Genomic DNA, 135,864 nt, shown 5'->3' with positions numbered 1-135,864 from the left:
CATTTCAAGCGGCCCGCAACCTCCAGTTGGAAGCGGGCAGAGCATCAGATGTGGAAAACACAGCACAGGACACTAAAGGTGGGGCCCCGCCACAGTGAGATGTGTTTGGCGTCCTACCCCTGCTGCTGCAATCGTATATCACTCTACTCCACAATCACAGTGACAGCAGCGTGTGGGGAGGGGGTGCAGCAAGGGAGAAACTTGCTCCCGTAACATGCAGAGCAGAGGAGGGAGGCAGTGAGAGCCCAAGCATCTCCTGTCCTTGCAGTGCCTGCTTTGCCTCTCCTTCCTCTGGCTCACACAAGGGGCTGGCAAACATACAGAGAAGGGAGGGGGCAGAGTGGGGGACATACAGTGAAGGAGGGTCAGGCTGGGGGACATACAGAGAATGGAGGCAGTAATGGCCATTCAGAGAAGGGGGAGCAGGGGCAAGCTGGGGGACATACAGTGAATGGGGGCAGAGTGGGGTACATAGTGAATGGGGGTCACACAGTGAATGGGAGTCATACAGTGAAGAAGGATCAGGATTGGAGACATACAATGAATGGAGGCACTGATGGACATTAAGAGAAGGAGGGGCAGGCTGGGGGACATAGAGTGAATGGGGGCAGAGTGGGGGACCATTCTGATGTGATTAATGATTCAAAGAATGTCAGGCTGAATGGTCGGCCCCCACACATTTACACTTCACCAAATCTGGCCCTCGTCGCAAAAAGTTTGGACACCCCTGATATATATTTAAATGTGTGTGTGTGTGTGTGTGTGACACACATATATTGCACAAATGTTTAGACTAAAGAGAGTGTAATATCTATTGTCCTGCTAGGAGGGGGAGTCAGCCAAAGAAGTGATATCGACAGCTTTCAATTAACTGATTCAAACTTGCAGGGGAGGAGAGGTGCTCCCTTAGGGGCAGGAGCCCAGCAGCAGATGACTTCATTGCCTCCCAAAGTTACGCCTTTGTTCCTTAATTTATCTGTAGTCCCGTTTTTAGTAAAGAAGGATGTTATCCGTGTAGTATTTGCAGAATTCTTATATTGTTCCAACCGCTCCACTACAAAACCTACTCATATATAGGGTTATCCATTTAGGAATAATAAAACATTGGGGGGGGGGGAATTTACTAAGATGGGAATTAAGGTGCGTACACACGGGGGGAGATATATTGCTAGCAATATATTACTGAGCAATATATTGCTCAGTGTCTCCTTTTCATCAGCGACCAGAGATGGTCGCTGATGAAAAGGAACCTCGGCTGGGGGAGCCACAGAGGTAATTAGCTGGTCGCAGGAGCAAGCTCCTGCGACCAGCGATTACAATGGGGCAGAAAACGGGAGCGCGCACCCGGAGATATATCGCCGGGGCACACTTCCATCACTGGCAATATGGTCGCCTGGGACCATATTCACAGCGATTATAGCCCCTATCGCCCCCGTGTGTACACAGCATTAGACTTCACATGTGATGTTGCTGTGGGCAACCAGTCAGAATCTACTTATTTATTTAGCACCCTCTAGAACAGGCATGTACAAAGTCAGGCCAGGGGGCCAATTGCGGCCCTTGCTGTCATTTCAAGTGGCCCGCAGCCTTCAGCTGGAAGCAGGCAGAGCATCAGATGTGGGAAGCACGGCACAGGACACTAAAGGTGGGGCCCCGGCGAGCGCGCCTTTATCTTGCTGTCTGCTGCATTGAGGAGGTGCCAGCCACCACAGTCAGATGTGTTTGGCATCCTACCCCTGCTGCTGCAATCGTATGTCACCCTACTCCACAATCACAGTGACAGCAGTGTTTTGGGAGGGGGGCAGCAAGGGGGAAGCTTGCTCCCATAACATGCATAGTGGAGGAGGGCAGCAGCCCAAGTATCTCCTGTCCTTCCAGTGCCTGCTTTGCCTCTCCTTCCTCTGGCTCACACAAGGGGCTGGGAAACATACAGAGAAGGGAGGGGACAGCAGGGGGACATACAGTGAAGGAGGGTCAGGCTGGGGGACATACAGTGAATGGAGGCAGTGATGGCCATTCAGAGAAGGGGGAGCAGGGGCAGGCTGGGGACATACAGTACGGGAAACGGTCATCTGTCAGACCAGACTTAGGTCGACAGTCATTAGGTCGACCCCGGAAGGTCGACTGTCCCCAAGGTCGACAGGGTTAAAGGTCGACATGACTCAAGGTCGACATGACTTAAGGTTGACATGTGCCAAGGTCGGCATGGTTTTAAGTCGACAGTCATTAGGTCAACATGAGTCTTTCACTGTTTTTTGAGCCGCCATGTGCCGACAGGAGGTATTTCATGCCCTACCATCCACTAGGGCGTGGTGGGAGAATAAAATAGTGTGCTGAGCGCAGTGAGGCACCGTGCCCGAAGCATCGCGAGCGGCTGTGGTTCAACTCCAACTGTGTCCATGTCGACTGTGTCGACATTCGGGTAAAAAAAAAAGTGAAAAACTCATGTCGACCTAATAACTGTCAACCTAAAACCATGTTGACCTTGGCCCATGTCGACCTTAAGTCATGTCGACCTTGGGGACAGTCGACCTCCGGGGGCGACCTAATGACTGTAGACCTAAGTCTGTTCTGACAGATGTACCGCTTCCTACAATACATAGTGAATGGGAGTCATACAGTGAAGGAGGGTCAGGCTTGGGGACATACATTGAAGGGGCAGGCTGGGGGACATAAAGTGAATGGGGGCAGAATGGGGGACCATTCTGATGTGATTATTGATTCAAAGAAGGTCAGGCTGAATGGTCGGCCCCCACACATTTACACTTCACCAAATCTAGCCCTCGTCGCAAAAAGTTTGGACACCCCTGCTCTAGAAGATAGTAGACAGGATCTGATTGGTTGCCCATAGCAACATCACATGAGAAGTCTAATTCCCATCTTGGTAAATTTCCCCCTGGGTGTGGAAAAAGTCAGTTTTTCACAATTTTTTCACATGTTTTTTTTACAGGCTAACCTGTGCACATAACAACCCCATTTTCGCATGACACAGGCACGTGAAAAAAAAATCTTTGATAATCTGCAGTCCATGACAGTTTATCAGGGATAGTTTGATAGCCCCCAGGGATACAATTAACTGTGGTAAATTGCATCACTCATCTCAAATTGCAGGAGAAAGTGTGGCAAATATCTGATAGACACTTTCCTTTATCATATTTTTGTCGTGGAGAATGTGGATAATGTGCAAACGGCACAAAGGGTGTATGCACTTATAGCGCATTTGTCCAAATAAACCGTTATTTCCAGTGGTGGCTCCTACCTCTTTCAGGGAGGGGGGCTGCCTCTGGCCGCAGGCACCCTCCTTCCCCTATCACCGCCGCCGTTGCCTCTTCCCGGCCCCGGCGCCTGTCCTATGATGACAGGCGCCGGGTCTGGCGCATGCGCAGTGCAAACATATGTACTGCGCATATGGCCAGCTTCTATGTGCTGCTTCAGCAGCAGCCCATATAAGTAATCATGGTCCCGGCGCCTGTACAATATAAGTTACAGGCACCGGGACCAGCGCTTGTGCAGTACCGATATAGGTACTGCGCATGCGCATTTGCAGTTTTTGCCCGGCAGCCCGCAACAAGGGCTGCAATGGGACTGTCTTTGTGACTGGCAGGTCGGACTTCCAATAGGAAGTTACTGCCAGTCACAGTGAAGCCAGTGCAGTCTCACAGACTGCATCTGGCTTCACTACAGTGGCAGATTTTACATGGGGGGGCTGCAGCCCATAGGTAAAAACCGCCACTGGTTATTTCCAGTGCATGTAAGAATGGGTCAAATAAGGTGGTGATAGATTGCTAAAATCTAATTTAGACTTCACTGGCTACACTATTACCTATCATTTTTACCCTTTAATAGATTGCACAAAAGATGCTTCATCCTGTCTGAGTGATGGATATAGCATTTCCAGAATTCCTGCGAGACACACAGTGTATAAAATGCTTGGAAAAGTGCCCTGGTGGATTTGGTACCTTGTCTCTGGGCGTGACTCCAGATAAGTTTTTGAGCACAAGTGGGTCAATATGTTAGTCATTACATGCTCAATTAATCACTGAAATGGGCTATATTTGGGGGGTGTGGTATAACACACCGACAGTCGGGATTCTGACAGTCATTAGCCCAACATCGGAATCCCGACTGCACAGTGGGGGGAGCGCAATGAAGCACCTTGCAGGCTCATTGCGCTCGCCACGCTGCGGGCACGGTGGAAAGCTGCGCTCGCCACCTATTTTATTCTCCCTCTATGGGGGTCGTGGACCCCCACGAGGGAGCAGTCGGGATTCCGACTTCAGAGTAATGACTGTCGGAATCCCAACTGTCGGAGAGACGTCCGGCACCCATATTTGGGATGCTACCAGCAGGTATTTGATATCCTCATTATGATACAAGACCAGCATGTATGCTCAAAGACCCTTTAAATCATCACTCGACTGACTTTCCTCTTGATACATAATCTGGTACTTAAAGTATTAGCAGGGCGCCGATTACATAGTGGTGTATTGAGAATACCAATACACCACTATGCTGGCTACGTAAACTACGTAACTTACGCAAATTACGTCACTTACGTAACTGGAGCTGTGCTAATACATAAAGGATGATCTCCCCACTATCCACGTCATACCCCCCAGTGTCCACGTGAGTTAATTTTAGAAAGTGTGGCGAGCACACACGGATACGCGTCTGCTCGCCATGCTTCGGGCTCGGTGGACACTGGGGTATGACGTGGATAGTGGGGATATCATTGTGTTAGTGGGTGGTGTGTGTAGTGTGCATTATACTTACCATCCACGATGCCTCCGGCACTCGGATCCCCGCATCGCGGCCGCCATGACCTCTTCCTTCCTACGCTATTAGCGTAGTGCCGCTGAGGGAGCAGGGAAACCATGTGATGCTCCTCCAGCGGCTGCCGGGATCTCCCCCCTCTGCCGCCATTACAGCACCGCCTCTCGCCCTTCACCGCACTGCCGCCCGCTCTGGACAACCGCCCTGCGGTAAGTAAGTAATAGCAGGGCTGCCGCCATCTCCCCCTCGGCCCAGCCGCACCGTAAGTATTAGCCGGGCGCCCGGCAAAGGCTACGCTGACAACGTAGACAAAGCTACGCTGTCAGCGTAGCGTAGTCGGGCGTCCGGCTAATACATAAAGTACCCATAATCTTTATCGCACTACAAAGTGTATCTTAAGGCTTAATACATTTGTCCCATAACATCTTGCTCCTGAGGAAGCCGGATGTACAACTTTCCGGGGAAATGCGTTGAGCTTTATTGAACTGGCTTGCTGACACCATCCCTGCTGATACGGTGACTTGTCCAAACCTACGCACAGACGTCCCTCGACATTGAACTGGACCAATTTATTTTGGGAAAACTGCATGATCCCTAATTTCTTCCAGCTAAAATAAGAGGAGGACCATACAAGTGGGAACCGTGAGTCCTTGAAAACATAGGACACCCCAGGACTAACATGTCACCTGTCTGGATACAATCAATCGGAGTATATTGAAAGACAGGGTAGGGATTGTCAAAGGTGTGGTGCACCAACAATCAATCACCAGACCCCTCAGGATGGTAATATAAACCAACAATACTCATTGTCAGCTTACGACCTGCCACCCATCTTAATATCCCGGTGATATAGATTTTAAATATTAATATTGGACCCATAGTCTAATGATTCACATCCATAATATTATTGTACTTAATTTGTGTTTTTATTAAAAATTGTTATATCTTTTTGAGAACCGTCTGTATCCAATTATTGGCATTGCCAGCGCTGACACCTTTTTTGCCTCAGGTACCATCTCCTGGGGTAGATGGTGAGGTCACAAATCAGTCCATTATTTTGATGCAACTGGCCTCTTCCAGTTTTATTTGTGTATCACAAACAAACAAAACATAAAAATAAATCCTTACTATCTGGCTCGAACTACTGTCCTCAGTGGTTAGGTCCAACAAGGTAGTTATTAAAAACTGGGTACTTATGTAATATCTGGGCTCCCGTTTTTCTTATGAGACCGCGTCCGCTCGCCACGCTTCGGGCACGGTGGCTCGCTGCGCTCGCCACACTATATAAAATCAACTCCATGCGTAGTTGGATAGTAGGGGTATGAAAAAATGGGGTGCATTTAACATGGGAGCCCAGATAATACATAAGTACCGAAAACTGTGCAAAGTAATTGCTGAACAGGATGACTGGTATGGTGTTTGAAAGCCAGCAACTGACCAGGAGTTCAGTGTAAGTGGTACATAGGGTCCAACAATGCACAGGGTGGAATAAGATACATTGCACAGGTTATAGAAATAAAATAAACAACTACATAGTAATGGTAACCTAAAATGCATCAACGTGTAAAAAAAACGATGTGGTGGAGCGCTAGAATATACTAAATAGTTAAAAAAATGTATTAATTATTAATAAAAAACTATAAACTGATCAATTGGGTACCACAAAATAAAAGTAATTTAGGTACTTATGTAATATCTGGGCTCCCGTTTTTCTTATGAGACCGCGTGCGCTCGCCACGCTTCGGGCATGGTGGCTCGCTGCGCTCGCCACACTATATAAAATCAACTCCAGGCGTAGTTGGATAGTAGGGGTATGAAAAAATGGGGTGCATTTAACATGGGAGCCCAGATAATACATAAGTACCGTAATTTATTCTAAATGAACACATGATATAGTAATTAATGGCAAATATCAAAGTACAATGCATGGTATAATTCATAAAAAACAATGTTAAAAGGTGCACTTGTTAAAAATAATGTTGGATGGACTAGAATATACTTACTTATAATATGTCCCTCTTGTTCCTATTGATGCTCTCGGCAGTATTTATGCATGGTCTCCCAGATGAACGGTGGTGTAATAACTGGTATGGTGGGTGTCCATAAACCTGCCTGGATGCCTTGTACCTTGATTCTGATAGTCTGATGACTGGTGGTCAGGATAGGCTCCAAGTAGTAAGCAGGTGGTGGTGTCCTGAAGTAATTTTCCAGTTCAAAGGCAAAGAAATAAAGTAGAGCCAATGGGAGATAAATGGTGGAGAGCTGGTCCAAGTGGGATAGTGAATAAAAGTCCATTATCCAACAAAAGGGGTTGTCGTCCTGGGACATCTTTTTCAACAGTATGCCCCTCTGTATCAGGTCAGGGTTTATATACCATTAAACAGAAAGTGCATCATCAGACAATAATTCGATTACCCAATTGATCATGTTTAATACGCTTAATTAGTAATTTTTTACCTTATAAATGAATTCATATGAATAATTAAACTATATAGGAGGAAGTTAGCATTTATTTTTATATCATAATACATGTGAGTTCAGCAAATACAACTCATTGCGCCCCACGCTGCATCCAACTACCGGTCGGTGGGGCGCATGCTTCTGTTTATATATGTCCGCAGGGACAAGGCTTTTTGTTGTGGACATGTACCATTAGCAGAAAAAGAAAAAAGTAGTCGACTGCGCTACACAAGAGAAATTTAAACAATAATAATAATGATGCTTTAGATTGGTCAGGTGTATGGTGAAAAAGGTATAAACAATTTATTAAAATTTGGACATCAATTAAAATTGAAACAATAAAAACAAAAATGACACTGATGTTATAGTCACCCTTCGATTGGTCAGAGAGTCTGGTCCATTAGTAATTCTGCAATTGTAATCAGTTTAGGAAATTGGATGGGTATGGATCCACACCTTAAATTCCTGTTTGTGGATGATTTTCAGGAAATGGAGTGGGTGTCACAACAAAGTGAGGGGCCAATTCACTTTGCTGGAAGTGGGATTTCTCGGGAATTGGTGGGTGGGTATGCCAGAAGAATCGATGGTATGCACTGGTGGGGAGCACTGGAACCTCTGCTATCTGTGCCGGGCTGTCTTTAGGGGGTGGCGTGCCTCCAGATTTAATGGGCCTCGGATGGATGCTGGGACCAGAGTGCCTCTCCCACCGGTGGTGCAGGGGTTATCTGTTAAGGCAGCAGTCCCACTGGAAAATGATAAACTCCTTGCTGGAGAGGAATCCAAAATCAAATGCAGGGACCGTAGGTGCCGAATCTGTAGGGTGGTGGGGGTCACTTGAATGCACCTACGCGTTTCGCCGCCCTCAGCAGCTTTTTCAGGTTATTTTACAGGGGTTATCTATGCCTCAATTGTTGTTGTATGTAGTATAATTGGGATATGGTCATTGGGTCTACAGCAAGTTGGTCGACAAGCGTTGGGTCGACAGGGTCTAGGTCGATATAGGGATTTTCACATTTTTTTGCGCCAACAGGTGGTATTTCATGTCCTACCATCCACTAGGGCGTGGTGGGAGAACAAAATAGTGTGCCAAGTGCAGCGAGGCACCGTGCCCGAAGCATAGCAAGCGAGGGGATGCGGTGCACTGGAAACTGTGTCCATGTCGACATTCGGGTAAAAAAAAAAAGAAAAACCCCATGTCGACCTAGACTCAGTTGACCTATTGGTTGTGTCAACCTATTGACATGACGACAGAACCATGTCAACCTAACTGTTGTCGACCAACTTGCTGTAGACCCAAGGATCCCAATCCATATAATTGGCATCACTGACTTATCTGCATGTTCAAAATGCACCCAACTGGATACATACTACATAGCAGTGAAAATATTTGAACTGGAAGATCTCGTTACCCACCTTCCACGTATTTCTAAAGGTGGTAGGAAAGGACTACGAATTCTGTTAGCTGTAGCGAAACAAAAAAAAATAATGTATACAGTATTTCAACAATGGAGTCACACCACTTCCTTCTTAATCTTTGTTTAACCCCTTCCCGACATTTGACGTACATTTACGTCATGGTCGGGAAGCACTTCCCGACACATGGCGTAAATGTACGTCATGGATTTAAACTGTCACCGCGTCTATAGACGCGGTGACAGTTTCAACATGTCTGCTGTCCCTGACAGCAGACATGTCCGTGCATGCCCCGGGGGGGCTGCGATGCCGCCCCCCCGTCGGCGATCGCTGTGATTGGCTGTTCAGTGTGAACAGCCATTCACAGCGTTTTCCTGTGTCACCGGCGAATAACGTTCGCCGGTGACACGGGATCAGAGGTGATTGGTGCTGTAAAGTACAGCACCAATCACCGCGGGGTGTAAGGGTGACACTGGTGTCACCCCACCTCACCCCGCCCGCCCCCAAAGGCCGTGATTGGTCCGTCGGACCGACGGACCAATCACAGCCAAGGAGGGAGATTTAAACTAACGGTGACTGCACTGCAGACGCCATTCCGGTCTGGAAAGCGTGCAGTGCGGTCACCGTACCCCCCTGCCGCCATACTGACCAGAAATACTTGCTGCAATACTTACCTGATCGCTGCTGATTGCTTCCTGGATCCTGTGCAATAATTGTGCCATACTGTGATATTGTGCTGCTGCACTGTATTAGTATTAGCTAGATAGATAGAGAGATAGATAGAGATAGATAGAGAGAGATAGATAGAGATAGATAGAGAGAGATAGAGAGAGATAGAGAGAGAGAGATAGAGAGAGATAGAGAGAGATAGAGAGAGATAGAGAGAGAGATAGTGTCAGAGAGTGCTATATTTTGTGCTGCTGCAGTGTGATATAGTTATAGATAGAGAGAGAGAGATAGAGAGAGAGATAGAGAGAGAGGCCTACTGACAGAGTGCTATATTTTGTGCTGCTGCAGTGTGATAGTTATAGAGAGATAGAGAGAGATAGAGAGAGAGAGATAGAGAGAGATAGTGACAGATTGTGCTACTATTTTTTATATAACTGACTGCTGCCCCCTCCTTTTGTGCTGATCAGTATAAATTAACTGATCAGTAACTTTTTGGGGGCGCAGGTTTTTTTTTATATATAGATATACCTGTGAGTGCTGCTGCTGCAGTGTCATAGAGTGTTAGATAGTGTTAGATAGTGAGAGATAGAGAGATAGAGAGAGATAGTGATAGAGAGTGCTAAATTTTGTGTCTGCTGTCCCCGCCTTTTGTGCTGATCACTATATCTGAGGTGATCAGCAACTTTTTTGGGGGTACAGAGGTTTTTTTTTTTATATATACCTGTCAGTTGCACCAAAGGTTGTGCACCTGCTGCACCTCACTGGTAATCAGTGTCGCATCACTGATCACCTTTTTTTTTTGTGTGTGTGCTGTGGGGTATTTTTTTAATTTTTTTTTTTACACACACTGTGATTTTGTGGGTGTCCTGTGGCCGCTGTGCGCTGATCAGTGACGTACATCACTGATCATCTCTTTCGGCACAGGGTTGATCTATTTTTTTTTTTTTTTGATCAAATTCCTGTTGCCTTTGAGCGCTGTTCAGTGACAGACGTTACTGACCAACATCTGTGCTCAATTTTTGGCGCAGGACCTTTTTTTTTTTTAACCCCTTCCTTTTTTTTTTTTTAACCCCTTCATTTTTTTTTTTTTTTAACCCCTTCATTTTTTTTTTTTTTATTGGTATAAAGCATTTTTTTTTTTTTCTGCACCACATACACACTACACACTACATACCCCCCGGATTGAAATAAAGTTTGTGCCCCCCCCTACACTATACACGTGTTGAAACATTTCACTACCGGTAACACAAAAATAAAAATGGCATCCCAAATGTCCTCCCAAATGTCCTCCCAAATGTCCTCCCAATCATCCAGGAGAATGTATTCAGTGGAGGAGGCATATGCCATGCTTGCTTCTGACTCTGACACAGGCAGTGATGCAAGCGGGGAATTTGAAGGATTTGCCTTAAGCTCCTCTTCCTCCTCTGCTGATGAGGGACCCCCTCAAAGACGCCCCCGTAGATCAGCTGAGATTCCCCCCCCAATAATTGATCTAGTATGGACCCCACCACCAGACAATTTTGAGCCCCAGGTTCCTGAGTTTTTGGGCATGCCAGGAATCCAATTTGATTCCACAGGTCTCAGAGAAATTGACTTTTTCAAATTATTTTTCTCTGATGATTTTATAAATTTAATGGTGGACCAAACTAATTTATATGCCCAGCAGTTTATTGCTCAAAACCCCACGTCATCATTTGCTAGGTGGACCCCTGTAGATGCAGTAGAGATGATGACGTTTTGGGGTCTGGTGTTTCATATGGGCATAGTAAAAAAGCCAGAAATTAGGCAATATTGGAGTACAGATGTTCTGTACAGTACTCCATTTTACCGTATGGCCATGCCCCGGACTCGATTTGAGACAATTCTTAAATTCATACATTACACCGATAATGCACAGTGCCCACCCAGAGATGATCCCACCTTTGACCGGCTATTCAAAGTCAGGCCGGTCATTGATCATTTCAGTGCCAAATTTGAAGAGGTGTACATCCCTGAAAAATTTATTTGTATCGACGAGTCCCTTATACATTTTAAAGGAAGGGTTAAATTCCGCCAGTACCTTCCCAGTAAGAGGGCAAGGTATGGCATAAAAATGTATAAGCTGTGTGAAAGCACCTCAGGGTACACCCACAGGTTTAGGGTTTATGAAGGGAAGGATTCAAGAATTCAACCGCCAGAATGCCCCCCCTCCCTCGTAGGTGTTAGTGGGAAAATTGTCTGGGATTTAGTGCACCCCTTCCTGGATAAAGGTTATCACCTCTATGTGGATAACTTTTACACTAGCATCCCCCTGTTTAAGGCCCTTGGTTCAAGAGGTACAGCAGCTTGCGGTACTGTGCGCAAGAACCAAAGAGGCCTCCCAAAAACGCACATTGCCCAAGTAATGAGAAGGGGTGAAAGCAGGGGAATATGCACCGAAAATATGTTGTTGGTCAAATATAAGGACAAGAGGGATGTCCTTATACTGACAACAATTCACGGAGACAGTACCACCTCCGTCCCTGTACGAGGTACCAGTACCCACACCTCAAAACCTAATTGTATCCTGGATTACAATAGGTACATGGGCGGAGTGGATCTTTCAGATCAGGTACTGAAGCCGTACAGTGCCCTGCGGAAAACAAAAATCTGGTACAAGAAGGTGGCCGTGTATATCATCCAGATGGCACTGTATAACGCTTACGTGCTATTCCGTTCTACCGGCCAGAGGGGGACATTTATGCACTTTCAAGAGGAAGTCATAAAGGGCCTAATATTTGGGAACCAGCAGGCAGAGGGCCCCAGTACTTCTAGTACTGGCCCCCGTATTGTACCAGGGCAGCATTTTCCTGATGAAATCCCCTCCACTGGAAAAAAGGGCAGGACACAAAAAAGGTGCAAAGTTTGCTATAAAAAGGGAATAAGAAAGCAAACTATTTTCCAGTGTGACACTTGCCCCGACAAACCCGGCCTATGTATAAAGGAGTGTTTTAAATTATACCACACATCTATGGAATATTAGGTTCATAATTTCACCGTGCTTCGGGGGTCTTGCTAATGCCACATAGCACCCACCATTCATTCCACCAGAATCTGAGCCGCAAAATCCAAAAATCACTCCTTCCCTTCTGAGTCCTGCCATGCACCCAACTGGTATTTTTTGGTCACATGTGAGGCATTGCCGTACTCGGGAGATATTGGGGCACAGATTTTGGGGTGCTTTTTCTCCTTCATACCTTCTGAAAATGAAAAATTTTGAGCCAGAACTGCATTTTTGTGTAAAAAATGTAATTTTTCTTTTTCACTGCCCACTTGTATCAAAATTGGTGAAACCCCTGGGGGTTTTAAATGTACACTATACCCCTAGATGAATTCCCTGAGGGGTGTAGTTTTCAAAATGGGGTGACTTGTGGGGGGGTTCCACTGTATTGGTGCTTGGGGGGTCTTGCTAATGCGACATAGCACCCACCAAAATTCCACCAGAATTTGTGCTGCAAACTCCAAATATCACTCCTTCCCTTCTGAGTCCTGCCACTTTTTGGTCACACATGAGGCATTGCCGTACTCGGGAGAAATTGGGGCACAGATTTTGGGGTGCTTTGTCTCCTTCATTCCTTGTGAAAATGAAATATTTTGAGCCAGAACTGCATTTTTGTGTAAAAAAATGTAATTTTTCATTTTCACTGCCCACTTGTATCAAAATTGGTGAAACCCCTGGGGGTTTGAAATGTACACTATACCCCTAGATGAATTCCCTGAGGGGTGTAGTTTGCAAAATGGGGTGACTTGTGGGGGGGTTCCACTGTATTGGTGCAACATAGCACCCACCATTCATTCCACCAGAATCTGTGCTGCAAAATCCAAAAATCACTCCTTCCCTTCTGAGTCCTGCCATGCACCCAACTGGTATTTTTTGGTCACATGTGAGGCATTGCCGTACTCGGGAGAAATTGGGGCACAGATTTTGGGGTGCTTTTTCTCCTTCATACCTTCTGAAAATGAAAAATTTTGAGCCAGAACTGCATTTTTGTGTAAAAAATGTAATTTTTCTTTTTCACTGCCCACTTGTATCAAAATTGGTGAAACCCCTGGGGGTTTTAAATGTACACTATACCCCTAGATGAATTCCCTGAGGGGTGTAGTTTGCAAAATGGGGTCACTTGTGGGGGGGTTCCACTGTATTGGTGCTTGGGGGGTCTTGCTAATGCGACATAGCACCCACCAAAATTCCACCAGAATCTGAGCTGCAAAATCCAAAAATCACTCCTTCCCTTTTGAGTCCTGCCATGCACCCAACTGGTATTTTTTGGTCACATGTGAGGCATTGCCGTACTCGGGAGAAATTGGGGCACAGATTTTGGGGTGCTTTTTCTCCTTCATATCTTCTGAAAATGAAAAATTTTGAGCCAGAACTGCATTTTTGTGTAAAAAATGTAATTTTTCATGTTCACTGCCCACTTGTATCAAAATTGGTGAAACCCCTGGGGGTTTGAAATGTACACTATACCCCTAGATGAATTCCCTGAGGGGTGTAGTTTGCAAAATGGGGTGACTTGTGGGGGGGTTCCACTGTATTGGTGCTTGGGGGGTCTTGCTAATGCGACATAGCACCCACCAAAATTCCACCAGAATCTGAGCCACAAAATCCAAAAATCACTCCTTCCGTTCTGAGTCCTGCCATGCACCCAACTGGTATTTTTTGGTCACATGTGAGGCATTGCCGTACTCGGAAGAAATTGGGGCACATATTTTGGGGTGCTTTTTCTCCTTCATACCTTCTGAAAATGAAAAATTGTGAGCCAGAACTGCATTTTTGTGTAAAAAAATGTAATTTTTCATTTTCACTGCCCACTTGTATCAAAATTGGTGAAACCCCTGGGGGTTTGAAATGTACACTATACCCCTAGATGAATTCCCTGAGGGGTGTACTTTGCAAAATGGGGTGACTTGTGGGGGGGTTCCACTGTATTGGTGCAACATAGCACCCACCATTCATTCCACCAGAATGTGTGCTGCAAAATCCAAAAATCACTCCTTCCGTTCTGAGTCCTGCCATGCACCCAACTGGTATTTTTTGGTCACATGTGAGGCATTGCCGTACTCGGGAGATATTGGGGCACAGATTTTGGGGTGCTTTTTCTCCTTCATACCTTCTGAAAATGAAAAATTTTGAGCCAGAACTGCATTTTTGTGTAAAAAAATGTAATTTTTCATTTTCACTGCCCACTTGTATCAAAATTGGTGAAACCCCTGGGGGTTTGAAATGTACACTATACCCCTAGATGAATTCCCTGAGGGGTGTAGTTTTCAAAATGGGGTGACTTGTGGGGGGGTTCCACTGTATTGGTGCTTGGGGGGTCTTGCTAATGCGACATAGCACCCACCAAAATTCCACCAGAATCTGAGCTGCAAAATCCAAAAATCACTCCTTCCCTTCTGAGTCCTGCCATGCACCCAACTGGTATTTTTTGGTCACATGTGAGGCATTGCCGTACTCGGGAGAAATTGGGGCACAGATTTTGGGGTGCTTTTTCTCCTTCATACCTTCTGAAAATGAAAAATTTTGAGCCAGAACTGCATTTTTGTGTAAAAAATGTAATTTTTCTTTTTCACTGCCCACTTGTATCAAAATTGGTGAAACCCCTGGGGGTTTTAAATGTACACTATACCCCTAGATGAATTCCCTGAGGGGTGTAGTTTTCAAAATGGGGTGACTTGTGGGGGGGTTCCACTGTATTGGTGCTTGGGGGGTCTTGCTAATGCGACATAGCACCCACCAAAATTCCACCAGAATCTGAGCCGCAAAATCCAAAAATCACTCCTTCCGTTCTGAGTCCTGCCATGCACCCAACTGGTATTTTTTGGTCACATGTGAGGCATTGCCGTACTCGGAAGAAATTGGGGCACATATTTTGGGGTGCTTTTTCTCCTTCATACCTTCTGAAAATGAAAAATTGTGAGCCAGAACTGCATTTTTGTGTAAAAAAATGTAATTTTTCATTTTCACTGCCCACTTGTATCAAAATTGGTGAAACCCCTGGGGGTTTGAAATGTACACTATACCCCTAGATGAATTCCCTGAGGGGTGTACTTTGCAAAATGGGGTGACTTGTGGGGGGGTTCCACTGTATTGGTGCAACATAGCACCCACCATTCATTCCACCAGAATCTGAGCTGCAAAATCCAAAAATCACTCCTTCCCTTCTGAGTCCTGCCATGCACCCAACTGGTATTTTTTGGTCACATGTGAGGCATTGCCGTACTCGGGAGAAATTGGGGCACAGATTTTGGGGTGCTTTTTCTCCTTCATACCTTCTGAAAATGAAAAATTTTGAGCCAGAACTGCATTTTTGTGTAAAAAAATGTAATTTTTCATTTTCACTGCCCACTTGTATCAAAATTGGTGAAACCCCTGGGGGTTTGAAATGTACACTATACCCCTAGATGAATTCCCTGAGGGGTGTAGTTTGCAAAATGGGGTGACTTGTGGGGGGGTTCCACTGTATTGGTGCTTGGGGGGTCTTGCTAATGCGACATAGCACCCACCAAAATTCCACCAGAATCTGAGCTGCAAAATCCAAAAATCACTCCTTCCCTTTTGAGTCCTGCCATGCACCCAACTGGTATTTTTTGGTCACATGTGAGGCATTGCTGTACTCGGGAGAAATTGGGGCACAGATTTTGGGGTGCTTTTTCTCCTTCATACCTTCTGAAAATGACAAATTTGGAGCCAGAACTGCATTTTTGTGTAAAAAAAATAATTTTTCATTTTCACTGCCCAGTTGTACCACAATTGGTGAAACCCCTGCGGGTTTGAAATGTACACTATACCCCTAGCTGAATTCCCTGAGGGGTGTAGTTTGCAAAATGGGGTCACTTGTGGGGGGGTTCCTAACTTTTAGCATGTTATGGTGCCTAGAAACCTACATGGTGCCTAAAAAATAATCTCATAAAAAGGAGGCTCCAAAATCAAGTAGGTGCTCCTTCTATTATGAAGCCTGTGGTTTGGTCACCGTGCACACTAGGGCCACATATAGGATATTTATGAAAACAAAAGAATTGGGGGAATCAATTTTTAGTCACATTTCTCTAGTAAAATGTACTGTGTTCCTTAGAAAAATGTATTAAAATTGCAAATCTGCAAAAAAAAAGAAATTTTGAAATTTCACCTACACTTTGTTTTAATTCCTGTGAAACACCTAAAGGGTTAACAAACTTCCAAAATGCTGTTTTGAATACTGTGAGGGGTGCAGTTTTTGAAATGGCATCATTTATGGGGGTGTCTCACATACAAGTCCCTCAAAGTCACATCAGAACTGAACTGGTCCCTAAAAAAATCAGTGTTTGAAATTTTCTTGAAAATTTGAGAATTTGCTATTCATATTGTAAGCCTCCTAGTGTCCCAAAAAATTAAAAGGAAGTTGAAATAATGATGTCAACATAAAGTAGACATATGGTCTATGTTAGTTATTCACTATTTTGAGTGGTAAGATTATTTGTCTCACAAGCAGAAAATTTAACATTTTGCAAATCGCTAAATTTTCCATTTTTTCACGATATTTTGGTATTTTTCACAAAAAAACACAGACTGTATCGACGAAAATTTACCACTAACTTGAAGTACAATGTGTCACGAAAAAACAATCTCAAAATCACTGGGATAAGTAAAAGCAAAAAAAAGTTATCCCCACTTAAGTGAGACATGTCAGAATTGAAAAAAAGGGCTCTGTCAGGAAGGCAAAAACAGGCTCTGTCAGGAAGGGGTTAAAGAAAAATTATTATAAGTTTTTAAGTATTTAAAATGGATTGGATAGAGTCTTCCCTCCATAAAGAATAGAAAACAGAATTATTTTTTGAAATATGGGAAAGTTTTATTGATACACTAAATGATAGATATAAAAAAACAAAAAACAGATACAACAATGTTTCAAATTAACATATTGGTATGAAACAAGAATGGTAATGTAAGACCTTTCCTTTTGTGCTTCAGTTGAAGTCATTATTTTAGGACATTAGATATTGGTTGGAAAATATGAGAAAGTTGGTAAAGTCTTCATTCTTTAAATTTGCTGCTTTTTATTTTTCTGTTTACATTGATGATCTGGAAATCATTCATGATATACAGATCTATTGCAATGTAATGGTTTTTAACAGTGTATAATTCACATGTATTACTGGATATTTTCTTTCCTTGTACTACGTTGACTTCAATAAAAAACATTTATGAAAAAAAAAAAACTAAAACATTACTTTATACAGAAAGGTCTTTGGACAAACACCGCAAATTTATGCAGGGATTGATCTCTATCAGACCCATGACAGCAACTGGGTTAAACAAAAAATCCAGAACTTAAGCACCGTGTTTGTAAAGGAACACAAAAAAAATGACGGTCCAAGAGGTCTGGTGCACATACAGATGAGGCAAACACTCCCACTGCTTCTCTTCATACTAAAGCAGAAACCTGCGAGACCTGGATTCTCTTCATTTCCAAGAACTGCCACAGCAGATCCTGAAGTTGGTGAATCGTCTCAGCCAGCATATGTAATTATATATTATAAAAAGGTACACAATAGTTTTTTTAAGGCCCACAATAGTCTTTAAAAGGCCCACAGTCCACTCCACTTTAGTTAATGGAGACCTCCTGCCCAGGGACTGCACCTGCTCCATTAAAATAGGCCATGTATTCCTCTCTGACCTGGTTGGCCTGTGTAGTCCCACTGAATTGGAGTGGAGGTGCTGCCACCGAAGTCATCTGTAAAACCGCCTCTGGTTGTTCTGGTGCAGCTGTGCTCAATGACCCATGCTGGGTGGCTTTGTGGAGTAGAAAGTTATGTAGTACACAGCATGCAGTGACCACCCATTCAATTTTGTCCACCTCCATGTTGATGGCCGTATGAAATATGCGGAAGCGGTTATTGAGGATTTTAAAGGCATTTTCTACACTATGGTGTGCCCTGGTGAGCCTGTAATTGTATACCTGCTTCTCCTTTGTTAGGTTTATCTGCGGATATGGCTTCATGATGTACTTGTGTAGTGTGAAGGCATCATCTGCCACGAAAACAAAATTGAGGCCATGCTTTGTTTCCTCCCTAGAAGGCAAATGCAGGGTCTTAGATGTGAGCCTCTCGAAGAATGCTGTATTCTTGAGGGAGCCACCATCTGAAGCATGGCCATTTCCCCCAACATCTATAAATATAAATTCGGAGTTGGCATTCACCACCGCCATCAGAACAATGCTACAGTACCCCTTGTAATTATAAAATGATCCGCTGTTGGCAGGAGGGGTTATGTGGATGTGCTTCCCTTTAATGGCTCCCCCGCAGTTAGGGAAATGCCACCTGGTTTCAAAATCCTCTGCGATGGCTTGCCACTCTTCCACGCTTTTAGGGAACTATAAAAATAAAATAAAAAAAAAAAAGAGAAGACTGATTAACACATGATCTTAACTACAGAATTTTTGCACAACAGAATAGCAGTTTTGCCGTGGACATCCCCACTACCCAAAACCTTGGTTTTCTTTGGGACAGTGAGGAATTCCACCAATATGCGTTCTACCTTGTCACCTGTCTACCCGATTTACCTAAAAAGCACAGCATTTTGGAACACTGGCCAGTGATATGCTCTTTCAGAGACAAAGGCTATAAATAAAGAAACAGTGAGTGGGTGGTTGCTCCCTGTTCTGCATGGTCCCCCCCCCCAGTCCCAGCCTACTCCTCCAACCTAACTCCACCTACAGTTGCAAGAAAAGTATATGAACTCTTTGGCATTACCTGGATTTCACAAATTGGTCATAAAATGTGTTCTGTCACAACAATAGACAAACACAGTCTGCTTAAACTAATACCACACTAACAATTATACGTTCTCATGTATTTATTGAAAACACCATGTAAACACCATGCAGGGTGGACAAAGGCCCTTATTCTGGTCCACTCAAAGGCTAATGGACAAAACCATGTGCACTGCAGGGGAGGGGGCGATGTAACATCTGCCCCACCTGCAGTGCATATGGTTTTGTCCAATTGAGAAAGAATTTGCCTTTGCGAATGAACACCTAGGCTAATGACTTCAGGAGTCAGCCAACCTGGAGTTCAATCAATGAGATGAGATTGGAAGTGTTGGTTGGTGATGGAGGTGTAGATAATAGCAAACTCAAAACTGGTGTGACGGGATGAGGGAGGGGGGGTCGGAGTGGCGATCGGTACCAGCGGCGGCAACCCGGGGGGAGCTCTGTTGCCACAGGGTGCACAATCGCCCCCCTGGCGGGGGCTGTTGGTGGTTACGCCAGCTGCTGGCAGGATGAGACCTGCTCCATGTGTATCATGCCTCCCATGTTGGTGATATATTATACTGCACCATATTTATTGGAAATTATATAACTAAAATGACATTTTATATATTTTTTTTTTACTAAGCCGGTAACCCACGACCACCATGTACCGCCCTTCCTTCCTCCTATCACTTCTCCACACCTCCCATCATCAGATCCATTTTCTCAGACCAACATACTACTAAAACCCAGCAAGTTTACTCTACCCTCCCAGGTCTAGGTTCCCACCGGCAGGATCCACCAGCCTTATTAATTTTATATCTAATCATATTGCTTCCTCCTTACAATGTTTATTATTTAACTTAAGTTAGTTTTTTTTTTTTACTGGTGTGTATTTTATGGTTTTAAGCCAAGCTAAACTGAAAGGGGTATCTGACATTGGGTTGATCACTAAGAGTCGACACCTGAAATAGGTTGACATGGTTGGAAGGGTGACACAAACATTAGGTTGACAATGGGACGGTCGGCATGCGGTTTTTAACGGTTTTTGTCCCAAATGTAAACATTGACACCATCAAAGTGTACCTCGTTCCCTCACCATGCTTCTCTCACATTATTTTATTCTCCCACAAGGCAATACCACCTGTCGGGACATGTCGGCTATAAAAAAAACGTGCAAAAAACTCATGTCAACCTTCGCCATGCCAACCTATTCCAAGTGTCGACCTAAAGGTGCCCATACACTTATCTGATTTGGGACGATTCCGACGGATCGGGCTGAGAAATTGGCCATCAAAAGTGTTTGACATCCCCTCCGACAATGTTCGGTCCTGTGCACATTGGGTTGGACCCTACAGATTGAACATCTGTCAGATTGTACCCATCAGCAGCACATCACGGATGCTTTTTAGCACCCACGATGTTTTGGGTCCAATCCTAGGTGTGTGCCAGCAGTGAAGCCCCGCTAACACACCTGTGTCTAGCAGCGCATTTGGGCGATGGTAGCGGCATTTCCTGGGCAGTGGGGTGCGAAGCTCTGCTGAATTTAAAAAAAATATTTTTAAAAGACTGGCCGGACGCTGGTTGGCTAAGAGAATTCTCTCAGCCAATAACTGGCCGGACAAATGGCGCTACCAGTTTCCAGACACTGCTCGGACTACGCCCCCCCCGGGAGTTTTTTTACATGCAATAAATCGCATGCAATGTATTGCAAAAGTGCGAAATTGTGAACATGCTCCCGGGGGAGCTCAAGGGCAAACTGTTCCAACTAGTCGGACTAGTGTATGGGGGCTTTAAACTCTGTCGACCTTCAGTGGTCAACCCAATGCATGTCGACCTGAATAGGGTCAACCTAGTGATCGTATCCCACCGAAATTAATACCATTTTGGCAAAAATATGTTATGCACAACAGTACATGCACACACCCTTTTTCTATAAACATTTTACTAATTAACTAAAAGAGGTGTGTATTTTTCATACCTTTAAAAACTGGTTCTGCAGCACCCTCACGATAGCCTTGCAGGTGTCAGGAATGATGCGTCCCCAAGTTTGAGCAGAGCAGAGGGCCCCAAAAGCCAGATCTTCCAGGGACCGCCCTGTAGCCAGGAACCTCAAAGTAGCCACCAGCCTCTCCTCAGCATGTATAACCTTCTGCATCTTGGTATCCTGCCCCTGGATATAGGGAGTCACCAAACCCAGCAACTCTTGGAAGGCAGTGTCATCCATGCACAGGTAGTTCCGATAGTCTTCGAGGTTGTTCTCCCTAATTTCTGGCAGCAGCGACATGTGCGAGAGAGGGGCTCTCTTCATCCGCCACTCTTTCAACCGGCAGGACTTCACCCTCCTCCTTTCCTGATTCCTCTCACGTCTTAACTTCAGATAGCCATAAGCTAGCAGAACTTTATACCGATAAGGATCCATCACCACAGCAGATATACACCAGCCTAATCACAGAGCAGAAGGGTGCAGATAAAAATGGTGCCTGCTCTGCTTTATAGTCAAGCTCAGCTAGTATCCTATAATCCAGCTCAAAATTAAGTTTGATATGATCTGGCTGTGGTGGAAGGGCTACACTGGCTGTCCCTTGTTCTCAGAAGTACATTAGAAAAAATAATATAAAGAAAAGAGTAAAGAGATATTCAGAGAACAAACCAGCAGCAGCCCTGCGGAGAGCAGCCTCTGGCTGGAGCAGCTGAGCACATCAGTCGCCGGCTCGGAGGTCACCCACAAGCTGTGTGCGTTACTCTGACTGGCGCAGTGAGACCGTACTGGCTTGCATGGTTTCTTCTGTGCCGCTCTAAGTGCGCCGGAAATTACGTGTTTAGGTGGCGCCGTGCTTCCTGTATTTCCTGCTCCTGAGATCAGCCTCGGCCCCGTCTCCGCCACACCGTGTAACCGTGAGTCCTTGTCATGCACGCGGCGCGCCATTCTGTGTTTGCTGTGTGAGAGCTCCCGGATCACTGTAGCCGGTGTACGGTGCCGGAATTGGCGGACCGGTATTTCTCAGGCTAGGCAGCTATTGGCTGGTTATAACACCAGCTGCGCTACAGACAGGAGGTTCGCTGTCCTGGCTTCCAGCGCTATATACTAATATTCATGTGCATAGTGTCGCCAAGGGTGCAGAGATGTTCTGCATAACGTATTTCTACCCTTCCACTTGTAGTGACATGTATATTTTACATGGAGAAATCAAACCAGCCTTTTAAGCGTTATAGTATTTTATTAATTATGCGGCTGGTACACCAGTCATAGCATACCCTGTGTGACATCACACAAGCAATGTGCAAACTCCTGTGCACCTTAACCCTTGTTCCAATGGCCTGCACTTTGTGGGTGGGGAGGAGCATTTTAAGGTTAACCACTTAAGGACACAATAATACAATACAAAAACAGGTGACAGTAGGTACGTGGCGCAGTGCTGCCTTGAATCACAATCCCTGAAGGTACACCTTTACTTCAAAATACAATTGTGGAAAGAGAGTGGGATATCGACACAATGGCGCAAAAGATTTTGCGCCATTGTGTCGATATCCCACTCTCTTTCCATAACCACTTAAGGAGCCTCAATATATATTTAGAACTAAATCATTGTACACATGTGGCAACTTCAATCTGTGCTGACACGTGATCTAACTAGATCTGGACTACATGTAGTCCGTGTCTAGTCAGGCGATGGTGACGCATAGGACAGCGCATCGCCGTCTCTCTGGGGCATACAAATAACTGCATAATTTCTAAGCGAACTTGTCAGATCACTTAGAAAATGGGCTTAAATCGGCAAGTGTGTATGTCCCCTAAAGGTATGTACGCACCGTGCGATTTAGGCTAAAGGCCGATTTTGCCTATTCGATTGTGGCTAACTGTACTTACGATTTTGACAATTGCCTGCACAGTCTATTTTCCCTTGTGATACTGTTGTGAGGCCCCACGGTGACCTAAACACTGCAATTTTGCATAACTTCGCACTATGTGCATACCATAAAGGCCCATACACACTGGGCGACTTTGAGCTGAAAGTTGCTCAAAACATCCAGTTTGAGCAACTTTCAGCTCAAAGCCGCCCAGTGTGTATGCCCCGGCGATGAGCGCTGCTGCGTGCTCCCACATCATCACCGGGAAAGCCGCTCATCTGCTGGTATTACAAGCAGATGAGTGGCTTTGAGTACGGCTTTGCATAGCTCTGCAAAGCTGTCCGCCCCCCCTGCTGTCAGCGCCAGGCAGGGGGAAAGTGGCTCAGTGTGTGTATGCACTGAGCAGCTTTCCCCCCAGCAATGAAAACGATCATTGCTGTCCATACTCGCTGGGCAAAATAGCCCAGTGTGTATGGACCTTTAGTCAGTCAATATTATTAATATTTAAAATCAATTTACAGACAACACATTTATATTTTCTTTACTGGATTGGGACACTACACAAATATTCAACAACAATTTGCAACAGTAAAATGGTGTCATTTTTCACCGCATAATATTCAAAATACTGTGCAGTAAAAAATATACTCTATATCAGTGATTTTCAACCTTTTTACCTTGCGGCACACTAAATAAGATTTCAAAATTGGCCCCCACAGGAACAAACCTACTAGTGTGCCACAGCACAGTGGTTGATAAGCACTGCTCTATATGTTTACATAAGTAGTAAATGTCCACACTTGTGGATATTTTTATGTCGCTGTATATTCTATATATATTTTTTGTGTGAGTGCTGACGTGACAGATTTGTGATTCAATAGCTGGCTGCATGGGTTAATGTGACAATTCTTCAGTGGGCAGATAATATTGTTCATACATATGTGCTCACTTACTAGTGCTGTACAGAATGCGAATTTCTGCACCCATTAGTGTGCCACTTTTTCATGGCATACATGCTGCAGTAAGCTACAGCGCAAGCAAAAATATCAAACAACATATCTGTATGCTCTCTACATATGCAGAAATAGGACCACAAGATGTTGTTTCCAGATGGGACAGAAAATGTAAAGAGTGCATGCAGCACTTGGCGTACTGTGTCAGGCATGTGAATGGAAATGTGCATGCTTTGTTGTAAGCCAAAAATTACACACCTGTATGCCAAATGTGTGTTAAGGCCCCCTGTACACTATGCCGACTTACCCTAAACGTAAAAGAAAAAACATAAAATATATAACAATAATAAAAATTTAAAAGATATCAAAAATAGGACTTACATGAAAAACAATAAAAAAGATTGAAAAACCCTCTTACTGTCCCTTTGACAAACATGTAGATCAGGACTCGACAAACCCCGCCATGGCGACCAGAATTTACACCCTGGCGACCAGATCCAGTGTTGACCCCCCCCCCCCCCCTCTACGTCGTGGAGTGTCCTCAGAAGCGGGAAGCCGGGGATGTCACCACGGCTCCAGCCGCCCGCCTGCAGCCCTGCTGTGTTACTTCCTGCCCGGCGTCCACTCAGTGTGGCACTTGGTGAGAGGGAGTCTGCTAAGTGTAAGTGCGGCAGCCGGCTCCCCTCCCCTCCCTAATTCCTGCCCGCTGACGCTGCAGACCGCAGGGTGTCTTTCTTCATTAGTGATTATCGCCGCAGCCATCCGAATGTTCTATATGTGTGGTCCCACTGCCGCGCTCGGCCATTTGTACTGCAGCCCAGGGGCACAGCACAGTCTGTAGACTGATGAGCTGATGGCGGCAGAACCACACATATAGTACAGGCGGACTGCACAGCACAAGTAGTTGTGCATGTTCCCAGCAGGTGGTGGTGCCTAGCCCTCCTACCGCCGCTAAGGCACTGATGCAGCTGCCCCTTCGCTGATTGCGAGTCCCCTTGCACCCTCTGTGAATATGTGTGTATAATATAGAGCTAGCTGATATATATCTCGATCTATCTATCTATCTATCTATCTCAAGGGGAATGCCAGATTTGTATTTAACACTAGAGAGTTTCCTGTACTCATTGTTATTAGAGGATGAGTCCAGGAAGGTGGGGGCTCAAAAATGGTTGGGGGGGGGGGGGGTGTCACCAAATTACTGCCTTGCCCCAGGCATCAGAAATCGTAGTTTCGGCCCTGCGTCCACCTGATTGCGGCAGTTGGTGAGAGGGCACCTGCTAAATGTAAGTGCGGGGGCCGGCTATATTAAATCTGCTCTCCCCTGCCCTTAGCTCTGTACACCTTGCATTATCCCCTGGCAGACCATGTTAACCCCATTGGCAACGAGCATGTAAGTGGAACCTATGTGGCATAATATGTCATTACAGCATGTTGTATTATATGTAATAGGCATTACAGTGTGTGTTGTATTGTGTAATGAGCGTTATGCTGTTTGATATAAATGTGTAGTGGACGTTACAGCGTGTGGTATATGTAATGGTCATTAGGGTGTGCGTAAATTTTTGGCGCACCCACGGTCCCTATTAATATATCTGGCTCCTACATTTTTATCTTGGTTCCTAGACTTTAAAGAAATTTGTCAAGCCCCGATGTAGATAAATAAGTAGTACAATAGATCAGGATAAGTACACAAACCTAAATCAATAATATGATAGTATAAATAAGAAAAATCTGAATAAGGAGAGGATGGATACTAGATCAAAAAGGAAGCAAGAAAGACAAGCAAAACACTGAGAGAACTAGAATATAATAGTGTGATATTAGAAATAACGCTTGTAGAATAGGCATTGAATCAAACAACCAGAAGGAACCACCCCTGACAACGGTTACTATGGTCAATAAATAAATGTTGTAATAAGCTGCAATAACAGCGGTAGCTAGATGCAGGGGCGCACTTAGAATAACTGCATACTGCCGAAGATTGTGGCCCAACAGTAGGGGTATCGGAACATTAACCAGGTTCTATAATATAGCAGAGCCACGGCAATAGAGATACACGGCTCACTTGAAACAAGAGGGAAGGTGTGATTCTACTCAGAGGTGGCAGGGAAAAAGATAACGGAGGTTAAACACTGCAGTAGCAGTAAAAAAAGGGGACTCACGTGTATGTGGAAACGGCTTTTGAAATATAAAGCCGGTGGCGCCAAATGGCAACTACACAATATGAACATGCAGCACACAATGTAGTGGCAAATCACACAAAAAATAAAGTGCATAGAAGCTGCATGCTCATAGCGATTGCTCTAAAGCCATAAATAAAAGAAATACCATAGCATCGTAATACATTAGACACTGCATGCTCATAGCGATTGCTCTAAAGCCATAAATAAAAGGTATATAAAATGAATACCATAGCATCGTAATACATAAGACACTGCATGCTCATAGCAATTGCTCTAAAGCCATAAATAAAAGGTATATAAAATTAATACCATAGCATCATAATACATAAGACACTGAGCACTACAGTGACACAAATAAAAGATAGTGCCACACAGCGAGTCACCACGTATCTCCAAAATCTATTAATAAATAAGTAGTCCATAAATCACCTCTGACATACCTGAAAATTAAAACCCCACTAATTAATAGCAATAAGGGGTCCATATACAGGGACACGGACTAGCGTCCTTACGACCGTGACGCCAATTGGACTGCCCAGGGGAAACGCAAATACAAACAATACCCTCATAGTGCTTGCAACCGTGTCTGGGGAGACACCCTAGCAATTGGAAACTCAGTATATATAAAAACAACACATATATTCATAAATTATTAAAAAGGGCAATGTGATACCCCTTTCACACCACATTTGTAAAACGGTATATTGCCGTTTTTATTTCCATTTTAAAATGTTTAAGGCTGCAGTGGGAAAGCACCAGAGTTTATTTACCGGTTAAAGATAACCGGTATTTGAAAACGTTTAAAAAGCAGAGTGCTACCCGTTTTAGAGCCGTTTTTTATGCAGTGAAAATGGCTCTGAAACGGTATTTGGTAAAAACAACAGATTACAGACCTATGGTAGTCTGTCCTCTGCATTCTGCCTTGAAACGTGTTCAGGGATTAAACGGGTTGACTGATGTGAATGGTATTTAAAATGGTAATCTACTGCAATGTAAAAAAAAAAAATGCTTTTATGTTTTGAACCAATATTTAGTGAAAAAAAAGTTATCCTATTTTTTTATTATCTGATAGCAGCTCACTTTTACCATTTGAGCCGCCTGCCCCATGGAAGCATAGACACCCAGTGGGACGGCCATACAAATGCTGGGCGTTCCCGCTGCCTGTGCGACCGCCTCAGCAAGTGTGATACTTACCAAAGGCGTTCGGACAGGTCTGCACATGCGCAGACCCGCACCATCGGAAACAGCCTGACCGAATGAGTCTGAATCAGGCCCTTTGTTCACTACACTTTGGGCTATTCTTGATACATCTCTGCGTGTAGAGTAGTATCCAAGAGGTCCCATGTTCGGAACTTGAGCCAAAGGCCGATTCCTCAGAAAGTGAAATTATACTCACCAGCAATTTATTCATATTAAATCTACACATTCGTGAGTATAAAACCACGTTTACAGCACCTGAATCCAGGTTTTTGCATGGGAGGCAGTGAAAATGCTCCCAGTTGAAATATCCTTGGTCAAGAGACCTGGAATTTCCACCTGGGAAGCGAGCAAGGTTCAACACATTCAACCTGGCTCATGGTGCAGTGTATACGTGTAACCTCGTTCACTGCAATGAAATAGACAGCGCTGGGAGATGACTCCTCTCCCAGCGCTTGCTCGAGACCTGTCTCCACTGCCGTCACCTTCCCGGCATTATGCCGGGTACAGGCAGCAGTGTAAAAAGGATCACAAGCCGTGTCCAAAATACCGGGTGTGATCCAGCTTTTTGGTATAACAGTTGTATAGGAAACTACTTTCATTTACCTCTACACTACATTTTGGTTTATCATTACATTCAATATAGAAGTTCCAAATCATAAAAAAACTATAGTCAATTATAACAAAGTTTCACAACATATTGTAGCCATTTCCATGTACCTTCTCTGTTCACTCTACCACCTAGTATGCAGTATTTTTAAATGATATATGACATCTGGCATATAGCTTAAACATGCACAGAAATATTAACATTTAAATATGCTTAGCAGCTCTGTCCCATTCATCACTGTGAAAGGAAACATTCACAGTAATGTACTAATCATCACAAAACGGAACCACCACAGCTCATCTTTGTAGTCTGGATATTAAGATAATTATTTTAGTTTGCTCTAAAATAGGGAAAAACAAGGGTCTTATGCATCACACAGATCATACTAAATCTGGGAAGTAGTAATACCCCCTTGCATTTGCCACATGGAGACTGTATCCTGAGTGTAAAACACCTTATCCTCCTGTGTTGGCCATTTCCACTGAACAGTTATACCATGCTGAATCATTACTGAAACTTCAGCTTCAGACCCAATAAGCATTGTCCCCTTCCTAGGACACTGCTGTCCATTGTAAATTACCATAAGCCAGTTTACTTTTTCATTGGAATTGAACTGGATTAAACTGGAATTCATTATTAGATGAAACTTCATTTGCATACACCTGTATGTTGCATACACCTAACTGTGCGGAGTTAAAATATATATATATGGGAAGCAGAGACGGGCGGCACTCAGGTAAAGGTGAACAAAAACCAAGAGGGTTTATTTGTGCATACAGGCAACGTTTCGGGGCTGCGCCCCTTTCTCAAGCCAAACGACAACAAGACATTGGCTTGAGAAAGGGGCGCAGCCCCGAAACGTTGCCTGTATGCACAAATAAACCCTCTTGGTTTTTGTTCACCTTTACCTGAGTGCCGCCCGTCTCTGCTTCCCATATACCAGGGCAGGAGACATCCTGCTCGTAGGAGGGCACCAGGGCAGCTTCACCTATCAGCAACAGGGAGTGCCAGATACAATTGTCATTTATTTATTTATATATATATATATATATATATATATATATATATATATATATATATATATATATATATATATATATTATCCAATATTCCACCACAAGCTAAATTTAAAGTGATATTTAAGAATAGACTAATAGATTACAATATGGCAGCCCCAACACTAACTTCCCAGAGGGCCAGGGAATCAACAGAAAGATACACAACCCAATAGTGGTATGGCGCCCATTGTATATAATTTAGACCATATAATTCAGGTAAGAAGGTCCTCAATTTTCAGTGAAGTAAGCAAAGACGTTCATCCAAAGGGTGTAATTATTTGTTTCTTCGAATGTTGGTACAGAATATAAAAGTTGATGCTCAATTAAGGGTACATAGCAAAAGGGATTTTGCTATGTACCCTTGAATGAGGGTCAACATTTACCTGAATTTTATGGTAAAAAATATTCTCCCCGTACTTGCGTGGGTTTCCTCCGGGTACTCCGGTTTCCTCCCACAATCCAAAATATACTGGTAGGTTAATTGGGTTTAAACAAAAATGAACTCAAGAGTGAATGTGTGCGCATGTACATGCGATAGGGAATATAGATTGTAAACTCCACTGGGGCAGGGACTGATGTGAATGTTCACATAATCTCTGTAATGTGCTACGGAATATGCGTGTGCTATATAAGAAACCGTTAAAAATAAATCTACCTTTGATATTCCTGGACTACTTGTTGCATTTTTGCAGATTTTTATAATTTATGAGGAATGTATTTTCACCCATTGTGTGCAGGTCGTGTGCTCCAACATATCATGAGCCGATCGTACAATCGCCTTACGATCTGCTCACGACCTGAATTGTTTTGGTGTGTACAAGGCATTAGGGAAAGGAAGGCCATTGAATTCTGGTTACAGTAACTTGTATCCAAAGGCATAGCTAATGTCTTATATACCACGAAGGCAGAGGTAAGGGTTTTGGTGCAGTTAATAGGACATTGTAAAAAAATAAATAAAAAAAAAAGCAATTTCATATTGAGCCTGGTATACAACTTTATCCGATGTATTAGGATGGAGTCTGATTCTGTGGGCAAGAGTACGAGGGGACATCCTTGTTATGCCCTATTTATTAACCCTGGGGTAGCCAACCCTAGTCCCCGAGAGCTACCAACAGTGCATGTTTTGCAGGTCTCCTCACAGAATCACAAGTGAGCTAATTAGCTCCATCTGTGGATCTTTTAAAATGTGTCAGTGATTAATGAGTGCAGCTGTGCAGCAGCTAGGTTGTCTGGAAAATGTGAACTGTTGGTAGCTCTCGAGGGCTAGGGTTGGCTACCACTGTATTAACCTGTCTAAACATTTGTAATATTGGGGCAGATGTATTAAGCCTGGTGAAGCGATAAACTAAAGTAACATAGTAATTAAGGCTGAAAAAAGGAGTTAGTCCATCGAGTTCAACCTAAGAGGAAGGAGGTAAAACACCAGCCAATCAACTCCCAACCATTGGTGCTGATTCTGTGGGTGCTCAAGGGCCCGAGCACCCATGGAAATTGAGTCCGAGTCCCACTGCTGGGCCGCCGTATTAACTTGCTAATTTGCGGCTGCAGCACCCGCATCGCTGGACCCGCCACCTGGCAAGTAGTATGCCAGGATTGTGTATTCCGTCCGCGGAGTAATATGCGGATGTGGGCCGGCCAGCATGTGCATGCTCTGGGCGTGCTGTGTGACTGAGTAGCATTTATGTATTTGGCATTGTGGGGTTATTTATGTATTTGGCATTGTGGGGGCATTTATGTACTTTAGCACTGTGGGGGCATTTATGTATTTGGCTGTAATGTATAAAAATGGGAACTCTGCTGTCGTAATTTGAATATTGGAGACAATTGTGCTGTGTAATATAAATTGGTATTATTTTGAGGCCACGCCACTCCCCTATATTTTCGGCATGAGCACCCACCAGCAAAAACATAAATCGACACCTATGCTCCCAACTGTCATATTTCAAACACAGCTGATGGCTTGTGCGTTATCTACTTCCACTTTATCTCCAGTTTATCTCTTCACCAGACTAAATACATCTGCCCCGTTGGGTGTTAACAGACAACGGTAAAAAGGATGTGCTTGCAAGCTTAGGGGGATATTCAATGTGAGGGTCACGGCAGTTGAGCTTGCTCGACCGCCGTGACCCAGTCCCGTTCTCGGTCAGCTCGACCGAGAACATGCAGGCGGGATTCAATGTCCCGCCTGCAGCGGGACGAGAAGGGGGCGAGGAGGCCGGGAAGAGTCGATCTGCAGCCGGCAGCTCGTCACTTCCCGGCCGTTCTCGGCAGAACGAGCCCAACAGCTTGTGATGTCGGGCTCGTTCTGCCGAGATACCCTGCTCAATGCTGTCGGGGAAGACCGTATTGAATAGGGCCCTGCGGGCATCTCCTCGACGGGAGATGCTTGCCGGCGATTGAATACCCCCTTAAAATCTATTGGAGAAATAGAAACCAATGTTAATGAACTTGATGTTTAGTTATAAGTAAGGTATAGTAAAAGCCAGGGATTTAGATTTTTTAGATGATATGTCAACTGTGCCTCTTACCTGAAAGAGTCATAGACCACCTGATCAGATGGTAGTAAGCTGGCTAGTAAAGGCTTTAATAGATAGTGACAGGGTTGTCAGGAAAGTACCTGGCAGGGATATATGACAGCAGGGTATGTTTGCATTGCATCCATGCCAGGTATTAGGTGTCAACAAGTCTAAAGCAAGCCTGACTGCAGACACCTGTCAGTTGATTTTACTGTAGAATGCTTTTAGAGACAGATAGATACAGGGCTCCTGATGCTGGACAAAGTAGCCAGGTTATAGGCTGAATGTGGTTAGTTTTAGGGGTTTTGGGACTTTCTGGTCTCTGAAGGAATTCACACAAAGGGTGAGATTTAATAGGATGAGAGATTCAGAAAGTGAGAGATTTGGGAAGAAATCTCGGTACTCTTTACCTAGAACGGCGCCCGCGATCAGAATCGCGGGCGTCGGGGGTAAAAAATCGCGGTAATCGCGGGTAAATCGCGGGTACATCAAAATCGGGTACCCGCGATTACCGCGATTTTCCCATAGGGAACAATGTTAAAAAGCCTGATTGACCGCGATTTTACTGTAAAATGCCTCAATGCCCGCGATTTTCCCATAGGAATCAATGTTAAATGGGCTACAGAGCCCAAATAGCCCCAATTAACCCTTAAATGTCCCCCCAATTTTTGTACGCCACCCCACGATCCACGCCAACCCGAAGCGTGGCGAGCGGCGGCGGTACGCGTCCACCGACCTTTTCATGCCCTACTATCCACGTCGGCGTGGAGTTGAGAATAGAATAGTGTGGCGAGCGCAGCGAGCCACCGAGCCCGAAGCGTGGCGAGGGGACGCGGATACCTTCACAGGTAAACGCGTCCCTTCGCGGGCTTCACAGGTGTCCGCGTCGCCACGGACACCTGTGAAGTCCGCGAGGGGACGCGTATAACTGTGAAGGTATCCGCGTCCCCTCGCGGGGCTCGCTGCGCTCGCCACGCTTCGGGCTCGGTGGCTCGCTGCGCTCGCCACACTATTCTATTCTCAACTCCACGCCGACGTGGATAGTAGGGCATGAAAAGGTCGGAGGACGCGTACCGCCGCCCCTCGCGGGCTCGCTGCGCTCGCCACGCTTCGGGTTGGCGTGGATTGTGGGGTGGCGTACAAAAATTGGGGGGACATTTAAGGGTTAATTGGGGCTATTTGGGCTCTGTAGCCCATTTAACATTGATTCCTATGGGAAAATCGCGGGCATTGAGGCATTGAATGCAAAATCGCGGTCAATTAGGCTTTTTAACATTGTTCCCTATGGGAAAATCGCGGTGATCGCGGGCATCGCGTCGCGGCCGTTTATGTGCTGCCCGCGATGTCGCGATCACCGCGATGGGCGCCGTTCTAGGTAAAGAGTACCGAAATCTCCAGTTTTTTTAAAAGCGGCAATAGTTTACACGGCAAAACCAGTATGATTTTGCAGTGTAAATGATTGCCGCTTTTAAAAAACTGGAGATTTCTTCCCAAATCTCTCACTTTCTGAATCTCTCATCCTATTAAATCTCACCCCCTGTGTGTAAAGACCTGCTGTGGCCTGAGGTATGTCCTGTAACTACTGCTGACATTCTCATAAGAACTGCCTGTCTGTTAAACCGGTGGAGAAATAAACCAGTACTCTTTACTTAGCACGGCGGCCATCGCGGGCATTGAATGCACTAAAAAATCGGGTGCGACGCGATGCCCGCGATTTCCCATAGGGAACAATGTTAAATGTCTCAATTGACCCGATTTTCCTGTTCAATGCCTCAATTGACCCGATTTTTCTATAGGAAACAATGTTAAATGGCCCACAGAGGCCAAATAGGCACCCTGAAGTGTGAAATGGCCCCCACAATTGTTAACGCCACCCCACGATCAACGTGAACCCGAAGCGTGGCGAGCGCAGCGAGGCCGCGAGGGGCGGCGGTACGCGTCCTACGACCTTTTCATACCCCCACTATCCACGTCGGCGTGGAGTTGAGAATAGAATAGTGTGGCGAGCCACCGAGCCCGAAGCGTGGCGAGCGGACGCGTTTACCTGTGAAGCACGCGAAGGGACGCGTTTACCTGTGAAGGTATCCGCGCCCCCTCGCGGGGCTCGCTGCGCACGCCACGCTTCGGGCTCGGTGGCTCGCTGCGCTCGCCACACTATTCTATTCTCAACTCCACGCCGACGTGGATAGTGGGGGTATGAAAAGGTCGTAGGACGCGTACTGCCGCCCCTCGCGGGCTCGCTGCGCTCGCCACGCTTCGGGTTGACGTTGATCGTGGGGTGGTGTTAACAATTGTGGGGGCCATTTAACACTTCAGGGTGGCTATTTGGCCTCTGTGGGCCATTTAACATTGTTTCCTATGGAAAAATCGGGTCAATTGAGGCATTGAACAGGAAAATCGGGTCAATTGAGACATTTAACATTGTTCCCTATGGGAAATCGCGGGCATCGCGTCGGTCGCGTCGCACCCGATTTTTAGTGCATTCGATGCCCGCGATTTTTTTACCTGCGATGCCCACGATCAAAATCGTGGGCGCCGTGCTAGGTAAAGAGTACCAATAAACCTTTTCATTTAGTGTACGTGATCCTTGTCACTGTATATATTAGCATTATCTAATATCTTTAGGTACTAATAAAGAAATTGAATAATTGATCGTACATATGGGTAATCAGGTTTTGAGGGTTTTTTGTGTTCTTGGTGTCCTTTAAATCTTGTAAAGAATCCTCTGTCGCACGTAGTCTAAATAAAAGTAATAGAATATACAGCTCTCACAAAAAAAAGCATAAAAGAGACCACATACTATTCTTATAGCTCACAGATGATGTCTAGGTAGACAGTTAATAGCTCGACAGTAACAAAAGGTTGACACAAGCAAAAGGTCTATGTGGAAAAGGGTAAAAAGAGTTTGACAGGTTTTTCTGGTGACAATGTTGATACCTGAGCACATGGTCAAAATATCTATTGTAAAACAAAATGCTCTGTAAATAAATAAATTGCAATACCAAACACTTTCTATCTAAAATAAAAGTAATGTAGATTTACAAATTTATAAAAAACTTAAAACAAGAAATCTGAATCCACTTGAGGAAAAAAATAAATGAAAAGAACAAAATTATATTATAATTGTCTGGCCTGCAAAACTACAAAAATAAAACAAACAGAACCAACAATAAACTTTTAGTCAAACCAAACGGGAACAGAATACAGGTTGAGTATCCCGTATCCAAAATGCTCGGGACCAGGAGAATTTTGGATAACGGATTATTCCGTATTTTGGAATATTTTAATATTTCAATGATGTATTTTGAAGTATCTTGCATTTATGCTGTATAAACACATAAAATTAACACAAATATATTTTATTACCACATAAAATACACACAAATATATTTTATTTGTTCAAAAAACAAGGTTTCAAAACATGAAACAAAATTTGTGTCCTATCTCAGGCTCTGAATTTGAATGCCAAGCAATCAGTTTCTTGTACATATATAGTGCCAGTTACATATCATGTCCTCAATAGTGCTGTTACATATGTCCCCAGTGAGTTTTTAGGTAAACAAATTTTTTTTTCCACTTTCTGGTAAGTATGGTTTTCGGAATAATTCGGATAACGGATATTCGGATACGGGATACTCAACCTGTATTCATTAAAAGCCTATACGGACTTGTGAAACAGAGGGACTTCTCTATCTTGTTAACTGTCCCTCTGGATTACAGTACATAGGGCAGACAGACAGACAGACAGAAACCCCCCCACTTAAGATCAAAATAGGAGAACACATAAGCAAAAGTTTATTAATGCAGAGTGTCAAATAAATTCTCAACATCACAACAAGGACCCATCATTGCTTAAATTTATGGGAATATAAAAAAAACACTGGAGAGGCGGAAATTTGGTACTTGTGTTTCACGGCGCCAGTCTCTGTTTACTCTTTCTTTGAAAATTGGCAGCTTGCCAGAGCAGTCTGTTTACTTTTACTTTGAAGAACTTGGCAGCTTTCCTACACTGGTATGTATTTAATGCTGTTTGCGAGTGGTGACAGCGAGCAGGGCTTCCTGCTCGCTGTCACCACTCACCCTGACAGCATTCAACACAGCCTCCGCATCCGCCAATTCCCCCTCGGTCCGTTTTTTGAGCGAGGGGGAATTGGTGGATGCGGCTCCAGAAGCAGCGAGACCCGCGGCTAAAAACTGCGAGTTTTCTGCAGCAGCCGCGGGTCTCGCTGTTTTGGGGAATTCTCGCCGTCCTATGACGGCGAGGATTTCCCCAGAGCGTTGCATAGTGCGACCGGCCGGCGCGGGGGTTAAACAGCGAGGATCGCTGGTTTTCAGCAATCCTCGCTGTTTAACCCCCTCGCCGGCCGCTCGCACCGGCATTGAATACATGCCACTGTAGTAAGCTACGTTATCTGTGAAATACCGTCCTTTTTTTTTGCGCTGGAGTAGTCCCAGTCTCAAACAGCAGTCACTAACAGCATCTAGTCGGCCACAATCAGAGGTTGTGTCCCAGTCACAGTAGCGTCCCACTCACAAACAGCGGCTGTAGTCAGAAATAGCGTCTACTTCACCTCAGTCACAAACAGAGTTGTGTAGTGTAACTGCTGACAGGTTGCTACGTTACTTGTGTAGTTTCATGGCTCCAGCATGAACTGCACTCACAGATAATTGTGGTACCATTAACAAAGGGGGTGTCAACCTGTTAATAATGACACCTGTTGACGTAACAGCTGTCGTCCTTGTTTATTCCACTATCCACGCCACCGTGAAGCGTGGCGAGCGGATGCGGTATTCGTCCGACCGACCTTTTCATAGCCCCACTATCCATGTCAGTGTGGAGTTGATTTTATATAGTGTGGCGAGCCACCGAGCCTGAAGCGTGGCGAGGGGACGCGGAATACATGTGAAGTAATCCGCGTCCCCTCGCGGGGCTTGCCACGCTTCAGGCTCGGTGACTCGCTACGCTCGCCACACTATATAAAATTAACTCCATGCGGATAGGGGGGGTATGAAAAGGTCGGTTGGACGCGTACTGCGTCCCCTCGCGGGGCTCACTGCACTCGCCACTCTTCGGGATGGCGTGGATAGTGGAATAAACAAGGACAACAGCTGTTACGTCGACAGGTGTCATTATTAACAGGTTGACACCCCCTTTGTTAATGGTACCACAATGATCTGTGAGTGCAGTTCATGCTGGAGCCATGAACTACACAAGTAACGTAGCAACCTGTCAGCAGTTACACTACACAACTCTGTTTGTGACTGAGGTGAAGTAGACGCTATTTCTGACTACAGCCGCTGTTTGTGAGTGGGACGCTACTGTGACTGGGACGCCGCTTCAGACTGCGGCCAACTAGACGCTGTTAGCGACTACAGACGCTGTTTGTGACTGGGACGCTACTCCAGCACAAAAAAATAAATGCTATTTCACAGATAACGTGATAACATAGCTAAATACTGTGAGCGCGCGCTACCTTAGTACAGTATAGAACTCTGGAAAGCTGTCAAGTTTCAAAGTCAAACTAAACACAGACTCAGCTTGCGCGCTAGCTTACTACAGTGTAGGAAAGCTTCCAAGTTTTTCAAAGTAAAAGTAAACAGACTGCTGTGGAAAGCTGCCAATTTTCAAAGAAAGAGTAAACCGAGACTGGCGCTGTGAAACTACACAAGTACCGGAGACTTTACCCAGTTACTACTGCAAAATAAAACAAGATGGATATTAACTGAAAACATTACAACCTTCAGGGTTAAATATAGATTTAGTGCCGTATTCAATGTGTGTGCTGTGGCTAATGGGCACCTGTTTGACACTAATTACTATAGAATGCCAGCAGAGGGCGCTTGGCACAATAGAATTCCTTGCATTGTATCTCATACTATCAGGGTGACTGTCGTTATGCGGCCCCTGGATCAACAATGTCTGGGTCGACGGTTGACACTAGCTTAATTTTGACATGTTCATAGTTGACATGAGTTTTTTACATGTTGTTGTTGTTTTTTTTAAAGGTGGATTTTCATACTTTTCTATCCAAGTGGGCATAAAGCCATGCAAGGGATCGCGGTACACTTATACGGTGTCCATGTCGACATTAAAAAGAAAACTCTTGTTGACCTAGGTCCTTGATGGCTAACCTTGACACGCCAGCTGTTGATGAACTACACATCCCAGCATGCTCTGCATCAAATTTAGCATGGCCAAATAGCAAAACTGAAGTAGAGCATGCTGGGATGTGTAGTTCAACAACAGCTGGAGTGTCAAGGATAGCCATCAAGGACCTAGGGTATGTCGACCTAGACATTGTCTATCATCTATACCAATGGTTCTCAATCTCGGTCCTCAAGGACCTCCCAACAATGGGGGTATTCAATGCTGTGGGCGAGCGGCGACAGCGAGCAGAGCTTCCTGCTCGCTGTCACCGATCACCCTGTCCGTATTCAACACAGCCCCCTCATACGTCAATTCCCCCTCGCTCCATTTTTTGAGCGAGGGGGAATTGGCGTATGCGGCTTCTGAACCAGCGAGACTCACGGCTAAATACAGCGAGTTTTCTGCATTAACCGCGGGTCTCGCTGTTTTGGGGAATTCTCGCCGTCCTGTGACAGCGAGGATTTCCCCAGAACATTGAATAGAGCGAGCGGCCGGCGCAGGGGTTAAAAAGCAAGGATCGCTGGTTTTCTGCAATCCTCGCTGTTTAACCCCCTCGCCGGCCACATTGAATACCTGCCAATGCATGGTTTTCAGGTCTCCACACAGAATCACAGGTGAAATAATTAGCCACACATGTGAGCTTTTAAAATGTGTCAGTGAATATTGAGTGCACCTGTGCAACTGCCAGGTGACCTGAGGACTGAGGTTGAGAACCACTGATCTATACCATAACCAACTGTGTCATACTGGATTCATAGCTATCTTCTCTCTTTATGACCCAAATTCTCTTCATCTGTTTATCATTCCAGTTGAGATCTGACTCGTGCTTGTTTATTTTATTGTAAAAGCAAGAAGCATTTCTAATTCTGCATTTAATTAAAATGCATGTTGCCTGGTAGTCTGGTTCCTTGCAGTAGTCCAGTAACAAGTGTCCACAGAGGCACTTCTGTACTGTGGGTAATGGTGTGCAGTATCAAGTTATTATAGGTGGAGGTGGTATTATTTTAGAACACTAGTTTCCAGTGTGACAGGTCACTGGCACACATGGATTTGCTTCTTACAGAAATACTACACTTGTACCTCTGGTCTAACTGCAGGTAGTAGCACAGTAGTTTATGCAAGCTGTAAAATAATATAGACCTAATATGTCCTGATAGACCCCTCCCCCTTCTTCCTACAGCCAGCACTGCATTCCCCGACTCTTTCTCTCTCTGCCCTCAGTACTACCCCAACTGCTATCTATTCTTGCCCCCTCCATAAACCAAACTCTGTCCTCAGTACTGCCTGCCTGTCAACCCCTTTTTGACCTCAGCACTGTTCAAACTGCTGCCTGCCCTCACTCCCATATTATTTGATGGTACCCAGAAGTTGTGTCCCTGAGAACCAACATTTTTACAAACAAGTTTACTCATTAAAAACACTTTAATTGTAACTGTTTTAAACTTGTGAGTCAGTAGTAACACTGCATAGTAAATCTTGCTATTGGTTCATTATTAGCACTGCTGGATGTAAACCACACACACACTACTGATCTAGATCAGTGGTTCCCAACCTTTTTTGTCTCCCGTACCCCTTGATTAGGCTTTTCATTTAGGAGTACCCCCTCGTGAAATTTTTAGGGGGCGTGGCCTAAAAAGGGGTGTGGCTTAACAGGGGCAAGTCATACTGGCAATGACGAGAAAAAAAAAGTGCAACAATGCCCCACAGTGCCAGCAATGCCCCACAGTGCCAGCAACAAGTATGCCCCACAGTGCCAGCAATGCCCCACAGTGCCAGTAACAAGTATGCCCCACAGTGCCAACAATGCCCCACAGTGCCAGCAATGCCCCACAGTGCCAGTAACAAGTATGCCCCACAGTGCCAGCAATGCCCCACAGTGCCAGCAACAAGTATGCCCCACAGTGCCAGCAATGCCCCACAGTGCCAGTAACAAGTATGCCCCACAGTGCCAGCAATGCCCCACAGTGCCAGTAACAAGTATGCCCCACAGTGCCAACAATGCCCCACAGTGCCAGCAATGCCCCACAGTGCCAGCAACAAGTATGCCCCACACACTGACGCTCTCATTCATACATACTACACACACTGCCGCTCTCATTCATACATACATACTACACACACTGCCGCTGTCATACATACATACTACACACACTGCCGCCCTCATTCATACATACTACACACACTGCCCTCTCTCATTCATACATACTACACACACTGCGGCTCTCATTCATACATACTACACACACTGCCGCTGTCATACATACATACTACACACACTGCCGCTGTCATGCATACATACTACACACACTGCCGCTGTCATGCATACATACTACACACACTGCCGCTGTCATGCATACATACTACACACACTGCCGCTGTCATACATACATACTACACACACTGATACTCTCACTCAAACGTACATACATATACATATCTAATCCCACCACACATGCCAAGGCACATTGAGATCACTACCTGATATCCTCTGGCTCCTGGAGCTGCAGGTCGGGCTGCTGCTGATGTCTCCTGGCTCCTGCTTAGACAATTTGAGCAGTCTCCCGAGTCCCACTCCCAGTGTCTTGCCAGTCGCATCCTGGTGGCCATGCTCTGGGGACCGCAGGTGGCTGCTGATGGCTGGGGGGCGCTGGATGAGCAGGCAGCACCTCTTTGCCTCCCTCCAGACTCAGCAGCAGCGCAGTAATACGGTCCACCCCCACTGTCACCGCCTCTGCCTATCATTGTTATAGGCAGGCACCCGGTCCCTGCGGTGGATGCGGGGTCCCTGCGGCGGGAGAGAGCATCTGCAGTACTGCTCCTCCCTGCTTTGCTGCCATTTTTAATCAGGGCGTTTTGCTGAGGTCGCGGTGGCGCTGTCCGCGGCGGCCCAGCCTCCAGCGACCTGTCTGACTGCCGCGGCCACCATTACAGGCCGGGCCGCGGCGTACCCCCCAGCGTGTGGACGCGTACCCCCAGGGGTACGCGTACCACAGGTTGGGAACCGCTGATCTAGATAATGAGATGCTAATGGTTAAGCATGAGTAGTTCCAATTATATTTGTAATAATGCTAGGTAGTCAAAACTCATCGATTGATCTTGACTTGTATAAGAACAAATTTCACATGTTTGGGATTATATGACTGTCTTTGATCACCTCTTTCATGTTCTTGCATTTTCAGCATTATTTTTTTGTTTTGTTTAATAGGACGGAATACGTAAAATGAGTTTTACCAGTGAAGACTCACACACTTCATACTTTTGCAAGGTAAGGCAAAGTCTTCAATGCAGTGTTATTTCCTGTCTTATTGGTGTGTCAGGTGGCTGTAGACTGCTGCCCAGTCACTTGCAGTTTGGTTGAGAGAGATGTGAAAGTTTGTGTTCTTATTCTACTGTTATCATGTTAGCTGTATGGATTAAAAATATGTTTAGTTATATTAAGTGTTCTGTGTTCAGATACAAATGTATTATTTCTTTTTATATTTAAAATAATCCAAAGCAGAAAATGAATGAATTTTATAAGTGGATATGTTTTCCTTCATTTCCTTTTTTTTTTTTTGCACCACTCCCATTTCATTTCTCTCACCAATAATATGGAAGCATATGAAAGCTCATAAAAAGGTGCTACACGCTGTTTTTTTACGGTCTGTCTCTAACCATATGTATAGGAGCCGCAAGTGAGGTGCTGGTGTAGCTTGACCTACAAATGTGCATTTTACACACACAGCTGCGTTTCTAGTGACCGTTGTGCAGTGCAGCTAGGCATACAATCGCATACCTCCCAACATGACCCTCTCCAGGAGGGACACATTGCTCTGTTTCTGTGCTTTCCCCTTAATGTATGATTAGCATCACCTGTGGTGAAATGCCTTTCTTGTCCATAAACCTGTTTAAAACAGATGATGGCCGTTATTAATGAAGGGGCAAGTCCAGAAACAGAGCATTTTTTCCCTCCTGGAGAGGGTCATGTTGGGAGGTATGCAATCGCGCACATGAAACTACTATAAAAATACTGGGCGGTTGATGGTCCCTGCCAGCACATAATTGGAGGCTTTATTGACTTGTACTGGAATGTAAGACATGCAAAATCCGTTTCTACAAAAGGTAAGTTTCCACTTACCAGTTTATTGCATGTATTTCTCCTTTATTTATAAACTGAAATTTGTTCCCAATATATTATGATACCTTTTAAAAGAATTAACTTCACCTGCTGAATAAAGTCAAGAGAAGTGCTGTGTTCTGCTGGATTATTGTTACAAGGGAAGTGTCTAAGGGCTGTTTCCTATTACTCTTGACGCAGCTTATTGAGAATTTTGTTTTGCCTGTCTCAGGTAGGTGAAGCAAAATCCCCCAAAGTATCCCTGTTTTCCAGAGATAATGGGGCTCTGGCTATGGAAACCACACAGGTTTTACTGATCCTGTGTGTATTTCGGGGTACCCAGACTGATCATAGACTGACTCATGATAGACAGTCATATGGTCGACCGTCAAAAGGTAAACCGGGTTTAAAGGTCGACACACAATAGGTTGACAGGGTTTAAAGGTCGACAGACAATAGGTCGACCTTGTCAAAAGATTGACGTGAAAAAGGTTGACACATTTTTTGACTAAATTCTCAGCTGACGTGCCGGCAGGCGGTATTTTATGCCCTACCATCCACTAGGGTGTGCCGAGCCCGAAGCATGGCGAGCGCAGCGTTACACTTAGACAGTATCCATGTCGACATAGACACCCTAAAAACATTAAAAACTCATGTCGACCTTTTTCCATGTCAACCTTTATTTATGTCAACCTTTTGACCAGGTCAACCCTTTTGACGTTGACCTTTTGACCCTGGCCACCATTAGACGTCGACCATATGTCTATGATGAGTTAGTCTATGATTTATACCATAACCATATTTCGGAGAGCTTGTGCTTTTTATAGAGCGATCCTAAATGGATGTCTTGATTATAAAAAAATGGTACTTGTTTCCTAGCACGGCGCTCATCGGGTCCCATCGCATACCTTAATTTAAGGTATGCGATGGGACCCGACGGACCTGATTTTCGGGATTTTTTGGAGGTTTCCCGACAAATGTAAAATCGGGTCCATCGCATGCCATTATAATGGCATGCGACGCGACCGACCCGATTTTACATTGTAAGCATTGTATGTAATGTTAAATTCCTATGTAAATTGGGTCCATTGTATGCCATTATAATGGCATACAATGCGACCAATGCAATGGACCCGATTTTACATAGGAAGCAATGTTAAATTGCCCCCCATACCTAATTTTTGATTGTATACCCACCCTGATTGGTAATTTCTATGTCAAATGCCACCCTACGATGAACGCCAACCCGAAGCTTGGCGAGCGGTGGCGGTAAGCATCCTCCGACCTTTTCATACCCCCACTATCCACGTCGGCGTGGAGTTGATTTAATATAGTGTGGCGAGCGCAGTGAGAAACCGAGCTCGAAGCGTGGCGAGCGCACGCGTAATACGTCTAAAGTAATGCGCCTCCCCTCGCGGGGCTTGTTGCGCTCGTCACGCTTCGGGCTTGGTTCCTCGCTGTGCTCGCCACACTGTATAAAATCAACTCCACGCCGACGTGGATAGTGAGGGTATGAAAAGGTTGGAGGACGCATACCGCCGCCCCTCATGGGCTCGCTGCGCTCGCCACGCTTCGGGTTCACATTGATCGTGGCGTGGCATTAACAATGGGGTCTGGGGAGCATTTAACATTGGGGTTTATGTAAAATCGGGTCTCAGGGATCATTTAACATTGGTTCCAATGTAAAAAATCGGGTCGATCGGGCCAATCGCATCGCATGCAATTTGGTTGCATGCAATGCGATTGATCCGATTTTTGCAACCCAATTGCATATAATTAAAATAGGTGGCGCCGTGCTAGGAAACAAGTACCAAATAATAATTGTATAATAGTAATTGGTACTTGTTTCGTAGCACGGCACCCATCCCATGGCATTGCGTACTGTTTTTAGTGCTGTGCGATGTGATCTCCATGTTAAATGCACAGGAGTGCTTGTACAATGAAATATCGCATAGGATCGCATGCCAGCAAATGGCATGCGATGCAATGCGATATTTCATTGTACAAGCACCCATGCCATGAGATGTGATGGGTGCTTACAATGAGATGTAACCCCCAATATCCACACCATCCCGAAGCGTGGTGAGCGCAGCGGTACACGTCCTCTGACCTTTTCATAACCCCACTATACACGTCGGCGTGGCGTTGATTTTAGATAGTGAGCGGACGCGGAATACGAGCCTGAATCGCGGCGAGGGGACGCGAACTACATGTAAAGTAATCCATGTCCCCTCGCGGGGCTTGCTGCCCTCGCCACGCTTCCGGCTCGTATTACGCATCCCCTCACGAGGCTCGATGCGCTCACCACTCGTCGGGCTTGGGGGCTCGCTGCGCTCGCCACACTATCTAAAATCAACTCCACGCCGACGTGGATAGTGGGGGTATGAAAAGGTCAGAGGATGCGTACCGCCGCCGCTCGCCACTCTTCGGTTTGGCGTTGATAGTTGGGGTGACATTGACACTGGGGATGACACTAAATGATGGAATCACATTGTAAGCACCCATCTGTGTGCTTGTACAATTAAAAATCGCATCGCATGCCGCAATATTGCGGGGGATGCGATGAGATGCCGTACGATGGAATCGTGGGCGCCGTTATAGGAAACAAGTACCGGATAATTAATCTTTGTATGATGTGGAGTTAAATATATTGAGTATTCAGAAAACTTATTGATGAGTATATAAATGAAGGCTTTTAATTAACTGTAGCCTTACTTCTGTTGCTAATAATAGTGTCCCCAAGTTAAGAAGTGACCAAGAAATAAGGCAGTGTTTGGTGTAAGAAATTGCCTATAGCAATCAATCCGCTTTTAGGTAGCAGTTATCAGGTAGATTCTACAAAATGATAGGTAGCAACTGAGAAGTTGCAGTGGCCATTTATCAATGACCTAAGATTAAAAAGGGGGGGGGGGGATACATTCTGCAGTGCTAAATAACTGTATGAACAACAAATGTTAATATAATGGTTTCTTAATACCATTTATGCTCAAATAAATGGATAATATACCAAAATAAATTTTTAAATATGTAAAACTGTTGCTATGTGTTCGTATACAAGGTTTCCCAATTTGATCAATTTGCCAAAGCACATGTACTTCCCTGTGTGTATTCTTTTCTATGATAACCAGTACCCTGAATTCTTCTTTGATTCACCTTCCGCGTCTTCTTTTTTTTCTGTACCCAATTAATATTAGTTTAAAGAAGCTTATTTTTTGTTCTCTTAAAGTACTAACCTTATTAATAGCTAGCGACGCACCTTAGATAAATATATAGCCATCAGAGTAGAAAGTGTATAGCTACTAGTTAAAAGCCCATCAAAATGACGGACACCAAAGCCGCATTATAAAGGGGTGGGTCAGTCGCTACTCACACAGGAGCTGCTGAGTTCAAGCAACTACTGCTACAGTGATCCACAGCTGTCATGCTGAGTAGGGGTCTATACCGACGACGCACCATAGAGGTGAGGAGATCTATATCTATCTTTCCTCTATCTAATACAAAAATAATATAAATAGCTACATATGTTGTATATCTGTAAAGGGCAGGCTATAATGATACTGCACTACTATTATTATTATTATTATTATTATTATCGTTTATTTATATGGCACCACAAAGGTTCCACAGCGCCTAACAATACACAAATGTGCAAAAACAGATGACAAATTACAGTAGAAGACAATTTAGGACAAGGCCATGGTAAATATGGACAGTTGCATCAGGGGACAGGACACTGAAGCAATCATTAGGGTGGCAGAGATGTATATATAAACAATTAAGGAATTAGGATTGTAGGGTAGGATAATCGCCCTTGAGCTTCCCGGTAGCTATGTGTGTATGGGTTAGAACACTGACTATTTAACTAGATCTTGACTACATGTAGTCAGTATCTGAGCCGGTGATGGCGTCATGCAAGACCGCGCATCGTCATCGCTATGTAGAATACACACGGAGCGATTTGTGCTTAATTTCTATTCGATCTAGACAGATTGCTTAGAAAAAAGGCTAATCTCACACTTAGTTCTGCCCCTTTAGAAAGAAACTATACAGCTTACACATGTTGTGTTTTTTTCTTTCAGGAAAAATGTTAGAATTGTGTTTGAATTAAAAGGGTTCATTAAAGTTGATATGTGGGACAGTTGAGTCAGAAAGAGTTTGCACTTCTCACAATTCTGCAACTGAGTCTAGCGTGTCATTATCTTCTGTGTCTAAGCTTCTGGCTTGCAAGAATACTTCTTTCTGCATAGAAATATGTCAAGCCTGTCCAGAACCACAAATAGTCCCAATACAATTGGCTTATGCTGGATGGTGCAAAATTAAGTTTGTTTGACAATAGGAGGCCAATTTTAATAAATTGAAAATCCCTTTAAATGTTCGCCAACTCCTGCCTGCCCTTTCTTCTGAAAGTTCTCTTTCGGGTGAGCCTCTTAGATGCTTGGATGTGCAAAGTACCTCTGCATGGGTCTCCCTCTCTCTAGTTTTTGGTTTAGTGACTGAAAGGTGTTATTTCCTTGTTGGAATGTTCTGGACTTTGAATAACTATGTAATCATAATTTGAAAGTGAAATCGTTCTTAGATTTATGATTTAAGGAAAAAGAAGGTTCTCTTGCATTCTCACAGAATATTATTGGGTTTCCTATTTTCTTTTTACTACTTAATCACCAACATGTTTGAAAGGAATGTATGCACAGTAGTAAATGGATGGAATCCATACAACAAAATGTCTGTGTATGTATATATACAGTATATATATTTAATATGTACAACAATAGTGTATTGACGCTGATGTTTGTCCCCTGAATTGGGTATTCCAGATTTTTAGCGGTAATGTAGTTTTCCCAGGTTGCAAGACATTAAGCAGAAAGTAAATTTGATCAAAAAGTTCTCTGGTGTAAAAATGGCACATGCCAACAGATTCTTGAATGGTTTTCAGAAGAGGTACCCAACACGTTTCGTCCTTAAGTGGACTTCATCAGGGGTATCCGTTTTCTCTAGTGAAATGCTCAATTGAATGATGTAAAAAATTGCCGTATCATGAGGTCAGAAATGTAAAAGGTCCCTCTTATATTTCAAAAAGGTAGATAGAAACAGTAAAGTAAAATAAAAATAAAAGCAGGCCTCTGGATTTTGACCTAGTCTTGTAGTCTGAGAGTCTAAAATACCTGTATTTTTGAAATGATCATTTACAGTGCTTCATCTAACACTTAAAATAAAACCTGTACTTTTCTGTCTACAGATATGTAAAGTTGCGTGCTTGAATAAAAATAGCCTTTATTCTCACTTCAAAGGAGAAAAACATAAAAAGGTAATGTCAAATACATTAATTATTTTTATTATAATTTTTTTAAAGTTCAGTCTCTAATTCCACTTTCAGACAGAAAAGAACATAAATCCCGTCTTTTACTCAGCATTTGAGGTCCGGGTTGTTTTGCCGGTCTCAGCCTCCTTTCACACAGTAAGGCAAATTATTGGTAAATACTGTACCTGATTCGAAGTCCACACAAGAAACCCGTGATGAACAGCAAACAAATTATCAGGTAGAAATGTTTCACCGGTTATTTGCTTTTCTGTGTGAAAGAGGTATAATACAACAAAATGACTTACCATATATATATATATATATATATATATATATATATATATATATATATATATATATATATATATATATATATATATATATATATATACACCCACACACAGGGTGAGTATCCCTTATCTGAAATGCTCAGGACCACGAGCATTCTGGATAAGGGATTTTTCTGGATTTTGGAATATTTTTTTTAAACATACTTACCTGTCCCCTGGTAGTGCCCCTATGGTCCCTCGGCGTCCACTTTGTCCCCCGGCGTCCACGGCAGGCCTCCAGCACCGTCTCCGGCATCTTCAGCAGTCCCAGGAGTGCATTGCGTGAGTTCGCAGGCATGCCGGTGACGTCACCGGCGCGCGCACACACTCGCGCAATGCACTCCTGGAACCGCTGGAGAGGATGCTGAAGGCCTGCTGTGGACGCTGGGGGACTTGGTAAGTATAAAAAAAAAAATATTTCCTTATTTCTGTAATAAAAGTACTGGTGTTTTCATTGAAGATAACATTAGATGAACCAATCATACACTCTATACATTGTTAATGTGGTAAATGACTATACTATCTGCAAATGTCTGGTTTTTAAAGGGGCCCATTTCCAGCAACCATCACTCCAGTGTTCTAATGGTACATTGTATTTGCTAATCGCGTTAGAAGAGAGTCAGTCGATGTTTTGGTCGATACAACCATATTCAAGACATAGCAGCATGATCACAAGTTGTATAGACAGGACAACCAGCTTGCCTTTGCTAGATGTCCTGTTGATATGACTTGTGATCATGCTGCCCTGTCCTGAAGATGGCGTATTGACCGAAACGTCAAGTAACTATTTATGCTACCTCTGTGACAGTAATACAAATCTGCTGGCTTTTGAAATTGGCTTAAGGTCCATATTCACTGGGCGATTATGCCCAGCGTGTATGGACAGTTATGATCGCTGTCATCGCTGGGGGGGAAAGCCGCTCAGTGCATACACACTGTGCGGCTTTCTCCCCTGCGCGGCGCTGTCAGCTGGGGACAGACGGCTTTGCATAGCACAGCGCTATGTCCACAAAGCCGGTAATACAAGCAGATGAACAGCTTTCCCAGCGATGACGTTGGAGTGTGTCTCACCGCTCATAGCCGGGCGGTACACACTTGGCAGCTTTGAGCAGAAAGCCGCTGAAAACACCAAGTTTGAGTGGCTTTCAGCTCAAAATCGCCCAGTGTGTATGGGCCCTTAGTGAGTTCCTTTCCCTGCTACTTTTATATAATATTTTAGTGTGTTTTCAATCACCCAAGACATACATATATCAGAATGTAATAGAACGCACAGCAGGCCCCTGTTGGAACAAAATTAGGTGTAAGCGATACAGAGTAGTTGGTAAATTTTTCAGAATAGGGTGCTTAATTTGTATTATTTTAATGAGTAAACATTTATGTGCCGCTAGTAGGGGAAAAATGAATAAAACCTTGGGCGCAAAGGGTGAACTGACAAGGTGGGTATTTATTAGTAAAATAGTAAAAGCATCACAATAAAAACATCAATGAAGAAAAAAGACAAAAAATATAATATTTCCCTCTCACACAGAGGGTATAAGCAGAGTGTCCAAAAAGATCCACCCTGCAGGCTCCACAGGCTTGACACTGGGTTGGGTCCTTAGGTATGGTAGCAATCCTGGGCCAACGCGTTCCGAGTCTCTAGGACTCTTTATCAAGGCCAAGACAATGCCCCCATTTAGTGAATCTCAGTCAGTAAAGTGATCTGTTCAACTATCCATATGTAATAATTTATACCAAAAGTATGTTCCTCCTTGGTGGTGAATTATCATGTAACATTTGGATAATAGTGTAGCATTATATTTTGTATAGAACTATACAAGTAGGGCACACTACCCAAGTGGCATTTTTTTCAGAATGACTTACTTGACTCCACAGCTAAGTTGAAATGTTAGCAGCCATGAGTGATAGGTCACATAACCGCATCCTTTTTTTTTTTAAGCTTTATTCTTTTTTAAATGTGTTTTGAATAAAGTTGCACTGCTTGAAAGCAAAGTTATTCAATGAAAATGTCCCTTTGGTTATCTTGTTAATATTAACCATGATGTATTATTTGTTTAGTTGTTTATTTACACAGTGTCAATATATTCTTTTGGTAATGTATTAACTTTGTTTCCTTTTTTGCTTTCAAATGCCCTTTTAAGAATGAAGATACTTGCGAAGGTTAGTATGTAACTACTTTCATGGATATTCAGTTGTATGCTGTGTGTGCTACATGTTTCTCTGCACACATCGCTGTAGATTACAGTATCTAACATTACCAAATTTTCAGTACACCACTGTAAAATGCAGTGCAAAATCTCTGTGGTTGAATATTTTGAAGCGCCACTATTCCATTGTTATAACATCATGAACATTGCCAGCAAATTAATATTAGTCAGACAGAGCAAACCCGTTACCCTTGGGCCAGGTAAATTATAGCATGCGGTACTTGTGTAGGTTCACGACGGCAGTTACGTAGTTAGCGTAGCATCCCTGTCAGTATCAGCGTCGTGTTCCCGCCCGTTCGCGGGCAGCCAGAGCTTACGTAGTCCGCGCTTATTACATTGTGTGGGAACCATTGACCATTTTAACCTGCCTTACATGACAGGTGTGAATGTGTTCCTAAAGCACCCCAACTATCCACGCCAGCCCAAAAGCGCGGTGAGTTGGGGTATGAAAAGGTCGGGAGGACGCGTACTATGTCACATCGCGGGGCTCGCTACGCTCACCGTGCTTTGGGCTTAGATGCACTTGCACACCGCACCCCCCTTTGTGCAGGAGACGCACGTGCTATTGAACCTCTAAGGGTTGCCATACCACAATAATTACCAAGACAGATGGAGCGCCTCTCCGCCAGTGCCTGCATGATCCCCTCTCCGCTGGCATCCTCCAGCGTAGGGGATCTGGCGGTTACGGTGATGTGTGAGAGGCGCTCACTAGGCTTGCCGGGGACAGAGCTGAAGCTCCAGGGGACAGTACGGTGATGAGCTGCCTGACTGGGACACTACGCTGACTATGCAGGGCTGCCGCAGAATCACTACGCTAGGCAGCCGTTGGGCTATGCTGACAACGTAGCTTAGCCTATGCTGAAAACATAGCGTAGCCTGCCGCCGTGAAACTACACAAGTACCCTGCGTGCGACAAAAGGTGGCAGCCTCTGCCTTTAATTAGAGCACTGCCTTGTCTTGCCTTAATACAGATGGAGACACTCTCATCTGAGCAGCTCCCATTACACCATCTGCCAGCCCATGCGCACAACGGAGATGCTCTATTCGGGGCAATGGATGCGCCTCCACGTTCACCGGTCCGCTCTCCGCCAATTCCCGGATCTATGTGTTAATATGGTTTAGGTACATGGTAACAGGATATGTATTGGGGATTAAATAAAACCCTGTTACATGCAGCATGCCGACTGCATTCAATCTGAGAGCTCACTTAGCCCACGGTAACCCTCATGATGAGCATTTATTGTCAGAATAGTGTTATTCCTATATTGTGACTAGTGTGTTATGTCTATTATAACTGCTTCCATTGAATTTTATTTCTATTGCAGTTTGCCTGCTGTAGTGTTTATTGGGGTGTTTGTCAAAATAGGTGTGAAAATTGGCAAGCAAAAACTTTTATCATCATAATGACCTGTAATTTTACCTTATACGGGAAATCGAAGTTTTATTTTTTCTATACTACATATAATCTTTATTTACGCTACATATTTTATTTGAATTTATAGAACATACGTGAGTGACGCTGGCATTTTTAAATGGATATTTTGCCCATCTCTCACAGATGTTTGCACTCAAAAAGGGTTAACCATGCAAAACGGTTATCATTGTCACAAACTACTGCACTCATTGCTTGGACTTGCTCACAATTCTAGGGCTTCACTCTTGTGGAAAATGACATTCTGCTTCCTGCTTTTGATGGACAAAAGCCATTAACCCTGTGAGTGCCAACATTGCTTTAAGAGATCCTCAAAATGCCAGCGTCGCTCACGGCGACTGTTCTTTTACAGCCAAGTCAATTGATTGAATTTTAGTTAACTCTTGCACCTAAAAAGGGAACAGTCACTGTGCCATTTGTGCTTAAAAATCATATTACTTGCTATGATCTTTTAGATTCAAGATATGGGGAAGTTACGTACAGCTCCTTGCAAGATTATATTACAAGCCCTAGTCGAAACGAACCACTAATTGGTAAGTTGTATGATGATGGCCAGTGCTATGCTCCAATGGCAAGATGACGATTCAGCTATTTTGAACAGATCACTAGGAATGAACAGACATTATTGTATATGCATGCCATTGAACGTATATTACTAGTCTTGATCGTCACAAGCTCTATAGCTCACAAGACTCATTTTCCTACCCTAATACTGTACCTTCTATCCCATTTATTTTTATTACATACTAGAATCTTGCTCCTCAATATAAAGTCGTTTTTTTGTAATACTCCACAATACTTTAAATAACCACCTACTTGGTACATTTACTTTGTTCTTAATATTCACTCCATTGGAACAACATATAATGCTAGTCTGTTTGACCGAGTGCACTTTTTTGTGTGTCAGTATTCTTAAGGTGCCCATAACTGCCTCATTGGCTTCACACTGTTTGACTGTAATTGTTTAGTATGCACTTTGAGAATGGGCAGTGATGCTTTCTTCTATCATTTTCAGGCTTGCAATACATAATACAGTTGCATTCAAATACAAATGCTTTCTCCTGCACTTTGTGTAGCATGAAGGGACACCTCACTTTTATTATAAAGCATCTCAAAAGCTACACACATAGGATGAATTACTTGGTAAGTACACTTTTTGTTGAATTATTCAGAAGAAATAGTTACAGGTACACAATACATTTTTAATCCGCAGGTCAATTGTAATACCTCTATTATTAAAACTTTTAAGTGTGCAAACTGGTACTGTGCAAGAGTATTATTCACAGTAATCATTAAGTTAATGAGCAAGTAAAGTCAAATGTGTGGAAATGTAATGCATTACAGTGTTGAATAATCTAAATAAATGATTTGACATTTTTCTGTATGTACAGTATGTGCAAGCTTACATTTACATTTGCCCAGGATGCTCCCCTGAAATATCCCAATTTTGCCGTCAGGATTTCACATGAGCTTTTCTCAGTTCCACCATCCAAAAGGAAGCATCACTCTTTTTTCCTTTTGCCTTAAACCAGTAGGACTGATTCAGAACCACAGGCAGTTCCATAGCTGATGAATAACCATTCAGAAAACTCAGGTCCTGTTGCAATTGATGTAGACAGTATAACAGTAAGGTTGTAGGAAGTAGTCGTTGTTCCTAATTGGTGGCTAGTAGTGCATGCAAAAGGGTCCATTCATTGAGTGTCGGTGGGGTGTCAATTCAAGCAACTCAGACACTCAGCTGCAAGTTTAGAAGGTCATGGTCAGAGGGAGAATCTGCACCTGCTTTATGGTTAGTGCAAGTTTCATTGGGGTGGATATTACAGCTTACACAAGCCCTAAAATTGGGCATCTTAGTCCTAGCATGTTCGGCCACACAAATTTAAATACTTCATGTTGGTATGCCATTTACATTTACTCACAGACTGGTGACCACCAATAGGCACCACTGTATAGTTTTGTGCGACTGTGAAACGGGCTCAATATGTATTGCTATGAATTTAGGAGCATTACGATCTTGCCATTCACCAGGAAACTGGCTGCTGTTGCTGGCATTGATGACACCACATTTCTGTGTCTGTACCGCCCCTTTTCCACGGCAGCAATACCTCTGGTTATGACTGCGTCAACACAGGTCGCAGTGTAAACAGAGTCCCGTTTAAAGTCTCTATGGAGAGCCAGTTCACTAGTGCTTAGAGTTGATGTTATCCTAAAATGCCCAGGTCCAGCCTGCAGTAAGAACAGGGTTTCAAGCCGCTTTGACATGGCTTGAAACTCATGTACAATTATCAAGGTCAAACCTGTGTTTTAAGTAGAGTTTAGGGTTTTAGCAAGTAGAAAATCTACTCACCATTGATGTTAACTGGCCACTAGGCTGGTGATGTGAATATAACAAATTCTCATCAGTATACTGCTGACCCGTATATCCAGTCACATGGTGTAAATAAACCGCATGTGACACTGAATGACACAGGCTGTGCCAGTCTCTGCTCTGTAGATCAGCATACAGCGTAATCGGGTCACATGGTGTAAACATCATGCAATCGGATCGCTCCGCTATGGAAATGGAAACCGCTTTATCCTGGCTGATCAGGTTTGTTTCTGATTGATCCCTTGTCGGTCTTGACAAAAGAGTACACACATTACTTTTCACTGTATGGCGAGTACATATACCATCCTCAAGATAGAACAATAAAGTAATGGTAAGTACAGTTATAATAAACATTTATCAATTTAGCTAACAGGCTATCCACAGGATGTAAATTATCATCAGGCAATACAGGATAAGCAAACTTATATAACATTATAAGAAAAATGTATATGTGTGTGTGTATGTGTGTATATATATATATATATATATATATATATATATATATACATACAGTATATATAAATACAAAGAGCTTTGGCACTCTGGAGGAAGGATATCAACTGTGGGGGTGCCTTACTGACAAAGTCAATATCGAAGGGAGATGTTCTGCGTGAGCAAAAAATCAGAGTCGGCACTCTCCAGTAGTAGTATAAATCTTTAGTAAAAAGAATGCATTACAAGTGCTCCAAAGGTCATCGACGTTTCATGGCCCAACCGGCCATTTCATCAGGATGTGGGCTGCGGGTAGAGGGTGTGCAGGTGCCAGGGTGGTGTGCTGTGGGTGCGATCTTACCTGACTTAAGTAGTGGATCCCCAAGGTGTGAGTGCTGTCAGCTGCTGCTCCGTTCCGCGCCACTGTCCGATCGGCGTGTCTCGCGCTTCCGGGTTGCGTCGCGTCAGCACGTCCCCGTCAGATGGTTTACACTGGCTTCCGGGTTCTGTGACACGCAACCACTTTCCTGGTGCGGTTCACGTGACGTCATACTGTAGGCGGGGCGGCTGTCAGCTTCTGCAGTACGGGAAAAAGCAAGGAGATGTAAACAAATCTCTGTAAGTCCTTGCTGTGCGTGCATAAACTGAAAAATTACTGTGCAAAGTATATGTAAACATGACAGTGGGGATCTTGTGTAACATAAGAGTGACTGGTGTTGAAAAGTGAATCCGGTGAAAAAACCTAGATAGGGTGAGACGGGTGGCTGGTAAAGCCAGAGATTAAGGGGTATGAATAACGAGACAAAGGGAGAGATGTAAAGTATAAGAGAGATAAACAAGCTAAAAAATGCGTGAATAAACATGTCACCCGGGTGGGAAAAAGTAATATTTAAAGCTTGAATGGAACAGGGGCAGGCATGCATAAAGAGATGATGCAGATGTACAAGTAGATATACATTATATGGGGGTTGTGCCATGAATAGTATGCACATAGAGCCCCATAGTATTAACTTAGCCCACCACCTCTGTGTATGATAAACCAGGTAGGGAAGAAATATGGAGAAATGGAATTAATACATTTCATAAGAATACATTGAAAGAAAATTTCTCATTTAATCCTCCTGGTGCTACAGTATTCAGGGTAAAGATCCACTTGGCTTCTCGCTGAATGAGGAGTTTTTGTCTATCTCCTCCTCTGGGCAGGGGTGGTATATGATCGATGATTTTATATTTAAGGCTGGTAAGTGGGTGCCCAGCATTTTTAAAGTGTCTCGGGACCGGTTGGTCTATATCTTTCCCACTTGTTACTGCCTTGATGGCTGATCGATGCCATGCTGCTCTGGTGCGGAAGTCTCTGGTGGTTTGGCCGACATAATATAGCCCACAGGGGCATATGATAAGGTATACAACGTATTGCGTTGTACACGTGACTACATGTTTGATGTTATATCGGTGGCCATTATGAGGATGGAAAAAGTATGGACCGGGTTCCAGAAAGTTGCATGTAGTACATGATGGGCATCTGTAGCATCCAGGTTTTTTGGTTTGAACATTAAACAGTGATGGTGATGGAGTAGGGGGTACATTGGTTTTCATAAGGATATCTTTGAGGTTCCTCCCTCGCTTGTAGCTTGGCATGAGTGTTTTGTTCTGTGCACATTTGAGGCTGGTATCTGTAGATGCAATAGGCCATAAGGCTCTAAGTGCCTTAGGGGTGATGGAATTCACCGCATTGTATTTTATAATGAAGGGTATTTTTGTTTCAACCGATGGTTTATTTGCAGGTTGTAGTAACGTGGTGCGGTTCTTCTTCAGGACTTCCATTTTGGTTGAAAGGAGTGCTTTGTGATTATAGCCCCTCTCTGTGAATAGTTGCACTATGCGGTCTAACGCTTTTTGTAGATCTGCTGGATCACTGGTAATGCGGGCCACTCGATACATCTGAGACTTGGGTAAGCCCTTCTTCAGTGCCTCAGGGTGGCAACTGCTATGGTGCAGTAAACTATTCTTATCGGTGGGTTTATGGAATACAGTTGTTTTTATATGGTGATCCTGGATGCCTATGGTGACGTCTAGATAGTCTATACTGGTGGTGCTGGACTTGCGGGTTAGTTTAATCGGTGTGTCCATGTTGTTGATGGTATCAATCAATGTGATGAGTTGGGGTTCTGACCCAGTCCACAGCAGCAGCAGGTCGTCTATGTACCTGGTGTATAGACAAATATTTTTCATAATCTCAGGGTCTGAAAAAAAGAAAGTTTTTTCAATGGCGAACATGTAGATGTTTGCAAGCGATGGGGACACATTGGACCCCATAGCGCAGCCGCTGCGTTGTAAAAAGTATTTGCCCTGGTGTATGAAATAATTTTTCTTTAGCGTAAACTACAGGAGTTCCAAAAATAATGGTATATCCAATGCATCAAAGTGGTTGTCCTGTAAGAACTGGCGCACAGCGTTGTTACCTTCTGTATGGGGAATAACTGTATACAGATTTTTAACGTCTAACGTGCACATGATGAGATTGTCGGGTACGGTCCCCAAAGAATTCAGTTTCAAGAGAAGTTGGGTGGTGTCCTTCAAGTAATAGGGCTGATTAAGGATCAAAGGTTGTACCAAGTGGTCCAAAAATTGTGCGATTGGTTGGCATAGGGACCCGCATGCCGATATAATCGGCCGCCCAGGAGGATTACTAAGGCTTTTGTGGACCTTGGGCGTGGTATATATTACTGGCACTATCGGGTGATCTCGGCTCAGTGTTTTCTGTAGTTTTAGTGTGATGTTTTTCTGGTCCACAGCTTGTTTTAGGATGAGATCCAGGGCTTTTTTATACTCCATCGTGGGGTTACTAGGTAATCTTGCATAGGTGGTATGACCAAGGAGTTGTTCATCCAGGTCCCGTATGTACGTGGTGGTGTTGTGGATGACAATAGCGCCCCCCTTGTCAGCGGGGCGTATTGTAATTGATGCATCCTGAGCAAGTTCCTTAAGGGCCTGTTTTTCATCCTTATTCAAGTTGTCATGGATTTTATTAGAATTAGCTGCGAACCTTGATACTGAACAGTCCAACAGTCTAGAAAATGATTTCAGTGAGGGGTTGTTCGATGGGGGTCAAACGTCGTGTTTTTTTTAATTTTATTCATGAACGTGCTGTGTATATCCTTGTGGTGTTGTGTCGGTACAAACGACAAACCTTTCTGTAACAGTGAAAGTTGAGGGGTTGACAGCATTTTGGATGACAGGTTGTAGACTATATTGCCCGTTTGTTTATGGGCGTTTTTTTGTATTCTTTGGTTCTGGCCCCCCCGACGGGTTGGGCGGGACCAGTTCCTCCTGCTCTGCCCCTGGTTAGCCGGCCTAAAGGGACGGCAGGGTGTGGGCTAGTTTCATCCGAGTCATATACAGCGAAATCACTGTCACTATTGGACCCGGCTGGGCCTCGTGATTGTCCTCGCCTCTGTCTCCAATTTTGCTTTCTTTGCGTGGTGTAGCGGGGTTCGGTACCCTGCAGCCATCTGTACACCCGCATGTCTTCATAGTCATTTTGTACTGTTACAAGTTTGGATTTCTTGAATCGCTCCAGCTCTGTGCGATATTGGGTACATTGTGCCTCTAGTTTTTCCAATGCGACTTTATTCTTTTTGTCCTCTATTAGGGATTTGAACAGGGTTCTGGTAGCTTCTATTTTGTGTCTGGTTGTGGCAAGATTTTTTCCAGATTCCTCTATAACCAGAACCATTAGGTCAGTACTGCATTTATTTAGGATAGATATCCATTTTCTGCAGAACTCTGCACTGTTCCTCCCTATTGTAGGGACATTTCTGACCCGGAAACCCCTGGGTATAAGTTTAGCACGATAATAATTTGATAGTGATGTTCCGTGTAATAGAAAGTCAATTTCCTTACGTTTGAGTTTGTACATTTGTTGTACGTATTCATCGATGGTGCAAGCATTCGCTGGTGTGGAGGGGTCTTCCTCAAATAGTGCGTTCTGCACTTCCTGTTCTGTATAGGAGAATGTATCCACCAGATGAGATTGGATTCCGCAAATGAAAAAGGGGTGTCTGTGTCTTCCATGGTCGGTTAATGTAGTACACGGATCAGTGCGTTGGGACAAAAAGTGTACACCAGTGAGGTGTAGTGGGTGAGGTAAGTGCAGCAACAGCCACAATCCGGCGTAGGTAATGGAAATTAAGGAAATTCAATGTCTAGCAAATATAGACACAATGTATCCGGTGCCACAATCCTGGATGGGACATGCAGAGATGTACCAAAAATGGATAAATACAAAGAGCTTTGGCACTCTGGAGGAAGGATATCAACTGTGGGGGTGCCTTACTGAGAAAGTCAATATCGAAGGGAGATGTTCTGCGTGAGCAAAAAATCAGAGTCGGCACTCTCCAGTAGTAGTATAAATCTTTAGTAAAAAGAATGCATTACAAGTGCTCCAAAGGTCATCGACGTTTCATGGCCCAACCGGCCATTTCATCAGGATGTGGGCTGCGGGTAGAGGGTGTGCAGGTGCCAGGGTGGTGTGCTGTGGGTGCGATCTTACCTGACTTAAGTAGTGGATCCCCAAGGTGTGAGTGCTGTCAGCTGCTGCTCCGTTTCGCGCCACTGTCCGATCGGCGTGTCTCGCGCTTCCGGGTTGCGTCGCGTCATCACGTCCCCGTCAGATGGTTTACACTGGCTTCCGGGTTCTGTGACACGCAACCACTTCCCTGGTGCGGTTCACGTGACGTCATACTGTAAGCGGGGCGGCTGTCAGCTTCACGCAGAACATCTCCCTTCGATATATATATATATATATATATATATATATATATATATATATACAGTAACTCCCATGAGGGAAAACAGCACTCACCAGACTTCACAAACACCAATGGTATAATGGAACAGAGTGTCCCAGGTTTAATAGTTCTTACGTGGAGCCTGCCGACGTTTCGGTCCAGCAAGGACCATTATCAAGGCAGAAAGTATCCAACCGTCCAACAGCAACAATTCAGCAGCAAAAGGTCCCTGTTACCCCTTTTGCTGCTGAATTGTTGTTGAATTATTTACATAGCACTATCCCTCTTGGACACTGCTATTTATACGGCACCCTAGCGGTTACCTTATTGTGTGGGTGAGAGTGCAGGTCTTGTACATATATATATATATATATATATATATATATATATATATATATATATATATATATATATATATATATATATATATATATATATATATATATATACAGTCTAGTGATCCGGCACTCCCCAAATAGCTTCCAAATAATTTCTTACCCGGTGCCTTCCTTGCTAGACTTTGTAGCCCACATGTAGGTATCAGGAATACGCGGCACTCACTGATTTTTCAGTGAAAAAAAATGCAAGTTTATTGCATGTTCAGAGAGATGTCAGATCTCTGAACATGCAATAAACTTGCATTTTTTTTCACTGAAAAATCCGTGAGTGACGTCTATTCCTGATCAGGGCCGAAACTAGGTGTTTCGGCGCCCGGGTCGGCAGTCATTTGGACGCCCCCCACACACACACACAAAAAAAATCACTGCCTTGGGGTCAGGCAGCGGGGGTCCGGGGACTGGAGAAGGTTAACTCCGGCTCCTAACGCTGCCGGGCGGTGGGTGGGAGGCAGATTTTGAAAAGACTTGCCGGATGCTGATTGGCTGAATTCAGCCAATCAGCGTCCGGCAAGTCTTTTCAAAATCATCAGCGCTTCCCGCCGCCTGGCAAATAGCGAGCGGCTGTGTATGTGAAAGCTGACGCTACACCAGTCCCCGGACGCCCGCTGCCAACATACCTGTGTGTTGCGTCCAGAGACTGGTGTAGCGGCAGCCTTCACTCACTCGGTCTCCATATATAGGAAAGGTACGTGGATTATGACACCTAAATGATGACAGGGGTTTTATTTTGGAGAAGCTGTAAGTTGTACCATGAGGTAGACTGGAAGCATACCTGGATTGCCGTTTTAGTTCTAAGAGGTAGGCTCTGAATGTATTTATCCCAACATTGAAATAAGCCTGAAGTCATGGATTCTTTGTGGAGAGATGCCTCCAGCCAATCCATAGTGAATAGGAAGAGTAGTCTAGATGTTGCCATCTCCAGGGAGGGGGCCGAAGCATGTATCCATTGCTGCAGGATGGCTTTCCTGCCAACAGCTGACAGGATTACCAGGAGCTTTTTATCATGTTTGGGAATAGAGGTCTGGTCCGCAAAGTACCAAAGAGCGCCCAAGATTCATTACAATGGAAGGTTAGTTTAAGTGAGGAGGTAGCGAAATTGTGTAGAGCGTTCCAAAAAGTTTGGATATGGGGACACGACCATAGACAGTGGTACAGGTCAGTTTTATGAGAGTAGCATTTAGGGCAGTCAGAGGAATCAGCTGTACCCATCAGATAGCAACGTTTAGGGGAGAAGTAAGCTCTAAGTAACATTTTGTAGGACATCTGATAGGAGCTAGCAGGAATAAGTTTGAGGTTGAGGAGAAACGTGTCTAGGATGTTTTCAGAGGGTTGAGCGTCGTGGTCTGTGCGGCCCATTTATGAAGTCCTGAAAGGTCAGAATCAGTGTCAGTTCAGGGCGTATACGTGCATATCTTGTAGATATGGAGTGTGTACAAGTATGAATGACAGAGTCGAAAGGGTTTGTGATATCTTGGGGTTGTAGCCTTTGGAGTACGGATTTTAGGTAATGTGTAGCCTGGAGGTAAGCAAATTTATGTTGTGGTAGAAAATGGAAACGTGACATGGCTTTGTCAAAAGTCAGCGGTGCATGTGAGGTGTTTAGTAAATGTCGCAGAGATAGAATGCCAGAAGAACGCCAGGTAGTAAAGGGAGACATGGCTTTTCCGTTCTGGAATTCTAAATTGCCGACAAGGGGGAGCGATAGGGAATAGTAACATTGTAATTGCAAAGATTTTCTAACGCGTCTCCATGCGTAGATAGTGGAAGATAGGAGGGGGTTGTCAAATTGTCTGGATTTTAATTGAGAAGGTTTATCGTGTAAAATGAAACTAAGAGAGAGGGGGTGACAGAGTTGGGAGTCTAAGAGGATATCTGTAAAAATGTTGGAATCGGTGATCCAGTCAACCACAAAGCGGAGAATACATGCCAAGTTGTAGTATTTAATATTAGGTAGATTGACTCCACCCCTCTGGGTAGATTGCTTTAGTTTGTAAAGACTGATCCTGGGTTTTTTAGAGTTCCAAATAAATTTTGAAATCATGGTATTGAGGAATGACAAATCAAATTTGGTGAGTAGGACCGGGGTTATTTGTAGAACGTATAATAATTTTGGAAAGCTAGCCATTTTAAAGAGATTACAGCGACCTAGAAAGTTGAGAGGTAGATTTTGCCAAAGAGACAGTTCTGTCTTGATATTTTGAATAACGGAAGTAACGTTACACGTGTATATATTATGGGGATGCGATGGAAGAGTAATACCCAGATAAGTGATGTGGGAAGGGGCCCTGTAAAATCAGTTTCAATGTCGTTTGTCACATCAGGAACAGAGGCTGCTCATCAATGTGCCAAAGCTGCATGGTGATGCAAGAGGTTGCTTAGGTCATCAAATGGGTGGAGTTTCAAGATGTCATCCTCTCGGCAGTTTTCATTACTGGACTGGACAACTGGGAAACAGACTACCTGAGTTATCAGGACCTCCATCCATGTTTCAGTATTGGTCTGGCTTAGGGGTTGCTCTGATGTCTATTGGCTCAATCATCTACTACCTAGGTACTTCTCCAGAACACTGGATTCGGGAGGTATTGGGCACTCTGTACGGCCAGAGAAAAGACAACCTCATGTGTCTCCTCCTTTTCCCCTTTCTTCTTTGAATGCTCAAGTACGTCAAGGGCAAATCCGCCATGGTGATAATACGTGTGTGTGTATGTATAAATGTGTGTGTACCCATATTTCTTGTTGTTATTAAATAGTCTGCACTGTTTAATCAAGCGACAGAATGATAGTAATACATCTAGAATTTGTTTGTGTTGCTGAATAAGACTGCCAATGGTTTTAACTGGTAATATTTGTGTTTTGCAGAGCAGCATGTACAGTCATCTTTTTCCTTTATATACAAAAGACCTAAACTATAAAAGAAAGTATGGCGTAATTCGAGAACATGCAGCTGAAATTGAACGTCGTGAGAGAGAGCGAGGTGACCTCGATGTAAGTCCTTATTTTGATCTCTTGCACAATGTTTAGTACATGCCCTGTATATAGAGCATACTGTAACTGTATTGCAAGGGAAACTGTTTTTATATTTTTAGAGAGCATTTATGCTGTATTATAAAGAGTAAATGATCAAATAATGTTATTGTTTTGGTTACCAATAGATATGGATGGCGTGGTCCAAATTTATGTTAAGTTGGGCAACATATTATTCTTAAGTGTTTGAATTAAAGAATATTAAATGTGGGGTTCCTATATTATAATGTAGGAAGTAATCAGTCATCCTTAATCACTACCAATAGCATCTGGTTAAGTGCTTGTCTGATTGCGGTGGAGAGACTGTGATATTGAGCATGGTCTTGCATAGTACATGGTTCAATATAGACCCATAACTATATCTGCAAACAGATAATATTTATATTTGTGTTTTTGGTATAATTAAGAACACCCTGCCCACATATCATAAGTCTGATTCCACCTACTCTGCAACCTCATTATCAGGATTTGCTCACTTTAACGTGCTTAGTAATATTTCAAAGGAATACACAGGTTGGTTTTTTCCCTTTTATTAAGTATATTGGGGCAGATGTATGAACCAGCGTTAAGTGCAGAAATGCACTTTACGCTGGTTAACTGGGGTGGATTACGATTTTCCTAATGTATTACTAGCGCACCTAACATGCGCTAGTGACAGCCCGCGGAGTAACGCTCGGCGGGGCTGTCCCCTGCAATCCACCCCAGTGTTTAGTGGCCGGGGCTTCGCAGCTCAGAGCTAGCGTTGTCCTGTCCCCCACTGCGGGGACAACGCTAGCCCTGCTTCTGGCTCGGGCTGCGCAGGAGATCTCGCATTTTTTGCGAGATTTCACGCATGCCCATTAGAGCCGGACAGGGGGAGGGGAAGCGCACTGAGCATGCCGGGGGAGCCGATAAGGAGAGCCGTTAACACTGGCCATAACTGCTCTCCTTATCGGCTTGGGGGGGTTAATACATCTCCCCATACGAGTGCCCGCTTCTTCTTGTTATGCAGGAGAAGAAGCGGGACCCGTTATTTAACAAACGTTAAAACGTCATTGATACATCTGCCCCATTGCCACTTAAAAAACAATAAAAAAAACTCAGGCTGTTGCATTTCCACCATGGTGTTTTTTTAACCTGTTTATGTGCATTTCAATTTAGCCCATACTTTATATTTGGCCTCCATTGAGTATGGGCATATATATGTGTATAAAATAGGCACAATTACACTTAAGGCCCCCATACACTAGCTGATTTTGGTCAGATTTCAGCCAGATCAGTCGGATCTGGCCGAAATCGGACCAAAATCGGCTAGATTTGATGTCCCCTCAGATCCGATGCGCGGCCCCGTGCGCATCGGATCTGCGTCGGGTGGTCGGACCTGCTGCACGTCCGACCACCCGACTTGGGACCTAGTGGGGCGGCGCGGCGGTAGAGGGAGCAGGGGGGGCTGGGGACGCTGCGGGGGACACAGGCGGCATAGAGCCGGGCAGGGGGATCCGGCGGGAGCTGTCAGTACGGAATAAAAAAAAAAAGCCCATACAATGAATGGGTGGCCTGTGATTGGCTGAGCGCTCTCTCAGCCAGTCAGCAATTGGCTGAGAGAGCGCTCAGCCAATCACAGGCTGCCCGTTCATTATATAGGCTTTTTTTTTCTAGCACTGACAGCTCCCGGCTCTATGCCACCTGTGTCCCCCGCAGCGTCCCCAGCCCCCCTGCTCCCACCAGCAGCCCTGCTCTGTAGGCCCCCCCCCCCTGCTCCCCGGGTTTTTTACATGTGATAAATCGAGACGATTTATCACATGTAAAAAATGGCACATCAAGTGCCAATCTAATCAAGCTCCCCCGGGGAGCAGCCGGGGAAGCTCAGGGGGAAGTCGGGGGCGACTTGTCCTAAGGACAAGTCGCCCTAGTGTATGGGGGCCTTTACTTCATAATTATGTGTGTCATCGTTTAAAAAAAAAAAGTGTGGGTCCTATTTGATTTATGGTTTTAAAAATAAATAAGATGTGTGTACTGTTAATAATAGTATGTCCCTTAATTGCCCATCAATCCCACATGCTCCTCAGACAAAAACTGTGTCCATGTCGACTGTGTCAACATTCGGGTAAAAAAATGTGAAAAACCCCATGTTGACCTTTTGACTGTCGACCTAATGCTTGTGTGGACCTAATGTTTGTTGACCTTGACCCCTGTCGACCTAGACACATGTCGACCTTGCTGCCTGTCGACCCAATGCTTGTCGACCTAGTTGGTGTAGACCTAACAACCCATGCCCCTTCAGATCCACCTACAGATCTGCCACTTCCCTCAAGGCCCTCATTAGCAGTATACAAATATGATACTAAAGGAGCCCATACACGGTCCGTTGTGTAGGGCTCCGTTCTGTACTATGCGATGCGCGCTCCCGCGCATCACATAGTACGGTACAAAAAGTATGTGCTGCACATACTTTTTGTACTAGGTACACATCGGAACGGATCGCAGTGCATGCACACTGCATGCTCTAGGGATGCGATCCGATCCGATGTGTACTTTAAAAGTACAGAATGGACCGAAAAAACGGACCGTGTATGGGGGGCATAAAGATGATCTTTGACCTAATAAATGTTAATAAGAATAGCTACAGCAACAGAGACATTATACAGATAGTGAAATGGAGCAATAGAGAGCATTTATAGGAAGTATACAGATGTTTGAGAGTAGTTGTATTCAGTTAAGAAAAATGAAGGGATAAATTGGCAGGGATAGCCAATCATTTTAGCTCAGGAGACACAATTTTCAGTAAGCTATTGAGGACCACACACACACACAATATTTTGTTAATATTTACACCCAATTTCTTTTTTATGAAAATGAAAAATAGATCAACTCCTAGTTTCTAATAGCAATACTGGATACAAATAAAATATAGTCACATGAAATGTAGCTGACATTGAAAAATGTGGAACACAAAAGCAGGTTTCTACATATACCTAGCTATTGACAACCTTCAAAAAACATGAGCCTTGGAAGAGCTTTACAGTCCCAGTGCATACATGTGTGTATGTTCATGGTAGCCGTTGGGGAATTTTCAAAAAGATTAAGGCACCTATACATTTTGACTAGCCTTATTTAGCTTATGAATATTAGCTACTGTATAAGGTAATCATTTTAATCTAGTACGCTTTGTATATGTTACATGAGATGTGCACATAATATTTCACTATTAACTTTTTTCTTCTCTCTAGGTTAAAAACAGAAAGACTTCTGGTTATGGATTTAAGAATGGTATGCTATTCTACTATTTATGTCTATTTACTATCATCATGTTGGAATGTAATTGGTGAGAATGCTATATAGCCAAAATTGACCTGCAGGTGGGTGTACAAACTAGACAAGAATGTATAATATATATCATTTAGAAGGGCCCATCTGTGTGATCTCTGTTACATTCTCCTGTAGTGTGTGTGGGGCTTCTTCCTAGTATGTCAGTATAACATCCTTTTTGGTGAATTGATAGCAAACATCATTCGGTTGAAGCAGAAGGCCCAACGCGTTTCATCATTATCATGACTTCATCAGGGGCAATGAAAAAAACTATTTGACTGTAAATGATGATACAATATCATTATAAATAAATCAGAACATTTCAGGGTTAAAACAGCATACAACATGAGTACGAATAGGTCAGAGGAAGAGGAGGAGAAAAAAAAACACAAATATCACCATATTGAAAATGATTTTGAATACCGTCAGCCATTAGTAAACGAGATTTACCCAATAGGTGGAGTGATTTAAATATGATGATTGGGGGCATAAAAAAGGGGGAGAACATACCCAGTTGCTATCCGTAGTGTATTTCCAATATATATTCTATGGATTCTCCCCTATTCGAAGGCCATGAGGAGTAGGAATGTGTAGAAAGGGGGTTGAAACTGCGACATATCTCAAAACATGCAACAGGTGTAAAAATATTGTTCAAATTTTATACGATAAAAATAATTAAACATTGAAAAAGACAATCAAGTAAATATGCTGATTATCAATAAAAACAGATGGTACCAAGAAAAATTGCAAGAGCATGGATAGTCACCCAGAGTCCTGGTGAAATAGTGTCCTGTGTCCGTTCCTATATTGCTTCCTTTTAGAATGTCCCAATTATTTGAGGCCGATTTTTGTGGCAAGGACTTATTGGAAGAGACTGCACTCTCCTGCCCAGGGAAGGCCCGCTGTTATGGGTTTCGCCTTTCGTGCTGGCTGGTTCGAGTCCCAAAAATAAACACGGCTGCTGGGATAGTAGGGAAGCTGGTCCGGTCACGCTTATTGCAAACAATTTCCAGGTGTTGGGTGTCCGTGCTAGGTTCCACCAACACGTTTCGCTTAAGAGCTTTTTCAAGGTGATGTCTATGGTACCCTGTACCAGTACTTTATACCTCAAATAATGAGGTAGATAATGAGCACCTGTTGCATGTAAATTTGTTAAATCTTATTAGTTTTTAATAGTAGCTGTAGGCTTATATTATGTGGAATAGGAGACAAAACCTTACCTAATTATATAGAGTATAATAAAAAACAAGTTGGGCTTGACACCCAATATCGAAACTGCAGCTTGAACAAACCCACTCCTCCGTAGGCACCCTCTGAGGACACCTAGTGTCCCAACCCTCTTGCCAGGAGGAGTAGGAATCTGCTGATGACGTTGGCGCCCTTCCCTCCCAACAGCCGGAAAATGCCTGTTTTTTATGGGGCACTCCTAGAAGACGCTGGGTTACCAATCCCAACCGGACGCACCGTGTCTATCACCCTGCGTACAGACCGCAAAGGCAACCCTTCACTAGTTCCGTTTGTACATACAGCGTGTGCACAGCATACTGTACGCATGCATGGCCATCCAAAAATCAGCAGTGCTGCAAATTCACAGCCCTGCCTGTAGACCCTATGGGGCAGATGTATTAAGCCTTAACAAGAGATAAATGCAAGGGTGATAAGGAGAGATAAATGTCCAGCCAATCACCTGCCAACTGCCATGTTACAGCCTGTGTTTGAAAAAAGTCAGTAAGGAGCCAATTGGCTGGACGTTTATCTCTCTTTATCACCCTTGCATTTATCTCTTGTTAAGGCTTAATACATCTGCCCGTTACAAAGGTGGCATAACTGGTCATCTACAGGCTCTTTCTCCTCTTCCAGGGTGACAATATAATGTTTGACATCGCCTGGCTTTGCTGACCTAACTCCCCCTGTATATACTGTCTATGTCAGTGATTTTCAACCTTTTTCCCTTGCGGAACACTAAATAAAATTTTAAAATTGTCAAGGCACACCATGAGATCCCCACAGGGCAAAACACATTGGCCCCCACAGGGCAAAACACATTGGCCCCCACAGGAAAAAAACAAACCTATTGGCCCCCATATAAAAAACAATCACACTAGTCCCCACAGGTAACAAAAATAAAATACATTTACCATTTACATGAAAAGAAGAGACCAGTAAATAACAGTTGAACTGGTGGGGGCTGTAAACTGGTTTGGGCATCTCTAGATCTGGGGGCACACTTGAGAACAGCTCAAGGCACACTAGTGTGCCACGGCACAGTGGTTGAAAATCACTGGTCTATGTGGTGTGGGGAGGATTGGGCAGGGAACCTCTGAAGGCTCAAATTTTGGCATGTCAAGCCATGCTTCGTTACTAACTTTATCTATATTTATCAAATGCGGTATTGGAAAGAAGTAAGCCACAGTGGGCGAGATTCACCAAACTGAAAATGCCGTAAAAACCCAGTTTTTTAGTTTTTTACCGCATTTCCATATGCAGTGAAGCCCCACCGCCGGGGCTTCACTGCGGGGGGTTACGCCAGTTCTATATGGCGTAACCCCATGGAAGCCTATGGGCTTCCCTTCGCATCCCCCGCCGCCCCACGCGTCCCCGGCGATCTGCGCCGCACCCCCCTTACCTGTGTCCGGGCAGCCTCCTGCTGTGCTGCCCGGACCAGTGACCTCCTCCTCCCTGCACCTCTTCCGAGTGCAGGGATGAAGAAGAGGAGCCCTCACACAGCCGGGTAAGGGTGCAGGGAGGGGGGACCCGCTGCACGTCGCCGGTCTTCGCCTTGGCGTTAATAATCGCATATGTTAATGCATATGCGATTATTAACAATGCAAATGTCGGTGATGTGCAGCGGGGGTTATTAGTGAATCCCGCCCATTAAGCTGTTAGTTTTGATTAGTTAAAAAAAAAAAAAAAAATTATCACAATGTACATACCCATTGAAAAACTCTCCTAATATCAAGAAATTTTTGACAGGTTGGCTACAGGATACGGCTATCAGGTTGCTGTTGCCACACCATGCACACTGGCATCCCGGCTGCCTAATATCCTAACGGGCACTCAAATAAATGCAGCCTAACCCTCCCCCAGGTAGACTAACCTCCCTGGTATACAGATGTATCCACACACATCTAGCCCCCTTGAGCTTTTAAACAACCCTTTTAGTCGCTTCATGCTGTAGTGTGATTTGGTAGCATCAAGCATCTTTTTCCTCTTAAATACATCTTAGGACTCACAGGCAGTTCTTGCTTATTAAAATGGTACCTTGCCATGCCTATATTCTGTGTGTGACTGCGACTATTTGCATACAAAATGCTACTAGGCACTGTTTTACTGATACTCACTGTAACATAGCATTTTGTATGCAGATACAGCTGCTGTAGCACACCGAATGTAGGCAGGCCACATATTTAATTAGCATTATCTGCTTGTGTGATATATATGCATCGGTTTGTGAATAATGCACATTTCAAAATGTTACACAAAAAGATGATCAGCAATGCCTAGTCACACGTGATTGCACATTGTGTAATGCGAATAGATGTATGTGGACACATTTGAACTTATGTTTGAGATTCTGCTGTCACCATTCTGCCAGGTGTCTGGATTTTGGTGCCTATATTCTGACCATTGGTATGTGAACTACATCCTGTTTTTGCCAGTTATCATGCTGCGCAAGGTTTTGTCATTAATGGGTGATTTAGCTTTGCCATCTTTCTCCAAGATACCATACCAGTGCTTTTCCGACCCATGATCTTGTTGCTTGGTAAGCTTAAGATGATGTAAAAAATAAAAATTTTCTGATATTTATTCTAATATCTTGATAATACCCAAATGACCAGTTTTGCTTTAAATAATCATTTGCTTTTTTCGTTATTCAGATTTTTGGAAATACATCAAGAAGAAGGCTAAGTAAGTTACTTTATATAGTTAAGTATGTTTTTACATGTGTTCTTTGGACACTTAATTAAAATAAATTCATAAGTCCAGTAAATTGAATGAATTAACTTTACCCTTGCTTACAGCCAGCTAGAGGTCAAGAAAGTTAGTGTCCCAGAAACGTAGCCGCTAGCATGGATTCCTCATATTCCACTTTAAGTGTTTTCTATAGCACTTTAAAGGATTTAAAGTGCTTAAAATGATTAACAACTTCACAATGTTAGAGATGATAACATTATGTCATGGAAACAGGTTTGGAGCACTGCCTGGGATGGACTGGCTTGGCTGGCTGGAACATTTCTTACCTTGACTGTTCGCTCTGTTGTTATTAATGCACAAAACCTGTTTCCGTGACATCTCAACATGTTGGCAATGAATTCCATCTGCTGATGCACCCTTTAACACACAAAGCTGATCGCATTATGCACTTTATGTTTGACAATGTATGATTAATATGATGCACTGGCCTGTTGGAAATTAGAATGAAATTGAGTACATTACACAAATAAGAGGTCTTAACCTCACTTACTTAACCACACTCTTATATGCTGTGGGTCCTCAGTAGATATTCTAGGGTCTATAACATTTTACTACTTGCCTATATGCAGGGCCACCAAAGATCCAGTTTCATAACACACTTTTCACATTGCAATCTTGAGGGATTTAATGGGAATAAATAATTGTTCAAAACATATGTAACCCCCCCAGGGCAGTGGTGGCCCACTTTACCTGAACTAGGTGGCGTTAACACTGTGAGGTTACTTTAGTTCTTCTTTTCCAATCCGGTCAGGAGTATTTTTGCTCACAAGTTGTGGTGAGTGTTGCAGACTTGGTTCTAGCAGGGAGCACACTATTACACAGGGGTGTAATAGACTGTTACAGTGTCCTCCACACTCCATGCTATCCTGCTCTGCAGGGTCTCCTCTGAGCACATGGGGCTCTGTGTCTCTTTGCTCCTCGCTGCTGCTGTTAGCAGTTACTTCCACTGTGTCCCACTCAGTAGCGTGCACTGCTATTGCAAGCAGGGACGGCTGACAGATTAGCTGGGAAGATTAAACAGCTGAACTCTCTCTGTCACTCTCCTCACCTTTTAGTTCCATTCAGCTCGCACAGGATGCTGCTGCTGCTTCTCTCTCTCTCCTACACGTGCTTCTTCCTGCTTCACCTCTTGACCCCACACTCTGTTAGCCAATCCAGTTCCCTTTTCTTCAAAGTGGTCAGACATCTTGCTGGGTTGATCCCACCCCAGCTGGGAGCCTTAAAGGAGCCTGCTCTCAGTTATTCCTCAGTGGTCCATATACCAGGGGTGGCCAAACCGGTTCTCGAGATCTACCAACGGTCCACGTTTTCCAGGCTACCTAGCTGGTGCACAGCTGTAGTCATTACTAACTGTCACATTTTCAAACCTGCTGCATTCATTCTTACTATAGATCCACAGGTTGCCTGTAAAACATGCACCGTTGGTAGATCTTGAGGACAGGTTTGGCCACCCCTGCCTTAGGTAGATGCTCACAATGTCCGTTTCTAGTGATTAGCAACCCGCTGGGGTGCTACACATAACATTTCAGATAATGTATGTCCTCTGCAGTCAATATAACAGATGATACTTACAAGCAACAACAGAGGGGAATACAACCTCTATCCAGAAAACTAAAATGTTTGTGCAGCATTTGGTGAGAACTCACCTGCTAACACTCCTTTCTCTTTACAGGAGTCCTATGAAGTGTAGCACACATTTAAAGGCTCCAGTTTCTGATAACTTATGCATCATGTCTTTAATAGCTATATATTACTAGCTTCTGGTAAAATATCATAAATGCTTTACCGAAAGTTCCCTTCTAGATATAAACATGGAACTAAGGGGCAGATGTATGAACGGTCGGTATGGGGGAGAAGGGGTATTAGCGCACGTTATGTGCACTGATACCGCTTCTCCCCCATGTATGAAGCAGGTGAGATGCGGTAAAGGACAGGGGCGCTATGCGCCCCTGTCCATATCGGCGCTGCTATCAAAATGATAGCAGGCCAAATGTATGAACGGTCAGCATCGCTGACCGTTCCGCACGAAGCCTGCTTTGGCTTCGCCAGCATCAGGCTGGCGAAGCCCTATCTAAACAGCAGGGACAGCGCTGTCCCTGCTGTCAGCTGTGGGCTGCGCTGGGGATCTCGCGTGAACAGCGAGATCCCGCGCATGCCCAGTGCGGCCGGCTGGGGGACAAGAGATAGCGCATCAGTATTAACTGATGCGCTATCTCCAGAAAGGGACATCGCCGAAGGGGGGAGTTAACGCTCCCCCGCTTCGGCAGACAAGATGTTAATACATCTTGTCGATGTCCCTTCCTGCTTCGCCTCGCTATTGAGGCGAAGCAGGAAGTATCATAGCGGCGCGATAAGCGCTGCTATGATACATCTGCCCCTAAGATACAAATTTATATAAAAACTGGACGGTTTAAAGGTATATAGTGGAGTGAATTCTCCTCCTTTTCTCTTTCATCCATCTGGGGGATGCTGTGGCATCTGGGGTAGGGAGTGAGTTAAACAGATAACTAACTCTTCCACCTCTAACACCTCCCACCTCCAGCAGCACTTTTTTTTTTTGCATTTAGTTAGGTTTTTTTAGTTTATCGAAGTGTTTTTACAGGGGGCAAACACTGAGAGAGTAGGGCTAGTCAGTTAGATTAGGGCAAGAATGTGCAGTTTGTACCACTCTCCACTCGACCTCTGTAGGGTCACCAAACCAGAGTCTGGTCTGTAGGGCTCTTCCACCTCTGGAGCACACTTACTTACCTTTGTAGCATTGAGTTTTGACCCCTATTCACTGCACCCAGTATGCAGCTTCGTCTATAGCCGCAACTGGGCCTATGTCACCTGGGCTTCCATCTGTGTTATTTAAAGGGTCACCGCTTTCCCCACTGGGTACCTCCGCTGCTCTGCGAGCGGAGTCATAGGTGGGGCTGTACAATCTAGTACACTAAAAGGCGATGGTTGATTACACACCTTGAATATGATCCAGGTTTGACTGCTTCATCTCAGAAAGAAGATCAAGTTGATCTTGACTAGAATAACTCTTTTGGTTGGATAAAGGATTCCCCATCTGGTTGTGGAGTCAGGCTTAGAATTGAAGCAGTTCCGGGCCTTTCGGGCATAGAATTCTTTTGGAGTATGTCCCATTGAAGCCGGAGAATTTTTGGTTGCAATAGACATCAATGATGCCTACATCCATATTCTAATATTGGAGTTTCTGTGAATCAGCGTGGGGCTCTGGCATTTTCAGTTGAAGGGCTTGCCTTTTGGTCTCTTCATGGCCCATCTCAGCGAAGTTTCTTTTTTTAATTGCGTAATTTTTATTGAAATTTTAACATTTACATAACCATAGCATAAGGGCATGTTGATTATGGCGATATATAGATGAATGGTAGGTAAAAAAAATTAGGTATTATCAGATATGGGTGCATACAAAAAGAGGGATATACAGTTAAGCAAAAATAATAATATAACATAGCGTAACACTCTGTTAACAGGATAAACTTAAAACTTAAACCTGAAGGTGCCATTCAGGTAGACATTCAAAGATAAGAGCGTATGGTGTCTGATCTATACATATATCAATGTGTGTACACCCAATAATTTTGTGACAAAGGATAGATAAAAATAATTAATATATCGCAACAATATCAGGATATGAGAAAAGGAAAGAAAAATAAAAAATATTGCCCGTCTGGATAATTGAAAACCCCATAATAAGCCTACTTAATACTAACAAAATAATATCCCCAAAGACCTCAAAACAAACCTCCCCATAACCCCCACACTGTGGGGGTTATTCTAGTCCATTCTTTCTGACAAAATCCTTCTTAGATGGACAAAACCATGTGCACTGCGGGTGGGGCAGATGTAACTTGTGCAGAGAGAATTAGATTTGGGTGGGGTTTTTCTTCAAAGTGAGATCTATATTGAAGTGTAAAATCATGCAGTCAGTATTTTCCCTGCACAGAAACAAAATAACTCACCCAAATCTAATTCTCTCTGCACATGTTACATCTGCCCCCCCTGCAGTGCACATGGTTTTGTCCATCTAAAAAGGATTTTGTCAGAAAGAATGAACTAGAATAAACCCCTGTATGACCTAACCCCAACCTAGGTATACCTGGATCCCGAACATCTTAACCCACCCAACTAAGGATACTAACTTATCTAATTCTCTCCCCCGCCCCCCCTCCTCCTCCCTAACAGATCAAATGATATTAAAAGGATAGTTAGCAGGGGCAAAAAACAGGATATTCTTAGCTAGTTTAGGACCAGCCTTCCTGCAGTCAAAGGGCATATTAAAGTAGGTCCATTCAATTCAGGATATCGCAGCAGTTTGAGAAATAAGCATTTGAACGTGTACATGAAAAATTTCAAAAGGGATAAGCCCTCAGTGCCACAAAGTTAAAGCATACGAACACTGCCTCTTTACGTCTAGTCAAATAGGCGACATATATATTAGGCAAAAACATTTTTTTGACAGAGCCACAAAGACAGTATGAAACCAAAAATAAAAAATAATAATATTATTCCCTAATAACCAATAGGGAAAATAATAAAGGTATAGATGAACAGAATCCTCACTCAAAGCTGAAAGGAGTCACTAGTCTTGACAGTTTTCAGTCCCCTGATGAAGTAAGGCAATCTTCCTATAAGGATTATTATTCATATGAGGACTAATAGATAAATAGATGTCCAGGAGCAGAACTTAGTCAATGATATGAGAAGATTGTAGACGAAACATGGCACCTACAGCACTCACAGGGGTAATTCACCAATCAGTCCCGATTTTGTATAGGTCGGAATAGAAGTATGTAGTATTCAGGACTGCAGCAGGTGGTCATAGGATCAGTAAATATAGAAGTATCATCCATAACCCCAAAATTACATCTTCGGAGGGTATAGAGATATAATGAGACACCTCCCTACATCATCCAGTTGACGATACATTCTGAATTTTCTTAGTTTGCCAGTCTGGGCACTGGAGCATAGCCTGGAGAATTCTCAGAGTGCCAGGGAAGGGGTTAATTAACATTTTGTTAGTGGTGGTATAATGTCCAATGAGGTTAGTAAAGCATAGAGGCAAGATGGTTTGATTTGCTCTATATTGGAGTTCCCAGGGTCTTCAATCCCGGGTCATGACTGTCGTTCCGCCCTGACGGCCCCTGGCCCGTTTTTGTTTTGTTTGATCGCACATCGCCAGGCGCGATTCAATGTCCTGTCCTTGAAAAGGGGATGTGTCTGCGTAAACTGCCGTGTATTGCTGATATCTGCCAACGATCGTGACAATTCGTGGCCGAAATCGGTCACCACTATTTCCCCTGTTGCAAATAGCAGCCGGGATTGAATACCCCCCAATAGCTGTTAGCTGTTTTGTATTAGTTGTACTGCAGTCCAAATATACAAAACTTGTTCCACAAACAGCTTTTAATAGATTCTGCTTATATATTATTATTTTATGTTGTTTATAGTAGTATAGTTTTATTGATGTATACATGATATCTGCTTATTGATTAATCAGATTGGTTTATTTAACCTATATCCCCAGCGCAGCTCTATTTATTTTTTGCACGTTTCTGTTTCTCTTGGGATCGAGCATCCCAACATATTGCAGCCACAGGGGACCAGGGAACTACCATCATTGAGCACAGTGTTCCAAGCACGAAACTATTTCCAGCCAAACAGTCATTTTCCAAAAAAGTCAAAAGTTAGAAGCTGATTGGCTGGAGCATTTTTTTTATCATACACGAGTTTAAAATTATTTCTTTTTTTACCTAATATTAACTTTTAACTTTTTTTCTTTTTTTTTAGATCTGACGACAACAGCAAGGTAGGTTTTTGTCTGTCACTTTAGTAGTTTAAGGTTGCTCTTAGCATAACAAAATTTCTGCTGTACAGTAGTAGGAAAGAGCCAGATTAGTAAGCAGGAGATCTGTGGCTTTGGGGAAATATACATTGCTCAAAAAAATAAAGGGAACACCTAAACAACACAATGTAACTCCAAGTCATTCACACTTCTGTGAAATCAAACTAGAAAAACTGAGTGACAATCAATTTCACATGCTGTTGTGCAAATGGAATAGACAACAGGTGGAAATTATAGGCAATTAGCAAGACACCCCCAATAAAGGAGTTGTTCTGCAGGTGGTGACCACAGACCACTTCTCAGCTCCTATGCTTTCTGTCTGATGTTTTGGTCACTTTTAAAAGTTGGCAGTGCTTTCACTCTAGTGCTACATGAGACCGCGTCTCCAACCCACACAAGTGGCTCAGATAGTTCAGCTCATCCAGGATGGCACATCAATTCGAGCTGTGGCAAAAAGGTTTGCTGTGTCTGTCAGGGATGCAGTTAAAATCCCGGCGGTCGGGATCCCGGCGTTCAGAATCCCGACGCCGAAATCCCGACACTTTCTCCCCCCGTGGGTGCCCACGACACCCCTGGAGGGAGAATAAATTAGCGTGGCGAGCGTAGCGAGGCACCGGGCCCGCTGCGTGGCGAGCGCAGTGAGCCCGCAAGGGGGGGGGGCGATCCACGTCCCCCCCCTGTCGGGATTTCGGCGGTCGGGATTTTGAACGCCGGGATCCCGACCGCCGGGATTTCATACTGAATCCGTCTGTCAGCGTAGTGTCCAGAGAATGGAGGTGCTACCAGGAGACAGGCCAGTACAGCAGGAGACGTGGAGGATGCCGCAGGAGGGCAACAACCGAGCAGCAGGACCACTACCTCCGCCTTTGTGCAAGGATGAACAGGAGGAGCACTGCCAGAGCCCTGCAAAATGACCTCCAGCAGGCCACAAATGTGCACGTGTCTACTCAAATGGTCAGAAACAGACTCCATGAGGGTGGTATGAGGGCCCGACGTCCACAGGTGGGGGTTGTGCTTACAGCACAACACTGTGCAGGACATTTGGCATTTTCCAGAGAACACCAAGATTGGCAAATTCGCCACTGGCGCCCTGTGCGACCTCCACCAGCATGACCGGTTTGGCAGTGGGTCAGTAATGGTGTGGGTTGGCATTTCCTTGGGGGGCCACACAGCCCTCCATGTGCTCGCCAGAGGTAGCCATTAGGTACCGAGATGAGATCCTCAGACCCCTTGTGAGAGACCATGGGCCTTATTCTAGTAAACTCTTTCTGACAAAATCCTTCTTAGATGGACAAAACCATGTGCACTGCAGGGGGAGATGTAAAATGTGCAGAGAGAATTAGATTTGGGTGGGGTTTTACTTCAAAGTGAGATCTATGTTGCAGTGTAAAAATAAAGCAGCCAGTATTTACCCAGATACAAAATAACTCACCCAAATCTAATTCTCTCTGCACATTTTACATCTCCCCCCCCCCCCCCCCCCCCTGCAGTGCACATGGTTTTGTCCATCTAAGAAGGATTTTGTCAGAAAGAGTGAACTAGAATAAGGCACCATATGTGGGTGCGGTTGGCCCTTGGATCCTCCTAATGCAAGACCGTGCTAGATCTCATGTGGCTGGAGTGTGTCAGCAGTTCCTGCAAGACAAAGGCATTGATGCTATGGACTGGCCTGCCCGTTCCACAGACCTGAATCCAATTGAGCACGTCTGGGACATCATTTCTCGCTCCATCCACCAACGCCACGTTGCACCACAGACTGTCCAGAAGTTGGCGGATGCTTTAGTCCAGGTCTGGGAGGAGATCCCTCAGGAGACCATCTGCCACCTCCTCAGGAGCATGCCCAGGTGTTCTAGGGTACGTGGAGGCCACACACACTACTGAGCCGCATTTTGACTTGTTTAAAGGACATTACATCAAAGTTGGATCAGCCTGACTCCAAATACAGACCTCCATGGGGTAATAAGTTTGATATATATTGATAATTTTTGTGTGATTTTGTTGTCAGCCCATTCAATTATGTAAACAACAAAGTATTTAATAATAATATTTCAATCATTCAGATCTAGGATGTGTTCTGTTAGTTTTCCCTTTATTTTTTTCAGCAGTGTACATAGATATGACTAGTCTAATATGACAATTACTGACCTAAATGTATGGTTTAATTTGATTTATTTATTCCTTCAATAAATAGAAGAAGCATAAAAAATAACGAAATTGTTTGATTATACAGCTTTTATAACTTTTAAACTGTGTTGGTAATGTTTGATTTTTTTTTTTTTTTTGATTTTTCTCCAAGCTCATTGAAGCTCAGAGAGAGGACATTTTGAAATATATGGTAAGATAAAAGAAATGCAACACATTTTCATATTAAGTAGTTTCTTTTTTAAATGTGAGCTACTATAATTCAATGCTGTACTTTAATTTTAGGGCGGAAAAAAGTAATAAAAATTGTCTAAAGTGTTTAGTGTACATTAATGTGGAGTTAACTAGAACATGGAATATGGTAGATAATTGACAACAACATATTGAGTGGTATTCAGTGCCCTGAGTGCGAGCTATCAGCACATAGAAGTGCTGATAGCTCGCCATCTGGTTCACTCACCTTTTGCCTCCTTGCCTGTTCCCCAGGCGGATTGGTGGTAGCCGTGAGTGTGCCCATTAAAATGGCGAGGATTGCCACAAAATGCGGCGGACTCGCTGCATTTGCGGAGAACCTTGCTGTTTAAGGGGATCCTAGCCGGCCTCTTGCGGCGAGGATTCGGCCCTTACATTAAATACTGCAAGGGGGTTTGACGGCGAGGATGGCTTTTTTTTTCTTCAAGGGAGCCCCCTCTCCAGCAGCATTGAATAATGCTCATTGTGGTAAAAAAAAGACCAATGAGGGGAATTTAATTCTGTGCGAGCTGCTGTGCTCGGCAGTGCACACTGCACCTTTATATGGAGTGTGAGGGAAAACTTGTGATATCTGTGGAAGCTAGGTGCCGTTCGGTAATGGTGCATCGGGTTAGTTCCCGAGGAATTTAATTCCCGCTAATAAGATAGTTCTCAATTTTGCTTTTCATCTACAGGAACAATTTGTGATTGAATCCCCAGAAGAGGAAGCATTGGCAAATAATGTTGCAATGGAATTGGAAGCAGCAGCGAATGTATATTGTCAGAGAACTACAAAAGGATATGTACGTGTTTTTTTTTCCTCATTTTGTTTCCTCATTTTGTTTTTGATAAAAAATAATTATTTTTATTGCTGTGTACTCCATGTTTTGGCACATGGCACCTAGATAAACAACATATTTCCTTCTGAATTAGGAAATAGTCTGGTTGATGTTTATTATCCAATATAAGCACCTACTTCTTTGATATTATAAAATGTATTGAAATATCAACTTTAAAAATGTGTTGTTCAAGGGAGCAATATTGACAAAGCTTCATTAGAAATAGAGAGTACCAATAGGTATACTGTTCTGCCTATGGCCACACTCCCTATGTGCACCTGCCAACTCCCACTAACCCATGCTCATAGCACACTGTGTCATTACCCTCTGACTGTTGGCAGGAGAGGCAGCGTGTATTTGTTGTAGGAGTATAAGAGAGAAAAGGCCAGATATGTATTTATGTGTGTGTATATATATATATATATATATATATATATATATATATATATATATATATATATAGTGTAATTAGTGGTGGGCAACGATTACAATTTCTAATCGCATGAAATTTTTGCGATTTAACTGCGATTAATCGCACTGATAGACACATAAGTGCCGCTTCCCTAAAATCTCATTGCCAGGTGGGATTACATACTTGTTGCCATAGTGGGTTCTATGCTTGCCCGCCAGCCCTGTTTCCCGCTCCCTGCTGCCGCAGCGAGTCTTCCCCCTTCCTACCGTATTAAAAATTTTAAACGCAGTTAATGTGCTGGTGCGTTAACGTGATATTAACACATATATATGTATCCAGATTGCTAACTGGTGGCTAGATACATTTATATGCCTATATTAAAAATGCTGCATTTGTCATCCCTCTTTCTCAAGTGATGGAGAATTGGCATTAACAAATAGAGAATTTCTTTGCATTTGGAAACTGTGTCCCATATTTTAGATTGTTGTAGAATTTATGTGTATTTGACTGAGCCAGATGTACGAAGCTTTAAAAAGTGATAAAGTGGAGAGTGATAAACTACCAGCCAATTAACTCCTGTCATTTTTCAAGTACAATCTAGAACATAAATATATTTGAGCCTGGTGGCCGTATAAATAAAACAGGCACCCACTAGGGTTTTATTGCCAAGCGGCTTCCACAGGGGGATGTCAAATCCCCTAAAATAGGTTTAAACAAATATAAGAAAGGTGGAGCGCTGAGAGTAAATTGGATCAATTAAGTATCACGGCAATCATAACATTTTATTAAAACAAGTATGCATTAAGCATATAACAATAAAATTATAGCAATTATTAACGGGTGTACTAATGTTAATAAGTGTGTGCAATTTGAGAAAATTAAGCAATTAGAGGCTGTATACTTAGTAAATGAGGAGTCCTGCTTGTTCCTGTGTAGCTCCTGTGAGAATCAATGACTCACTTTCCTACTGGGTATCTTTGGAGAAACAATTTGAGGGTGTCCATAAACCTTGCCGGATACTAAATAGCGCTGGAGGGTGAATGCTATCCTCTGGTAATAGAGGTGTCCTCATGATGTGTGAGGTATTTGTAATCCTCAGTAAGCAGGTGGTGGTGTCCCAAAAAGATGATAATGCGCAGGGTAATTCCAAACTGGAGCCCAGGGGTAAGCGTTATGAGTTGAGTTATGGCAGCACTTTGATTTTAGAGGTTGTAATGGACTCCCTGCTTTCATTCAACTCATAATGCTCACCCCTGGGCTCCAGTTTGGAATTACCCTGCACTTTATCATCTTTTTGGGACACCACCACCTGCTTACTGAGGATTAAAAATACCGCACACATCGTGAGGACACCTCTATTACCTGAGGATAGCATTCACCCTCCTGCGCATTTTAAGATCCGACAAGGTTTATGGACTCCCTCAAATTGTTTCTCCAAAGATACCCAGTAGGAAAGTGAGTCATTGATTCTCACAGGAACAAGCAGGACTCCTCATTTATTTAAGTATACAGCCTCTAATTGCTTCATTTGCTCAAATTGCATACAGTTATTAACATTAGCACACTTGTTAATAATCAATATAATTTTATTGTTGGGTGCCGGACGGCTCCCCGACAGTCGGGATTCCGATAGTCAGTACTCCGATGTCGGAATCCCGACTGCTCCCTCGTGGGGGTCCACAACCCCCATAGAGGGAGAATAAAATAGGTGGCGAGCGCAGCTCGCCACCGTGCCCGTGAGGGGCTTCATTGCGCTCACCACGCTGAGCAGTCAGGATTCCGACATCGGAGTACTGACTATCGGAATCCCGACTGTCGGGGAGCCGTCCGGGATACCACACATTTATTGTTATATGCTTAATGCAGACTTGTTTTAAGAAAATTTTATGATTACTGATACTTTATTGATCCAATTTACTCTCAGCACTCCACCTTCCTTATATTTGTTTACAGTCTATAACATGGCAGTTAGCTGATTGGTAAGTATTTTACCACTCTCCGCTTTATCACTTTTTGAGGCTTAGTTCAGCTGTAACTATATATAAATTAGTCAATCATCCTAAGATTAGACATAAACACTAATTGAGGTCACTGACCCCTCACATTATAAAGTTGGGGTCCTATTGAGTCCAATCACAAATTATGCTTTTAAGATACCCCACCCCGCTACTGTCACTACAATGCCCCTTAGGGCTATTTCACACGGTCCGGCTCCTGCCGGACGTCGAAATCCCGCACGGCCAGTTGTGACTGGACACTATTGTGTCCATCCACACGGGACGGCCACGGCCCGGCCGTCCGGTTGCAGCCGGATCCCGCCATTGGAAGGGACGGCTGCCGGTCTGTGGCCATCCCATCCATGATAAACTACTGTGTGCTGCACGGCTTTCTGTCCGTGCGGGTTTTCGCCGCCGGCAGGAGCCGGTGTGTGTGAAACCGCCCTAAAGCTGTGTACACACACTTCGTTTTGCTTTAGATTCGATTTTCTATTAGATCGGTCATTAGATTTTCCCATTCAATTTAGCATTAGATCTGTACTTTTGCATTCGATTCGATTTCACAGTGTAGACACAATGTACTCATTCGATTTACTGGATCAAATTCGAGATTCCTACAGTCTATTTTTCTTTTCGATTTTGAGAAAACGGGAGCATGCATCAAATCAAATGCAGATTGAAAGTATCCTAAAAACCATTCGATGTGGATTCGATTTTGCTTCTATAGGCAAAATCGAATCGAAAACGTGTGTACACAGCTTGAGGGTGACAGAAGAAAGAGTGGTGTAAGAGACAAAGAGGGTGTCGGGGAAAGAGAGCGAAAAAGAGAGGGAGAGAAAGGTGTGGACATGGTAAGAGAGCTTCATGGAACGGGGGTCAAGAAGGTGTGAAGTGACAGGGAGCAAGATGGGTTGAGGCAACGGGGAGTAAGCTGATGTGGGGCGAGAGGGGGTGAGGCAATGAGAAGTGAGAGGGCCTGAGGTGATGGGGGTGAGCGGGGATGAGTAGACATGGAGTGAAGAGACTGGGTGAGAGGGGAGGGTGGGGAGAGGAGCCCATGTGTCATTCTCACCAGCATCTGTGGCTCTCCTGGTCCCCAGATAGGACAATGCTCTTTTGTTGGTCCATAGGCAGATACTGTTCTGCTCCGCTCCTGGCCCTCAGAAGGCTGCTGCTCCTTTTGCTGTCCACAGGCAGCACGCTGCGCATTTGGCAGTTCCCCGCTGCTTGCTATTCCTCTGGCGGTTCCCTGCAGCTTGCTGCTCCTCTAATGGTTCCCAGATAGCTGCTGCTTCTCAGCTGTTTTCAGGACAGCCGCTGGTTCCCTGCTGGTTGCTCCTCCTTCGCTGGTTCCCGTTCAGCTGCTGCTTTTCTGCTGGTTCCCGGTTGGACGCATGACAGCTCCACAGGACTGGCTGCATCAGAGTGCGTCGCTGGGGACCCACTCAGTTTGTTTGTCCCCAGTCAGAAATTTAGGGTAAAGTAAGCGATATAGCGTGTATTTGCGATCACTGCATATGTATGTAACATTCTTGGGCCCAAACAAAGATTTTCTGACTATCTTACAAATCATTTTAAGTGTATGGGCATTTATCTTTTTAGAAAATAGTACAATGATTAATTTTTAACCATTTTTTTTTCTACACTACTCTTTGTAGAAGGATTATCCATGTAAACATGACCGTGGTAAACATGACCGTGGTAAACATCGTGAAAGCAAAGAGAGCAGCTATTCAGGTATTTTAAGATGTTTAGATGTATGAAATATGAAACACACTGTATTATACTTGATTTTTCTGTTGGGTATCCTTATCCAAAATGCTCGGGACCAGAAGAAATTTGGATAACAGATTATTTAGTATTTTAGAATATTTTTGTTTTTCAATGATGTATCATGAGGTATCTTGCATTTATCTTGTATAAACACATGAAATACAAACAAATATATTTTATTTGTGCATAAAACAAGGTTTTAAAACATGGTTTGTGTACTATTTCAGATTCTGAATTTAAATGCCAAGCAATCATTTTCTTGCACATATTGCAGTTGTGTTCAAAATTATTCAACCCCCAATGCTGTAAAGGGGTTTAGGGACTATAGTGTACATTTGGAATTGTATTCAGAATGAAATCCTACAAGGACGTTTTAAAGAACCAAATGCAACTAAAATGACATCAATTGTTTATATAACACAGTAGTAAATGTGTATTTTGTGGTTTCTTCATTGCCACAATTATTCAACCCCTTAAAGACTACCACTCTGAAGAAGAGAGGTTAATTCTGGTGTTTTCAATCAGGTATTGAAAACACCTGTGGATGTCACCGAGCACCAATCAAGCATAATAAGCACCAATTAGGCAGCTTTAAAATGACTGTGATACTCAGCTCCTTCTAGACATTTACTGGTGTGGTTACAAACATGGTGAAGTCAAGAGAATGGTCCAGGAAGACAAGAGAAGAGGTGATTTGTCTTCACAGGAAGGGCAATGGCTATAAGAAGATTGCAAAGAAGTTAAACATACCAAGAGACACCATAGGAAGCATCATTCGCAAATTCAAGGCAAAGGGCACTATTGAAATGCTACCTGGTCGTGGAAGAAAGAAGATCCTGACTTCGACTGCTGTGCGCTACCTGAAGCGTAGAGTGGATAAAAGTCCCCGTGTGACTGCTGAGGAACTGAAAAAAGATTTGTCAGATGTGGGTATAGAAGTTTCAGCTCAGACAATAAGGCGCACACTGCGTAATGAAGGTCTCCATGCCAGAACCCCCAGGCGCACCCCCTTGCTGTCTCCCAAGAATAAGAAGAGTCGACTGCAGTATGCCAAAAGTCATGTGGGCAAACCACAAAAGTTGTGGGATAGTGTTCTGTGGACTGATGAAACAAAATTAGAACTGTTTGGGCCCATGGATCAACGCTCTGTTTGGAGGAGGAAGAACAAGGCATATGACGAAAAGAACACCTTGCCTACTGTGAAGCATGGCGGAGGGTCAATTATGCTTTGGGGCTGTTTTGCTTCTGCAGGTACAGGGAAGCTTCAGCGTGTATAAGGTACCATGAATTCTCTTCAGTACCAGGAGATATTGGATGAAAATGTGATGCAGTCCGTCACAACCTGAGGCTTGGGAGACGTTGGACCTTTCAACAGGACAATGATCCCAAGCATACCTCCAAGTCCACTAGAGCATGGTTGCAGAGGAAAGGCTGGAACATTTTGGAGTGGCCATCGCAGTCACCAGATTTAAATCCGATTGAGAACCTCTGGTGGGACTTAAAGAAAGCAGTTGCAGTGCGCAAGCCTAAGAATTTGACTGAACTGGAGGCTTTTGCCCATGAAGAATGGGCGAAGATACCCGTAGATCGCTGCAAGACACTTGTGTCAAGCTATGCTTCACATTTAAAAGCTGTTATAACTGTAAAAGGATGTTGTACTAAGTACTAAGATTGAATGTCACTTGGGGGTTGAATAAAAACTAATAATGATGTGAGCACAGAAAAGACATTTGTGGTTATTTCATTATAAACTTAAGTTTATATTTCTCTGACCTACAAGTGCCTCTTTCATGTAAATGTAAGCAAGATGACTGAATGATCAAAATCAATGTCAAACTGGCCAAAACATTCAATTTCAGTGGGGGTTGAATAATTTTGAAGACAACTGTAAGTGCCAGTTACATATCATGTGCTAGGTAATGCTGTTACAGATGTCCCCAGTAGTGCTTTTAGCAAAAAATAATTTGGATAGCAGATTTTTGGATAAGGGATACTCAACCTGTATGCAAGTTTTATTAGGTTAAACAAATATATATATATATATATATATATATATATATATATATATATATATATATATATATATATATGGAATCGGTACATCTGTCAGAATGAACTTAGGTCTACAGTCATTAGGTCTACCCCACTAGGTCGACTGGCAGGAAGGTCGACCTGACTTAAGGTCGACATGGGCCAAGGTCGACATGACTTAAGGTCGAATTTGCATAAAGGTCGACATGAGGAAGGTCGACTGGTCATAAGGTCGACATGGGTTTTTCACTGTTTTTTTGATTAGGTGGGGTAGACCTAATGACTAGACCTAAGTTCATTCTAATAGATGACCGCATCCCATATATATATATATATATATACACACACACACACACACACACACACACACACACACACACACACACACATCTGAAATACCAACGTTTCAATGTGCATAGGCATTTTCCTCAAGGTAAGATGTGTGGTATAAGAACTGTAACACACAATATATACTCACCATCCCGCGCGAGTCTGTCCGGCAGTCCGGGTGCGCCCTTGCCCAGCCCCCGGAAGTAAGCCGAGTATAGTGCTGACAGCTTCCTCTGTAAATCCGTTGCTAGGAGACGCATCGGACCAGAGACGCCGTCCCCAGCCGCCAGTCAGACCCCATCAGCGGTAAACAACACTGTAATCAGAGACCACAGATAAGACATGTCAATTGGTAAATAAACGGTAAATAAGACAGTACTGTTATAAATACATGAAAAATATCTAGCCTGGCCGATGATGCAACTAACATACTGACAGTAGAGATGCTCACTGGATAATACTGATATGCACAATATTACTGTGGAATTTAATAAAGAATGCTCCAGTTAAGTCCTAGGGGGTCTCACAATTTGTAATTTATGAATCCACTTGGACTCTAGTTTCAAGAAAGCCCCATCTCTGTCGCCACCACGGCGAAAGGGGGGATGTGGTCAATCAGGATGAATTTATTGTCAGCAACTGGTGGCCCACCTCTAGACAGTGTCTAACCACTGGTTGATCAGCTTTCCTGGAGCGTATGGCTATATTAATCGATGACCGATGTAATGCCATTCTCTCCCTTATGGTACGTATGGTCTTGCCCACATAAAACAACTGGCACGGGCAAAAGAGGAGGTAGATCACGTGTCATCTGGCACGTCAGGACCTGCTTGATGGGGATAATGACATCTGAATGTGGGTTTTTGAAGGATCGGCACGTTACTAGATTTTTGCATGTTCTGCAACTGAGGCACCGACAGCATCCAGGAGGTTTACACAGGAACGGGGTACCAACAGTGTCCATTTTGTCAAACCCCTTTATGTCCGTATGGACCACTTGGTCCAACAACAAAAAGAAGTCTTTCCTATACCACAGCGGCTAAATTGCGGCTCCCATCCCGTCTGCAAAGCGGGGTTTTGAATTTGGCGCCAATTTGGCTGCCAAATTCAAAACGCCGCATCGGCGGCCAATAGGAAACGGCCGCGGCGAGCCAATCAGCGCTCGCCGCGCCGTTTCCGCCCTGCCCCCGGCGTCTGACATCAGACGCCAGCGGGAGGGCGAAAAGTCTTCTCCACGCCGGCGGAGCGCAGGAGCGCTCCTGAAGACACGAGAAGCCGCCGGAGGATGGCGCAGAAGACGGCGGCGGGGAGAAGAGTTCCGGCGCCGCTGAAGAGGCCAGGAGACGCCGGGATCAAGACAGAAGATCTCCGGCGCCTTCTGCAAGAAAAAAGAAGATGGCTCCCGGAGAGGCCAGCGGGGGTGGGAAGCAAAAGAGCTGACGAAGCTCCCCCCAGCGGCCTCTCCCAACACCAGGTAGGGGCCTTTGGCCTCCTACCCTCCATCCACCCTAGACCACCGGGTGTCGGGCACTAGGCCCGTGGGCAAATTCAGGCCCTTCTGGCCTGTGTGCGCATTAGTCGGGCCCTCTTGGCCCGTGGCTCATTTGTTTGTTGGGCCCTCCTGGCCCTCTAGGTGGGCCCTTTAGTTAGGAAGCTGGGCCCTCCAGCATAGGTGTTGCACTGTGGGCAACACCTGTGCTGGAGGGCCCAGCTTCCTAACTGTGGGGGCATATGTTTGGCACTGTGGGGGCATATGATGTTTGGCACTGTGGGGGCATATGTTTGGAACTTTGAGGGGCATGTGATGTTTGGCACTGTGGGGGGCATATGATGTTTGGCACTGTGGGGGGCATATGATGTTTGGCACTGTGGGGGGCATATGATGTTTGGCACTGTGGGGGGCATATGATGTTTGGCACTGTGGGGGGCATATCTGGCACTGGGGGCATAAAGTTTTGTCATGTGGCCACTCTCCTTGTGTCATATGACCACGCCCCTGACCACTCCCCCGATCACGCCCCTTTTTGGCGCGCGCATGATTTTGGCTTGACGACTGATATTTTTCGGCTCTTTACCTCTGACCGGTTGGCCACCCCTGCTATACCACGTCAAGTGCTCTTAACAGCCAAGGAGCGCTCCAACAAGAATTTAATCCAATGGAAACAACCATTCACAAGCTCCAGTCCAATTGTCCAGAGAGCCACTAGAGCCCTTTTGCCGATAATAAAATCTGATAGTGCATTGCCCTGTTTAAAAACAGTTCGGCCAATGTCGTGCTATACTAGAGGACATAATATCAAGGACCAAGTATATGACGGGCTCCGGCACTCCTTAAAACTAAAAAGTCCTTTGTCTGGTGCCTTCACAAGAGGGATTTGTAGATAGCAGCAATGGTGCGGCACTCGGAACCACAATAAAAACGAATCAGGTGACAACCATCTTAGACAACGTTTCAGTTGTATTAGACAACTTTTTTCAAGTATGACTTGAAAAATAGTTGTCTAATACGACTGAAACGTTGTTTAAGATGGTTGTCACCTGATTCTTCTTTATTGGGGTTCTACTGCCCAGCTGCCAGGACAGCGTTCAGATGCCTGCCTGGGTGCCCGTTCCATGGGAGAACTTCCCAAATAGACATACAGTGGAATACGAAACATCACTCCAGGACTTGCAACACAATGAAAACTTTAGTGGTTGTCGGTCAAACACTGGTTGACTGACAACCACTAAAGTTTTCATTGTTTTGCAAGTCCTGGAGTGATGTTTCTTATTCGACTGTGTGTGTGTGTGTGTGTGTATATATATATATATATATATATATATATATATATATATGGTACTTGTTTCCTAGCACGGCCACAATCGCGGGCATCGCGGGTAATTTTTAGTGGCCTGCGATGCGACCGACGCGATGGCCGTAATTTCCCATTGAAATGCATTGAAAAAAGTCAAAATCGCGTCGGTCGCATCGCAGGCGGCTAAAAAAGGCTTAAATGGTCCTGACGCGATGCCCGCGATTTCCCATAGGGAACAATGTTAAATGCCTCAATTTATCCAAATCATCATAGGGAACAATGTTAAATGGGCCAGAAACCCCCAAAAACACCTCTGAACAGTGAAATGGCCCCCCCAAATTAGTTAACGCCACCCCACGATCAACGTGAACCCGAAGCGTGGCGAGCGCAGCGGTACGCGTCCTCCGACCTTTTCATACCCCCACTATCCACGTCGGCGTGGAGTTGAGAATAGAATAGTGTGGCGAGCCCGAAGCGTGGCGAGGGTACGCGGATACCTTCACAGGTAAACGCGTCCATTCGCAGACTTCACAGGTATCCGCGACCCCTCGCGACGCTCGCCACGCTTCGGGCTCGGTGGCTCGCTGCGCTCGCCACACTATTCTGTTCTCAACTCCACGCCGACGTGGATAGTGGGGGTATGAAAAGGTCGGAGGACGCGTACCGCCGCCCCTCGCGGGCTCGCTGCGCTCGCCACGCTTCGGGTTCACGTTGATCGTGGGGTGGCGTTAACTAATTTGGGGGGGCCATTTCACTGTTCAGGGTTGTTTTGGGGGGTTTCTGGCCCATTTAACATTGTTCCCTATGATGATTTGGGTAAATTGAGGCATATAACATTGTTCCCTATGGGAAATCGCGGGCGTCGCATCGCATGCGATTTTTTAGCCCGCATGCGATGCGACCGACGCGATTTTTTACCTGCGAAGCCCAAGATCATGATCGGTGTGGCCGTGCTAGGAAACAAGTACCATATATATAAAATCGATTTGAAAACTGCAGAGTACCACGTTCCATTTCATGTGAGAGGTGAATGTGAGCTGCAAAGGTGTGTGAGGGCTGACTGACACTCTACACCAGGGCTGGGCAATTGCGGCCCTCCAGATGTTGATGAACTACACATCCCAGCATGCCCTTGCATCAGTTTCAGCATGGCCACATACCAAAACTAATGCAAAGCATCCTGGAATGTGTAGTTCATCAACATCTGGAGGGCCGTAATTGCCCAGCCCTGCTCTACACTGAAGCAGCTCACTGATCTGCAGCAAACGGATGATAACAGCGCCTATGCTAATGAAGTTGACTTGGCAGAAAAGGCTTTAATTTGCACGGCAGTATCAGAATTAGACTTCCACTTATTGATGGAGGGTTGCCTTCTCTGATTTGTTACGTTTTCTGCTTCATCTAATGGATGGCTGGTTGGAATATCAGGCGAGAAGCATCGGAGAAAAAACACCCTGCAACCATTGCTGGAAGAACACAAGCTCTTGGTGGCAGCGTTATGGTCTGGGGAATTTTTTTATTTTTATTTTTTTGCTGTAGGATGCACTGCACTCAGCATGGCACCAGATACCTGGTACTACCAGCTCCTTACTGGGTCACTCCCAGCCTGTCAAGCTGCTGTCCACACAGTGGTTACTCTGGCTATTAGTTGGTGGTCATAAAAATGTGACTCAACTGTGTATATATCTTTATTATCGATAAATAGCTTTCATTCCACTACAAAACTTGAATGTTTGAAATACTACATTGCATATTTTGCAAGGTAAATGTAGTTTTGACTTTCCCCTTATGAAAACCTGCATTTTAGGTTTAAGGTGACTCCTCCATTTGCAAAAAAGCTGGGGTGTAATAAATATTCAGTTTGTGATTACATGCTGTGCAGTTATGTGAATGTATAAAGGCTTCATTTTACGTAGAGAAAGTACAGAATGAACTGAAAATGGTGTAATCTGCTTGTTAGTGAAAGTTATATAGATTTAATGTGAGTGTTTTAATATTCATGTGACCAATATTCTATTTACACAGAGAAAAAATATTTAAAAAAATAATATTCTATTGTCTAATAACCATTGTTTATTGAACTTATCTGTGATGTATGATATGTAGATATTAGAGATGTGCAGGTTCGGTTTTACCTGGATTTACTCAGTTCTCACAGCAGAATCTTATTGGCTATCCAAAACATGTGACAGCTGATAACCAATTGGAAAAATTTGAACTTTTGATAATTTGGCAATAAGAACCAATTAAATCTGAACCTGCACATCTCTAGTAGATATGCATGTACTTGAGCTTACTAAAGTTCTATCTGCTTCCTTTTAGATCACAATGACAGAATAAAATTTTTGTGGAACACAAAGGAGTCCATTCCATCTGCTAGCACTTGCTCGTCTAATAAAGCTTCACAGAATCGGTCTTCCAAAGGAGACTCAGGGACAAGAAAGAGAACAAGGGATGCCACTACAGATACATTGTCCACATTTACTTTTTCCATAGGTAATTTGTGGATGTAGTAATTATCACAATGCAGCATGGCACAATGAGTAAAGTTATGATGTACACAAAAACAAACAGATAAGCAGCGCTGTACAATTAGAAATATTAATAACAGGTGAACCCAGTGTTGGCTGAAATAGCTGTAACAATTTTAAAAAAGGCACATATAAATAAAATGATGTCACTCCAATTGTAATGAAAAAAGATTCAATATACAATAATTAAAAACAAGGTGTGGTGGAATATCAACGGTGGTATAATATAACCTGCTCTGGAACGGGTGTAAGTCCTTGGGAATACAGTCCTGGGGTGAACCGATTTAGGGTTTCTTTGGGAAGCCGCTGGAGGTTTTATGAGTCCGTTTGAATTAGGGTGATAGTCGCCCACGCTTGGAGTCACCTCGACGATGGATGCGGATAAGAGCAAAGTGTCCCAATATGTTGTTTTTCTCCCAGGCTTTTTTAATCCTCAGGTCCAGAGTGTTAGGCAGGTAGCAAAGTCCCACAGACAAATTCTAAGAATTCCACACAGCACCACAGCACCTACGCGTTTCGCTGACCTCTGTCAGCTTTATCAAGGTGTCTTAATGAATGTGCCTTGGGGGTATATATACCCTGAACATCCTGTTAGCTTAATTAGCATATATAATTGGTTCACTTGGAAATACAATACATAATAAAATAAAGACATACTCGGAGACAGATACAGATATCCTGTATAATATATACATAAATAAAGTGCAAAAAATATATTCTAAAACCATAATTAGAGGGTTACAAGATCTGTTGTTTATATCCTGGTCTTTCACTTCCGGGTTGTTACCAGGTCGATTTAGTCATAGTTTACTTCATTCCAAAGCAAAATAATAATATAGATTCCCCAAAAGAATGGTATGTTTAAACATAAATCGACTAAATCGACCTGGTAACAACCCGGAAGTGAAAGACCAGGATATAAACAACAGATCTTGTAACCCTCTAATTATGGTTTTAGAATATATTTTTTGCACTTTATTTATGTATATATTATACAGGATATCTGTATCTGTCTCCGAGTATGTCTTTATTTTATTATGTATTGTATTTCCAAGTGAACCAATTATATATGCTAATTAAGCTAACAGGATGTTCAGGGTATATATACCCCCAAGGCACATTCATTAAGACACCTTGATAAAGCTGACAGAGGTCAGCGAAACGCGTAGGTGCTGTGGTGCTGTGTGGAATTCTTAGAATTTGTCTGTGGGACTTTGCTACCTGCCTAACACTCTGGACCTGAGGATTAAAAAAGCCTGGGAGAAAAACAACATATTGGGACACTTTGCTCTTATCCGCATCCATCGTCGAGGTGACTCCAAGCGTGGGCGACTATCACCCTAATTCAAACGGACTCATAAAACCTCCAGCGGCTTCCCAAAGAAACCCTAAATCGGTTCACCCCAGGACTGTATTCCCAAGGACTTACACCCGTTCCAGAGCAGGTTATATTATACCACCGTTGATATTCCACCACACCTTGTTTTTAATTATTGTATATTGAATCTTTTTTCATTCCAATTGGAGTGACATCATTTTATTTATATGTGCCTTTATTAAAATTGTTACAGCTATTTCAGCCAACACTGGGTTCACCTGTTATTAATATTTCTAATTGTACAGCGCTGCTTATCTGTTTGTTTTTGTGTATTTTCATGAGGGAGCTGACTACTCCCTTTTCAGCAGCTGCTTAGTTATTGGGGTAACAGCTGGTGCCAAGCGCTCCTAATCAACCTCGGTCGAGATTCTTTGCTAAAGTTATGATTTAACCCTGTAACATCAGATGTTGACGGCATGAGGGCATATTCAACATATTTCTACAGTAGAAAAGAAAACTCATGATGTGTAACATCTAACATATAAAATATGGTATATAGTACAATATATATATATATATATATATATATATATATATATATATATATATATATATATATATATATACAGTATATGGATACGCGCGTTCCCATTGCTGACAATGAGGCGCACAAGCATGCATGCGCGTCCCATTCTCGGCGAACGGCGAATTCCATTTGCTCATGGAATTCTAGGTCAGAAAGCACCCATTTTTGGAAGAATAATTGGAGTGCTGTCCACAAAGACTGATTATGGGCCTTATTCTAGTTCACTCTGTCTGACAAATTCCTTCTTAGATGGACAAAACCATGTGCACTGCAGGTGGGGCAGATGTAACTTGTGCAGAGAGAATTAGATTTGGGTGGTGTTTTATTTAAAAGTGAGATCTATATTGCAGTGTAAAAATAAAGCAGCCAGTATTTACGGAAAAGGGGAGGGTAGGAGTGAGTTGCGCTGCTGTATATAAATATTGTACACTAGCTGACTGTACAAGGATGAATGCAGGACACACTGTAGCTTTTTTATATAAATTTTATATCTAGAAAAAACACATAAATTTACAACAAGTAAAAACAATAATGAATATAGAATAAAGCATATGAATGTACTGAAAGTTGGGATCCCAAAACAGCTATTTTAGTTTAAATAACTTCACAGCAGAATAGAATAATGAGCTCAATAAATGTAAAGTGGCTTGGAGTTGGCAATAATCTGCAGGTACTTGTTGCAGCAAAAGAATATATATATAGGAGATATCATATATGTCCGGTTCATTCGGGACTGGTCAGTCGGATATATATAAGATTTTCAAGCAATTGTTTAGGCAGTCAATTATATTTTATGCTCACCAAATTAGTAGTAGGTGCTTAATGCTGGTAGACCCAGTTGGTGGAGTTAGGGAGCCCCTCAGATGGAAATGGCTGTTCTCCTCGGCAGCACGCCAGTGAGGTGACCCCGCGGTGTGGGGTGCAAACACCGTTCGATCTACGGCAACACGGAGTAGTTTGGAGGGTAGTATGCCGTCCTGCAATCTGGTAGTCTCTGCGCAGTGTAGTTGGACCGTACACAGCTGATGGCCGGCGGCTCAGGGTGAGGTGAGCCGCACTTCAGCTGGGGAAGCACAGTCAGCGGTGAGCCCAGGGGAGGACGGCAGCGGAATGCACGCTCAAGTGGGACCGGAGGAACGGAGCTTGATTCAGCTTGAGACGGCTAAGTGCCGTTTGATGTATGCACAAGATTTGTGCTGCTGGCTGGGGAGCACGCGAGGCGGCTATTTGCCGGTGATGTTGTGCGGCTAGCGCTTCCTCCGTGAAGTTCTTGCTGTGATATGGCTGATTGGAACACCTTCTCAGGTACCAGGTAGTAGCTTGTCAACGCGTTTCGTCCCCTGTTGTATGCTGGGAACTTTTTCAAGACAGATAGCTGTGTTCTTAGGGTGTACTCCCTTTATAGGTGTGTGATTTACTTCAGGTGTTAAATTAATCAATCAATTGGTCAGTTCATTCAGTTTACGTTTGCTCTATATTCCTAAAGCATACAAACTAACATTTAAATGCATACAGTGTGTCCAACAGCATTAAATAAAAGTATATAGAATATATAAAAAAGACATGTAAGTATAAAAAAGAGGGAATAGTCTTACATATTAGCAAATGGGAGGAAAAAAGAGAATCTCTCTTTCAGGGACAAACTTGAATAGATCAATTAGTTGTTTATCAATTAATTTGTTAGAAAGCTGGTAACATTTAGTGTTATCGCGTCAATTTAGACCTTTGTCTGAAAACCTTATCATGCGATAGTGTGTTAAATTTTCATTTTATATCTAGTAGTCGCATAGAAAACAGATATTAAGAAACATTAGTTCGACTGAATTAGCATATAGATAAACTTGTAAGTCTATAAGCAATAAATACAGAGATGTATTAGAGAGAATATAAATAAATATTTTCATATATTTATATATAGGAGAGACTAGGAAGCAAAAATCATATTTATAAATAAGTATAAAGTATAAAAAATGGAAAAGTATAAATGTAAAAATAAATATAAAAAGAAGAGAAAAAAAGAGAAAAAAAGAGAGAGAAATTAAAAGGAGGATTTCCTTATATACAATATACTTATAAGTAAATATACATAAATAATATATTATATTGCATGTCTCCGCATCCGATAATCGGGTGGAAGCATATAGAGATATAATAGTGTTATCATTATAGTGGCGGGATTTAGATTATATTTATTTTATTTTATTTATTCTGCAACTGTATATTGATTTGTCCATATTCTAGCCCAAAGGATGTAATAGGCATAAATTTAATGGACAATTCTCTGTTCAAAGTAGTAAGCTATATAGTGTAGATTTATAGCGCATAAAAATACATAGATATTAATAACAAATTATTCTATAAACAATAATTTTTCACATGAAGGGACACATTTACCCCTATAAATTTAGTTTTTATTATTGGTACTAACCTTCTAGACAATAATAGAGATAAAATAACAATTATGAAGTCCTGTGATTTTATATGAATAGGAAAAACATTTTATTTTGCTTATTTTCATTTTTAGTTATTAATTAGTTCCAAATATCATAGAATAATTCATTATATTGTTTTATTAAGTGATTCATGGTGACTGCATGAAAATAGAAGTTCTACATATGTTATTACAAAAGATGACACAAGTAATCAAATTATTTGGAGCAAAGATATAGAAATCCAGAGTACATAAAGGAGGTTTTGTATATATATGTAATATAATTTATTAAAAATTATATTTAAGCAGTGTTTTATTAAATAGTTAGTATTTCTTTATATAATCAAATGTAGATTCCAAAGGGATGTTAATATAAGTTGATTCAGGCATTCATCTATTAACCTAATTTATTTGTAAAGTTAACTATGTTTCAGTTATATGTGTAAAATTCTCAGGGGAAGGAGAGAGAGGGGTCTGCAAACCCGGGATGTCACAGTAAACTGCGCATGCCGGGTAGACCACTGTCGCTCCATCCCATGAGAGTTTAGAAAAATTGTAAGTATATGTATATGCAAAAAGGATTATTTATTTATATCAGTCCAGACAGGTAAAGTCCAGGGCTTCATTAAGTCCTTGTGGATTCAAGGTCTCTAATTTAAAAATCCATGCTGATTCGGCCAAGCAAAGTTTTCTGAACCTATCACCTCCTCTTTTAGTGTTCAGAATTTGTTCGATCCCTGTCACTGTAAGTCCACTAGGGTCACCTCCATGTTTAGTCAAAAAATGACGCGGGATGCTATGATTATGCAGTTTTTTAAGGATGTTGTTCCTGTGTTCCCTAAATCTGCTTTTTAGGCTCCTAGTAGTACGACCCACGTACTGGAGTTTACAGGGACACTCCAGCACGTAAACACAGTAGACTGTTTCGCAATTAATAAATTGTTTTATTGGATAAGTTTGTTTGTTTTGGGTTGAAGTTATTAATTTCTTTTTATTAGACATATATTGACAAGTTAGGCAAATATTTTTATTACATTTAAAATTGCCCGATGGTTTGGGGGGGATCCAAGTGGACTTTTCGTGGTGGTTCAGTGGTGGTAGTAGGCTTGGGGATATAAAATCCTTAAGATTCCTATTCCTTCTGAAGGTGATTTTGGGTTTGGTTAAGACTCCCTGTAGGACTTTGTCATGGGATAATAGTTTGAAGTTTTCTAATACAATTTTCTTAATTTGTTGTGATTTGTTATTAAATTTTGAGATGAATGCAATTGAGTTGGTATTTGAATTATCATTTTTGGTTTGGTTTTTAGGTTCCAGTAAGTTAATTCTTTTAACTTTATCTACATTCTCCAATGCTTCCTTTAGTAATTTGTCAGGGTAACCCCTTCTCTTGAAGTTCTTAATCATTATTTCAGATTGTAGTTTGTAGTCAGTGTCTAGTGAACAATTTCGACGGATTCTTAACAGTTGGTTTTTGGGGATATTATTTATCCAGGGCTTATAATGTCCACTATTATAGTGGAGGTAATTATTGGTTCCAACCGGTTTAATATAGTTTGCAGAAGTTAGAAGGCCATTAGAGGTGGAGAATGTGATATCCAGGAAGTTAACAGACGTGTAACTAAAAGTGTGTGTGAATTTTAAATTAAAAGTGTTAAGATTTAAAAAATTAACGAAATCTTGTGCCAAATCGTGTCCACCTTCCCAAATAATAAACAGATCGTCAATGAAACGGCCATAGAGGACCAGATTCTCTCTATATGGACCGCCCCATATAAGTTGTTCTTCTAGGCGGCCCACATAGAGGTTCGCGAAACTCGGCGCAAATCTGGTCCCCATGGCCGTCCCAAGGCGCTGTAAAAAATAGTGATCTTCAAAAATAAAATAATTGTGAGTGAGAATAAAGTGAATAGAATCTAAAATAAATTGCCTCTTAACTGGTGTAATCTCAGTGTCCAAATCTAAATAGTGACTAACTGCACCCACACCCTTATCGTGCGGTATATTCGTGTATAGTGCCTGGACATCAAGGGTTAGAAAACCCCAACCCCTGTTCCAGGATAAATCTAAAGTTTTGTTTAAAATGTGCGTTGTGTCCTTAATGTGCGAAGAAAGTGCAATAACGAATTTTTGTAAGTGAGAATCTACAAAATGTGATAAATTAGAAGTGAGGGATCCTACACCAGAAATAATGGGTCTACCTGGGGGTGAAGTGAGGTCTTTGTGAATTTTGGGTAAAAAGTAAAAAGTAGGAGTGACAGGGTGATAAGGAAAAAGAAATTGTGATTCTTCTCTGGATACACGAATATACCGCACGATAAGGGTGTGGGTGCAGTTAGTCACTATTTAGATTTGGACACTGAGATTACACCAGTTAAGAGGCAATTTATTTTAGATTCTATTCACTTTATTCTCACTCACAATTATTTTATTTTTGAAGATCACTATTTTTTACAGCGCCTTGGGACGGCCATGGGGACCAGATTTGCGCCGAGTTTCGCGAACCTCTATGTGGGCCGCCTAGAAGAACAACTTATATGGGGCGGTCCATATAGAGAGAATCTGGTCCTCTATGGCCGTTTCATTGACGATCTGTTTATTATTTGGGAAGGTGGACACGATTTGGCACAAGATTTCGTTAATTTTTTAAATCTTAACACTTTTAATTTAAAATTCACACACACTTTTAGTTACACGTCTGTTAACTTCCTGGATATCACATTCTCCACCTCTAATGGCCTTCTAACTTCTGCAAACTATATTAAACCGGTTGGAACCAATAATTACCTCCACTATAATAGTGGACATTATAAGCCCTGGATAAATAATATCCCCAAAAACCAACTGTTAAGAATCCGTCGAAATTGTTCACTAGACACTGACTACAAACTACAATCTGAAATAATGATTAAGAACTTCAAGAGAAGGGGTTACCCTGACAAATTACTAAAGGAAGCATTGGAGAATGTAGATAAAGTTAAAAGAATTAACTTACTGGAACCTAAAAACCAAACCAAAAATGATAATTCAAATACCAACTCAATTGCATTCATCTCAAAATTTAATAACAAATCACAACAAATTAAGAAAATTGTATTAGAAAACTTCAAACTATTATCCCATGACAAAGTCCTACAGGGAGTCTTAACCAAACCCAAAATCACCTTCAGAAGGAATAGGAATCTTAAGGATTTTATATCCCCAAGCCTACTACCACCACTGAACCACCACGAAAAGTCCACTTGGATCCCCCCCAAACCATCGGGCAATTTTAAATGTAATAAAAATATTTGCCTAACTTGTCAATATATGTCTAATAAAAAGAAATTAATAACTTCAACCCAAAACAAACAAACTTATCCAATAAAACAATTTATTAATTGCGAAACAGTCTACTGTGTTTACGTGCTGGAGTGTCCCTGTAAACTCCAGTACGTGGGTCGTACTACTAGGAGCCTAAAAAGCAGATTTAGGGAACACAGGAACAACATCCTTAAAAAACTGCATAATCATAGCATCCCGCGTCATTTTTTGACTAAACATGGAGGTGACCCTAGTGGACTTACAGTGACAGGGATCGAACAAATTCTGAACACTAAAAGAGGAGGTGATAGGTTCAGAAAACTTTGCTTGGCCGAATCAGCATGGATTTTTAAATTAGAGACCTTGAATCCACAAGGACTTAATGAAGCCCTGGACTTTACCTGTCTGGACTGATATAAATAAATAATCCTTTTTGCATATACATATACTTACAATTTTTCTAAACTCTCATGGGATGGAGCGACAGTGGTCTACCCGGCATGCGCAGTTTACTGTGACATCCCGGGTTTGCAGACCCCTCTCTCTCCTTCCCCTGAGAATTTTACACATATAACTGAAACATAGTTAACTTTACAAATAAATTAGGTTAATAGATGAATGCCTGAATCAACTTATATTAACATCCCTTTGGAATCTACATTTGATTATATAAAGAAATACTAACTATTTAATAAAACACTGCTTAAATATAATTTTTAATAAATTATATTACATATATATACAAAACCTCCTTTATGTACTCTGGATTTCTATATCTTTGCTCCAAATAATTTGATTACTTGTGTCATCTTTTGTAATAACATATGTAGAACTTCTATTTTCATGCAGTCACCATGAATCACTTAATAAAACAATATAATGAATTATTCTATGATATTTGGAACTAATTAATAACTAAAAATGAAAATAAGCAAAATAAAATGTTTTTCCTATTCATATAAAATCACAGGACTTCATAATTGTTATTTTATCTCTATTATTGTCTAGAAGGTTAGTACCAATAATAAAAACTAAATTTATAGGGGTAAATGTGTCCCTTCATGTGAAAAATTATTGTTTATAGAATAATTTGTTATTAATATCTATGTATTTTTATGCGCTATAAATCTACACTATATAGCTTACTACTTTGAACAGAGAATTGTCCATTAAATTTATGCCTATTACATCCTTTGGGCTAGAATATGGACAAATCAATATACAGTTGCAGAATAAATAAAATAAAATAAATATAATCTAAATCCCGCCACTATAATGATAACACTATTATATCTCTATATGCTTCCACCCGATTATCGGATGCGGAGACATGCAATATAATATATTATTTATGTATATTTACTTATAAGTATATTGTATATAAGGAAATCCTCCTTTTAATTTCTCTCTCTTTTTTTCTCTTTTTTTCTCTTCTTTTTATATTTATTTTTACATTTATACTTTTCCATTTTTTATACTTTATACTTATTTATAAATATGATTTTTGCTTCCTAGTCTCTCCTATATATAAATATATGAAAATATTTATTTATATTCTCTCTAATACATCTCTGTATTTATTGCTTATAGACTTACAAGTTTATCTATATGCTAATTCAGTCGAACTAATGTTTCTTAATATCTGTTTTCTATGCGACTACTAGATATAAAATGAAAATTTAACACACTATCGCATGATAAGGTTTTCAGACAAAGGTCTAAATTGACGCGATAACACTAAATGTTACCAGCTTTCTAACAAATTAATTGATAAACAACTAATTGATCTATTCAAGTTTGTCCCTGAAAGAGAGATTCTCTTTTTTCCTCCCATTTGCTAATATGTAAGACTATTCCCTCTTTTTTATACTTACATGTCTTTTTTATATATTCTATATACTTTTATTTAATGCTGTTGGACACACTGTATGCATTTAAATGTTAGTTTGTATGCTTTAGGAATATAGAGCAAACGTAAACTGAATGAACTGACCAATTGATTGATTAATTTAACACCTGAAGTAAATCACACACCTATAAAGGGAGTACACCCTAAGAACACAGCTATCTGTCTTGAAAAAGTTCCCAGCATACAACAGGGGACGAAACGCGTTGACAAGCTACTACCTGGTACCTGAGAAGGTGTTCCAATCAGCCATATCACAGCAAGAACTTCACGGAGGAAGCGCTAGCCGCACAACATCACCGGCAAATAGCCGCCTCGCGTGCTCCCCAGCCAGCAGCACAAATCTTGTGCATACATCAAACGGCACTTAGCCGTCTCAAGCTGAATCAAGCTCCGTTCCTCCGGTCCCACTTGAGCGTGCATTCCGCTGCCGTCCTCCCCTGGGCTCACCGCTGACTGTGCTTCCCCAGCTGAAGTGCGGCTCACCTCACCCTGAGCCGCCGGCCATCAGCTGTGTACGGTCCAACTACACTGCGCAGAGACTACCAGATTGCAGGACGGCATACTACCCTCCAAACTACTCCGTGTTGCCGTAGATCGAACGGTGTTTGCACCCCACACCGCGGGGTCACCTCACTGGCGTGCTGCAGAGGAGAACAGCCATTTCCATCTGAGGGGCTCCCTAACTCCACCAACTGGGTCTACCAGCATTAAGCACCTACTACTAATTTGGTGAGCATAAAATATAATTGACTGCCTAAACAATTGCTTGAAAATCTTATATATATCCGACTGACCAGTCCCGAATGAACCGGACATATATGATATCTCCTATATATATATTCTTTTGCTGCAACAAGTACCTGCAGATTATTGCCAACTCCAAGCCACTTTACATTTATTGAGCTCATTATTCTATTCTGCTGTGAAGTTATTTAAACTAAAATAGCTGTTTTGGGATCCCAACTTTCAGTACATTCATATGCTTTATTTTATATTCATTATTGTTTTTACTTGTTGTAAATTTATGTGTTTTTTCTAGATATAAAATTTATATAAAAAAGCTACAGTGTGTCCTGCATTCATCCTTGTACAGTCAGCTAGTGTACAATATTTATATACAGCAGCGCAACTCACTCCTACCCTCCCCTTTTCCATTTCTTCTTTCTCTGTGTGCCTGACGGGCTCACGGGAGTGTATGCTGCAGCTGAAGATTTTCTTTATATACAAACTTTTTTGATCTATCAGGACTATTAGTTATTGCAATTGCCGAGCGCCAGGTAGTGTGTATATAGGTGCCTCCTCTAAGGCTACCCTATTTCACACAACACCCCCTATTTTTGAGCCAGTATTTACCCTGCACAGAAACAAAATAACTCACCCAAATCTAAGTATATCTGCACATTTTACATCTGCCCCCCTGCAGTGCACATGGTTTTGTCCATCTAAGAAGGAATTTGTCAGAAAGAGTGAACTAGAATATGGCCCTATATGTGTGTGTGTCTCCCAGAGAATGTGCGCTAAGTAACATGACAACATATTTGTTCTTAAACTCGACAAGTGCAATATGCTCCAGTGCCCATAAAAAAAACATATACAGTACATAGTTAAAGAATAACACTCAGAGACAACATTGCTACAATAAGACCTGTATTCACAGTCTACTGTTTTCATGGTATCACTTTCATCATCAGAACCACACAAAATGTCAACATAACTAATGCACTTATAACTTACCTATACCCCCCACAGCCTATGGGCAGTCTATGGGGGGTATAGGTGACACTGTAAGGTATCTCTTTGAAACTGTCTGGTCAGACATAAAATATCTGGACATTTCCTTATAAATTCCCATCATTTCAGTGATTACAAAGTACTAAAACCGGTGCTCTCTCTCAACATTAACAAACAAACGTGATGTATATATAATACTGGACTGCCTATTAATCGTTACTAACGGACTAATTTGAAACCAATCTGCTGATTTACTAACCTATTACTTTGCCCATAATGCTTTCTTACCGGTCAGCTAATCATAAGGCATGACTAATATAGGTAACATACCGTTCTAGATGCAATAATACAAAACCGGTTGTGCTTTTTTCTTTTTATATATATATATATATTTTTTTTTTTTATGTAATTTTGTATATATATATATATATATATATATATATATATATATATATATATATATATATATATATTTTTTTTTTTTAATGTAATTTTAGGATGTGTTGTCATTTATTTTAGTAAATGTGAATAAATGACTTATCTGTGATTAACTCAATTTTATGTGATTGCGCAGTTCTAGTTTTTAACTGAGTCTGGTGATATTTATATTTAATATATTTATACTATATCGGCTTGCTATAGCGCAGGACCTAATCTTTCTGATGGCTTAAAACGTTGTTTATATGAATGGCAACAACCAATGTAAACCACAATGATGGCTATCCTACTCAGGTCAGCTCATATGTCCATTGTGGATGTGGAATTGAATAGCTTTCAGCACTTGGGTGTACAGAACACACAACTTAACATATTTAGAATCTTCTGCAAAAGTAGTAAATGCTGAGCATAAATGTGAGCCTGTGTTTATTCATGTTCTAAATTTAAATCTTTATTTCATTTAGAAGCTTCAGAGAAGCCAAAGACATCAGATTTGCAAGAAGCGGAGCACATACCTGTTGCTACTTCATCAGATGCAGAACAAGCAATGCTGTCCAATGATGATATGAAGGAGCCCTGTGAAGCAGCACCACATACTACAAAAACTAGTTCTAGTGTTTCCGAGATCTATTTAAGATATGTTAGGCAAAATAATATTGGTGAGTATAAACCATTGTGCTCAAAACTCACAATGTGTCTTTTTTTTGCTATCTTTCTATAATTTCTCTTTCATCCAGCAGTGGACACTGGAGTAGACCAAACAGTGAGTATAGAATGTGTAGTATTGTCAGCTCCTCCCCCTGTATACCCCTCCCTAATTGGGAGTCCCCACTACCTGTCAGAGGAATGGACACGGTGCTTATATGCACAGCATCTATTCAGAGTGATGGGCTTGGGGCATGGCCTGCAGCTCACAGAGTGCTGACCATGCCTCCACAGTAGAAAAAAATGAAGTGTGGCCTCGCCCTAATTTGTAGGCCTTGCCTCAATTCCACACACCCTTGCTGTGAGACCACACCCCCACATTTTGGACGGGAATCCCGATCTTCTAATTCAAAAAGTTAGGAGGTATACAATATCATTATGGCCAAGTGAAAACCTTTGACTGATGATGAGCTTCCAGCTTTTGTGGAATCTTTTGATAGCGAAGATGTATCTGAGAAAGAAAATCATACAAGAGATGATGGGGATGTTGCTACAACTCCATATGTTCTTTCAAAGGATTAACAAATACATTGAGAACTTGCTCATCATCAACATCCTGCTGGAAAGCTCTTTAAAGCCACATTTTGCAAGAAAACTCCAGGTGTAACAAGATGGTACAGGAAGAATCCATGATGTGAAAAGTGCATTCAATGTTATATTTAATTCAATCAAAATGTGATCATAAAATACACAGATATTAAAGGACACCATCTTTATAACAATGTTATGTTTCAAGCTTATGCTGGACTATTATTATTGGCTGGAGGGCCTGATTCAAGATCAATCGGTCCCCGAGGAGCAAGAGCAGGGTAATTCCCAGCGTTTTATGGGTTTCCCTATTAAAATGCACACGGGCAGGCCGATGCTTACCGGGTGCAGGCAGCTGATGTCGCATGACACCGATGGAAATATAAGTCAGTTTAAACTGAGTTTTATTTTTTCAGAAGGGGCGTTAGGGCGATGTCTATGTGCTAAGCTGCGTATGTACGCTGCAGTGTAGGGCTATGTCTATGGGCTTGCTAAGCAGCATATGTACTCTGCTTAATGTGGTGAATCTCATGGTGAAGCAACAAAAAGCTTGTGGGATAGTGAAACTGGTCGCAATATTTTCCAAGCAGCCAGGTCACTTGACATCTTCTATAAAATCTTGTGAGTGCTTTGTTCTAGCAACAGACAAACATGGCGGGCGGGCGACTGTGTTTGCGGCAGGCAGCGTTTAATTGCGTGTGGACCAGAATAAGGTCTTATATGTTCTGAAATCGCAATTGCACACTTCTTAAAATTTTGAATGGCAGCTCCCAGTTACTGCACATTCTAATGATAAATATAGGACTGCCTCCTTTTATAACAATATAAGATATCTTTGTGAATTATAAGAATATTTTTGATATATAAGTTTAGTATGTTTACAAACGAAGGGCGGTACTCACACAGGTGAGAGGACTAATTAGCTCCCCAGAGTGGTATAAAAACAGCTACTGTTGAGACAGCTAGCACTTGCTCCTGAGGAAGCCGGACACACAAATATACCGGAGAAACGCGTTGAGCTTTTACTGAGCAGACGGGGTACCATCCATCCAGTGGACCTATTCACCTTTCCTGCAAATTGGCATCTTTCTTCACCTAATCCTTCCAACGCTGAGGCTGTGGGATTTAGCTTGGTCCCTGAATTTGGATATCACGGTGAGCCACACATAAGGGGATTTGTGCTAAGTGGCAACACAGAGCACTGGAAAAATCTTGGTCCAGTATAAACCCTTGGATTACAAAAATTCTTATTCAAAACACAAGGAAAATCAAGGATGGTAATATAATTACAATATTATACCCCAACAGCTGCTATTTGACTTTTAAAATTATATTTTTTATCATATATATATTTTTTTCTACACCACCCATTGGTGGATGAGACTGAGCCCACTCACCATTAGTCCTTTTTAATATATAAAAAAATGCATTAATGTGAATTAATTTGTATATGTATGTAATTATTATTTTGTTGATTTTATTATATATTTAGTAAAATATATCTTTTATTATTAACTACACACCGTCCAATATTGTTTTTTGTTCTAAACAACCAGCGCCAGTACAAACCAATTTCTTTCTCTCTATATATATTTGGGGCTGACTACCCCTAGTACCGGCTGCTGTTAATTGCGCACCACACACAACTCCTCTTTTCTTTGTTTACTGCACATTCTATACCCACTGTATACCAGTGTCCCCTGTGGAAATGGATTTAACAGTGAGTACCATAATTCTGTTTTTGTGCTGATTGCAGGCTTTGGTATACTTATATGTTTTGTCAAGTTTACGTTGTTCTAGCAATGGTATGGTGATAATAAGCATATATGATCTGCCTTAGTTATTCTGGTTCTCTCCTTCTGGCAAATTCCTTCTTAGATGGACATAACCATGTGCACTGCAGGGAGGCAGATGTAAAATGTGCATAGAGAATTAGATTTGAGTGAGTTATTTAGTTTCTGTGCAGGAAAAATACGAACTGCTTTTTATTTACACTGAAATATAGATCTCATTTTGAAGTAAAACCCCACCCAAATCTAACTCTCTCTGCAAAAGTAACATCTACCCCACCTGCAGTGCACATGGGTTTGTCCATCTAAGAAGGATTTTGCCAGAAGGAGTGAACCGATATCATGGGCAACCCTGTATGGACTTAATATCATGGGCAACCCTGTATGGACTTTATATCATGGGCAATCCTGTATGGACTTAATATCATGGGCAACCCTGTCCATGGTGTAATACAGTGGTTCTCAACCTCAGTCCTCAAGTACCCCCAACAGTTCATGTTTTCCAGGTCACTCAGCAGGAGCACAGGTGCACTTATTATTCACTGACACGTTTTAAAAGATCCACAGTTGAAGCTAATTATTTCACTTGTAATTCTGTGTGGAGACCTGGAAATGTGAACTGTTGGGGGTCCTTGAGGACTGATGTTGAGAACCACTGGTGTAATAGACTGTGATGCATAGTCTTTTGACAACCTAGTCCACTAATGACTCCTCTTACTTGTACTGACATTTCTTCTCCGAATGGCAACAATGGGTGATGTGGCATACTCCCATCACCACACTGTTTCCTGCAACCTTATTATTTTTTTTATTTTTTAAGTATTCTTTGTTTTGATTTGTTATTTGAGGATTTAATGTTCGTATATATAAATATATGCATTGGTTTTTTTTAGACATTGCAAAATGGGAGGCTCTTTTTACAGAACATCATCCTGACAAGAACCATTCCAAATTCTCTTGGGGTACAAAATCACAGTCGATTACTAATTCAGAAATAAGCGAAGTGGTTACAAAGAAGGAAAAGATCAGGAGAGATTCTATGGATGTGCTGTCCACATTCACTTTGTTCTCTGCACACAGTTCAGCGACTTCACCTTTTTTATTGTTTAAAAGTCAAGTCAACAGCGATTGTAAAGACAAAGCACCCCATGATGAAATCCATGAGCTAGAGCAAAAAGAGCAAGAATCTCCATGCTCAACATCTTCACATTTAGATAATGTAACTATGACAGAGGCATCAAATAATCTAATGGCTACTGGCGCAGACCAGCAAGATGGTGAATGTAGTTCACTTAACAACTTCCCCATTAACACTGATCTTCAAGATAATGCAGAAAAATCCCATCAGAATTCAGACTTTGAAATTAGTCTTGATCATGAACCTACAAGTGGTTCCAATCAACAAGGTGATACACACTGTGCTGAAACTTCTGATTTGGAAACATGTACAAGTGGTCACACAGATAGCAAAATTGATGCCCAGGATTCACCTTCATCTGCCTCGGATAGTACATTACCATCAAGCAAGTTGCAAGATTCTGGAAGACACCTTAGTCCAGAAGTACTTCAGCTTTTTAAAGGAAAAGATAAAGATAGCATTATTCATATTCTGAGGACTCTCTCACCATTTTACCCAGCGCTTCAAGGTAAGCACTTTTGATCTTCCTATTCTTAATGGGTTTTTTTTGGAATGTTCTTTTATATCGAGAAAATTACGCAATGCAATAGACAAGGTTTGGTGTATATATAGTGTGAGTGGCATATTAAACAAGAAATCCAGATGCACAGAAATGCTCCAACCAAGGATAAAATAGATGGGCTAAATATAATAGAACCACCATTCTGAAAGTCCGGGTTAGGCTCCCAAAGTAAACCCTTTTTTAATGGTCTACATTAAATGTTGAATAATGTTATTGCTCTTATTTTAAAGTGGCTCACTATTGGATCTGCTAATAGCATTAGGGCTGTTGAGCCTGGCTAGACGTTGGACCTGAAAGGGTTAAAATGAGTTACAGCAGAGTAGAGACTTTTCCTATGTGTATACTAAACATCGCGTGAAAATAGACGGTACTTGTTTCCTAGCACGGCGCCTGTCGCAGGTGATCACATACCTTAACTTAAGGTATGCGATGGATGCGATCGACGCAATTTCAGGGCTATTTCTAACCTTTTCCCGGACAATTAAAAAATCGCGTCCATCGCATGCCTTAAGTTAAGGCATGCAATGTGACCGATGCGATGGACGAGATTTTACATAGTGAACAATGTTAAATGGGCCAATGGACCCGATTTTTCATTGTATACCCACCTTTATGGATATTTTACATGTGAAATGTCCCCCCCATTGTTAACGCCACCCCACGATGAACGCCAACCCGAAGCGTGGCGAGCACAGCGGTACGCGTCCTCCGACCTTTTCATACCCCCACTATCCACGTCGGCGTGGAGTTTATTTTATATAGTGTGGCGAGCCACCGAGCCCGAAGCGTGGCGAGCGGACATGTAATACCTGTGAAGTAATGCGGGGCTCGCTGCGCTCGCCACGCTTCGGGCTCGGTGGCTCGCTGCGCTCGCCACACTATATAAAATCAACTCCATGCCGACGTGGATAGTGGGGGTATGAAAAGGTCGGAGGACGCGTACCGCCACCCCTTGCGGGCTCGCTGCGCTCGCCACGCTTTGGGTTGGCGTACATCGTGGGGTGGTGTTAAACAATGGGGGGGCATTTGACCCATCAGGGTGGGTATACAATGGAAATTGGTGTCTGGGGGGCATTTAACATTGGGCCCAATGTAAAATCGGGTCTCAGGGACCATTTCACATTGGTTTCGATGTAAAAATCGCATCCATCACATGTGATTTGGTTGCATGCGATGCAATCGACGCAATTTTTTAGGACCCGATGGATACAATCAAAATCACAGGCGCCGTGCTAGGAAACAAGTACCATAAACAGATTAACTCCTAAGTTGGTGGTAAGCATCTGGAGTAGACTTAATGATTCTACGTGTTGGATAAAGCTCTGTTCCAAAGTTTCACAAACATAATTGTCACCTTCACACATCCAATCCATATCTATAGTTAGCAGATAGAACATAATCCTGGATACATAAAATGTTTACCCCTCCATGATTTAAGTGGTTGTTGCAATTTAAATAAATAAATATGAGGCGTTTATTAGCCTATATAATATTAGTTAAGGCTGTGTTTTATAGTACTTTGATCACGTTTGGTAAGTATGATGGGAAGCATTTGCAGTAGATAAGATGACAAGGAAAACAAATTGGAAATAAATAGTTAATCGGAAGATGTTTCCTTTTGTAAAATCCACCAATATCTGATAAAATGTGGAAAATCGGCAGAATAAAGATCAGAGGGTTGAGGTGGGATTTGCAAGCCTAGATAATTTAGGTAGCCCTGGGACCATCTATAATAAACCAAGGCCATGATTGGCTCGATAGGCTGCGAAGCTCCCAGCTTACCGTCCCAGCTTACCGAGTCCCAGAGGGCCACGCCCCGCCACCCCACTGAATCACCGCTGCCGTATCCCCTTGCAACCGTGCGAGGGGATGTGTCACGAAAGGGTGGGAGGTTGACGTCAGCCACCTGGTTCTGGGACACCTCCTCCTGCCTGCAATCCCATGGGAACGCCCAGGGTTTCATGGGGACGCCCATGAAATGTTGGGCGTTCCCATGGACAACACACGTCTCCGCCACCCCACGCCCCTGGCCCGCGTCAGTCCGTGCAAACGGATTGGCAACTACGGAAGTTGCTGAATCCTATTCAACTAGGGACCCGGCACATGCGCATAAATCATTATGCACATGCACAGATAAAAAACATTGGTCCCCCCTGCGAGCGTGTGGGGGGACTAAATGAACCAAAATGACCCCTAAAATACCATATCCCTCATGGGCTAAAGCTTCAGTCTTGGTAAGATGAAATATAAAAATTTGGGGTGTTGCCAAAATGTAGGGAATCACAGTAAGCAAGCATTATGCACATTAGTCCAACTTATAACAAACACATTTTGAGCAGAGTAAATAATTGTGTAAGGATTTGTTGTAAGTATTGCGCAACCAGCCTGGTGAGCTACTTTAAATCCGGAATTAGCAAAGAAATGGGCCATTAAGATTTGAGAGAGGCCACAATTCTAGCTCCATGAAAATCAGGTTTCCCACAATATGAGATTTAAAAATAATATATAAATGTGGCATAAGATGATTATTTTGATGTCCAAGGGTCTGGCGATTTTCCCTTCTGCATGATTTTACTAAAGACAGACGTTCTGATTAAGTCACCGTTGCAGTTAAAGATGCAATTTGTCCCCATCTGTTAAGACTGGTAAGCCGCTGTCTATATGTAAATCCATACCCAGCGCAGGAGCGTCAGGTGAAGCTGCAGATGTTATTTGGTAGTATTGAAAAATAGCCTATGTCTCAGTAATACATGGGGAGGAATCATTTTTAATTTGTAAAATATGAGAATAAGATCAGACAAAATTAGCCAGTAGTTTTCCAAACTTGTTGCCTCTATGAAAATACCGATCACATTGATGGCCTGGGATGCGGTCATCTATTAGAATGAACTTAGGTCTACAGTCATTAGGTCGACCCCACTAGGTCGATTGGCAGGAAGGTCGACCTGACTTAAGGTCGACATGGGCCAAGGTCGACATGACTTAAGGTCGAATTTGCCTAAAGGTCGACATGAGGAAGGTCGACTGGTCATAAGGTCGACATGGTTTTTTCACTGTTTTTTGAGCCGACATGTGCCGACAGGCGGTATCTCATGCCCTACCATCCACTAGGGCGTGGTGGGAGAATAAAATAGTGTGCCGAGCGCAGAGAGGCACCGTGCCCGAAGCATTGCGAGCGATGCGAGGGTCCGATTCTCATTGCCAACTGTGTCCATGTCGACTGTGTCGACATTCGGATAAAAAAACAGTGAAAAACCCATGTCGACCTTATGACCAGTCGACCTTCCTCATGTCGACCTTTATGCAAATTCGACCTTAAGTCATGTCGACCTTGGCCCATGTCGACCTTAAGTCAGGTCGACCTTCCTGCCAGTCGACCTAGTGGGGTCGACCTAATCACTGTAGACCTAAGTTCATTCTGACAGATGTACCGCTTCCGATGGCCTAAACTAAATTGAGCACTCGAGAGCATAATGTAATCACATGCAGTCTTCGCAGTAACATAGGCCTGTCTAGTGTATGGAAAATCTTGTTATACCCCTCAGGATCAAGCAGACTATTACGGAGTGAGATGCAGGATGTGGAACAAAATTGGAAACCCTCCTATATGTTTGGAGGTGAATGAGTCTGCCTTATAGCCCCCTATCCTGCTAACTCATAGACTATTGGGGTCCGTGGACCTCTAATGAGTTTCTTGTAAGTGCCACATTAATGTTTATGAGGACTTTTCGTCTCGTGGTTTTTTTTTCATATTTCTTTCTTTACTGGTATTAATTCTTTCAGTACCAAGGGAATTTGTCGAAATATGTGTGAAAATTGCCAAGCAAACATTTTTATTCATTTTTATGACCTGTAATGTTTACCTCATATAAGAAATATAATCTCTTTTTACATAACAATTTTTTATTTTAATTTATATACCAAATGTGAGCGCCGCTGGCATTTTTAGCGGATATTTTGGACATCTCATACACAGAGATGTTGGCACTATCAGAGTTAAAACAAATTTATGTACAGATATTCCATGTTATTATTATTATTATTATAATTTTATTTATAAGGCGCCACAAGTGTTTCGCAGCGCCGTACAAAGGAACAATACAGGGAGACAAAACTTGGCATAACATTGAATAAATAACAAAAATACAGTACAAATAAAGAGCACCACAGTTTCAATACACATTACAGCTTAAATGTAAGTAGTGAGGACCCATTCAACATACAACTAGAGGCTTGAGGCCAATGATGGAGATGAGTATGAAGATGGTCACTGAGTGTTGGATTAAAGGAGAGCTGTGAGTGAAATGTGAAGAGAAGTGGGCTTTGACAACAGGAGGGAAGAGGGCCCTACTCGGAGGAGCTTACAATCTAGTAGGAAGGGGAGACAGACAGATTACAAGAGGTGCAAGCGAGGGGGTGGTGGTTAGATAGCAGGATGTAAGCAGGCAAGGGGTCGGAGAACCAGCTGGTTTATGCAGTGGAAGGGTACGCTTTGATGAATAGGTGAGTTTTCAGTGCACGTTTGAAGCTTTGCAAGGTCGGGGAGAGTCTAATGGAGCGAGGGAGTGCGTTCCACTGAAGGGGTGCAGCACGGGCAAAGTCCTGGACTCTAGCATGGGAAGCAGTGATCAGGGTGGAGGAGAGACGACAGTCGTCAGCTGACCGTAGAGGGCGGGAGGGTGTGTGAATGGAGATGAGGTTAGAGATATATGGAGCAATGGAATTAGATATGGCCCTGTATGTGAGTGTGAGGTGTTTGAAGAGGATTCTGTAGGGGAATGGAAGCCAGTGCAGATTTTGTTGAAGGGGAGTAGCAGAGTAAGAGCGGCGGGAGAGGAAGATAAGCCTGGCTGCAGCATTGAGGACAGATTGGAGAGGAGCTAGTTGGGATTGAGCGAGGCCAGTGAGAAGAGCATTACAGTAGTCAAGTCGTGAGATGACTAATGAGTGGATGATCAGCTTAGTTGCACTCTGTGAGAGAAAGGGCCTGATGCGAGCAATGTTGCGTAACTGGAACCGGCAAGAATGGGCCAGGGCTTGGATGTGGGGTGCAAAGGAGAGGGAGGAGTCAAGAGTGACACCCAGGCAGCGGAGTTGGGGAACAGGGGAGATGATGGTGTTGTTAACAGTGATAGAGATATTAGTAGGGGGCATAGCTCTGGGTGGGGGAAAGATAATAAGTTCGGTTTTGTCCATATTCAGCTTCAGAAATCGCTCAGACATCCAGGTAGAGATGGCAGCGAGGCAGTTGGAAACTTGAGAGAAAACAGTGGGGGACAGATCAGGAGAGGAGAGGTAGATTTGGGTGTCATCCGCATAGAGGTGATATTGGAAGCCAAAGGAGTTAATGAGTGCACCCAGAGAGGAGGTGTACAGAGAGAACAGAATGGGGCCAAGGACGGAACCCTGAGGGACCCCGACAGGAAGGATAGAAGGTGGTGAGGTAGAGCCAGAGGCAGAGACTGAGAAGGAACGGTTGAAGAGGTAAGAGGAAAACCAGTTGAAGACTGTGCCAGAGAGGCCAATGTTTTGGAGTGTGTGGAGGAGGAGAGGGTGATCCACAGTGTCAAAGGCAGCAGATAGGTCCAAAAGGATAAGCAGGGAGAAGTGACCCTTGGATTTGGCTGACAGCAGGTCATTGGTGACTTTCACTAGGGCAGTCTCAGTGGAGTGAAGTGGGCGAAAGCCAGATTGAAGGGGATCTAGGATGGAGTGGTCAGACAGGTAGCTGGTGAGACGCCTGTAAACCAGCCGTTCTAGTATTTTAGAGGCAAATGGGAGAAGAGAGATAGGGCGGTAGCTTGTGGGAGATAAAGGGTCCAGGTTAGGTTTTTTAAGAATAGGCGAGACCAGAGCGTGTTTGAAGGGTGAGGGAAAGATGCCAGTAGAAAGAGATAGGTTAAAGAGGTGAGCAAGGTGGGAGCAGCCAGTGGGGGAGAGGGAACTGAGGAGACGGGAGGGGAGAGGGTCCAAGGGACAGGTAGAGGGGGGAGAGGATGAGATGAGGGAGCGGACTTCCTCCGCTGTAGTAGGGCAGAAGGATGACAGAGTGGGGTAGTTGGTAGGGGAGGATGATTGGGGTGGGTGGGCAGCAGAGGGGGTATGGAAGGAGATATCATGTCGGATTACCTCAATTTTAGAGAGGAAGAAGGAGGCAAAGTCAGTTGCAGTGAGGGATGAAGGGAGGAGGGGTGGTGCAGGGCGAAGTAGAGTGTTGAAAGTATCAAAGAGACGTCGGGGATTGGAGGAATGGGAAGAGATGAGAGATTTGAAGAAAGATTGTTTGGTATAGGAGAGAGCAGCGCTGTAGGAGGAGAGAATAAACTTGAAATGGAGGAAGTCTTCCAGAGAGTGAGATTTCCTCCAGAGGCGTTCAGCAGAGCGTGCACATTTTTGCAAGAATCTAGTTATTTTGTTGTGCCAGGGTTGTGGTTTAGAGCGTCGAAGGGGAACAGTGTGGAGGGGGGCTACAGAGTCGAGAGCAGAGGTGAGAGAAGAGTAATAGAAAGAGGCAGCCTGGTTGGGGCACGTCATGGTTGAGAGAGGAGAGAGGAAAGTCTCCAGGGAAGACAGGACAGTGGGGTCAAGAGACTCGAGGTTACGTCTGGTGACTGTGGGTCTGGGCAATGAGGGGAGAGGGGAGGATGAGAGGGTGAAAGAGAGCAGATTGTGGTCAGAGAGTGGGAAGGAAGAATTAGAGAAATCAGAGAGATTACAATGGTGGGTGAAGACTAGGTCAAGGGAGTGTCCGAGATTATGAGTGGGGGTGGAGGTCCATTGAGAAAGTCCAAAGGAGGTGGTAAGGTCAAGAAGGTTAGAGGAGGCGGCATTTTTGATGTCAATAGGAATGTTAAAGTCACCGAGGATGATAGAGGGGAGGTCAGAGGCAAGAAAGTGTGGAAGCCACGCAGCAAAGTTATCAAGGAAAGGGGAGCAGGGGCCAGGGGGGCGGTAGATTACAGCCACAAGGAGGTGAATGGGGTAGAAGAGGCGGATAGTGTGTACCTCAAAGGTGGAGAATGTGAGGGAGGGCTCAGGTGGGATGGCGCGGAAGGTGCAGTTGGGGGAGAGGAGGATGCCCACTCCTCCACCCTGGCGGCCATCAGGTCTGACCGAGTGTGTGAAGGAGAGGCCTCCATAGGAGAGGGCAGCAGGGGAGGTAGTGTCAGATGCGGACAGCCAGGTTTCAGTGATGGCAAGAAGGTTAAAAAAGTGGGAGATAAAGAGGTCGTGGATGGTTGGGAGCTTGTTGCAGACTGATCTAGCATTCCAGAGAGCACAGGAGAAAGGAAGGGAGGGGACAGGTGAGATAGTAATTAGGTTGTGTGGGTTGTGGGTGCGTCTGAAAGGTGTGAAAATGTTTGTGTTTGGGTCTCCCTGTATTATATTTTTCATGACTAGTTTATTTTTTATTTTTTTATTTACAGCTTCTTATATAGCGCAGCATGTTTTGTTGCGCTTTCTACTGCACTTTCTACTTTCTGAAACCTACCCATTTAATTGCTGTCTCAATTTAGACATGAGTGGGAAACACACAGGTTAATCTAGTGGAGCAAATAGTGGGATAAAATGAAAGTGGTTTCTAAAATGAATATATAATAAAATGCTAATGTTGCTCCTAATCTCTATGGGAGGAATTAAACTGTTTTGCATGTTGGCAGACACTATGATGTAGTAAATTAAGTGTTGCTCTGTTCAGGTGTACCGAGCCACCAGTGGTGAAATTGTAGTTCCATCATTTTTACATGCTGGTAATACTGTAGGTTAAGAATAATACTTGTATGTAGCATGTCAATGGCAGCATAGGTAAATGACATAAGCTGTTGTTGGTCTGCATGTGTTTTTATGTGCTAGTAAACAAGATATGCTGAAAATGAAAGTGACCAAATCGTTTTGACTGCTGTGAAGGTATATTTAGAGATATGTGACATTGGTATATTCTGCTGGCAGTATTTATATGTGTTCCTAAAATGTATGTTTTGTTTTTTAGAAATGAACCTTGAAATATTTGCAGAAGAGCTGAGTGACGCTGGTGCGACACAATGATCCCTGGCCAAGCAAATGTTGTGTACTGTGTTATTTAACATGGCGCGTGTTTGTGTACAATGATGTGAGAAAAACATGACCATCATTGCTTTTGTTCATTTTCTACCAAATAAAATAAAATATTTGTTATGATTATTATTTAGGCTTGCATTATCAGATATGCAATTTAAATTCAAATATGGGACATTTTCCAGTTGTCAGTGAAAAAAGTTACTTAATACAGGTAACAGGGTTTTCCAATGCAAGATACACTTAGCAAGGAGCGATCCTGAATCGGACCCTATCTGAATTTGGCCCCAGCCCCGATGGTCGGGGTTTCCACTTGCGCATTCCTGCGCATGTGCAAACCCCGACAGCGAACAGCTTTGTCAGTTCACTGCTGGGAGGGAGGGCTGGCCACGGTAACAGGGGAACTCTAGCATTCCGTGGACGTCCCTATAAAATGCTGGATGTTCCCCTTTAGAAGCAGTTGTGGCGATGCCTGCTTGGTGTGGGCGGCTAATGTCACATGATGTCAGCACATGCCCCGTCTTCGGCGAACAGCGACAGAAATAAAAGTCAGTATAGAATGAAGGGAAGAGAAATCATTCAATGGTCAGGGACCATCAAATGATTTCTCTCACCCTCGGGTCACATGTGAGGGGATGTGTTCTCGTATATCTACTGACATGGTACCTAGGGGATTCAGCAGAGAGGGGGGAGCATTCGGACGGGCTTTGGTTATGGGCTCGCTAGGCAGAGAATGTACGCTGTCTAGCGAGCCAACCTGAGTCAGACACATTGAGGTTATTAGATTAAATTGATCGGAGAACAATAAAACTTTCACAACTGCAAACACCTTCATCAACCAAAAATGTTTTTTGATCCACAATAGGTTTCAAATGTTTGTTAAGCAAATGAACATTATTGTAGAAAATGGGTGTGTGTTTATAGATATTAAATAGTAGCAAGCTCCTATGTCCGGTGCCTAATTTCAGGTCAACTGCTTCATGTTAACTGTAAACATATATTAAATAACAGATGAAAACAGATTTAAATCAGATTTTACTTTTATACAGTATGTACAAATAAGGAGCCCCTATCAGAAATAAAAATGTTTTCATGTGGGCAATTCAGGCTTTTTTTTCTTTCATAAAGCAGCAAAATGGACCATATGCTCTTCTGTAGCATACTCTTGATGACTCATGTAGGTTACTTTTGGCAAGTGTTCTGTAGCTGTGCACATTTTGTATAGTTTTCTCATTAGCAGAAACAGCTAGGAGACCATGGGCCTAATTCAGTATCTGATGTAGACCTGAAACAGAAAAATGTGACCCCAGTCTGGGGGTCAGTGTTGCGGGATTAGTTTAGACAATGTAGACAAGTCCGAACCATTTGTGGACCGCAGGGACTACATGGCGTCCATTTGGGTAGCTGCTGCGCACAAAAGATTGCAGCGCAGTGACTAACTTTACGTCTTGGCGGGCACCCTACACCTAGCTAGGTGGCCCACGGCTTGCTAACAATGGAAGTTGTAGTTTTGCAATTGTTTGCAAAAATACAACTCAACCTGTATTAGGCCCCTTGTACACCAATTGCTTGTAGAACCCAAGCATTATGCTATAATGTAGTTAGGACTACAAACCAGAGGTAGATGGCATACTGATAGGGCCAGCAACAGAAATCTTGGGGTCCCCCCCAATCCCAAACCTTAATCTTAATTCTTCAGGACTCTTAAGATGTGTACACACAGGGGCGATAGGGGCTAAAATCGCTGGCAATATGGTCGCCGGGTGCGCACTCCCGTTTTTAGCCCCCTTATGATCGCAAGCTCCTGCGACCAGCTGATTACCTCTGCTGCTCCCCCCGGCAGAGGTTTCCTTTCATCAGCGACCATCTCTGGTCACTGATGAAAAGGAGACACTGGGCAATATATTGCTCAGCAATATATTGCAGAGCAATATATCTCCCCCCGTGTGTACAGGGCTTTAGTCACTAAACATGACATCCTTAAAATAATAGTTTTTGCAAATGATCCTTTCTCCATTTTTATACTTTCCTATAATGTGCCGCCAAGTCTATTTTGCCAGTAACCGCCCTCATAGCCACCCCCCGACCAGATACAGGACTTCTCCATTCTCCCTACTGCCAGTGCAATTGCGGGCCAAGCAGACAAGGGGGAAAAGACTGCGAGCTGCTCAGCTGGGTGGGGGCGCATTCACAGTACAGGCAGCTGCCGGGGCGCAGTACAGGAAACTGAGTAGAGTGGCCAACACAGTGCAGGAAGCGGATGGCCATGGCAGGTGGTGGCACAGACACTGTACAGGCAGACGAGCCGATGGCCTTGGCAGGGCAACTGGGCACAGTAGTGCAGTTAGCTGCAGCGACAGAGGGGGTCAAAAGCGGCTGCCGCAGCCATACTCTGCCACTGGGGCCCTCAGATTTTCGGTGCACACACACACACACACACACACCCCGTCCCCCGTCGCCAGGCCTGCATACTGACAATAGAAAATACACACCCCTTTATTGGGTACAAAATTTATATTAATATTTTGCCTTGTTATTCAAATTTAATATGTTATTCTTTAAAACAATTAAATGCTTGAGTTCTGTTGCTTACTTTAAATTACTGTGATATCTTGGTATTTCATCAGATGTGTTTTCTATACACAAAAGTAAATTGTTTTAATAGTCCCTTAACTCATTATGTTTGGATTATTTTGTAGAAACCTTGGTTTTAATGTAAATACTTCTTTTTGCAAATAAAGTGGTTTGTTTGGATTCATTTTTGTGTTCATTCTTTTTTAAATATTTATTATACAATTAAACAACATACAGGGTTTGTATGAAAAGTAATGAGACCAAACAATAAAATGTCTTAAAAATAAGACCCTTGTGCATCGATACACTTCTGCCAACAAGTTGTCCATGCTTGGAAGGCGCCCTGGAAGTCCTTTTCCAGAACGTCCTTCAAGTAGCATGTCGAAGCCGATTTGACCTTTGCTACGGTCCCATGGCGGTCTCCCTTGAGGGCTGTCTTCACTCACGGGAACAGGAAAAAGTCTGCCACGTCCAGTTTGGGACTGTAGGGGGCTGGGGAATTGTTGCGATGCCGTTCTGAGCCAGGTAGATGTCGACTACGGAGCAGGTGTCATGATGCAGCTTCCAATTGGCGGCACTGCAGTTTCTGGATCCCGGCTAACGTCTCTGTAGCCAGTTTTCTGAGTCTTACACAGTATTTAATTGTGTAGAATTGTTTGATAGAACATTGCATTTTTAAGCTTCAACCGAGCCTAGGGATGGGTCCACTAAAACCACAATATGAACCGTATAGAAGCTCGTAGGCAACCGACGATCGGTGCATGTTGAAGTTGCCTCCCCACTCCATTGAACCCGTCTGAGGCATACGCTCTGCGACAGTCGCATTAGAAAAAATAGGTCTCTACTTTTTATACAAACCGTGTGTGTGTGTGTGTGTGTATGTATATTTGTTAGTGGATTGGTGTGTGGCGCCACTTGTGAGCCTCTAAGTGGTATATATGTCAGTACATATATCAATACCCCTTACTTCCAAGGGTGTCTGCTATCCCTTAAATAAAAGATGTAATGGTAAGTTACATGTAGTAAAAGGATTATTAAGGGAGGATAAGGGTTCAGCGACAAATAGTCTTATAGCCAAGGACATATATATGTAAAGAAATAAACAAGGATTAATTACTAATGACCATAATTCATAAGAAATATATATTTATTTTAGGTTATTTATTTAGGAATAGTTAAAGATATTAAAAAAATCCTTCAAGTATGGATCCAAACCTCCCCTCCAGCCCTGGCGATGTTTAAAGATAAACTATTTTTTATTTTTCACATGGATTGGTTGGAGGCCTCCCTCCAAAAAGACTCACGTACCAAACAATTTTTTGCTACATGGAACAGTTATATGGAAACCTTACCCATGTCAACCAAACACACCCTTCGTCAATGTTTCCAGAATACCCGTTGGTACGAAGAACAAATGTTACTTAACGATCCTCCGCTAATCCTAGAATAAAGGATTCCCCTCTTTTGTTAGGATAGACATCCTGTGCACATATGTTAATAATATGGCAATTTATGTCTAAAATGTAACTCAACCCTACCTCATGTACTTAAACATTTTGCACTTGTATCAAATGCCTGAATGCTCAGAAATGTATTTTGTTATGAAATGATGCTTTGACTTAATAAAAAGTTGTTTAAAAAAAAAAAAAGATATAAAAAAAAATACCAATAGCAATTTATCAGGGATAAAAATAGGAAAAAAACATTAAAAAAAAAAATCATCACAATTTATATGTAGATAGGAAAAAAGAAAGTCTTATCTTTATGTTGCTGGATGGAGGCAAAGTACCCAACGCGTTTCGTTGTGCAGACTTTGTTTACAGCTTGTTACAAAATAGCACATATTTAAGGTCTGACTTCAGGATTACCAAGATGTTGATATTCTACCCTTAAGCATTCAGACTTCTAAACAAGCTATAGTTTGCAAGACCTAGCATAAGGAAGCAACTTACCTGACACACAACTGTATATGCTTGGACCCAAATACACAATACGGTCCAATTTGTTTTCTGATGTTCTTGTTGTAAAGGGACACTTGAGCAGCAGCAGGTCATTTGCAACCGTTAGAGGGTAGGCCTGAGAGGCCTCGCTCTCCAAACTTGCAGAGACAAACCTCTGCGGAGGCTATACAAGAGGATCTAGTGCCGGCTGGGCACAGATATATAAGTGTGATTAAATATATGTTTGTACGTTTGTGTGTTAACGCCTGAAAATGTTTGTCTAGTACTTATTTTATTGAGAACTAATAAAAGTTCATTTTTAAACCTATACACCATACCTAGGGATGGATCATCTCATCTCACTTCTCCATGTGTAACTAGCACCCCCACCGCTAACATAGTCACAATTAAGGACCTTGTCCCCACAGAAGGGCTCCAACAAAGGAGCTGTTAAAACGTTCAGTATCATCCCTGAACTTGTATCTTGATATCCCACTCCTAGCATACTCTTGACATGTAAAACATCCCGATAGATGTTTAAAATCGATTACTATATGTAATCATAGCCAAAGAGTGCTCCAAAAAAAGAGAGAGTCATTCCTCCTTCTCCTTTCTACAAAATAGAGTTTGCAAGACGGCCAGGAAGATGTTTTCTAGAATCCCCAGTTCCCGAAGACAAGGAGGAGTGAGAGGCGTTACTAACAAGTTTAGAGTTGATGTTGCAACAGGAAGTGGTCAAGGTAGTACCAAGGGATCAAAAAGATCTCAGATGGTTTTCCCGTTTCTTCATAGTAAGAAAGGCCACGGGAGGATTCCGGACCATCTTGGACCTGAGAAGATTAAACAAATTCGTAATCATAAGACCATTCAAAATGGAAACAATCAGGTCAATTATACCAGACTTAAGGCAAGGCGATTACATGACGTCTATAGACTTGAAAGATGCCTACCTACATGTACCCATTTATTGGAGTCACCAGAAGTTCCTGAGATTTTGCATTCAGGGGATATGCTACCAATTTTCAGATCTTCCATTTGGCCTAGCGACGTCCCCAAGGACTTTTTCAAAGGTTCTAATTGAGATTATAGCAAAATTAAGGAAAGAAGGGATAACCCTTTGGCCCTATTTGGACGATATACTGGTGGTTGCAAAATCACAGGACATGGCAAGCAGACATACCGACAGGGTCATTCAGCTGTTGAAAGAACACGGTTGGCTAATCAATGTGCAGAAATCCATTTGACACCAACTCAACAGATCAAATAGTTAGGATTGGTGATAGACACTCGAAGCATGACAGTAAAACTGACTACTTCTTTCAGTTGGCTTTGTGACTGAAGTCAAAAGAGAGACTCAAGAGAACCAATAAGTTTTTTTGGGGCACACTTGTAAAAATATACTGTAATAATGAAATAATGGGTGATAAGCTTACCATTAAAAGTTACGTTTTAAACCTTATTAAAATAAATATAATTTAGAACTCTAAGCACACCTTATGAATAATCTCTATATATCCTGCCGAATGTCGGCTAATAATGTAAGGATAGTTGTTAGCGAAAATTATTTAGACAGACGTTTGCCAAAATAACCTTTTATCTATATAATTTGGTAATTTATGGATGGCAAACGTTTCTTAACCAGGACACTACCCACCACCACCTGGAATTTTAACCCTTAAATTCAATGTCCGTACAATTGGGATCAGAGAGGTGAGAAGAGGGAGGTACCAGATAATTGAAATGGGAGGGGGCTGCACCCTTAAGAACACAGCCGACGTGTTGTCCTAGTGGTTAGATACAGCACCGGATATTCCCTATTGGTCTCCTATATAGGTAATGATCCAGCCTTTCACTGCTTAGTGCTTCTGAGTTCGGGTGGGCTTCAGGCGATACAGTAAAGTATGGCTGTATGGGTCCTTCTAGGTGTTCACGGGGCCAGTCACGGGGTAAGCCAAGGTGGGCTTCTGCTGTTCATCCAAATCTATGCAGCCTGCCCCTGTTACTATGAAGCATTGCAGGGGTAGTCGCAAAAATTCAGCGAATGAGAGAGCCACGCTGCCCCAGCAACAATCTGTTCTCTCTGAATCCCTGCCTGGACAGGTTTCATGTAATAAAAACGCCAAATGAATTCTCAGACACTCATATTATAGTTTGGTGTAATGATTAAGAGTTATATTTTGCATTTGTACAAATTTCTGAATCGAGTTACCCAGAAGTGAGTTGATACCTATTGTACATAACCCCCAATCCTCATTTTTTCCATGTGACTGTACAGTACAGTTAGGTGCATACTGTATACCACCTGACAAAAGGACTATACCATTATTGTCCACAGACAAAAAAAATCCCCATTCATCATTCTTAACCCCGGGGTGACCTTGGTGTTTAACGTGATCATACGCTGACACCAGGTACACATTTGTATTTTACTTTTTACTCTTCACCATCTCTATTCAGAGGAGCCATCGCACAACCCCCTGACTCTCATCAACTATCCAATACAAGAATGATGGTAGACAGCAGAGATGGGGATGGTGTCTGTTAGCACCTCAGTTTTCTAGTTCTATTCACATACGTGGCTCTCTCATTCGCTGAATTTTTGCGACTACCCCTGCAATGCTTCATAGTAACAGGGGCAGGCTGCATAGATTTGGATGAACAGCAGAAGCCCACCTTGGCTTACCCCGTGACTGGTACCGTGAACACCTAGAAGCACCCATACAGCCATACTTCACTGGATCACCTGAAGCCCACCCGAACTCAGAAGCTAAGCAGTGAAAGGCTGGATCAGTGGTCCAGGTGGTGGTGGGTAGTGTCCTGGTTAAGAAACATTTGCCATCCATTAATTACCAAATTATATATAAAAAAGGTTATTTTGGCAAACGCCTGTCTAAATCATTTTCGCTAACAACTATCCTTACATTATTAGCTGACATTCAGCAGGATATATAGAGATTAATCATAAGGTGTGCTTAGAGTTCTAAATGAAATTTATTTTAATAAGCTTACCATTAAAAGTTACACTTTTAGGGAGGCTGCTGCGGTGCCTGAGGGGTGTGCCCCGCTGCCCTGTGCTCCCCGGAGTGTGCTGTGCTTCTCACGAGTCGCGGCCTTCCCCGCGAGTGAAGCCGGGCCTGGATTTGGAGCTGAGGCCGGCGCTGGAGCGGAGCTGTCTGCCCAGCGTAGCCCCCCTGCAGTCCGCACTCAAGCCCAGCGGTAAGCTGACTCCCGCCCAGACCCCTGGGGACACCAAAACTCTGCCCAAGCATTGGGGGGGCTTCCCTGCCTCCTCCCTGGGATTTCAGCGGCGGCCATATTACCTCACACAGCCAGCTTCCCCACCACAGCAGGGCTGGTCTGCTGCAACCCACCCTGCTCAGAAGTGTAAAAAAGGAAGTGAGTGAATAAAAAAAAAATGAGAGTCTGCAGACACCCTTAGCACCATGTGATAGCTGCACTACTTGGGGATTACAAATATCTGGCTCCCCAGTCTGTTGGACTTCTGCTCCATTACCTGCTTCAAAGTTGGTTGCTACAGCTAATTCAACATAACAGTTACTTTACAGCTAACAGCCCCATCTTGTGGCTCATGGATATACTGCAGCCTCTCTTATGTAATGAATAGGAGAGGATGACCTGACCGGTACACTATACACCTGGAAATGTACCCGTAAAGTCTAAAGCCTGTTAATATCTCTAGCACCCTCTCCTGATTGACTCCTCTCAAATATATACCTTTTACTAGTACCGTGTCCCTGGCTTGGAGTATGCCTCCTAAACGTGGCAAAACCCCCAACCCGGTCTCTCAGGTGGCCTTCTTTAAGTCCTCCCCTGTAAGGTCCAAGAAAGTCGGTAAGATGGACAGCAACCTCCTAAAAAGAATCTGCCTAGCCCCTCTGGGTCAGCTGCTTCTCCAACAGAAAAATCTGCTCCAGGAGCGAATGCCCTGGATGATAACCAAGCACTTACTGTGGGTTCTATGAAGCTACTGCTGTCCCAATTTAAAACAGAGGTAACATAAGAGTTTAAAGCTACACTTCGGGAGTGTCAGAAATCAATTGACGACCTTGGTGAACGTACTGATCATATTGAAACCAAAATGGAAGAAGTCGTCACCTCCCATAATGATCTAATCTCTTCCCACGATGCCCTAGAAGCTAAGGTTGCTGCCCTGCGAGATAAAGTTTCAGATCTGGAGGACAGATCGAGACGGAACAACATTAAACTGCGTGGAGTCCCAGAAACGATCTCAAATAGTGGTCTGAATGACTTCGCTGTCAAGATCTTCCAGAAACTTCTACCCGACAAGTCCACCACAGACCTTTTGATAGACAGGATCCACAGGTTACCCAAAGCCAGAAGCACCCCGGTGGACTCCCTGCGGGATGTACTTATGCGGATCCACTTTTTCCATGTGAAGGAGGCGATACTTAAAGCTGCCAGACCGTCCGAAGATGCCTCCAGAATACTGGGGCCACTTCAAATCTTTGGGGACCTATCTCAAGCTACTCTGGCTAAGAGACGTTCTTTCCAACCCATAACGGCTGGTCTACGTAAAGAAAATATCCTCTATAGATGGGGGTTCCCCACTAAACTACTAGTCAATCGAGAGGGCACTACTATTGTGCTGTCTTCAGTGGATGAAGGGAAACGCTTCCTCTCCACACTGCAATCAGCGAGCTCTTCCCATTCCCCATCGCCTGAGCGCGGACTCCAACGGGACTGGTCTGTGTCAGGGTCTGATCACTAATCTTGCTCCAAGTGGTAAAGCTGATACTTCTCTATGTACCGCATGTTTACAGTTTTTGTGCTAACTTATAGAAATTAGTCTATTTATCAAGCGGTCATCTATCACTGTTTTTTCTACGGAAGATGCCCTACTGTTATATTTTTTATTCCTTTTGGTTTTCTTATATTTCCTTGGCAGGTTGTTATTCTTCTACTATATAGTATTTACTCTGTTTTAGGTGCACTCCATATCTGGCCTAGAGAAATTACTTTCTGACATGTAGTTTATGGCTTTCGTCCACCCGGATTCCCTTAGGGGACCTGTTTGTTGTGACAATCCCTCTGTGCTTAACGGCCAATAATAGTTTAGGCCCCATATTATGTTATTATTTTACATATTGAGTTACAGACTGGGTATAGATCCAGGTGTTCTTATGTTCTCCACTACCCCCCACACCCCCTCAGTGTCGCCATGGCACGGCGTCCAACTTTACCCCCGGATGGGGGTCCCCACCTCCTTTCCCTTTTCCTTCCCCTCCCTTTTTACTCCTCTGTTGTCTCCCCGGGTCACAGTCAAGATGTTACTTACATTTACTCTAGTACAACTTTTTGTCTGTATCTGACGCCTCAAGCTACTCTTCCAATAGAGGAACATGGTTAATGTTATCTCCATCAATGCCAAAGGCCTTAACTCCCCTAATAAGAGGAGGCTAGCTCTTCAATATTTTCATAAACATAAAGTCCATATTGCAGCTGTTCAAGAAACACATTTTATAAACTCAGCCCCCCCATTATTCCATGACAGAAACTACCCGCACTGCTAGAACATTGTAGTTTTTTGAGGAGACAAAAAGCAACAGGAGAATGTCTCTATGTGGTGCACCAAAGAAGAAAAGAATAAAATGTAACTTTTAATTGATACTTAGTAAAATTAAGCGAAATAAAAGACACAATACATAAACACATACACATACATGGACATTTTAATAAAAAGGATAATCAAATCCTCACAACGTGGAACCCCCCTGTCCCATGCAATATTGATAATAAACTTTTATTATTTATGAATATGTTTATTGATCTGTGATTAAACTGGTTTATTAATTTGTTACCAGTTAGTGTGTTAATACACAGTTGTTTTCCTAAGGTAGTCTGTAATATTGGGTGATAGTCCCCTGAATACTACTGTCACTGGTGGCTGAATTTAAGTGAACAATGGGCTAATTGGAGAGATCGTTTGGGCTACTGAGTTAGCCTAGATTGCCCAGTGTGTATGCCCAGATGGAAATTTTCACTTGTAACGCAGAAATAAATTATATTGGCCACTTATTAGTATACAGTAGACAGGTAACACGGCTAGCAACGGGTTGCTATTAATACGGCAGCCCGATGTTCGTACTTGGAGCCGTGGATAGACTGTACAGCGTGCTGCGGCTTAGTGGAGCTCACCGGGAGACGGGTAAGCGCTTGTGTGGACGTCACACACAGCGCGTGTCTGCCGGGCAGACTTCTATACGCTGAAGCCGCTACCTATATGACTAGGAAAAATACAGATCAAAATGCATTTCAATGGGGTAGGGGGAAGCAGGGGGAGAAGCCACGAAGTGTACAGTCGGCGTACGCTTCGCCTAGCAGCTTCGTCAGGACCAACCTGAATGAGCCCCGGAAGCCCTTTAAGTACCAGCCCATTAAATGAATATTCATGATATGTAAATCGGAATGTCTCAATCTTTTGATCAATTGGTCGGCGTGGATGTCACTCAGAGGTGGGCTGTTTAGGAGAAAATTTATTTGAACGTAATTGACAGAGGATCTATAAGTTAGAATATCTAAGCTGTACGTATTTAAAGGAATAATCATATTGAAGGTAAAACAATTATAATGTGGAATCAAAGGAAAGTATATACATAACAAAATGTTGTCCGGAGATTAATTTAATTTATTAGTTTGTAAAGTATCGCTGGAGGTATTTCTTATTCATTTAATGGACGTGTTCATATATGAGTATTGTAATGCTCAGAAAAATAATAATAACAACAGGTGACAATTTTTGTTGCTGAAGATACGCATACAGTACAGTTTAAATTAGTCACTGATGTAAGCAATACTGACAATAAATAATAGATGTGTCAGTTTTTTAAAAAGCATAAAAATTGTTAGATTATAATGATACATCTAATAATAATACATCGTTCCATGTCAATGGGATGTAGAGGGGTGAGAAAATAGGGATATCAAATGATATCTCTCCATGTGTAAGTGAGTGGAATTAGATAAAAAATAAAGGTGCTCGGAAAAAGCATGGGAAATATAATGCATGGTAAATTGAAGGGGATCAAAGTCCCTATCTCCACCGTATATTCTGGGGTACGTGTGATATGTTTAGACACACGTCACCCAGGTATCCGGAGAGAAGGAAGAGATCGATCCACTGATAGGTGAGAATTCATGTGAAAATTTGAAATGTAGGGTAAATGAGTGAGGCTGAAAATTGGATGACAAGTCATCAAATAGTGACACCATGTGTGTGGTGTTGACAAGGTGGGGAACAATGGATGTAAAAACGCGGTGAAAAAACTGACCACTGCAAAAGGTGAAAATTATGCGAGAAAAGAAAGGGAGTGAGGAATGATTGGAGGGGGGTATAGAGGTGATTAATAATCAATAATTATCATTAAAGATATAAGGAACATCATATATATATTAATGTTTCAAAATAATTAGTTTGAACTTCGTAAAAAGAGAAAAAGAATTGTAATTAAATTTATGATTTAAATAAACTGAGCATAATTTATCCCAGACGTAAACAATTTTTGACTTTATTATTGTACTCAAATTGTCCGAAAAGGAAGGAGAAGAGAGTAATGGGGAAATATGAGGAGGAGAAGGAATTCAGTTGGAATTGTATTGTACTCATAAGAAGACTGTGTAGTTGTTCTCTTCATTGAGACCGGTAGGAGTCATGGAGCCCATTAAGAATATTAGTCTCATTTCATGTCTTAACAATTCCCTATCCCAATCTCCTCTACGGATATTCATGACAATATTAGTCATGCCATAGATTTTTAGACCATTCGGACTGCCATGATGGAATTTAAGAAAATGTTTGGCCACTGGTGTTAAGGTCTTAAATTTTTGTTTGTCTGTGGCAGCATTTTTAATGCTAAGTAGATGTTCCATAATTCTCTTCTTTAACGGCCTTCGGGTCTTGCCCACATATTGTTTGCCACATGGGCATTCCAAGTTATAAATTACTCCTGCAGTATTACATGTGATATACTCTCGTATTTTCCACAGTTTACCGAATTTATCCGTGTAGGTATCCCGCGGCACCATGTAAGCGCATACTCTACATGTGCCGCACTTAAAGGATCCTTTCTTTTTGATTTTATTGGTGGTGATTTTTTCAAGATGACTATGGACAAGCGTGTCTCTCAGGTTGTTACTCCTGCGCCAGCTTATGTCAACTTTTTCGCCTAGGATGTCCTTCAAGTCGGTATCCGTTTTCAGGATATCCAAATGTTTATTTAGTGTTCTTTGGACTTCCTTCCATTCTTTGCAGAAGGTGCCCACAAAACGTATTTTTTCAGCTACGTGTGTGGGTTTTTCTTTAGGGATGAGGAGCTGTTCCCTCTTACATTTGCCAACCTCTTTTCTGGCCTTGTGAATAGACCTATTGCTGTAACCTCTATTTTTAAGTCGCAAATCCAGTTCATTGGCTCTCCTGTTATAAGTATCCTCCTGGGAGCAATTTCTTTTAGTTCGTAGATATTCCCCTTTGGGGAGACCTTTTATGACCGGGGGGAAATGTGCACTTTGGTGGTGTAATAACGTGTTCGTGGAGGTTTTTTTACGGAACATATCTGTTGTGATAGATCCATCTGGTTCGATACTTATACACAGATCCAAATACTCCACCTTCTCTTGACTGGCATTACAGGTGAGTTTGAGGTTGAGGTCATTGTGATTAAGTATCCCCAGAAATTCCCAGAAGAGACTGATGTCACCCTCCCATATAATAAGGAGGTCATCTATATATCTAAGCCACACTGGTATGTGCCTAGTATATATCTCATGCTCTTCTGTAAATACCCTCTCACGTTCCCACCACCCCAGGTACAGGTTCGCATACGTGGGTGCACAAGTGCTACCCATCGCAGTCCCCTGTACCTGGAGGTAAAATTGGTCCTCGCATACAAAATAGTTTTTAGTTAGTACAAATTGTAGTAACTTTATGACGAAGTTATTCAGGGGTACGTTTTTGTCCATACTCAAAAAGTACTCTGCTGCCTGTACACCATATCTGTGGATGATGCTGGTGTACAGGCTCTCCACATCACAGGTGATGAGCCAGGTGTGTTGGTCTAGAGTGATGTTTTGTATTTTATTGAGGACGTCCATAGTGTCACGAACATAGGAGGGCAGTGATGTTACAAATCTCCTCAGATGACAGTCCACAAATTGACTTGCTTTTTCTGTTAATCCTCCCATGCCGGACACTATGGGTCTCCCTGGTGGATTGGTCTCACTCTTGTGTACCTTAGGGAGCAGATACAAGGTGGGTATTTTTACATGTTTGACCTCAAGAAAATCATATTGTTTTTTGGTAATGGTACCATCATTTTTGGCTCGTTCTAGTATCTTTTGATAGTACTCCATGTAGTTCTCAGTTGGATTAAACATGAGTTTTTGATAGCAAGTCCTATCCCCTAATTGCCGGTCAATTTCTTTTTTATACTGGGATCTGGGCCAAAGTACCACATTCCCCCCTTTGTCAGAGGGCTTGACTATGGTGTCATCCCACTCTTTAATTTCTTTGAGAGCTTGACGTTCTGAGATGCTTAGATTGTCTTCAAATCTGAAAGATTTCTTATTGTGTTCGATCTGATCTAAGTCTCTGCTCACCATTTCAAGGTACACCTTGGCTTGTGGGCATATTGAGAAATCTGGCAGGAATACAGATTTCTTTTTCAGTGTTGACACATTTGTGTCAATACGTGTCGGTGGAATAATATCACTGGATTCTGTTAAATCCTCGTCTGCCAGGTTCTCTAAAATCTCCAAAATGCCCATATCACACTGATCAAAGATTTGGTCAATCTGTGGTTGCAGAGGGTCATTATCAATCACACAGGGAGGTTCTGAATTGGGGAAAATATCAGTTCGTCTAGCGAAAAACTTTTTCAATAGTATCTTTCTCACATATAGATTTAGATCTTTTTGGTACTCAAAACGATCCAATGATCTAGTGGGGGAGAAACTGAGGCCTTTATTCAGGACCGAGGTTTGGGCTTCACTTAAAGTATGGTCAGTCAGGTTTATGATTTTAAGAGAGTCATCAGAGATTATCTCTTGTATCGCCTGGTGTCTTGATGATCTTCTCTCCAATTTCTCGGTCCTCTTTTGCCCCTTCTTTCCCCTCCGGGTCCTCCTAAATCTCGTCCCAGGTTCTCTCTGAGATCCCTGGGACTGACCCCTAAAAAATTAACACGTCTAGATCGTTGCTCAGAGTATTCACTGTCTGATGAATCCACATCGGAGGTCGTGTACCCTGTGGTGTTACTAGGGACATTTCTCCTATTGTGGGTATTCCATCTATAGACTTTGCTGGTTTTAAAATCATTGAGATCTCGCTGGAGTTTATTTTTCTTGCGACTCACAACCTCCTTTTCAATGTTTTCTAATTCTGCCTTGATTTTATGATAGGCTTTTTGAAATGTGTCAAGACTCTCAAAACTTTTGAGTTTATCACTCAGTGTGTTAATTTCTTGGGTGCATTTATTAAGCATTATTTCGTCATGTTTAATTAAGATATTAATTAGACCAAAGGAGCAGGTTGTAAGAGTGTGTTCCCATTCATTTTTGAGTGATTCAGTGGCTAGATCAAAAGAGGGAAATACTTTAGGTCTTAAGCCTCTTGGTGTTATCTGTTGTTTTAAATAATTTTCAAAAGTGGCCTTGTTCCAAAATGTCCTGGTTTGTTTTGCCAGGACATTTTTAAGGGTATGGATGTCATTAACCCAGTCGTCTTGAGTGGTGTCGATTTGTGTCAGATCTTTTGTCATCATGTTTTCAAGGCATTTTTTTAAATTAGTTTGGCGATCACTTAGATCTTGGCTCAAGCTGAAAGTAGTGGACACATTCGATGTTGTGGGGAATAAAGACATGATGGCTGTAAGTGGGCTTCTCAGTGCTTAAAACATTCAGGTTTTTGCAAGGAAGAAATAAGTAATTTTCAATTTTTTAACACAGTTGTGCTGTGCTGATTAACAGAAGGTGAACTTAATCACTGTTGTATTGGATAACACAAAAAAGGGGGGGTGTTAATCGCACAGGTTTATAGATATATTATTTTAATGAGGACCCTTGTATTTTAATGATTTTATAGTTCATATATCATTGGCAAAGAAGGGTGTGCTACCACTGGACATTAATTAAAGCAGAACATTGTAGTTTTTTGAGGAGACAAAAAGCAACAGGAGAATGTCTCTATGTGGTGCACCAAAGAAGAAAAGAATAAAATGTAACTTTTAATTGATACTTAGTAAAATTAAGCGAAATAAAAGACACAATACATAAACACATACACATACATGGACATTTTAATAAAAAGGATAATCAAATCCTCACAACGTGGAACCCCCCTGTCCCATGCAATATTGATAATAAACTTTTATTATTTATGAATATGTTTATTGATCTGTGATTAAACTGGTTTATTAATTTGTTACCAGTTAGTGTGTTAATACACAGTTGTTTTCCTAAGGTAGTCTGTAATATTGGGTGATAGTCCCCTGAATACTACTGTCACTGGTGGCTGAATTTAAGTGAACAATGGGCTAATTGGAGAGATCGTTTGGGCTACTGAGTTAGCCTAGATTGCCCAGTGTGTATGCCCAGATGGAAATTTTCACTTGTAACGCAGAAATAAATTATATTGGCCACTTATTAGTATACAGTAGACAGGTAACACGGCTAGCAACGGGTTGCTATTAATACGGCAGCCCGATGTTCGTACTTGGAGCCGTGGATAGACTGTACAGCGTGCTGCGGCTTAGTGGAGCTCACCGGGAGACGGGTAAGCGCTTGTGTGGACGTCACACACAGCGCGTGTCTGCCGGGCAGACTTCTATACGCTGAAGCCGCTACCTATATGACTAGGAAAAATACAGATCAAAATGCATTTCAATGGGGTAGGGGGAAGCAGGGGGAGAAGCCACGAAGTGTACAGTCGGCGTACGCTTCGCCTAGCAGCTTCGTCAGGACCAACCTGAATGAGCCCCGGAAGCCCTTTAAGTACCAGCCCATTAAATGAATATTCATGATATGTAAATCGGAATGTCTCAATCTTTTGATCAATTGGTCGGCGTGGATGTCACTCAGAGGTGGGCTGTTTAGGAGAAAATTTATTTGAACGTAATTGACAGAGGATCTATAAGTTAGAATATCTAAGCTGTACGTATTTAAAGGAATAATCATATTGAAGGTAAAACAATTATAATGTGGAATCAAAGGAAAGTATATACATAACAAAATGTTGTCCGGAGATTAATTTAATTTATTAGTTTGTAAAGTATTGCTGGAGGTATTTCTTATTCATTTAATGGACGTGTTCATATATGAGTATTGTAATGCTCAGAAAAATAATAATAACAACAGGTGACAATTTTTGTTGCTGAAGATACGCATACAGTACAGTTTAAATTAGTCACTGATGTAAGCAATACTGACAATAAATAATAGATGTGTCAGTTTTTTAAAAAGCATAAAAATTGTTAGATTATAATGATACATCTAATAATAATACATCGTTCCATGTCAATGGGATGTAGAGGGGTGAGAAAATAGGGATATCAAATGATATCTCTCCATGTGTCTTAAAATCTATGGCATGACTAATATTGTCATGAATATCCGTAGAGGAGATTGGGATAGGGAATTGTTAAGACATGAAACGAGACTAATATTCTTAATGGGCTCCATGACTCCTACCGGTCTCAATGAAGAGAACAACTACACAGTCTTCTTATGAGTACAATACAATTCCAACTGAATTCCTTCTCCTCCTCATATTTCCCCATTACTCTCTTCTCCTTCCTTTTCGGACAATTTGAGTACAATAATAAAGTCAAAAATTGTTTACGTCTGGGATAAATTATGCTCAGTTTATTTAAATCATAAATTTAATTACAATTCTTTTTCTCTTTTTACGAAGTTCAAACTAATTATTTTGAAACATTAATATATATATGATGTTCCTTATATCTTTAATGATAATTATTGATTATTAATCACCTCTATACCCCCCTCCAATCATTCCTCACTCCCTTTCTTTTCTCGCATAATTTTCACCTTTTGCAGTGGTCAGTTTTTTCACCGCGTTTTTACATCCATTGTTCCCCACCTTGTCAACACCACACACATGGTGTCACTATTTGATGACTTGTCATCCAATTTTCAGCCTCACTCATTTACCCTACATTTCAAATTTTCACATGAATTCTCACCTATCAGTGGATCGATCTCTTCCTTCTCTCCGGATACCTGGGTGACGTGTGTCTAAACATATCACACGTACCCCAGAATATACGGTGGAGATAGGGACTTTGATCCCCTTCAATTTACCATGCATTATATTTCCCATGCTTTTTCCGAGCACCTTTATTTTTTATCTAATTCCACTCACTTACACATGGAGAGATATCATTTGATATCCCTATTTTCTCACCCCTCTACATCCCATTGACATGGAACGATGTATTATTATTAGATGTATCATTATAATCTAACAATTTTTATGCTTTTTAAAAAACTGACACATCTATTATTTATTGTCAGTATTGCTTACATCAGTGACTAATTTAAACTGTACTGTATGCGTATCTTCAGCAACAAAAATTGTCACCTGTTGTTATTATTATTTTTCTGAGCATTACAATACTCATATATGAACACGTCCATTAAATGAATAAGAAATACCTCCAGCGATACTTTACAAACTAATAAATTAAATTAATCTCCGGACAACATTTTGTTATGTATATACTTTCCTTTGATTCCACATTATAATTGTTTTACCTTCAATATGATTATTCCTTTAAATACGTACAGCTTAGATATTCTAACTTATAGATCCTCTGTCAATTACGTTCAAATAAATTTTCTCCTAAACAGCCCACCTCTGAGTGACATCCACGCCGACCAATTGATCAAAAGATTGAGACATTCCGATTTACATATCATGAATATTCATTTAATGGGCTGGTACTTAAAGGGCTTCCGGGGCTCATTCAGGTTGGTCCTGACGAAGCTGCTAGGGGAAGCGTACGCCGACTGTACACTTCGTGGCTTCTCCCCCTGCTTCCCCCTACCCCATTGAAATGCATTTTGATCTGTATTTTTCCTAGTCATATAGGTAGCGGCTTCAGCGTATAGAAGTCTGCCCGGCAGACACGCGCTGTGTGTGACGTCCACACAAGCGCTTACCCGTCTCCCGGTGAGCTCCACTAAGCCGCAGCACGCTGTACAGTCTATCCACGGCTCCAAGTACGAACATCGGGCTGCCGTATTAATAGCAACCCGTTGCTAGCCGTGTTACCTGTCTACTGTATACTAATAAGTGGCCAATATAATTTATTTCTGCGTTACAAGTGAAAATTTCCATCTGGGCATACACACTGGGCAATCTAGGCTAACTCAGTAGCCCAAACGATCTCTCCAATTAGCCCATTGTTCACTTAAATTCAGCCACCAGTGACAGTAGTATTCAGGGGACTATCACCCAATATTACAGACTACCTTAGGAAAACAACTGTGTATTAACACACTAACTGGTAACAAATTAATAAACCAGTTTAATCACAGATCAATAAACATATTCATAAATAATAAAAGTTTATTATCAATATTGCATGGGACAGGGGGGTTCCACGTTGTGAGGATTTGATTATCCTTTTTATTAAAATGTCCATGTATGTGTATGTGTTTATGTATTGTGTCTTTTATTTCACTTAATTTTACTAAGTATCAATTAAAAGTTACATTTTATTCTTTTCTTCTTTGGTGCACCACATAGAGACATTCTCCTGTTGCTTTTTGTCTCCTCAAAAAACTACAATGTTCTGCTTTAATTAATGTCCAGTAGTAGCACACCCTTCTTTGCCAATGATATATGAACTATAAAATCATTAAAATACAAGGGTCCTCATTAAAATAATATATCTATAAACCTGTGCGATTAACACCCCCCCTTTTTTGTGTTACCCGCACTGCTACATGACTAACGATCCATCTAAAAGAGCCGGAGTTGCGATTTTAATCTCACAACACTGTACATTTTCCCTCTCATCCCAATACTCTGACCCTGAAAGTAGATTCCTGATTTTAACAGGCTCTCTCGACAGCCGAGACGTGACTATTGTGTCCTGTTATGCCCCTAACACTAGGCAACTCCCATTTTGTAGAAAACTCTGCACCAAAATCCAACAACTGCTTAAAGGAGCCTTACTGCTCCTGGGAGACGTGGTTCCAGATCCCGCTATAGATAGTACGTGCGCTCGCCCCGTGTCCTCCAGTCGGCCCCGCAATCCTTCTAAGGGTCTCCGCCAGTTGCTAGCAGAATATGATCTCTTTTATATATATGGCGGGTCAAAAACCCTTCAGTAAGGGATTATACGTTCTATTCACATGTTCATGGCACCTACTCGAGAATCGACCTTGCCATATCAGACAAATGGTCTTTAGACTCTTTTCACAAGGTCAAAATTCTCCCCAGATCATGGTTGGATCACTCCCCGGTTTATATTGAGTGGGAAATAATGAGTAGGAAGACAGCCCCCGGCAGACTTTTGTTCAGCTGGAGGCTCAGCAGGCTATACGTTCGTCAATAGACTATTATTTACAGGAGAACTCCCCTGAGGCCACCTCTACCTTTAACCATTGGTGCGCTCTTAAGGCGGTTGTTCGAGGTTCAGCAATCCAAATAGCCGCCAAATTGAAAAAAGATTATAAGAAATCTTTAGTACAAGCTGAACTGGAGCTCACTACTCTTGAAGCTGCCCATAAATCCAACCCAGCTGATAAATCACTGTTTAAACTATTAAATGAGGCTAGGGATAAAGTTAATGGTTTTTATCTGGCAGAAGTCCAACTTAATGTCAATAGACTAAATCAGAGATTCTACCAACTTGGAAACCGGTCAGGTAGACTATTGGCTAGAAACCTAAGAGGAAAGAGAGCAAAGGAAAAAATCCACATGATCTATTCTGACCGTGGTTCAAAAGTATATGATCCAAATGAGATAGCCAACGTCTTCTCAGAGTATTACTCTAAACTCTATAACTTGAAGGATGACCCTTCCTCCCCCCAACCACACTACGAGAAGATCCAAAGCTTTCTGAGTAGGATCAACCTCCCTGCGTTGTCCCCGGAGACATGTCTGTCCCTTAACGCACCCTGGTCACTAGAAGAGGTCCAAACTGGTATTGACTCCTTACCATCGAACAAGGCCCCTGGACCCGATGGGTTCCCATCTAATTTCTACAAAACTTTCAAAGCCCAATTTTCACCAGTGTTACTCAAAGTATTTAATGAGGCCTCTTTGGTAAAACATTTCCCCTCTGAAATGCTAGAATTCCGCATCATTACCATCCCTAAACAAGGGAAACCCCAAACAGCAGTCCAAAACTATAGACCTATTGCACTTCTCAACTCAGATCTGAAATGATATGCTAAATTAGTTGCTAACCGCATAAGCCCACTACTCCCCTCCCTCATTAAAAATGATCAGGTGGGTTTTGTTTTAAACGGACAGGCCCCGGACAACACACGTAGGGTGCTAGGTGTCATTGAATTCTGCACGTCTAAGAAAATCCCCCTTTTAGTCCTGTCATTGGATGCCGAGAAGGCCTTTGATAGGTTCCACTGGGGATTTATGCATGCGGCCTTGGAAAAATTTGGTTTTAATGGCCGGATT

The 135,864-nt window shown here is 42.8% G+C and overlaps 1 protein-coding gene across 2 annotated transcripts; it reads left to right on the top strand.

Annotated features, from left to right (window-relative positions):
* The first annotated feature begins 21,780 nt into the window (after nt 1-21,780).
* LOC146080769 (uncharacterized) lies at nt 21,781-117,406 on the top strand. Of its 2 annotated transcripts, none has more exons than XM_083188416.1 (17): nt 21,781-21,962; nt 40,787-40,846; nt 46,914-46,982; nt 49,447-49,465; nt 51,400-51,477; nt 51,960-52,087; nt 61,792-61,917; nt 65,166-65,205; nt 69,123-69,153; nt 75,019-75,037; nt 77,370-77,408; nt 78,142-78,249; nt 82,353-82,431; nt 89,946-90,119; nt 102,338-102,529; nt 105,787-106,539; nt 114,584-117,406. In XM_083188416.1, the coding sequence occupies exons 2-17, from the start codon at nt 40,802-40,804 to the stop codon at nt 114,637-114,639; spliced, it is 1,956 nt and encodes a 651-aa protein (XP_083044542.1). In that variant the 5' UTR covers nt 21,781-21,962; nt 40,787-40,801; the 3' UTR covers nt 114,640-117,406. The 2 variants fall into 2 exon arrangements, with proteins under 2 accessions (XP_083044542.1, XP_083044541.1); XM_083188415.1 differs by having other exon boundaries at nt 21,789-21,962; nt 102,335-102,529.
* The last annotated feature ends 18,458 nt before the right edge of the window (nt 117,407-135,864 follow it).

Source organism: Crinia signifera, chromosome 5 (genome assembly GCF_055691185.1).
Source record: "Crinia signifera chromosome 5, ASM5569118v1, whole genome shotgun sequence".
In the NCBI taxonomy this organism is placed as follows: domain Eukaryota; kingdom Metazoa; phylum Chordata; class Amphibia; order Anura; family Myobatrachidae; genus Crinia; species Crinia signifera.
Note: the sequence above shows the minus strand (reverse complement) of the source record. Positions and strands in the feature narration are given on the sequence as shown.

Excerpts from the sequence above, each read along its gene's own strand:
- LOC146080769 (XM_083188415.1), top strand. The coding sequence starts at position 40,802 with ATGAGTTTTACCAGTGAAGACTCACACACTTCATACTTTTGCAAG. Across the intron at positions 52,088-61,791 it reads CACATAGGATGAATTACTTG|AGCAGCATGTACAGTCATCT; the intron begins GTAAGTACACTT and ends TGTGTTTTGCAG. Across the intron at positions 82,432-89,945 it reads CAAAGAGAGCAGCTATTCAG|ATCACAATGACAGAATAAAA; the intron begins GTATTTTAAGAT and ends GCTTCCTTTTAG.